The sequence below is a fragment of the Taurulus bubalis genome, assembly GCF_910589615.1.
Source record: "Taurulus bubalis genome assembly, chromosome: 13".
In the NCBI taxonomy this organism is placed as follows: Eukaryota; Metazoa; Chordata; class Actinopteri; order Perciformes; family Cottidae; genus Taurulus; species Taurulus bubalis.
Window position 1 is genome coordinate 21,047,498 of NC_136601.1, and position 144,179 is coordinate 21,191,676.

General features: G+C 42.9%; 5 protein-coding genes across 5 annotated transcripts in view; 1 reads left to right on the forward strand and 4 right to left on the reverse strand.

Annotated features, from left to right (window-relative positions):
* The window catches only part of tmem271 (transmembrane protein 271), a gene marked incomplete at both ends in the record, with an annotated part of 789 nt that extends 672 nt beyond the window's left edge, over positions 1-117 (forward strand). Inside the window, one exon of the mRNA XM_079228329.1 lies at positions 1-117. This exon is cut by the window's left edge and continues 672 nt beyond it. Coding sequence (XP_079084455.1) covers positions 1-117 — 117 coding nt within the window.
* A 17,165-nt stretch (positions 118-17,282) lies between these two features.
* On the reverse strand, positions 17,283-73,562 carry pigg (phosphatidylinositol glycan anchor biosynthesis class G (EMM blood group); the record flags this gene model as incomplete). Its single annotated transcript, XM_079229089.1, has 12 exons — positions 73,455-73,562; positions 66,886-67,095; positions 66,192-66,380; positions 61,333-61,471; positions 57,526-57,738; positions 50,501-50,718; positions 49,492-49,776; positions 40,348-40,742; positions 38,440-38,631; positions 24,405-24,714; positions 21,405-21,568; positions 17,283-17,505 (listed from the first exon to the last, which is right to left on the reverse strand). The coding sequence occupies exons 1-12, from the start codon at positions 73,545-73,547 to the stop codon at positions 17,283-17,285; spliced, it is 2,631 nt and encodes an 876-aa protein (XP_079085215.1). The 5' UTR covers positions 73,548-73,562.
* Positions 73,563-76,098: 2,536 nt separating this feature from the next.
* On the reverse strand, positions 76,099-82,425 carry guf1 (GTP binding elongation factor GUF1). The gene is made up of 17 exons (XM_079229222.1): positions 82,108-82,425; positions 81,284-81,395; positions 80,823-80,971; positions 80,576-80,656; positions 80,403-80,480; positions 80,220-80,303; positions 80,062-80,126; positions 79,760-79,963; positions 79,245-79,384; positions 78,829-78,952; positions 78,030-78,162; positions 77,679-77,822; positions 77,444-77,577; positions 77,070-77,171; positions 76,566-76,685; positions 76,378-76,414; positions 76,099-76,272 (listed from the first exon to the last, which is right to left on the reverse strand). The coding sequence occupies exons 1-17, from the start codon at positions 82,291-82,293 to the stop codon at positions 76,138-76,140; spliced, it is 2,028 nt and encodes a 675-aa protein (XP_079085348.1). The 5' UTR covers positions 82,294-82,425; the 3' UTR covers positions 76,099-76,137.
* Positions 82,426-88,135: 5,710 nt separating this feature from the next.
* gabra2b (gamma-aminobutyric acid type A receptor subunit alpha2b) lies at positions 88,136-114,446 on the reverse strand (the record flags this gene model as incomplete). Its single annotated transcript, XM_079229035.1, has 9 exons — positions 88,136-88,444; positions 89,632-89,834; positions 90,459-90,611; positions 99,699-99,842; positions 100,768-100,850; positions 102,080-102,300; positions 105,264-105,331; positions 112,270-112,385; positions 114,376-114,446. 9 exons carry the CDS (start codon positions 114,444-114,446, stop codon positions 88,136-88,138), a joined length of 1,368 nt encoding a protein of 455 aa, XP_079085161.1.
* A 16,109-nt stretch (positions 114,447-130,555) lies between these two features.
* gabra4 (gamma-aminobutyric acid type A receptor subunit alpha4) overlaps positions 130,556-144,179 on the reverse strand; it is a gene marked incomplete at both ends in the record, with an annotated part of 16,223 nt that continues 2,599 nt past the window's right edge. The window contains 5 exons of the mRNA XM_079229034.1: positions 130,556-131,092; positions 134,465-134,721; positions 139,775-139,927; positions 140,370-140,513; positions 143,648-143,730. Of these exons, the coding sequence (XP_079085160.1) occupies positions 130,556-131,092; positions 134,465-134,721; positions 139,775-139,927; positions 140,370-140,513; positions 143,648-143,730 (1,174 nt within the window). The remainder of the gene's footprint in view (positions 131,093-134,464; positions 134,722-139,774; positions 139,928-140,369; positions 140,514-143,647; positions 143,731-144,179) is intronic.

Below are 144,179 nucleotides of genomic sequence, written 5' to 3' on the forward strand. Positions count from 1 at the left end.
GGATACTCACCCACGGACCCGGAGCTCAACCATTGCTTCCCGTTCTCCTTCCCGCTCCCCAGCGAGCTGCCCCCCGCATACGAAGACATTTTCCCCCCTGAGGCATGCAACACATAGCCGCTCTGGAGCCACACAATCAATGACTTTGTGCTTAAACAATTCTCTTCTTCTTCTTATTCTTCTCTCCCCTCAAACAAGAGCAGTAAGTTACACAGTAGGGCAGCAGCAGTGGATTTGAGTTCACATGGTTTTCTTCTCATTCTGGTATTTTCTTAGTGATCAGCAGTCAGACAGGTGAGCAGACAGTGCAGGAAGATCCAGGCCCATGAACGCAACAGCTTGCTCTATAACAAAAGCAGAGTTTGTGTTTTGAATGTTTGCTGTTGACATTTTTACTTGTGAATAAAACGTGTATTTAACCTCATCTGACGTCATGAAGCTGCTGCAATAGCTTTGGGAAAATCCTGTCGGTGAAAACTTGATTTTCAAGGTTTCAACCGACTTCTTCCAATTTGTATGGGGCTGTGTAGTTAATCAATTTAACCTTTCGGTTTTGTAATAATCAGGAGCCTTGAAGCAACATGTTTTCTAATCATCGTCATAGAGGAAAATACCTGGAACACATATTTGGTGCTATAATATTAACAACACTTTGAAGGGCACTTTAAAGGAACACTGCAGCGGTTTATTATTTTTGTTTTATAACGTTGGGGAACTCACAATTTAAAAAAAGATAATAAAAAATGTAATTAGCAGAGGTAAGTGTGGGTAAAGCCTACATTTCCCACAGTGCAACAGGATAACATTGTTCACAAAACTATCCTTGTCTGTCAGGGAGACGTTTTTTTCATACTTTGCAGAGTTCCTTCCTGAGCGTCAGAGGACATTATGAAGGCCTCACGGTCAGGGTGAGTAGGCTAATAGCACTCATGACTCAAGTAAAGACAACTTTAAAAAGTGTGAATTGGTGAAGTTGGACTTAAAGCTCCAGTTTTGTCGTAATTATTTAACATAACAAAGATAGGCACATACAGAGAAATAAAGTAGGAGCAGAGCGGCGGCCATTTTTATGTGTATCTTTGCCATTACGACCGAGCTAAGTTCTGTTTAAACTAATGCGACTCACGGCAACAGGAGCAAAGGGCAGACTCAGCGAGGTGAAGTGACACTAAACTGAGCTGTGGAGCAGCAACTTAGTGCTCCATCCACGCACTCTTGTCTCAGCACAGGAAAGCCCACTGCTATCGCCAGAGACAACTTTGTGCAGCTCATTTTCTGTAGCAGTGTAGCACTAAAGCATGGTGGAACCAGCAGCTCACTAGCGGGCCGCTGGTTTAATGCTACACTGACTCCAGACAGTAAGCCAAACAGCGGGCCGGTGGCGGCGCTCCTCGCTCGAGGAAGGACGAGCTACCAAGCTGACTAGCAGTCGTCCGCTCTCCTCCCCGGTGAGCAGCATCTCCTCTTTAAGGCCCCGCTGACGTGCGCTGTCACCAAGACAACTAGCAACAATCTCCATTGTCTTTTGTGCTCATCAAATGACCATGGAAACTGTTAAATGTTCGTCCGTGAGATTGATACGACTGCTATGATAATGAGTATGTGGGAGGAAGCAGAGGGACAGCGTGAGCCTGAATGCACCGCAGCTAATTTGTTTTAAAGTAGCAGGAGTAATGATAGAAAAACTCCTTATTTTGGGGTCTTTTAATGCTCGTGTAGCCTGTCTGGATATGATACGGACTGAAGGTGGTCCTGCATCATTTCCAATTTAAAACATTTAAACTGCGCAGCAGTGCTTCCCTTATTGTTTCATTTGATGTGACTTGAAATAATCTATTAAAACCGCACATCAGCTCACGGCAAGAATCCTTCAAAACATTCCCAACCTCACTGTTTATAATTTAACTTAACAGCTAGAGTGACAGAAGAAAAGGGTAGATTTGTCTGTCATGATTACGTGCCCACCTTTAGACAACACCGCTCAGTGGTCAATCAAATTGAAATGGTCAATTTTCAGTCAAATTACAGCCCTCAAATGAGCATCCATGGCCAAATGTCTGTTCAGGAGCACTTTGCGAGAGACACTTTTAAGAAGTACTGGCTCAGTGTAATAATCCCCCTCTTATCCTTTTCAAACCGCGAGATGATGCTTTCCTCTCTCTCGTGCTACTTAAGTTGGGCTTTGAGTGCCAGAGATGAATAAAGGACAGAGAGAAGAAAAAAAACTGCTCTCCTCTTTCATCTAAAATTGCATGCCAGTAAAAAATACAGCTATAACCTACGACTGAGCAACCGGCAAGAGAACATAAGAGGTCTTCAGGGAGCGGGTGTCCTACAAGTTTTGAAGGAGGGGTGTCCGGAGGAAGAGCTTTGTCCACCGACAGGAAACCAGAGTTTGGGTTCAGCTCTTTCAAACCAATACGGTGTGCCTCTGCCAGCGGCAGCGCTTCAACCGGCAGCACAGACGCCCGGTCAGCAGTATCCCACCAGGCTTAATGACGTCGCTGGGCGGGATGTGTTGCTTTTTAATCCACTTGAAAAACGACATTTGTCAGCAGGGATAGACACATTGGCCTTAACCTTTAGAGAAAGTATCCGAGAATGTTTTCTGCCTTCTTTCTTCAGTCTTAACACCGAGAAATAAAGTAAATGTCAGGTTTCGTAAAGATCACCCTCCAGGGAGCGGGTGCAATGAAAGCAGTTCTGCGTCCGTTACATATTTATTTTAACGCTGCATGGTGCTTGTTACTCACCAATATTGGCCTGACATTTAATAACTGAAGTCGCAAAAGGATCGCGGATAGCTGAGGTGTGCAGGCATAATTTAGTTTTAGTCGACTGCCTGTGAATGTTATCTCTAGGTGACTTAATGTGGTATAAATAAACCTAGAATTTACATAGTGGTATGAAACTTCAGTCTGATTGGTACTATGCTCCTCTCTATTTAATCACTGGAACTTTAATACAGGCTTTGTTTGCATTGGGAGTTATTGGACTGTCTGACATTTTACATTTTCCACTTGGTTGTCTGGTTAAGCTACGCATAGCGAGAGATTTCATAAATAGTTTTAGGATGCACAAGGTCTGTTTACTTCAGAATCAGAACCATTTATTGCCATGTATGTTTTCACATACAAGGAATTTGTCCTGGCGGAAGGTGCATAACATTTAACAATGACAATAAACATTTAACGAGGAACATTTACAATTAAATCTACAGTAGAATATAAAATTAAACTAAAGTGCACAGATGACAGTACTTAAGGTGAAATCGCAGTGTAGTGTGAAGGTGACAAGTGTAAATTAAAGTGGCAAGTGTATTTAAATATGAGGTGTGCAGGGGAGTAACCGGTAAGAAATAGTCCTGGGGGTGACAGAGTCAGTCAGTGGGGTACCCGGGCTCTGTTGATGAGCCCGACTGCTGATGGGAAAAAACTGTTAGCGTGGCGTGAGGTCTTGGTCCTGATGGACCTCAGCCTCCTGCCAGAGGGAAGGGACTCAACATGTCCAGGCTGAGAGCGGTCAGCTGCAAGCATTCTTGCTCGCTTCAGAGTCCTTGAAGCGAACAAGTCCTGGAGGGACGGCAGATTACAGCCAATCACCCTCTCAGCAGAGCGGATGGTGCGCTGCAGCCTGCCCTTGTCCTTGGCAGAGGCTGCAGCGTACCAGGCGGTGATGGAGGAGCAGAGGATGGACTCAACGATGGCAGTGTAGAACTGCACCATCATGGTCTTTGGCAGGTTGAATTTCTTCAGCTGCCTCAGGAAGAACATCCTCTGCTGAGCCTTCTTAGTGATGGAGCCGATGTTCAGTTCCCACTTGAGGTCCTGGGTTAGGATGGAGCCCAGGAAGAGGAAGGACTCCACAGCGTCGACGGGGGAGTCACACAGGATGAGAGGGGAGGGTGGGGCTGCATTCTTTCTGAAGTTCACAACCATCTCCACTGTCTTCAGAGCGTTGAGCTCCAGGTTGTTTTGGCTGCACCAGGTCTCCAGGTGGTCAGTCTCCCACCTGCAGGCGGACTCGTCCCCACCAGAGATGAGCCCAATGAGGGTGGTGTCATCCGCAAACTTCAGGAGCTTGACTGGCTGGTGACTGGAGGTGCAGCTGTTGTACAGTGGTTTACATATGGAATAATTGAAAAGATGTCCAGAATATGTAGAAGACCCATTGTGGACAAACACCATCACAGATGTAGATAAATTGCTGATCATGTCTTCAAGAGACTCGTGCAGACATACTAAGACAAACATTTGCTGCTGAAATCTACAGCTTTGACAACATGGGGATGTTTGGCGGATTTTACTCCACAGAAACAGAGTGATTTTGTGAAGCCTGATCAGTGTTCATGCTCCTCTTTGGATCACCGTTCACAGCACTAACATTTCATCTCACAGCACTATATCGTTTAATTATGACAATTTTCCTGTCAGACGGTAGTTACTGCCTTCACAGCAGACGGAGGCGCGTAGTTTGCAACTCGTCCATCTTGAACAATGATCCAGTTTTCTAGGGCATTTCATTTCTTTGGGACATTTTGAGAACACGTTGTTGTTTGTGAGAACATCAATCATATGTTGAAGAGAAATTCTCATCAAATGAAGAATGGTTTGATTTCAACAAACACTAATCTATTCTATATATCAGATAGGATTTGTGCTACATCTCATATCAGGAGAATCGATAGTGATTACACTGGATAAGTACAACTACTTACGTAGTTAACTTGAGAACTTGTCCATTTCGTGCCTATTAATACTTCTACGACAATTCAGAAGGAAACATTGTTCATTATTCCACTACATTTATTTGTAGTTAGTCATTTTGATTTACATCACTTTTAAAGCAATTTATGAGCTTATAAAATATGATGCATTGTGTGTCGATGAAACTACTCAATTGTATATAAAATACTTTATAATGAAGCAAAAAATAATAATCAGCTTCGCCATGACAAATGATTACAGTAAAATTATATTTCCATATGAATGCATCAGTAAAATAATCCAATGACATAATATATAACGGAGAAGCCCTCACAGGGTAATGTTCTGAAACAGAGTTTTTTTCAATTTGATTCTTTAAATTACTTTTACTCATAATACTTATGTATTTATTTTGTAAAGGAGTATTTTACATTGTGGCGTTGCTATTTTACTTTAGCAAAAGGTCCACTGCTAATGTTCATAGGCCTTTAGCCTATAAACATTATGTTAGTCAGCTGTTGTAACATGACTCAACGTTGGGCTCCACACTTGATGTGCTTCTGCTGGGCACTAATGCTACTAACCTACAACAAAACAAAATCTGTCTTCATAAATAATGTCAATGCCACGGTTTACTAACTATTTAATAGTTAATTAAATAGAGCTTACCAATCTCTTCCAATGAGGACCCTGGGAACAAAGGGATGACCCTTACGGGACGCCATAGGAAGCTAAGGTTGCAAGATGAGATTTAAAAACTGACTTTTATAAATGTCCATGCACTAGCTTTGTAACCGAACTTGTAAAAAGAAACTACTATTGCGTGGCTGCGGTGTTTGTCTCAGTGCTTCGCTACTTCCCTAGAAATCCAATAATCCCACGAGCAGATTGAGACAAAACAAACTAATCACCTAATCTTTTTATTCATTGTTTGACATTGCGGCACATTAAACGGTTCTTCTCACCATAGAAAGTTCTTTACAAAATATAATTTATGTGCTCAGAAGGTTCCATTGCTCCCTCGGTACTGAGGCACAAATCTAATTGTTTTCACATCACATCACACCCAAAGAATATCTCTCACCAAAGAACTCTCGTGCTCACGTTTCACTGTGCTGCTGTGTTTGAATATCAGCTCCTCCAGGCGTCGTTATGAAATGACAAAGTAAATTCAACCGAACAAGTAAAAAGCGTATAAAGTAAAAAAGCGAGAGATATTAACCTTCTGAAAGTCTCCACCGTGGGAGCAGTTTACAGCGAGCTGTCTGTCATGAGAACTCATCGCTGGTTGTTACCAAACGCCGCCTGGAAAGGAAATCTAAGACGACACAATAAATTAAATCTGTATTTGTTCGGGGGAGTTGACTGAGACTGGTTCACACAGCACTTCTTCTGATGGCCACCAGGATGCTACATGAGGAGATGTAGGGGTTAAGTAAACAGCTTAGTACTGCTTCTCATGGGAATCAACCTTTCGGGTCGCATGCCTGATTCTACTGATTCTTCTCAAAGCTACTGTACGCCTAAGTGATTACCTCCACTAGTGTATGAACTGTGCCTTTGACGACAGTCCAGAGGAACGGCGATCAGTAACGGCACGTTTAAAGAATACATGTCATGTTGTTATGTAGGGCAGTCGATTATCTTATGATTGGTGTGTCTGCGGTTCGGGAGTGTTTTTTTCCCCTGGTGGCTGATCCTTTGTTGGATAGCAGTGCTGCATTAGTGTAATGACAGCCTCCAGCTCTGGTCACACAAAGTAAAAAAGAAAAGAAAAAATGCTGACTTGCATCTTTAAGATCCTCCCTCTGAGGAATATAAGGGAGGGATTCTGCACAAGTGATTACACTGCAGATATCTGGATGAATGATGTACGTGGACAGGAGCGTACAGCCGGGGATGAGCTGACAGAGCCCCGGGGCGAGGAAGGGCGTTCAAAAGTGTCTTTGGCGCTCCATGAGACTTGAGACGATTGGCTCATGAACAAGCATAATAACTTTTAAAATGCTGCAGCTCTGGTTTTGCAGCCGCTCACACAGAAGAAAAAGAGTGGTGCTGCTGAGAGAAACACAGACGCACATCTTGTGTTACATTGTTTTTCTCCATCTGCATACTTGACCGAATGTATGTCAAGGACAAAGTTGTCGGGCCGAACTTATGGAGAAAAAAAAAAAAAAAAAAAAAAAAAAATCAATAACCTCTAAAAGCCTTTCATTAGACACATTTCCATTTGTCGGTGTGCAACTGCCAGGGAAAGTTGTGTCTGGAAAAGCTCCAGTGGCTTTTAAAAGCCAACACTGGGCCTTTCCTGACAAAAATGTGGTTCATTACCTATGTGTGAGCGTCCAAGCCATTACACCCACTTGTGCCAAATTCTAAAGCGCTTGATTCTCTCCTTTGTTCCCTCTTTGAAGAGTTTGGAAGATTCTGATTTTTATTTTTTGCTCTGCAGGAGCAACAGCCCTAGAGCTCTCGTTATGACTGAATGCACAATGAGCAACACGGCAACGCAAAAAGAGAAGAAAACTACAAAAAGGCAGCATTGCAGGGGCTTCAAGCCTGTTTAGCAGCAGACCTGTGTGTGTACTGGGTTTCACATTATTTGCAGATAATTATACATTTGTAGCTTGAAACCCAATCAAAAGCCCTTGATCACCCTGGTGCTGTATCCCAGTGCACACACACACACACACACACACACACACACACACACACACACACACACACACACACACACACACACACACACGCTAATGTTAAAATGTCAGATGTCAAAGATGTTAGACAATCACAACTCAAAGTCTACACTCAAGCTTTTTTGTCAGGTTCATGCTTCAGAGGATGGAAGTTGTTCAGTTTTCATGGATCTCAGTAGTTGTTTTGATTCATAAGGCTATATAGGAATAATGTGGTCTATAAAATGTTAGAAAACATTGAAAAATACAGATCACAACTTCTTTAAAGCCAAAAGGCGACTTCTTCTGATGATCTAAAGAAGCCTCCCGACAGAAATATCCTGGATTAAAAATGCATGGTTTGTATCAGTTCCAGGCTTCTGTGACTCAAAAGGACCAAATACTTTGAGAAACCGTTCTATTGACTTCCTGCTGGGTCACGGATGAACCAAGTCCTTTAACGACGGGCCGACTCCACCGTGACCGACCTCCAACTGCATCTGGGGATTACAATCGACTTCTCTCACATGGCAACCTGCCGAAATAATAACTAATGAATGCTTTGCCTTGATATTCAATTATCTGTCCTCAGTATGAACCAAAAACTCTCTGCCAGTAAATAAACACGGAAAGGTATTTTCTATAAAAGCTAACTTCTGCTAACTTTGTTCCTCCACTTCTTAAAGGAGCGGTGTGTTAGATTTAGTGGCATGCAGCGGTGAGGTTGCACGTTGAAACCAACTGAATGGGTATTCACCCCCTCAAGCGGGTCGGAAAACTACGGTGTTCTTCGGCTAAAATAAGAACGCAAAAGGCTCTCTCTCTAGAGCCAGTGTTTGGTTTGTCCGTTCTGGGCTACCGTAGAAACATGGCGGCCATCTTGAAGATGACCTGCTCCCTATGTAGATATAAAAGGCTCATTAGAAGCTCACAAAAACACAACGATTATTAGTTTCAGGTGATTATACACTCATGAAAACACAGTTATGAAAATGATATTCTATTTCTGCCAATAAATCCCCCTTTATCCGACACACTCCTTCGATACCGACGATTTAAATGTTAATGCAATTGCTGACTGTCACATTTCTCGCATAAAACTTCTCAAGAGAGACACACTGCTGTATTATTCGGAGCGCTGAGTCATTATGTGTACAGTGAAAGTGTTCGTAACGCATCTTGACATTTAAGCTGGAGGAAAAAGAGCCCTCTCCATGTTTTGCTGTAACTCAAAACACACAATCTAACCAATAAAAGTGTAAAATGTGGTTCACGACGGGTTAACAAGCAGCTTTACTGCTGCTGTGTATGTCAAGCCAGTAGTCATTTTATGCAAACAGCAAGTGTTCCCCTCCAGGCTGCTATACAACTGAGAGCTTTAGTGAGCTGGATTCCTCTCAGTATGGAACAGTGTGGTAGAGATGCAGTGAGGGGGAGAAGGGAACCCTGGCAGCGTCTGCAGCCACAGAGTGAGTCGGGTGTCAATCAATAGCTCCTGCAGTGGCTGGGTTTTCAGAGGGAGCCAGCTCTAAACTTGCAGTAACCTCTTTGGCTCGCCGCCATCTGCCACTTAGCAGACAACTCCTGGAGCATCAAGCGAGTGGAGCCGAGGTGAGGTCGCTTTCACAGGGAAAGCTCCAACTCAGAGGCACACATTCAGTTCTCCAGCTGCTCCATTCCTGTAATTAGTTTGGGTTTCTGCTGGACGGCCAGCCAGTTAGTCCTTACTTCACATAGAAGAGAAATGAGGAGCACATGCAAGTCATCATATAAGTATAATATATAAGCATTTTTTGCTTCTACCTATACCTTTTCAGTATTTCTGTTTTGTATATTATAGAATATTGTACATATATATATATATATATATATATATATATATATATATATTATATTGTAATGATTGACTGAATAAAACACACAAACACACAACATGCTTCAGATATGTAGTCCAACAGCATCCGTGCTGAGGAGGCGGAGACTCTGGACTGTTTAAGGGGCAGGGGCGAATTAAAAAGAGCACCAGCTGCATGCCGTGGGGCAAGTTGTCCAGCATGTACTCGCACTGCACCTTGTTTTCTCCACTAGAAGGGCACCGATTAGTGCACTGCATCACATTTTCTCCACTAGAAGGGCACCGATTAGTGCACTGCATCACATTTTCTCCACTAGAAGAGCACCGATTAGTGCACTGCATCACATTTTCTCCACTAGAAGGACACCGGTTAGTGCACTGCACCTTGTTTTCTCCACTAGAAGAGCACCGATTAGTGCACTGCATCACATTTTCGCCACTAGAAGGGCACTTTATCATGTTTTCTCTTCTGTAAGGGCACTCAAGACAAATAGTTACAAGATGTTGAAGAATTGCAGGGTGGACTAAGAGAGCACTTCCTCATGTTTTCTCCACTGTAGGGCATTTCATCATGTTTTATCTTAGTTGGGGCATCATAGTTTATTTACAATGGGGACATAAGAGGGCACTTCGTCATGTTTAATCTAGAGTGGGAGCATCTAAGAGGGAACGTCATCTCGTTTTCTCCACTGGAAGGGCACCCTAGAGGGCATTTTATCATGTTTCATCTAAGTTGGGGGCAACCTAGAGGGCATTTTATAATGTTTCATCTAAGTTGGGGGCATCCTACAGGGCATTTTATAATGTTTCATCTATAATAGGGCTATCTAAGAGGGAATTTCATCATGTCCCCCCCTCATAAAACCATAAAGAGTTAAAAGACGGTGAAGAGAACTGCAGTGTCGGGTGGGAAACAGTGGAGCTTTGAAAAAGATTTACAATTCAGTAGGGGCGACTGGATTTAATGGATGACTTGAAGAAAGCTCTGTTATGAAACCAACCCCGAAACATCAGCAAGAATACGGGTATGTCTCACATCAGCTCTTCTGGGATGCCTAAACAAATAAAGCATTTGTTCAAAGAACAAAGAGGGCAAACATGATTATTTAAAGAAATTCCAACAAAGTGAAACCATAACAGACAGAATCGTCAACTCGTTTCACTTTGTTCCCATCCTCTAATCGATTTCCATGGAGGGGTTCAGTTTTTTTTAACAATCCAAATCACCAGCGAACAATTTAAATCTAATGTCATTTTAAGTCGAAATGTTGATTGATATAACTCCTTTGATTAACAAATACATACAGTCAAAAGTATTATTCAAAAGTCCAAACATGGAAAAGAGGCCATTGAGTAAATGATTCAGAGATGTCTGGGTCATTTCCGCGTATCCTTTTTATTCCCTGGGTCCGCTTGACTACGGTGTTAATCCCGCCGATGGCGGCGATTGCCTAATTGTTAGTTTGCCCGCTACACTTATTCGTCAATTACTTTTTAATCGAGAAACCGCAGTTTCATATCACGATGCCAGACTAGCCAGATGTGGGGATTCTCATGAGCCCCTGGCTGTTGGAGTTCATCCAGAAAACCAAGTCCTCTAAATGAGACTGCAGGTTCATGTGGGCTCATGTTGCCCTTTCACAGTCTCTGCCTGACGTAGAAGTCGGGACCTTCACAGGGTTCTGTTGGGGGGACACCCCAAGGCCCGAACTACAACGTTGATTAACTTCATTTAAATTGCTGAAATACAGTAAAGCCTTGTGGGAAGAGTTATAGCCGAACCCAAACGTTTCACTAGTTCGTTCATAAGTACACTTTACAAAGTCTGATTTCAATGAAAGACACCTCTTTGTAACCCAAGCTTGTAGGAGTCGAATAAAGCATTCAAAATCATTCGTTGTACTATATTAGTACCTTTAACCTCCCAATGCGGCCGGACAGTTTTTTCCCTACTTCCTTGTTCCGTTTTTCGACTGAGGTGGCTTCCGTGATCGTGGGAGGTTTCTTAGACTGCGTCACACGTCTTCAGCAGAAATGTATGCACATTTTAATACCCAGCATGCCCCAAACCAATGGTGAATAGACATAAAGGTTATAACTTTTACATTTTTGAACCGAACAACAGTTTTTTGACTAAAACTCCATGGTAACTGCCCAAGGCTTTGTTTTATTGTGATTCAGGGTCTTACAGCTCTGCAGGTTGTTGTTTAGGCCTTAAACCACCATGGAGTTGGAAAAACTCGGGAGCGGCTCGACAAGGCATTTTTGGGGAATCTTGATCAAATTATGCTCAGATCATGCTAGATGTTTATAGTTATGATCAAAATATGCTATAAAAGTGTCATTTTTGGAAATATACACTTTATTCAAAATAAAATTCTGAAAATTTATATAAATTAACCAAGTATTCTAACTCATTTGGGGTTCATACGACTACTTGAAGAATGGGTACAGGGAACCCAAGATTGTGGGCACTTGGGCAACGACCCTGAGGTGTGGCACCGGTTGAAAACCTTAGTGGTAGCCACAGTGTGCTTACAACCACCATGTTTGAGCATAAACTGATTGACAGGTGTACCCGATAGCAGAAAACCTACAGTCAGGCTGAAAGGAGTCAGAGTGGGTCGTGTTTAAAGCTCCACTTCTAAAGCAGCTCCTCAGAGCGTTGGCCAAAATGTCATCAGTGCCAGTTGTGATGGCAACTCAAAACCCCTCTGCTGGAGGGGTCTTTTGGGCTCAGTTAGCCCAATAAACTCTTGGACCTGAGTGGTATTGGAAAGCAGTTCCGGCAAACCGGCAGACCCCTCAGGAAGCAGCGGTTCGCCCCGGACTCGTCTGTGGAGAGGGAAGTGTGTCCTGTTTGGTGACACATGGCTGCACCTCTGCAGTGACAGGAACCAGTGGTCTGGGCACCTCATCAGGATGCCTCCTGGACATCAGACTGTGAGCTACTCGTGTAGCTTCAGGATCTCCCCGAGGAGCTAGAGGAAATGACGAAGGACGAGGAAATGGGAAGGGGGCAGCCGGCGTAACCCAGGCTTCATGGAGCATGGACCACTAGCACATGTTGTAAGAGAATAAAAAGAACACACGTGAAAGTAACAGAACAAAGATCACTTGGGGAACAAAACAAAACTTCTGATCAAAGTTTGTGCTGAATAAAAAATATATATGCCATCAGGCAGTTGCTTTTGTGAGATCTACATTATAATTAACTGAAATGGTAACACAGTTCTGTTTTCAGGGCAAAAATAGATCTGAAGTTCATCATCACTTTGGCGGTTTTAAGAGAGACTCTCACTCAGAAGTGAGCGCAGCATGAAATGTGCAGCCCCTTTAACGATGGCATTGAAGTCCAGCTCCTGAAGGCACAAGATGATTATTTAGTGGGTGGATAGCAGACAGAAGGAGGATGCTAAATTATCATCCTCCTACTATTACACGGCACGTAAAGGTGCTCTTTCCCAGACGGTTTGGTGTCCAGTTTTAATAAGTCTGTGGGGAACTTTGACAGGAAAAACTCCAGTGAAACGAGCCTCATGTGTTTCTTCTCGGAGTTGTTGCAGCTGCCAAAAATCACAAGGATACAAAAATTGTACAGTGTTGTAAATCATTTATTTCATTATCAAGGGCATAAATAATGCAAGAACAAGTCATTATAAAACCATTATTAACGCTCATCTGTCACCTTTCATGATTTTATATTTGTTGCACAAATCTGCAACGAACAAAAGAAGCTAAAGCAGCTCAGTGAGAAAATATGGAAATAAAGAAGCAGGTAAAAAAAAGGGACACAATTCAGCTTAAGAGGAGACAAACATAGTGGTAGAAAACAAACACACACACACAAAGTATGAACAGGATGGATTTCACAGTTCCTGTGAACTACATTAAAACAAGTGGGATGTTACCAGAATAACAGTTTAACAGTTGGATAAGAATCCTGTAAAAACAAAAACCTCTGCGGACTGAACTAATTTCTACAAAGACAGTTTCAAAAACAAGACTCAAACTAAATCCCCACAGCATTGCTCGCTCATGTTAAAATGCTTCCAACCATGCGGACACTTCAATTAATCTGACACATTTCATGGGACGGTAGGTATTTGGATTCAGAGGAACGATTTCACACGGAGAGAGTCGTCCCATCAGATTTGAGCGAAGCTGCTTTGAGGCTTCTTCCTGCACTGCTGCAGTCATGTTCTGCACACGGGGAAGAGAACATAAAGCAACTCCAAGGAGCGCTGGTTATTACTGTGATTATTGTTCGTCTCTGCGAGTCGAGTGTGTCACAGTGACTCTGACCCAGACACCACTGAGTTCAGCCTTCATGTTTTTATGTGATATTCTGTGACTTTTGTTTCAATAAAAACCTTTTGTTTGCTTCTCTGCTTTGACACAGCTAACAGACATTTCAAGTCGGCTCCTTATAATTTGTTAATTATAAGGAGAGGGTTTTCTCGGAGTTCTTGGTAAACGCTGAGAAGTGATTGGGTCGTCTGCCCACACCGAAAAGGTTGTGTCGGAAGGTATTTCAGGAGGTTTCTGGTTTGTTTAGAATGAATAAACCACAACTGTGAATGGACAAAGATAACAAAAAAGAAGAAGGAAAAAACTCCCCTCATAAACACCAACTTCATCAGCCGAAAGCCCCCCCCCCAAAAAAAGACATCGCTAGCTGCCGTCGGCAAGTCTGCTGCCAACGCCTCCGAGACGAATGATCCCTCTGATGATTTTATCAACTCAGAGTCCCAAAGTACTTCAGGAGGTTCTCAAACTCCACAGAACCAAAGCGGTGTCACAGGTTTTCATTTCAGTGCAAGGTAGCTGATGGGACGCGGCTGTCAAACACTTCATCTTCTGCACGATAAAACACACACAGAGTTCTCCCCAACACGACATCATTCATATCTACCTCTCAGGAGGAAACGCGTGTCTCAATCTGAGAGGATGTGTTGCAGTCTATTCTAAATCACCTGTGAACATTACTGTTGTAGGAGATGATAAAACACACAGCGTACCTTACACCGTGTGTTTTGTCCCATACAGCTGTGGGCCTCCATGACGCCATTTTGTCGGTTGCAAAGACATTTAAGATGTGAAATACAACCTGCTTCATACACTATTCCACCACTCTTTGTTTAAAGTCCGCGTGTGAGTCCTTATTCAACTGAAAAGGCACTTGACAACGTCGTGCTGTCAATTTAGAAAAGGGTCATTTCCATCTCAGCCCCTCAGAGCTCAAAGCGTGCTGCTTCTGATGCAAACCAGCTAACCAGCGAGGGATCCGCATGCAGCGTGCGTCCGCCAGTGACCCTGCGTATTCAAATGTAAATGCTCCCCGTCTGTCTGACTTTTCAATGATGTCCGGGCCATTTAAATTCGGCTTCCTGTCCGGTACAGCCAGCGCTCATGCTGTCCCCGTCAAGGCGAGTCGCAGCAAAACAAAAGCGTGAAGCTTGTCTGTTCAGAAACACACTGAACACCAGCATCGCTTTAAAAAAATAGAATAAAATACCTTTTCCTTCCTCGGTTTGGCATCTGCTTCCCAGACGGCCGTGGCACCTCGGGGGCATGTCAGTGATCTTAGCCCCAGGCGAGATGCTGTTTCAAGGTAGACAGCTCATCAAGGTGAGTGACAGGTGTTGGGGGCGGGATCTTACAATCTCCCCCCACCCCCTTTTGGCTGCCTTGAGGTGAAACGTCTCACACTGTGGTTTTAACTCTAAATCCTCCAACATGTTTATTTTATTTTATTTTTTCAAGGGTAATGATGTAAGAATGGCCAGGTTATAATCAGGAGGCAGCTGTTCATCGACATCCCAGACACCCCGTAACTCAGCAGAACAACTGCTGGAATGGAGATCTTTGCTTTTATTTGGTAATGCACCACAGCAATAAAACTCGTGGTGCCGTGGTACTGGAGGCGGGGTTCTGATTTATGACACAAATCACAAGAATAAACACGACGTAACAGAAGCAGTTGAGGTTTAAGTCGTACGGGAGAGACTTGCATTCACAGGAACGGCTGCTGGTTTCCGTGTTCTTGTTTGACTTTCAAAATGGAGGGCAAGCGACGCTGTATGGGAATACAGGGTGGAGCAGGAACACAGCGCTCACTCTCTTTGGCTCCAAACTCTCGGTTTGGACGACAGCCAGCGTGCAAGCTTTACTTAGGTGATAGAAGTTTATAAGTCTGCAGTGCGCTGCCAGACTCTAGAGAATGATATGACCTGTACATCCAAATTGTAATGCATAACCAGAATGATCCAGCTGGATATGAGGGCAAGCAAAACAGCAAATTATTGTGTGCTCCTGCAGCAGAACTTTGGATGTCTGAGCTACAAAGACTCACACTGCTGGGTAACACTGTTTTCCACTGAGCAATGTGGGATATAGAGAAAACTAAGTGTGCTGAATCATCTCTGAACCGGAGATGAAATGATGGCAGTAATTTATCACTGTGCACTAAGTGTTTCCTACATGCAATCTTACATGGATTTCTAACATAACTACAGCTACATTCTTATTGAGGATATGTGGAGATAAACATGTGGAATGGAGAAAAAACTAAAACAAAAAGTCTGTCTGACGGGCTACAGACCTCGAAACGCTCGCAAAGACACTGAAATTGCTACTGAATAAATAAAATCTCAGTTGGAGCTGGAGAAAATGAAGCAGAGCACGGGGGGACCATCTTGCGATGAGCTCACACCGACGCCCGAGCTAGACCCATGAACCTTGATGACACACACACACACACACACACACACACACACACACACACGGACTCACGAGGTGAAAACAACACGGCTGATAATGATAATACATATTCAGGAAAAAGGAAAACGAATTAAATAAAAAAACATAGTATTTTCACCAGCTTAATTAAACTGTTGTGAAGAGAAACAAACCCCCGTCCACCTCCATGTCACACCCACACAAGCGCTTTCCTCGTGTTGCCTGATTAGACCTCCGCTCTGGACCGCGTGGGCAGGCACACGCTCGGCTTGATTGGGATCAGTTAGCTTTGTGGTGCCTGGACAACTTTATAATTAGTCCACAGGCCTAATGTCACAGCAGACATGTTGCACAGTATGAGTGTGACAAACAACGATTAACGGTGCGTCCCAGGGAGTCATGACAGAGCGGCACAAAGCGAGGACCCTGAGAGCGGAGCAGCTAAATGGAACTCCACTGTAATGCATTGTATTATTAGCGTCTGTGCTTTTCCTTGTTTGAGTCCAAATGTCATCTGTGACAAACGCTGCCTTCAAATGGAGTCGTGTTAACCGTGTTCAAAGCATTTTGTGGTGGATGACAAATTATTACGTTGCAGTTTTTCTTCATTTCACAGGAACGTCTGAGTCCTCGTCTTTTTCCGCTCTCATTATGGATTTGCATTTCCTGCATTGCGTTACCTGCACGCTAGCTGGCTAAACTGTTAGCCTCGGTGGCTTCTGGCGCTCCCACCACTTAACCACCAGAACGTCTCACACACGACTTCCCGCGTCACTTCCATTGGCAGGCAACGGCTTCCAATCAGCCGGAATAATTGCAAACACCTGTGAGGCTGCAGGTCTTTACTGAGCGGTTAACAAGCGACCCGAGCGTCGCGTGTTTACACTCTGCTCAACGTGAACGCCTGACATATTTAATTACACATGTAGCCAAAACATCTGCACAGCAGTCCCTGAGGTAATATACTCTATGTTTATGTTAATAAACTCTTTTTTTACTCTTTCAAAAAAGCTTCTTTATGTCTTTTCAGTTTTATTCATCCACAAACATTATTTTTTTCTTCGGATAGAATGACATATTCAAATAGATTGCTGAAAAAATACATTGTCAGTGCATTCTCAAAGTATTTTCTGCAAACCAAACCTACAGAGTGCAAAGGAGGGGGGTCCTTTGAGAAGCAGCACATCGGTGCATACGGAGGGAGGGGGAAGCACATCGCAGTGTGCATCAGTCTGAGTCTCTCAGTTCTAAGAGACAATGCCCTTTGACTTCACCTGAGGGAAGATCTGCGTCTGCTGGACCCTCCTAAGACTTACTGGGGCTGTGGCTTTGCTCCATGGTGTTGAAGAAGAGACAGACTCCCGCGGTCAGCAACAGGTGCATGGACTCATACAGCAACTTGGGCGAAAAGACGCTCCATATGAAGAGATGGTAGCGCAGAGCCGTCACCAGCACGATGTAGGCGGCGGCTGGCACCGACCGCAGCAGGGCCAAGCAGTAGCAGCCGTGTCCGACCGCAACGGGGCTCCTGTGGAGAGGGAGAGGACTCATCAGAGGGGAGGAGAGGACTCATCAGAGGGGAGGAGAGGACTCATCAGAGGGGAGGAGAGGACTCATCAGAGGGGAGGACTCATCAGAGGGGAGGAGAGGACTGCAGGGCCGCAGAGCAGGCGACCAACTCTCTGCCGAGCGGCACGGGGAGAACGTTTCCATGAGAGCCAAGGTCATCCTAAACCGCGTTGTGTTTTTTTTCTAAACGGCAGATTGTTTGATGATTCATAGCAGCTAAAAGGCCACATTCTCACATTTTTGTGAGTTTTTACCTCACATGTACTCAGGAGAAGAGTCTGATCCAATTATCTTCTCACAATAATACGGATTGTGCTGGCAAGTTCTGATAAAGAAGTTAATGACTTTAAAAGCCTGCATGATGGGAGGAAGGGATGAGAGCAGTAAGGATGTTAGGAGGTTAGGAGATGATGAGACAGACACACTCACACACACACATTGTTTCTGACGCGCTGAAACACAGGCGTAAATGAGCACAGGGATCTGGTTCAGTAGAAAACAGGCAGAGGACCAGCTGAGGGGGAGGAACTTCAAGACAGTTCCCAAGACAAGAGAAGTAGGAGACAAGGGATGATGTCCAGTTTGGATAGTTTAAAATACACAAACACGACAAACACTGACCAATAATCGATAGTGAGCTCATAAGAGGCAATAACTAGTCGATAACATTTGGTCACTTAGCTTGAAAAACTATGTGTGTGCGCCATCTTTTAGTTGGGATCAGATTTTAGCCCTCATTAGGTTGAGTGACACACACCTGGTCAGATGACCATCAGACAGGTTTAAAAGGGACAAGCAGTGATAACATCATGTGTTTGGGGGTGAAACAGGGACATTGAAAAATTAAAGAAGAGAAATGGTTGAAATTGTTGGGCCGAGCTCCAGAAACACTGGGTCATAAACCGAGTGTGTTGCCCTAATGATCCTATATGTAAACCCGTGACCAGCAAAGTCACCGTGTGCTCAGACGGATGAAGTTGGTGAGTACGAAATAGTTTGAGCTGAATAATTAAACCAACCACTCCCGCTATGCTCCAACCATGAATCAGCGGTTAAGCTCTTCAACTGGTGGCGACTTCCACAGGGCGGAAGTTTTGAAGACAGCGTGAGTTTATTTCTGTGTGGTACCTCAAAGAGCTGCTAAAACATTCACATGCCATCTCTGAGCAGATCATTCTCTCGGAGGAGAAGCCGAGCGACATCTTTGACATCTTCTCTAATTCACGGTTATATAAATGAAGCAGATGCTCACCAAGCGGTGTGGCTAGAAAAGAGAAAATGACCAAACTGAAGAAAGAAGAAGAATAAAGGCCGTGGCAGAACATTAAAGAAAATAAAAAGTCATAAATGTGCAAAAGAACACTGTGTAAAATGAGCAAAACGCTGACTGAGGAAGAAAAGATCCCACCGCTGGAAATCCTCCACACAAAAAACCAGAAGTACAAGTTTGATGGAAAGCTACGTCGCCATTCACTACATTGTATTTCATATATTTATGTCAGGATGTCTCTTTCAGAGACAGTTTTAATGATGTTAATTAAGTAAAGTGGTGTTGATTGGCCAGTTTGAAAGATTTACAGTTATTAGGAACACCGAAACAATGAAAACATTTTCTTGGCCTTAATTAGACGCCGGCTGTGTCGAGGGAGTCCCGCTGAAGAGCTATTGATCAAAGTCCATTTTCCAGCACTCGCCTCGCGGTCGGGCTGCTGATGGTGCAGAGTGAATTCCTAATGACCGACGAGACTATTTTAGAGTTCCACTTCTCACTACGTCTCAGAGTCCTTATTACAGGTGGGGCTTTCTGTAGAAAGCGCCACACTATGAAGAACAACAACAACAGAGTATGTTGTAATGTTTACGAGCAGTGACTCAATGCGACGGCTTGAGAGTCGGCGGCTCCTGCAGCGACCTCTAGAGGCCGCAGTGCTCACTGCAGCGCGTTGTGAAGGCGACCACACACCAACATGTCGGGCAGCCGTTTGAACTTGTAGACATTAAAGCTCAACACATCCCAGGAGGTTTGTTGGTGACCGTCATGTTGCTGCTGGGTGTGAGAGTCCTGCTTCTAGTGGAAGACCATCGCTTCTATCCCAGCTTTACTTTTAATTCGTAACCCTTTTGCCTCATTGTAGCGCTAGGGGCGGCTGTAGCTCATGGGGAGAATGGTCGTTCTCAAACACAAGGTCGCCGGTTCGATACCTGGTCTCCCCATAGTTTGCATGTCAAAGTGCCCTTGAGCAAGACACTGAACAGCCAGTTGCTCTCTGGGCGCCACACAGCTCCTTAATCACTAAGGACGGGTTAAATGCAGAGACCAATTTTTTTACCTAATTAAATGAATAAAAAGATCATTTCTTTCTTTCTTTCTTTCTTCGTCACCGAGCCATTCTCTGAAGACATTTCATGTCCACGTCAGATCTAATGTCGAGTCGGCCAGTAGCTGTTCCGGTCCAAAGTGTGAGGCGATCAAATCAAAGTCATCTTTGCCGTCTTTAGGCTCTGCTGCTGGCAGCGCCAAACGTTTCAGATGCAAGTTGTTTTTTTTAACCAGACACTGGCTGAACTACTGAAATGTTAAACACTTCATATTCAAAACGTGCGCTCAAAGATTGTTAGGAATACAAATCACGCCTGGGTATACACCCCCTCTGCAGTCTCATTTCTCATTCTCTTCTTTTTAAAACCACACGGCTGCAGCTTCAGATATATCCATGTGTTTATTTTACTTCAAATTTAAACAACACAGGCGGGTTAACACCTTTTATACAAACACCACATATTTGTGGAAAAGAGCGTTGGACTTTTGGCTCCATCGGCAGGGCAGCTGCTGCCCAGACACAGACCTCATCACTCAGCCCGGTGCTGGGGCCTCGTGCCGAGGGGCCGGTGTGGTTATTGGCTGCTTTCGCACGCATGCAGCGACCCGGCTGCTGGCCTTTCTCCAGTCCAGGTCTTACGCAGGTTAAGCTGTTTACATGCATCTTGTGATGCCCTGCAAGCGGGTCTTCCTGCTGCCACGAGTAAACCAATTAACAAAATGTTTCTGTGCACCTACACTGTGCCGGCCACACAGAGGACTCAGAGGGAAACGTAGTAAAAAAAAGAGACAGCCAACGTTGCAGTAGTAGTAGTAGTGGTGGTTCTAAGTTTAGCATGTTTAAATTAAATCACAGTGGAGCAGTAGCTGCCCGGTCAGCTGATCTCAAGCAATGGCACCACCCGTTCCAAATGTGTTCTTATGAATGGATAATAAACTGGCTGTTATTTTAAACAATTAATTATATTTAAGTGTTTATTCATTTCATAAAACTGAACTGTCTGAACCACTCGGAAGCTGAATGTTTTAATCATTTCCATCACTTGTAGCTTAGAACTGGCAACTTGTAACACACACTCTCTTACTGAGGCTGATGGGCAGCTTACAAGTTATTGGAAATATAATAGTCAATATTAGTATTGTAAATACTATTCGGCCGTTGATTTTTCTTCCTTAACACAAACATGTGGATGTCGTTTTGGCCGGACCATCCCTACAAACAAGAAGACTTCCAATCTTTGTTTCATTAGAATACATTTGTCATTCCAAATACAAGACTTACATGAAAGCAATAAAGTATGTACATGAATAAACGTGAGTTTTTAATTGATTACAAATCTTGGCATTTAGGAGCCGTGTGGCAGAATGTTTGTTTGGTCTCTGGCTAACACTCGTTGACTTCTTGCTCCTTCACAGACTGTTTTGTTTACGCCATATTTTTTGTTTTTCTTAAGTTAACGAGCCTTGGAGGCATGAATAACCCCGGGGCACAAACACTCCCGGGTGCGTCTCACCCACTGGGTGACTTTCAAACTCACCGGCCTCTCTGAGAGCTGAGGAAGCAGACGAGGTGACACGCCCACAGCAGCGGCCCTGCGTAAGTGCTGAGGGCCGTCAAGAAGACGGCAGGCGCCTCCACGTAGCTTTCCAGTCCGACGAAGCCGACGGAAATGTCGACGGTGGCGATGTTGTTGGAATTCCCCTGCAGGAGCACAAAATAAATCCTATTTTAGCGTCGCAGACGGTACAGGAATAACCGCGGACAGAGAAGGAGAACACAAAGATCTGTGGGCGACGCTTTGTAAGCGTTTCAGAGCTCCATTGAACCAGCGGCCCTTTGCTTCATCATCATTACTCTGAGCTTCTGGCGACTTCCCAGCGGCCCTGTTGTTGTTTGTGTTTTCCAGTCCCTGACCTGAGCAGCACACACAGCTAACGTCTGCAGCTGGACTCTTGTTAGAGACACTCGGGTCACTGCAACTCTTCCAAACCAGTCCAGTAGGTAACCAGTCAAATATTCATCTTTTCTAACCTCGTATTGTTTTCTCCAGCTGTAGAAGACGATGTACAGCTACAGTATGAAGGTTATTCCTTCTGTTCTGTAAATGTAGGATTTATTTACATGAAATAACCATGAGGATGTGAAATATAAATGTATTTTAAGGATTTTATTTATGAGCTTGTTGTTTCATCACAAGCTTACCGGCATCTGAGAGAATCCTTTCCACCTTTTTTATTCCAAAAGAATTTCAAAAAACAAAAAGTTGACTATAAGTCTAATTGCGGGGCTCCTTAACACATTACTGAGCCCAAGTTCGATCGCTCCCCGGACAATTCTTCTCTCGCAGCAAAGTAATCCATGTTCACATTTGTGCTGCTCAGGCGCTTCATCTGATTTCTGGTTGGCACATTCGGGTTGTTTCCCCTCCTGCGAGTCCTGTTCAAGCCTCAGAGCCTCCAGACGAGTCCATCGACCCGAGACGCCGATCAGCACCTCTGAGGAACACCGGCACGTTGCCTCAAAAATCGGCTCATTCACGGTTTCTCGTTTTGTACGTGTTTTATAATTTTATAATTCCACGTGCGTGACAAGTGATAGTTGACATTTAACATTCACTGTGGTAAGTTCTGCTGCATGCACGTCAGGAGGAGGAGGGAAATGGACGATGAGCAGAGATCAAGGATGTCTTTCGTGTTCCATTTTTAAATCGCAACGAGCAGCAACACATCAAGCGGCGGTTTATTTCCCGTCTGTGCACACGTCTCTGATCGCAGAGGGAGGGAACATTAACAGCTGGCTCCGTTTTAAACAAACACGCAGTGGATATATCAGTGAGCAGGTTGGAGGCTGCATATGGACACGTTCTGGCTCGCTGTGATCTTTCCAATGGAAGGAGCGGTGAGCAAACAGAAGCGGCCAGACATGTTTTGTGATTGAAGTTCAGACTAAATCAACAAAAACTATTTATTGTAACTTTGTGTTTGCTGTAAATTCGGGTCAACGGTGAGAAACACCCGTGTGATGATTCATATCTTTATACAGACGGTCGCATCTGAATTCACACCAGCGGGGTGACTCGTCTCTCCTCATGTGGCCACACAAACTGGTTCATTTGTCATGAATAAACACCTCGTCTGCTTTCCCGACCATCTGGTTTTTGGGCCGGCCGATAAATCCACAGAAAGAGTCGGACTCGTCGGACTTCGAATGATCGAGGCCGCGAAACGCAGACGGCCAGAGCTTCCACCGCGGGAGTGAACGCATCACGTGACGCGGTTTAGCTCACCTGAAAGATTTCCCATAATCCTCTTGTGTTTTTGTCTGCCAAAACCACAAGGAGACTTTAAAGAAACGACAGCTTTCTGCCAATACCTGCCGTAAAGCCTCTGAAAACACAACAGCTCACGTCTCGAGACTTTACAACAACGCCGCGCAACTCTGATGAATTCGCGGCCCGGAGCTCACAGATCGTCTGTAGCTGCGCTCGCTGATTAGATACTAATTCAGCATAATTGTGACTATTCTGCATGAAGTTTTTGGGAGTTTCGGGAGCAGGCAGATTTAAATCACACGTCTCCGCTTTACAGATCCATTATGGCTCCAGCTTCGCCAAGAACGTTATTACTCAAAGGGGTCTGTAATTACCTGCCTGGGCGCCGAGGCTGAAAATTGTCTGGTGGCGGTCTAATCCCGAGCCCATCACGCCATTAATGACCCGAGGGCGATGACGCTTATTAAATTGTTAGCGACACGCAAGTTCGGTGTTGACAGAGGTAAACATCTGTCCTGAGAGGAGGTGGAATCAAAAAGGAGAGTATCGACACCTGCCTCCGAGGAGCCTTCAGAGGAACCACACGTCCACAGGAAGAGTCCAGCTGGCCTTCATGCCGCGGCGCTGGATGGATTAATATAATTTACACACAAACGCTCTCTCTGCCCAGAACTGCCCCTGATACAGAATCAAACACTTTATCAGTGGTGATGGTTTCCCTAAATGGTGCTCCACTCCGTGTCAGGCCGTTAAATTAGACGTCTCCTGCAATCAGACGAGGACAACTTGCTTACTGATTTGTTGTTCCCTGACCTTTCGTGGATGTGGGAGGAGGCGGTTTTGGCTCTTCACACCTCAGCATCGACAGGTTTGGGGAAATGGTTGTAAATTGTACACTGGTAATGTTTTTTTAAGACTTATTTCTGGATTTGCTCCAGGGTGGAGTCATTCGTAGAGGAGCTCGAACAAGCTTGTCTGAATTTAACAACTAACATTCAGTTGGCTCCCGATTACTGTTATTACTCTGAAGTTAAAATAGTTAATAATATACATACGAATGGAGAAAATGAAACGTTAAATTCTGTTGTCTGGCCACTCAAAAATCAAGAACATTGACAAGAAAATAATGACTTTCCAAAATAAAGAGCAAGATTTTGACGTTCTCTCATTTCAAATACAGGTTCTACTTTCCTTCCAACACCTTCCCCTCTGCAACATGCAGTAACACTCGACCTTGCGGTCGCTGACATCACTGCGGCTGCTTACCTGAAAGTAGAAGAAGGCCTGGCCAAACCAGTAGTGCATGATGGTGGTTTGGGCCGCGTCGTAGTGGAGCTTCTTCCAGATGAACTGAGCCATGAGCGTCTGGATCAACAGGCAGCAGCACAGGACCGGCAGGTTGTGAGCGCGAAAGAGCAGCGAGACCAACAAGACCAAGCCGCTGTAAATCTCCCACAAGCCCCTGCTCTTCAGCTTGGCGTCGGCTGTGACGATCTGGGATCGCAACAGGTCTTTGGTGCCGGTGAAGAGGATGCCCAAGATGAAGACGTAGACAAAGCGCGCCTCCACGGTTCCCCTGAAAAGGAAAAAGATTACAGGCGGTGTTTTTTTTTTTTGCATTTGCAAGTAAGCAAGCATTGATTTTCTCCACAAAACTCCTCGTTCAATATTCAAGTAATTGGGATAAAGTGACTCTGGGCTGTGGCAGTCCTGCTGTACTTGCCCATGCATTCAGCTATTAAATATCCACAGGCTGTGGTTTTGAGGCGCGAGGAAAATAATTGAATTCAGACTTTGTCGAGTGAATGATAAAAGAAAAACGCTTCTTATCAAATAAAAGGTGACAACAAAAGACTATTTTCTAACAATCTAACTAATTAACAGAATCAAAAGAAACAATCTTAATAAATCACATGCGCTAAAGCATAAAGCCCCAAAAGAAGCTTTGAAAAGGACGACAGACACGCAGTGTCTCTGTGATGTGATACAGTCATTGCCGTGTGGAGGAAGAACACTGGTGAGGATAAATGGAAGCTGAATTTATAGAAAACACGTTTGGACGTTTATTTTATATGCCTGAAACGATCCAACAATCTCCAGTCTAACATACTGCATACTTCAGTCAGACCCTTTGTTGTAATAGGTTTTTAAAGTTCACTGCTCAAATTAATTTCCTGTCTCTTGTTAGACAGGTTTCCTTATATTTCTGTAAGTCATAACCCTTCTTTCATTCAGTATGCAGTGTGTCAATGTTACATTAATAATTGAAGGTGCGAGACTGGGAGACAGAATGAATTGCCCGAGGAAAACAGACTTTCACACCCATCACACTGTCGGTTGTACTTTCTGCATCATGATAATTTGAGGAATTCTTCATGCATTTTAGGGACTTTTTTCAGCTGATACCGAGATCAAAACCCTCTTTTTTTTTTACAGAGTATCACAAGTTATAAATAGTAGGGATGCATACAACATGTCTCACTGCATTCTGGGTATTTCAGTGACTAATCTGTCTGTTTTCAGAGGAGGCACAAGCGGCAGGTGTCATCGTTGGGTACATTTACATTTTTGACTGAAACGCCACAGTGAGCCAGGATAAATTGAGTATAGACCTCTCCGTTGCCATTCGGTTGCTAGGGCAACAGCGTTGGTCCAAGATGACTTCCAATCACAAACATTGCGACAGGAAATACGAAGGACGCGTTTGAAATGTGTGTCTGTGAGAATATAAATTGTTATATTCTGTAGATATTCTTCATTTCATTATTCTTATGTCTATGAAAGTTCAGGTTGTGCGAGGTCAGTTTAACAATTATCTGTGAGAAGTGTCTGAGAAACGTGCAGTGGTCTGTTCCTCAAGGTTCCTCAAGGTTCCTCAAGGTTCCTTAAGGTTCCTCAAGGTTCCTCAAGGTTCCTCAAGGTTCCTCAAGGTTCCACGCTTTGCACTACAACACCCACACATGTTCATCAGTTGTTTGGCTAAGTTCTTCCGGAGGCTACGACAGGCATCCAATAATTAGCACGCACTAACAACTGTTGAAGCATAGTTAACATTATTAAATGCGGTTTTTTAAAATAAAAAAGGCCAAACAAAATGTAAACAAAAGGGTCTAACCAAAGCTCTTTACAGACCATCATGTAAAAACCACAGATAATAACTAAGTGTAATGTTCTCATGGTGCTGTTTACATCATTATACTTGTGAACACTGGAGTAAGATAAGACTGCATTTTTAATTATGAGTTTAGTTATGCATACACATTACATCAGATAGACCTTTAGCTAAAACAATTCCAATAATGTGAGGAAAGAAACTGAACATTAAAACCTTCATGAAGGTGCATGAATGTATAGCAATGCAGTCTTATTAGACCACATGACTGGATACACTGGACCCTGAGTCTTCTCAATCTCCATGGCTCAAACTAAATAACAGATGTTTAATTCACAGGCTTTAATTCTGCGTGTGGATCAGACCTTACATTTTAAATGTCCCTCAGTCAACCCGGCTCTCTCTGCTTGGTAATGTTACTACATCACTGCTCGATTTAGACTCGCCGTGAGTCAGTTCAGTTTCTACGTAAGTTAGCCTGCTACAAATGTCTCTGTGAAAACAGGAGACATAAAAATAGCCTCTGACCATCCCGCTGCGCTGATTTGAATGGGAATGTCCCTAATACTCCTACTTTATATCGATGGTACAAGTACACCGTCTTGGGAAAAGGTCGGATCAGGGCAACGTGAGAGAAAACCCCAGCGTGAGCGGAGTAAAGATCAACTAACCTGTTACAACCGAGTTCATCAAAAAGGAGTTCTGTAACTGTAACTTTTGCCTCGATGACAAGGAAGTGAACGATGGTTCAGAGTTGTGAATGTTTACGACTGTGACCTCAAGGTTCACGGTTCGATCCCCGGTCTCCCCATAGCTCATGAGCGAGACACTGAACAGCAGACCACTGCTCCTAAATTGCTATGGATTGGTAAAATGCAGAGAGCAAATGTCATGTATGTATGTACAAATATGCAGTATGACGAATGTAATAAACGTTTTTGAATTATGAGTAAAATCAGACGGACTGTTTTCAGAAGCATGGCTCCCTCCGGCTCTTATTTTAGAACGTGTTGTGCCCACGCTTGAGCTTCGTCATGCATACCGTTTGTTGCCCGGTCATTCATCTCTGTCTGTTAGACCCAAACAATCAGAACATGTTCAGAGGACAGGAGGTTCCTTCCTTAGTGGCTGAGACGGATGTAAGCTCTGTAAGCTCTGAATTCATTGCAGAAAGATTTACTACAGATGTAAAGTTGGGTAAGGCCCATAATGCATGCCCTGTAATTCTGGGTCTTAAGTCTGAAGCTGCTACAAGGTTAAGGAAAAAAAGTTTCTATAAGGCTCGTCTCCTTCTAAAAAGCTTACTCCACAAAAATCACTTCCGAACTATCAATAATTTATATGCTCAAAAAGTCCCAAATTGAAGCTTTAAAAGGAGAAGTGCTTTCGATTATGAAGGCAATTACATTTAGTCTAATTTCCATTTCAGGCATTCAGCGTGTGCTCTTATCCACAGAAACCCAAATGGAAAGAGTTTTTTCCTCCTCAAATCTACCCTTTAATTACATTTATTAATATTTGTCCAAAAATGAGGAATGAGTAAATCAGCCCTCAAGGAAAAAGAAAGCAGACAACAAAAGAGACGTTAGAGCTCTGGTGATGACAAGTTGTTTTATTCTATTGCAGCACGGATGGAGGGGAAATAAAGAGCATTAAGAGCTAATGAAGTTACGGGAGCCTCTGAGTTTGAGGAGTTACAGCCTGAGGACACGGAGGCTTTTAATTGTCCTCTCTGCAAACATGAAGCGTTTAACACAGTCACTACTACCATGTTTATTTAGAAGTTTACCTACTGACCGCACCCCATATAGTAACTAAAATTCATATAAAGTAGCTTCTGGTAATATTTCCAAACAGCTAATGACACCTTTTGAAAATCTAGTGTTGGCGAGCATGACGTTACAAACATGCTTCTCCTGGAGAGAAGGCTTAGGCAGAGCAAAGGACATTTCTTCTGCAGCAGGATGCAGTCAAAAGCTGAAAAAGTGCAACAGGATAATAGCTGACCCTGAAGGAGTTGAGCAAGTATTGGACATTTATTATTAATCCGTGAGTTTTGTGGAAACCTGTTCCCACGGAGGGAAGGAGCAGAGTAATATGCTCCATACGGCACAATTCTTTATTATTCACCACTCCCCTAACAATGTGGCAGGGATTGTATTCATCATTATTTAATGGGAAAAGGAAAAGTGGAAAATCCTGGCGTGGATACGATTTTATGCGAGGGACAGTGATGGATTTGAGCTGCCGGGCTTATTTGTTAAGTAGCACGCTGGGTGGAAAAATAGAGAATAAGGAACTAATCTTTGCGTCACGTTTGTGCTTATCAACAGAACATGTTGAGCCGCGCACTTGATGCGGCCATCGCCTCCCAACGGCAGGAAAACACACGAGATTTACATGTGAAACGGTAAAAAGATGCCTCCCCTTGTGAAACCTGTGCATTTGTCTCAAAGACCGCAGCGCTAATACACATCAATCTGAGACAATAAGCCAGAGGAAAGGAATCTTGTTTGCTCAGACATTCTTTTGATGCAGAAAAAGCACAAGCCCTCCTCGTTTGAGCCATAAAGGCAATTTGTGGTTAACGTCATTTCCCCAATAGCCGCCGCACTTCAAGTGCCTCCTGATTACAGTTTATCACACAGCGCAGCTTTGCACCAATCAGATTCCTCAACATTTCCAGCCTTTACTTAATCATTTAGCTAAAGGCGGATTACGCAATCTGTTTCCATCACTCTCTACAGACAAACAGCAGGGACTGCAACAACACGAAACAAGCCTCCTGCAACACCCTGGTGTCACCCGGTCCCTCGTGGAGGACAGAGTAACGCCAACGTCTTGGTTTTCCAAGAGGGAGATGTAAGCGAGCTAATAGGAGCGGTTAAAGGAGCAGCATGTGGGTTAACAATGCTGCGCTCTGATTTGTGTGTGAAGAAGTGCGTTTGCTTCGTGGGAATATGCAGAGCGTCTTGGAACGTCAGTGGAAAAGGGAGATTTTGTTACCGGACTGCCTGTATCTTCCATTTTATTCATATATTCCACTGCTTTTGTGAACCTAAGACCTTTGGTGAAACCATTTCTAGCACTAAAACAGTTCGTCCACATGAGTAAAGTTATGTTTTCACAAGAGATATGAAGAATTTGAAAAATTGACTGTCAAATTTTCAGCTTTAGGGCCATATTATCATTTTACACTTGTGCCTGAGGACAATGGTGCCTCATTATATAGAGAGCTGAGATTGTTCTGCAATTTTTTTATGTAAAATACATGGGTATCTATCATATGCAAGTGCCTTTAAAAAAGGTGAATTTAAGAAATTATGTAAAATCGAGAAAATGACCCCCGACTCCAGAGGGTTAACGGTGAAGCCATTAGTATTGAACAACGATCCCGGCAGCGCTCCTCGGACACGTTGTCATTTTGTATTGAGGAGTTGGTAAAAGTCCTCCGACTGCCCTTTAACATGCTGTTGTTCAGACCAGCCAACGGACACACAAGGTCGCAGCTCGGTCTCCTTCCAGGACAATAACAAAGAAAAGACCAGAGAGCACATTTATCATAAGGAACCATGCTAAGGTGCTTTTGTGTGGATTTGAGAACTACAGCCCTGAAACATAAAAGTATTTCTAGAGAGTGCCACTATCAGATTAATAAGACAAGTCATTAAACATTCATTAAAGCAGATGCAGTAATACCGTATCCTCAATGTATTCATTAATCAATGGATCAAAGGATATCTAGTCAGGTGAATGGAAATGACTCTGCCTAAAAATACATCCAGCATTACTCACACACATCGAATCCTCTGGTGTTACTTTCATACTAAGATTCAAGATATTTGTATTGTCATATGCACAGATAACAGACTACAGATTGTAAAAAAAGATTACATATTCCTAATGATTATGGTAGAAAAGGGTTGGACAATTTCTGAAAAAATGTATATGAATATAGAAATCTTGCCTTTTAAATCGTGAACTTTTTAATCGTCACTTATTCGACTTATATTTGGGCATCCTACATTAATGGCAACACTACGGCACTACTGAGTGACTATATGTTATATTCTTTCTTTCTAGCTGAAAGCAGTTTATAACTTGTAAACACCTTCTGCTGGTTCTTGCTAGCTAGCTGCTACCATGTGGGATGTAGAACATGCTAACTGAGGATTTTTTATTAATCTATTTCATCTCATTCTGTACCGTCAAGGACTTATTTAATATAATTGGTTGTCCACTTTAAAACCCCAAGTTTGCACCTGAGCAAAACCAGAGCTACCAACTCTCACGGTTTCGCCGTGTGAAACACGCTTTTGCATGTTTTCACACACACTCACGGCACACAACCAATTTCTCACGGCAAAAAAATATTCTGATTTTGGGCCGAGGCGCGTTCGTTCCTTTTCAAACTCCCCGACGATAGATGGCGCTAAGGAGCGCATCTGTAAACCTATTCGCTGCATAGACATCCTATTTACCCCAAAGCAGGGCGGACTGGCCTTAGGAGACACCGGGGAAATCCCCGGTAGGCCGCCGGCATTGGGCCGGCACACCTCCGTCATCAAGCGGCCCTGCCTACGTTAAATTTACTCCAATACATGATGCTGATGATCATGGACACTGACTGATATTTATGGACACTGACTGATATTTATAGTAGTCCTCGCGTCAATACACACACTCATGGTTTCCACACCCAGCATGCAACACTACTGATCGCGATCTGTATTCACATTCATGGTTTGGATGTTGCTTGCAGGTTTTCAGGATATTCTGCCATTAATTTAATCCAGAACACCGGCACTTGAAACGTACATTTAAGTTTAATTTTCAGAGTAACGTTATCACGTAGCCTCTTGACATGTGTCAAGACTGAGAGGCTCAGACACACAGACGGATGTATCCGGTCGTTCTTCAAAATAAAATACATTTTTCAATTATTATTATTTTTTTCATTCTTTCTGTGCGGCCCGGTACTAAGGGGATCTTGCGTCACTCACTCGCAGACGAAGCTGCTTTTGAGTGTGATTCGACAGCATGGCACCAACACGTAAACCTTTAAAGGAGTTTACTGATATTGTTTTTATTACCATGTGACTATAATGCACCTGGGCCGGCAGAGTTAGTTTAGGTTCTGTTACTTAACTTATTGTTTTGTTAAGCACTTTCAACACCCCTCCTCCCCACACACACACAATTTCTTTTTGATTTTTAATTTCTCCCCAACGGAGCAGTGCCAGACCGAACTTTCAGACCTCAAATGTTGTGGGCGGGGCCAAGTTTGGCTGGTACCAGGCTACATCTTTAGCATACCACCCAAAAATCCACTATAATGCATGAAATAATATCTACTTAAACCAAAATGTCCTGGGGGTGGACCATCAGCTATGTCTTTGCTTCACAGAATGTAACCAATGTTGTCCATCTCCAGTAGGCCGCCCCTATCAACGACTTTGGGCCCCACAAACCACCAGAATGCAGGGTACAACATGGGTACAACATGGGTACAACATGGGTACAACATGGGTACAACGCCAAAATAATTCTAATTTCCTGATATTTGAGCCACTAACGTGTGTGGCTGCGTGAGCGGCAAAAATTTGGTCACCACTAACAAAATCTCACTCCAAGGTTTTTTGAAAAGTTGCCAGTTCTGGCAAAACCCCTATATTTCCATTTTATTCCTGTTATTTCCCGTCATGCAAATTCTCCATCTTGAATATTTCCAGAATTTTGCAACCCTGCGAATCATCAATATTTCTAAAGACCCTGAAAACAAATCTTATCGATGAGCTTCTTACTATGATTGATGGCACATGAACATATGAAGTTCTGTGAAGTTAACACAGTTTGAGTGATTCCTCGTCTGCAGGTGATCTTCACTAGTTTGAGGTGGGCGGGGCTCAGTTTGGGGACGTCACGTTTCTGAATTCTCTTCCTGATCTGATCAAACCACACACAGTGTTGACGAAGCAGATTAGCTCAAGTATCAAACTCCACATATGTAACCACAACCACAGGATGCGTGTTCAAACCTTGACATTCGATCGTTGCTCATTTAGTCACGAATATTGAACGTTATTGAGGTCAAATTGCAGATGGAAAAAGGCCTTTCAGAGGCTTTAAAGCCTCCGGGGGGATCTCGGGGAATCCTCATTTGCATGGTGAGAAAACTTGACCGGCTGAATCAATCTGATCTAGTTTGCTGCATTTTGTAGCATTAGCAGCAGCAGTAGACAGAAAACTGTAGCTTGACAAGCTGTGATACAGAGGGACTGCCTGGATTTCATGTTACCTTGGAAACAAGCGCTGGTTCTCCAGCAAGTGAATAGGAAAAAGGTAAGACTACGTTCAATCCCCTCAACATGTTCATCCCCGTCATCAATCACCGGCATCGGACTAACACTTACAGTAAATCAGCCCAAACAAGTCATTTGCTGCCAGAGGAAAGCTTTCAGGCCGACGCCTAAAAACGAGGAGGGCCGGCCCACTTTGTCGAAGTCAGAGTTTCTGGGGGAGAAATGTGGGCTCGTTGAAATGCCACCGGGACATAGTGTCAGACTTTGAAACAATGGCCGCACACAAAACATCTAATTACACGACAAACCACGAGGTCAATATAGAAGAACTTGGAACACTAAGTTCAAATGAAAGTGCAAGCTCACAAAAAACATTTTCATTTCCCACTTGCATCAATTGGGTAAAATTCAATAATGAAATGTAACATTTTAATTTGCATTACTCGCATGGGCATTCTCTGACACATTTAAAATGGTTCTTCACGGTTGACAACATTCAAAGAAATTGCAATATAAATATTGAAAGCAGCATTTAAGTCTCAAGTGAAATGAAAATGGAATAATCCATTTCAATGTGTAATTTTCATGTAGCGACACTTTCAATGCAGAGTGCATTTGCTTATGCCATTTCTAGCAACCTGTCAGTCATTCTCGGAAAGGCGGGACTACATTGGCTACCAGAACTTATCTTCAGTGGGCGCCCTCTTCAACACAACCTCGTCTTCATCGGTGATAAACGGTGAAACTTCTGGAGTCCCGCCTGACGAGATCGACCGAGAGGTTTGCTCCAACTTGAAAATGCTCTCATTTGGCGATTTCATTTATTCAGGAAACAGCATGACAGCATTGCCATAAAGGAGGGTTTTTGAAAATTGTCAGAGAATGTGCTTAGAGGTCTATAGAAATCAAGATGATAATTCATTTTTGAATATTGTCAACCATAAAGCAGAGTTCACTTTTCCATTTTAAATTTAATATTGTCAGAGTATGGCCATGGGAAATGAAAATACTATTGCCTTTTCAATTAAATTGAGTCTACGCTCCCATAGATCATAAGCAGAGTGTGTTGCCGTCTTTACTTTTGTTCAGCTTTATTTTTTTTATTGAACTCAGCTTTTTTTATTAACAGTAGTATGATTTAGAAACATGAAGTACACAAAAAATCACTTTTATGAACAATTCAAGTCAATGGAGAATAATGATTTGTTAAATGTTATCACTGATGTGTTGCACCAACACAGAATTGCCTTTGAAACAAACATGGTTATAAAATGTTTACCTCTTGGGTAATAAAACTGAACTCTGTGTGTGAGTATGTTTCTGTCGCTGCATGTGTGTGTGTGTGTGTGTGTGTGTGTGTGTGTGTGTGTGTCTGTCGCTGTGTGTGTGTGTGTGTGCGCGCAAGGGTTCACAGGTGTTTTGAGACGAGTTTGAATACATTTCCATGTTTAAGCGGGATCGGTATGCATGAATATTTTTAAATTTGGAAACAGCCCCTTTCTAGATAAAGCAGCACATGATAAAATGGGTCATGTTTTGTGCAGGTGTGAAGCCCACACACACACACACACACACACACACACACACACACACACACACACACACACACACACACACACACACACACACACACACACACACACAAACAAACATTGTTAATGCTTCTTGTCGCGTCATGTTTGGGAGAAAATGTGTCATAAATGCAAAAGAGGAGGACGGAGACTGAAATAAACTTTAGTGTATCGAGGCTTCGACAGGTTGGCCCTCAGCCGAGCGCTTTGATGCTCAGCTACTTCCCATTAGGACATTAAAACTACGATCGGCTTCATCCTGACCTTCATTGTTCCTTTCTTTATAGATCATCGATGATAACTTTTGCCTCGTCAGTTGTCTACTTTTAGGTTACTTTCTAAATGACGCCAGAAGGAAGGGTGTTTGTGTGTGAGAGAGAAACAGAAAGAGGAGACGAGCTGCATCCACAGTGACATTAATCCAACACTCTGAACCGTTTAAAGTGAGGCGCGTTGGCGGTTCTCAGCCCCATTAGCCATTCTGAAAGATGCAACAGTGCAATTAGGCAGTTGGCACAAAGGGAAGGCGAGGAGGGAGCCGGGGAGTAGCCGGGGGGCTTTATTCCGATTAAACACACAGGAAGAGTCACCCAAGAAGGCCAGACTTTAAAAAAAGGTCACTGTCAAAAAGTCATTCTTTTTTATTACATTATGGTGTGATGGGGGGAAAAAATCAATGTTTGCCTTTTTCATTCCACAGCAACATAAAGTACCCTGATAATCTATCTAAAATAATGAAAATTCAACAATATGGTTGTTCTAAAATACCAAACCTGTGGGAAATTTTTACCATTATTTGATTCCAACAACTCGGCAGATGGAAGCTAAACAAAACAAAAAACATTCTAGCATAATTACACAAATATAACATCTCCTAGCCAGGCAATCAAAACACAGCACCTGAGATCTCACAAGACCAGAGACGACAGTGTGTCTGAGCTACAAATAAAGAACTTTGGCAGGTGATTCACACGGTGAGGACTAAGTCTAAAATACACCCATGAGGCGGAGCGCCGTAATGACCAACTTGTTGAGGTCTGAGGGAAGACGCTGAAGGACTGAGTCAACGTCAACCTTGTCAATCATACAGCAGCCGGGGTCCCTGCATGGCTTCAGTCAGGTGTCTTTGTGTGGGTGAGGGTGAGAGGTTGAGCTTTTAATTAGGTGAGCAAGTAGGAGAGACTGCCAAGGAGAACAGGGAAGGTTAGGGGAGGCCAGGTACTGGTGGTAGATGAAGGGAGGTCAAGGAAACTAGACAGGAGGACTGTGTGCAGCCCTGCACACTCATTATTTTCTGACGGGGGTTAGTAGGAGATAACTGTGCCAAGCTACAATCTGCAGAATGAAAAATTACCACACTTAGCAGCTGCAAGATGGTCGATGTCCTCTCTTTTTTAGACAAAGCTAACAACAGCTCTTACATATAGATAGTGCGAAAGGATTCAGTGTGTACAGTGTAAAGAAGAGGCATCAGTCTTCAAGGATAATTATATCTTCTTCTTTCTTTTTAAAAAGCACACATTAAACTTGATTTTCCATTATTTCAGGTTTGAGGTCAAGGACACACAGATTGTTTAAGGTGCTAGTAGTCTGCTTGATTTAGGTTGGAGGCTCTGGGAGATGAGATGCGTATCCTCAGGTGTACGACAAGGGATTCGGGGCAATTCACATTTCTCAATATTGAATATTTTTGATTGTTGCAAATCATCAGTAAAATGATGGGGCTAATTCTTGTTTCCAAATCTATCAAAGAACTGCTTGCTTTAATATGATTTCCCTGTTGTTACATAAACAAGTGCTGTACTTTGGCTCAGTCGTGCTAAATGCTGATGTCGGGTTGCTAACATGACAATGGTATATAGCTGATGGGAATGTCATTCGCTTTGCAGATAATTCTACATACACTTGGGTATCAAGTGATTACTAAAGTCACACAACATTTAGGGAGCATGAATGTCAACAGAATTTGTATCCGAACCGTCCAAGAAATATTATTACAGTAGATAAGTGCAGACTTTGACATGGTAAAGGAAAAGTGTGAACCAGAAAAGCCATTAGAACCCATCCTCTGGAGATCATGAATGTCTATTCAGAATATTATGCCAATCTGACCAACAGTCGCCATGATATTTCACCAAAGTGGTGGACCGACCAACCACCAACGATGTCAATACTAAAGCCACGACCACATGTAGTTTTTGAAAGACCTCCAATAATCATGTTTAAAAGGTGCAAAATCTGTGCTGGTAAGATTTCTGATTATAATATTCACTTTTCTCAAAGTTTTGCACTGAGGCTCCCCGAGGCGCTCCTTCATGTTTACAAAGCCAACAATGAGCAGTGCATGCTTTTGTATTTCAGTCATGGAAGCTAAAAAAAACAACTAATTTACAAGCCAAATGAAAAGCAAATTTACACAACTACTATTCCAATATTCTGCATGTTGATATAGTGCCTCTTCACTCGCTCTGTTCAATCTGAACTCCAATTATCTAGCAAACTCCTCTGTGTTGAGAAAATGTGACTTTGTTTTCATCAGTTAGGAGGCCGGGAGGACGGGAGGCTGTGTCAGAGACTTGTGCTGCAGAAAAGAACTGTCTATACGGCTGTCAATTAAAATCAGCGGTCATAGATTGTGCGACTCGCCTTTCAGTGTAATTAAATTAATTTGAGACGCTGTCAGACTTTTTTTTAGGACTTGGGGGAATTTACTGTAGGTAGATGAAAATGTAAAAAAAAAGTAAAAAGAAAAAAGTACAGCAGTTTGTCCCTGCAGACCCAAACCTAGACCCAGGCATGTCTACAGTATGTGCCACATAATTATGTAATAATTATAGATCATCTGAAAGCTGTGAACCTGAAGATATATTGAGCTGCAGCTCAGCGCTGCGTGACACGTTTTTCCAGTGATGAATCTGTAATAAACGTTGTGTTTTGGTGAGCCGCATATTGAAACGCTGAAAGTTGAACAACATTAAGACGGAGGCGTACGATAACCATCCCCGTGCTCACTTACGTCTCAGAAGTTGTTGCAGCAATTTTTGGGTTGTTCAGATTTGTTACACAGATTTGATGCAACATTTAACCAATGAGGAATTGAATATACTGTCTAAAATGAATCTAAATCCTGCATAAATACCACACTGAGACCTTGAGGAACACCATAGAAAAATCCATGCTGTAATTTGTTATCAAAAGCCTTTGACATTTCTTTGGGTGGCGAACACTTCTGCCTCTTATTGTCAATATACCGAGGAAAGCAATATTTCTCCTGATGCCCTCTATACGTCTCTAGTTTGTGTTTTTAACGTTTCATGAGGTCACAACAGGTCATTTGTTTATTTATTACAGGGACCTCAAGTTTCAGAAGATGGTCTCACTGCAATAAAATGGCCACAACGGGGCCTGACATCATCACACATGAATACGATTGGGCTCATTGGATCCACAACTTTACAGCCAAGCCCAATGTATGCAATACCAAGACTGTTGAGGTGAAAATGCACTTAAACTGCATAGTAAAGGGAAGACTTGTGGGTTCCCACAGAACATTCATTCAGATACGTTGAGGTAAAAGGTCAAGAGAGGCCTTTGAACGTGTCCACGCCAGTTTTTGCCAAAATTTAGCGTAACTTTGTTTATTTTGGCCTCCTTCTTGACATGCATGACTTGGTTATCTAGTTTCATAGGATACCAGTATCTTTACTAGCTTCAACACCGAGCTCAAGCCTCCAAAAGACAATGACAGGGTTCATATACATTATGATCAATGGATTTTCATGACTTTTCACCAAATTTCCATGACCAAACATTTTGTGAAATCTCGGTGTAAACAGGAAAAAGTGAGAAAATGTAGTATTTAAACTAACAATGAGAATACAAAGCATACAGTAAACCTTAAATTACACAAATGAATGAGACAATAGTTTGATTAAAAGAATAAACATTTATATAGATGCCTGTATGTATGCCTGCTTATATTTCGAACGTCTTTCTTTTAAAAGCATATTAATTATTTCAAACTCAGGGTAAATGAACGTCATGAACACATAATATAATTTTTTTTTTTTTCAAGGACTTTTCCAGGACTGGAAATAACCATTTTAAAATTCCATGACTTTTCCAGGTTTTCCATGACCGTAAGAACCCTACAATGATGTCGGCGTTTAAGAGGTGGAGAGATGCTGGAGTGCCTGCACGCTCAGTCAGAGCGTGCAGGCACTCCAGCACTGTGAATCAACTCGCTAACGGGGGGAGAGCAATTTGCAAAGTCTTATGGTGAATGAAAGTACATCAAAGAGGTCACAAGAACTTACTTGGACGTAGTTCGATCGGCGTGTTGCCAGGGAAACAACACATTGCCGACAGCTGCCCGGTAGCTGTAGACACCCAGCAGCCCGAGGGCGAGGGCAACCTTGGAGACCCACGAGCAGCGTCTTTGAACCAGGAGGTAGATAAGAACCAGGCAGAACGCAGCCAGCAGGGAGAGCACCGTCCTGTGTTCAGAGCTAGAAGCACAGAGAGAGGCAGGGTTACGGAAACGCTGTGCTCCTAATACGAAGGAAACCTTTACAGGACATATGATACGTATTTCAACATTTTCCTTATTTCGCTATGAAATATAAAAGGAGCAAAAAGTAATTTAACCAATCAAAAACAGAATAATCAAACCATTTGGATGAGATGAAACATCCTCGGTCCCATCCTCCAGCAGTAGTTTAAACTTTAAAGAGGCACAGATCTTCAATTGTTCACTGGATTTAATGCTATATAGTTTGAATTTACACCACTGAGCACAGACGAGTAATAAGACCACAAATGACATATCAAAATTGAATGGAAGCTGTGTTTTTTCGCCGTTTGCTGGAACAGACAGCAGTGCAAAGTTGGGTACTTTTGAGACAAGATGAGGCGTAACACTACCCAGATCTCATTATCCAAGCAACAGGCAGTGCCGGTAGGACAAAAGGGCAACGCTGGACAGGGGAAAGGTCAGAATCCGCATCTCTATTCCACAATGTGATGCATGTTAAAGAACAAACCATAATCCCCTGCCCTCTGCTGTTGACAGAATATTAATGGCTCAGTTGTACTGAGAAATAGCTGTTTTTCTACAGACTGAGCAATCACAGAACCTATTTTTCCCAGCTTAAATTTTTAAGAAAGGAAAAAATAAGTGGAGGATCCTGTCAGCCTCTCAGCCAGAAAAAAAAACAACCTAAAACTGTTTCAGTGTCAGGAGAAAAGACTTGTATAAGACACCCCATCATTAAATGTCTGTGACAACCAAATCATTCAGGGCCTAATTTTGTCATCAAGTGTAATTTCCTTGTATATTTCACTCAACCAGCCTCATCTATGTCCTGAATGTTCCCCAGAGAACAGGGGTGAGCTGGTGACGTTGATCTGTTACTCTCACGAGAAGGTGGAGAGAAAAATGGAGATTGCCGCTGCATTGTGTTCTAGACTACTGAGGCTGTTGTCTTTGGACACGTTGGTATCACTGCCTGTTCTGTCAATGAATGTGTGTGACGGCTGGGACTGAGACAGCAAAAGCACCCTTTTCACTTTTATTCTGCAGAACTTGCACTAAAACTATAGCTGTGTACACATATCATATGCATAAAATAATCATAATCCTCAGCTCTGCTTGCAGCCCTATGTTCAATAAAGTATTTAATACAAGTGTTGGACAAAACAAACAACCTGCTGAAGAGTCCAACGGTATTCGAGGCTCACCAGCAGAGGAGTTCGTCTTGAGCAACAAGAGCAAAAGACACAGGCTCTGTTTACTGGAAGGGATTTATGAATGCATTTACCAGACCTTGCATCAATTTAACTTCATTACGTATCACCACTTTGTTTATTCAGCTCTTTTGTGTTGTTAAATAGGGAACTCCGAAGACTTCAGCGAAGCTAAAGAGAAAGACGGACCACTCCGTCTCCTTGCTATTCATAGAGTGGTGCGTCTTCTCCCAGAGGAACCTCTTAGGAGTCATAATGCTGCCAAGAGTAATTATGCATCAGCCGGGTAGCTGCTGCATGTTAACGCTCCGCTTTGAAAAAATGACAAGTGTCATGACAAGTGAGATGATGAGTCACCTGCAAACATGCCGGAGTGAAAAAAAAAAACTAGAAAAAAAACAAATCAGCCTTTTGAAAAACAGCATTTTAAAATGAAAATTGCCATAATTAAATGTAGGAAATTATCCTTTTAACCCAACCTGTTAAGCCAATGTCCCATGTCGGGAAGATGAGCCCACTGCACCCCGGTCTGGTTGAGGGAGCGCATGAGCCGGCAGCAGAGCAGAGTGAAGGGGGGCGTGGCCAAGGCGAGCCACTTCTCCGAGTACACCTCGGCTTTGGGGTGATGGCAGTCTTTGGAAGGGAGGATGGGCTCGTCCTCATCTCCGTGGCCCCTCTGCTCCCTGAAGTACTTGCGGCACACGTCTTGGAAGACGGCGAGGCAGAGGGTGTTGAGCAGGAAGTACCATATTTGGTGCTCTTCCTCCACGAAGCTGCTCGCCGCCAAGCTGAGGGTGTGTCCGACTGTGCCGGCCAGCAGCAGCACGTCCAGGTCCGACAGGGACCACTCACTGCCGCCGCTCCTCAATGGAGACTGCGAAAGACAACAGAAAGAAATTTAAAAACAAAAGCAAGTCCTAAAATGTGTTTTGTGTGGTTAGGATGGAGTGAAAACAACATTTATTGGTTACTTCTGACAAAGAAATCATTATTTTTTTCTTGTTTGTTGATCTGTTTCTCAGTTGGGTGTCTCATAAGTAAAAAATAAACCTTGAAACAATATACAATACAATACAATAAAACAATAATGCTAGAGATCCATATCTGGGATCTCCACAAGCAATTTTATAATCACATTTGTAGCCAAAGGTGAAAAAGTAATAGACGCTGACCGAACCCTACATTTTAGGAGTAAGTGCCTCAACACATCTATTCAACCATTTTAAATTGATACCATTTACAACGTGTGCACGACATGCAGCCACCACCACGGTAGCCTGCCATCCGCGTGTGAATGGGTGAATGATGACATGTCGTGTTAAAGCGCTTTGAGTGGTCGGAAGACTAGAAAGGTATAAATACAAGTCTATTTACCGTTTACCGTTTACCATGCCTGCTCAACCCACTAGCCCCTCGTCCACCTCTGTGCTGTGGATCCACCGCCAGTTATAATTGTTCAACTCGGTGGGATAATCATTTGGACCAAACTACTGCCTGGGTGATTCATACCAATATACTTTAATATTAAAAAACCTCATCTAGTGACACTCATTAAATGACCCATGTGCTTCATAAAACAGTTCAATTTGCAACCACTTAGACCTGCCGCTCTATTATCTCAACCCCCGTCGTTTCAAACTCAGGAAGAGAAAGTGTGTCCATTGATGCATACTGCATACTTCTCACATATCAAATTAGATGAAAGAAAACAATATCCACACTTCTGTTTCCTGGATATGTACAGAACAGGCATTCAGAGGCCGGGTCGGGGCCTGCAGGTGGGATAGAGGAGATCTTATCGGGGTTGCCAAATACAATTAGGATTTATCCAATATGTCGATAATTGCTGTACACATTTAAGCTTAATGAGGGAACCAGAATGTTGTCATTGTTCTCATTATTTCAGCTTGCTTTCATAATTAATCTAACATGAAAGGCTAGCAGACTTGGAGAAGGCTTTCGATCGGGTCCCTCGGAGGTTTTTGTGGGGGGTGCTGCGGGAGTATGGGGTGCCGGACCCGTTGGCACGGGCCATCCGGTCTCTGTACGCCTGCAGTAGGAGCTGTGTTCGTATCCTCGGTAGTAAGTCAGACACGTTCCCGGTGGGTGTTGGCCTCCGCCAGGGCTGCCCTTTATCACCGGTCCTGTTCGGGACTTTCATGGACAGGATATCTAGGCGCAGCCAGGGGGCGGAGAGGATCCGGTTCGGGAGTCTCGGGATCGCCTCTCTGCTGATCGCGGATGATGTGGTCCTGTTTGCCTCCTCGGACCGTGACCTCCTGCATTCACTGGGGCGTTTTGCAGCCGAGTGTGAAGCGGCAGGGATGAGAATTAGCACCTCCAAATCTGAGGCCATGGTGCTCTGCCGGAAACCGATTGCTCCCTCCAGGTGGGGACAAAGTGACTACACCAAGCGAAGGAGTTCAAGTATCTCGGGGTCTTGTTCACGAGTGAAGGTAAGGTGGAGCTCGACAGGCGGATCGGTGCGGCTGCAGCTGTAAAACAGGCGCTGTACCGGTCCGTCTTGGTGAAGAGGGAGCTGAGCCGGAAGGCGAAGCTCTCCATTTACTGGTCGGTCTACGTTCCAACCCTCACCTATGGCCACAAACTCTGGGTCGTGACCGAAAGAACGAGATCTCGGATACAAGCGGCTGAAATGAGCTTCCTCCGTAGGGTGGCCGGGCTCACCATTAGAGATAGGGTAAGGAGCTCGGACATCAGGAGGGAGCTTGGAGTCGAGCCGCTGCTCCTTCGTGTCGAAAGCAGTCAGCTGAGGTGGTTCGGGCATCTAGTCAGGATGCCTCCTGGACGCCTCCCATTAGAGGTTTTCCAGGCACGTCCAACTGGTAGGAGACCCCGGGGAAGACCACTTGGACGTGGAGGGATTATATCTCGCGGCTGGCCTTGGAACGCCTCGGGATCCCCCAGAATGAGCTGGAAAGTGTTGCGGGTGAGAGGGAAGCCTGGGTCGGCCTGCTGGACCTGATGCCACCGCGACCCGACCCCGGATAAGCGGCTGATAATGGATGGATGGATGAAAGGCTAGCGTACACTCTGTTTGTTTTACTGATGAGAGGAAATACAAATAATGAGATAGCCTGGTTACTTTTATTTGGCCTCACTTATAAAGTATTTAACATGTGTACGTGTTAAAAGGTTGTGATTTATAAAGCTGGTTTATCTCGTGATGAAAACATGAGGTGGCGGGTAAAGGGCAGTAATAAAGGTCAGGAAAGAGAATTGTATGCACAAACTCACATTCTCTCAATTCATAGATTAGGCCTGTGGTGAATTGGGTCATGATTTTTTTTTTCTCCCCTCATTTAAAAAAAGGGAGCTTCCAGAATAAGAGTTTGAGAAATGGTTATAGAAGACTTTTAGTGCAGCAGACGGAGACCGTGAGCTGTCATTCATAAATTGTGGTCGGTCATCATATTTTCTATAATTGGAGTTCATCCAATCGCATACTTAAATGCAAATAATTTGGTTCAGTGGGGACGGCACATTGCCGTGTAAAGCAAGTTCAACTCAAGTTCAGCCGGCCTCGTAGGTCAGCACCGATGATTCAGCCCAACCGAACAACGACCGAAACAGACGTGCATCTCAGCCCAAACTCACCTGAGGCCCAGCCGTCACCGTCTGCAGCAGCAGATCACCGGGACTGGAGCTTTCACACACTCATATATATATATATATATATATATATATGCCCGTTTGCTTTACACTACATGCTGTGACATTAAATATTTAGCTCTGGTGGTTGTGTTCCAAAAAAATAAAAAAAGGAAAACGGCATCACTCAACTGCAGCTTCAAGGTTGCATACATTTTCATACATTATAAGTATCTAGGTTGTTTTTTTCCAAAACTCTTTTCATTGCAATTTTTGTTTCCAAGTTTGTTTTTCATGAAGGTCTGTCAGATTGAACAACCTTTATGTTACAAATTTATCAGGAAATGTAGTTCTTTATCCTGCATGTATTTCAGGGTTGAGTCTCTGGTTAAGCAGGGTCTACCCATTCATTTTTCAAAATCAGAGTTACCGTTGCATTAAAGAGAATATGATTAATGTCCTGTGTGCCAACAACTCCTTTTGTTTTTTTAAATACGTCACAGCCCAAAGGGAGCTGTAATATGTTTCTCCCGCTCCACTGCTCCCTGTTGAGTCTCTCTCTCCTCCAGTGGTCGGGAAGTTGCGAAATCTCAAAAACAACATTTCCTCATGTTTTCCTTCACTGATTAAATCTGGTCGGTATTGTTTTAAAGCAGAGGGAAGATACGCAGAATAGAAGTAAACATAACAAAGAATGTAGCGTTGTCATTTATATAGAACTATTATTTCCCTATTAATATTCTATTGACACAACTTCACTAGTTTTGAGCTTGCATGATATCACATAATTATCACACAATTTCTCTATGATGTATTCGATATATGATATTAGATCTCTCAGCTGCATTTGAGAACGTTGATCTATTGGACAGGTCTGAAAACTGAGTTGGGCTTTCAAGAACTGGTTAAGATGCAATTTCCAAAACAGGAATGATTCAATTTCCACTGGCAAGTTTACATCCAAGCCGGTCAGCGTGGACGTGGAGTACCGCAAGGATCAGTACGCGGCCCACTCGGTTTGATCTAGAAATGCAGCAGATTTGTCGTATTTTTCGGTAAAAAATGCGAGTCAAGTATTGGATTTTGATCTTAAATGAGCAGTCACAGCTCAAAAAGTTAGTCCATGCATCCACTTCAAGCTGGTTGGACTATTTTAAAAGACAAGAACATTTCAGTCTGGTGCCTCACGCTCAGCTTGTGTGACTGTTCCAATCAGCTGCTCCAGGAAGTTACTGGTCCCAACCAAGAATAGCCCAGCACATAACCACGCAGATACACTTTGGTTTTCTTATGGATCAAACAAACATGAATGGTGAATGTTATAGGTCCTGGTCGGCGGATTAGCTGTTTCCTACTTGCTTCTAGTCTCCGTGCTAAACTTAGCTAAGCTAACCTTCTTCTGGCTGTAGCCTTACACATAACGGACAGGTATGAGTGGGCTCGACCTTCTCATCTCAGAAAGTGAATAAATGTAGAACTATCCCTTTAACTATCAAAAAGATAAAGAAGACGGTTATACAATTGAAACAATGAAGGAGAGCTAGGATGATTTAAAGAGCACAACAAGGGAGAAGTATTTCTGAGCAGCCTGGAGGCCAACATATAGAGTAGAACATTCATCAATCAGAACCTGAACTGAAGCCTAATGTATAAATAAAGGATATTCCATCCTCTGCCCTTTCACTGGCCCTCTCTACATCATGTCAAAGCACAGTGAACGGACAGGATGATGACCTTTCTGTCGGAAATTTAGCATTTTGCATTACAATTATTGGAGGCCCGGGAGCACTACCCTTGCATGCCAGTCAAAATCATATTGCTATGATCATAGACCCCGCACAAACAAAACAAGAATCAATATATTTTTTAAGGGTTCATATTGGCCCACACTTAACAGACTCTAATAACAAAAAGGAGAGGGTACCTACCTCATTTTAAAAAGTAAAGTCAACTGGAATTCTAATCAGATTTTTGTTGGGGCCGATGGGTTGGAGTGTGTGCTTAATCTTCCAGTTGCAGAGAAACTAATCAGCATGCCTCTAATAAAAGGTTTGGATGCCGCCCATAACACCGTCATCTGTCACGTCAAAGCCGGCGCAGCGTTTTTCACTCTGATCCAAGTGATTGTATACCGTAATATAACGAGACCTGATCTGGCTTTACATCATTTCCTGCCCTTTCCGTCCACATTTTGGAACTTTGTTGCAGAATATATTACCTTCCTGAACGGCAACTCGAGCGTGTCTTCAAAGTATTTAAGTACATTTAAAAGGTTGCTGAAAAGTGTCGCAAAAAGAAGCAAAACTTGGCGAAAGAGGATTTAATGCCATCTGACAATGTTTTAGAGGATTTTATTTTTGTCTAATCTCAATAACAAAATGAGTTTGTCAGTCATGACTTAGAGGACACGGAGTCTGCTAATTATATTTCCTCACACAGGTTATTACAGAGATAAAGATCTTGGCCATAAAAGATGGGCCATGACTGTAAAGGTTTAATCACAGTTTTTTTGGAACAAGATATATTAGCAATACATGGAACTGATCCATGTACTGCTTTCAAAGTAATCAATAATATTTGAAAATTGATTCCAACATCAACCGTGAGTCAACGTCAGCAAGCTACAGCTTGTAACAGCTTTTATAGTTTATTATCCTTATAAATATGAACTGTTGTGAGCTTTTATAGGCTTCTTCATGGCTGGGACGGTCTGCCGGTCAGGATGCAGCACTGTTTCCCTTTCAGATGCATTGAAGACATAGAATTATGTGTTAATTGCATTACTTTCTTCACATAAATCATGAACACACAGACATTACTGCTGAAACACCACTAAATTGATAATCAATTATTATCAAGTCACAAACTTCCTCTGCTTCCAGCTTCAATGTGAGGTTTGCCATTTGTTCTATTTGTTGGAGTTTCAATTTGTGGACTTTTCTATTTTTTTTTAGCCTTCTCTGACACTTTTTAAGTTGCAGCCAAACATTCAAACCATTTTTTCCCTTTCATGCTGTGGTCATCAGAAACATACGGGTGGCGTCGAAATTCTTTCCAAAAAAATGTAGAGTTAATTGCACAGGTTGGACGCATTCATTGAGTTAGTTTCTGTCTCGCCTCTATAAAAAGCCTGCTGCTCCATGAGGAAGCACTCTTCTCTTTAGTAGTCCAGTCATTACCTGCCAGCTGAGCTATGGGCACTTTTTTTTTAACTCAAAGAAAGAATATTCCACAGTCAAGGAAACCTGGAGTCACAGAAGAATCCACAGTATATCTCCTCCTCATGCTCCAGTGTCAAGATTTGGGAGTTTATTCCTTCACCCAACAACCCAAATGGCCCGAGTGGATTCCTTCAGACTTTTTTGCCCTCTCAGCACTTTCGCAAAGTTCCCAGAAGGGAAATGAGATGTAACCTTTGCAGATAAAATATAATGAGCAAAGAGGTGCAGCCGTAAAGAGGACTCATCTTTTAGGCCAATTCAAACAAACACTAAAGACTGAGTGCTTCCACCTTCTGAAGAACCAGTCCCAGTACATCTGATTGATGGCCCATTTAGAGGAGCAGTCTCACCGTCGCTGGCAATTACTTTTATTTGTTGAAGTACATTTCAACATAGCCGGTATATATACGTATATATTTATGTCATATATACATTTATCATATACATAATATATAAATATCATATCATCTTTTACCATAAACAAAGTGAGACCCTCCTTCTTGTCTACTACTAAAGTCTCTTTCATCTACAGAGTTCAGAAAGTCCCACTGTATTCCCACTGAGTCAAAACAGCTGACACCTCATTATATGAATAATATATGTCATATTCATTGAATGTGCTGTAACTCTGTTACGTTATTCATTCTGGTCACATGACATCTATTGCTTCTGTCCATCCGGGGAGAGGGATCCTCCTCTGTTGCTCTCCTGAAGGTTTATTCTCTTTTCCTCTGTGAAATGGTTTTTATTTTACTATCTTTATTTGAGGAGTTTTTCCTGATCCGATGTGAGGTCAGAGATGTTATGTGTACAGATTGTAAAGCCCTCCGAGGCAAATTTGTATTTGTGATTTTGGGCTATATAAAATAAACTGAATTGAAAATTGAATCTTGATGGTTTGTGGTCATAATTGCATCATTAACAGAAACAGCTGTAAACTTCAACACGACTGTTTTTACTCTCACTGTCCAACAAAAGTCTCAAAGAGTTGCATCAGGAAGTCATTCTCATGGCATTCATGTACGCGGGGAGCCGGCAGGAGGTCGAAGAACGTCACTCCACTTCACCACTTCATTAGGCACACCTCGCGAAAACTAATGCGGTCTGGTGCAACAGTCCTGCAATACTTCCTCCCCTCATGAAGGCTCTCACCTTTTGTTTAGTCAACCTCGTGATCATTTTGGGGGATGAAGTTTGAGGTGCTGTTGAACTGAAGTTGGGTGTTTCTGTTGATCAACCTGAACCCTCATTGATAGAAATGCCAAGGGGTGGACAAAATAGTAGTAACACCTGCAGGACTGTTGCATTAGACTGCATTAGAGTTCGGTAGAGTGAGCATACTCAGAGAAGCCAGAGGAAGAGTAAACAACTAGTTTGGTTTGTGAATGTCTTTCAGTGGAATGAAGTGGACGCGATCTTGAGACATCCAGTTATTTTAAAATATCCATGATCTACTGCTGCACTGACGGACACTTTCTTCCTTAATAATTCAGAAAACAGTGAAGATTTGTACGCCATCTTATCTTCCCATCATGCTTCACTGGTGTAACGGCGCTTTGACAACAAAAAGGCAAAAAAAAAAACATTATATGCAGAGTGCGGGGCATCAACACACGCCGATCACAACAGATTCAATTCTGGTGGAACCTTTTTGATATGGAGAGCAATGATTGTGGGGCTACAGAGTTGCGTTAAGAAACCCCAATACAAAACATGTGCTGTTTGAAATGACGGATTATGCTCATCAATGCGGCAGTGTGTTTCTGGAATGTGAGCTGGATTTGGAAAACAATGCGAGCCCGTGACTTCTGGGCCCCGGAGTAAACCTGCAGCAGAGCAGACGGCGGCAGCATCTGTGATAAATTCATGTTCCCTTTGTTGTGCTGTTGGCATTAACACTTCAACCCAGGAGTTGTAGAAATGCTGAGTCGGAGTTCCTTCTCTCTAACTCTCTCAGTCAGTGCATTGAATGACAAAAAGATTCTCGTACATTTTATGTCTCATCATAAGACAATATATATTTTGGTCAATACAGTCAAAGTGACATTGCTGTATAAAAAAAATGCTACTCCCGACTTATACCTTCACATTTCCCTGTGCAATACTGTAGAGTAATTCATTACCTGCAATCATCCATGAAAAATCAGCTAAAACTTTTGCTCAGCCTTTTGTTTCACAGTACGAAACCATAAGAGCAAACGGTGCGATGTTAGATTAGATATTCCTTTATTAGGAAATGTGTCAGAGGTTACAGTGTTGGCTTCATGTCAAAGCCGTGTGTGTGTTGTGGTGAGAGATATCCACAGAAAGCGTGTGACACCACCTGCACCGGGAGAAGCGTCCGGTCTGTCCTCGGTCCGCCACGAGAGGACGAAGACGCAGCGCCGCTCAGAGGACTCGTCTATCACGCTGAAGGTACGGCGCACGTTTTGATGGGTGTTTTTTTTTGGGGATTAAATCCAGAGTGGCGGAAACGAGAAAAACAACTCATATTTTCATTTTGACCTCTCCGCCACTTGGAAAAAACCCAAAGATGGCCCCAGTGGAGCATGTGGTATTACACACTGCACCTTTAAATAGCAGCAAGCTACTGAATGCAGGCGTCTCTGGATGGAAAACCAACTTCAGATGATCACTTGTCCCTTTAATATTAATGTTACAAAACAACCACAGAGCAGCTGCACGGGTTCACAAGTTAGCCTCCGTGTTGAGCTCTCCCGCGCAGACAAAGCACACCTATGAGGGCAAACATCTGCGTGGGCGGTAAACATCTTCAGCGCACAGACTCACCTTCCCGTGAATCTTCGGCCCCAGGGGGAGTCGCCGCGTCACCATGGAGACTAGAATGCAAAACATAGCGGAGGAGAAGGCGACGGCGGCGAACACGAGGCCCCAGGAGAGGCTGCAGAAGTAACAGGAGCTCTCGGCGGAGGTGCACACCAAGACGTGCACCGAGGCGAGCAGCAGGCACATGAGGTAGAAAGGCAGGGAGAGCAGCGCCGAGAGGACGGGAAGGTCCACCACCGCCTCGCCGCTGAGGGCCTCGGGCATCGCCAGCAGCAGGACCAGCAGGAGCTGCAGGGCAGAGCGGGAGGAGGAGGAGAAGAACTTGTTTTGGGTTCATCTGATACAACCACAGAAACACAGGTAAAAGCAATGCCATCTGAAACATGTAAAGCATGGAGAGTGGGCCGTCCGCACATGTTGCGTTTAGAGTTTTGATAATTATGGCCATTGCATCTTGTTAAAGCTTTTAAATGTGGACATGTTTCTTTGTAAGAGATTCGTTTTACAGGGTTCATACACATTTTTGACCAATGGATTTCCATGACTTTAAACCAAATTTCCATGACCAAACATTTTGTGAAATCTCGGTGCAAACATAAAAAATTGAGTAAAGTATTTAAACAATGAGAATTCCAAAGCATACAGTAAACCTTAAATGACACAAATGAATGAGACAATAGTTTGATTAAAAGAATAAACATTTATATCGATGCCTGTATGGACGCCTGCTTATATTTTGAGCAACTTTCTTTTAAAAGAATATTAATTATTTCAAACTGAACATCATCATGAACATATGAATATAACACATTTACATGATTTTTCCAAAACTTTTGGGATTTAATTTTTTTCAAGGACTTTTCCAGGCCTGGAAATAACCATTTTAAAATTCTATGACTTTTCCAGGTTTTCCATGACCGTAAGAACCCTGGTTTTACTAACAAAACACCGACGAGCCACGCCGATCTACCAGCCTCCTCAGTCCTTAATGACTCCCCCCGGCTGCACTCACCTGAAACACGAACACCGTGCCCGCGACCATGGAGTACATGTCGTACTTGCCCAGCTGCTTGCTGAGGGACGAGCTCATGGCGGCCAGGGCCTCCAGGTACTGCTTCAGGACCTTTTTGCCCATGTTGGTGAGCACCTCCGAGGTGTTGCCCTCCAGGAAGAGCTTCATCCAGCTCCCATGAGCTCTTTCTGCCACGCGGAACTGCTCGAAGCCGGCCTCTGGAACGGGAGGAAGAAGTGGGGGAAGGGGCCGATATCAACAGCTGGCATGTTTACAAAGTGTGGTTTTGCTGTGAGCATTAACCAGGGATTACTTTGACATTGATGTGCACTGTCAGGTAGTCAAATACTTGGCATTACTTTGATATGCAGCAAAACTTCAGCCATATAGATTTGCCAAAATGAGGACAGTTGCAGCATCTCATTAATAAACTCTGTGGGTTTCCTGATGCGGCGTCATTTTTATTTTTGCGCTGTTTATTTATCACCAAATACCATCTGATGCATCAGGACAATTCCACTTATCTCCCAAACCAAACAAACGGTGCTTTTCTATTATGTAACGTCCACCTCTGTTTGCAGACTCAATGCAATAGTTTCAGTATTATAAAGGGAGCAGTTGGTCAATTGGTGGCATTATTTACATCAACAATCTGCCAACATACTGAAACATTAGCAACGTTACAACCACGGTTGGATGCTCGGCTCCCACTGGATGGTGATAGAACCGCTGGCAGAAATGCTGATATTTTTCTATTAAAAAACAAACTAAATTGTGAAAACAGTGAAGAAAAATGAAAGGCAGTCTGGAGCGCTTTGACTCACTTCAGGAGAAAAGGCCCCGTCAGATGGCTGCCTATCCTGCTATTTGTTTCCTCATGAATGAGAGTTCAGTAATCCTATTCATGACTTCATCAATCATTCTGATGCCCGTTGGATGTTATAGATGGGAAATCTATTAAATTTCAGCCTTTGCTTGTTCTGTTTCCTGTGTCGATAATGTAACTAAAATTGAAAAGATAATAAAATGCCTGTGGTAAAAAAGATTTAGTCCTAAAAAAAAAAAAAAAAAAAAAACTTATAATTTTATCAGGACCCTAACGATGAGGAGCCATGACTCACTCCCACGTTTACTTAAGGCAGACGAAGGGACGCCTGCTTTCATTTCACTTCAGTGCTTTAGGAACATGTTCAAGGACAAAGCAACGCGGAGGTTTGATGTGTGTATACATCAGACACACACACACACACACACACACACACACTATAACACCTATCTCGGCGGCATAGGCATAGGGGTGATAAATAGTGAGCGTGGCTCTGCCAGACAGAGGGGCTGGTAGAAATATTAGAACCTTAAGCCACAGGCATGAATCACACAATATCGACGGCCCTGGCCATGTTTCATCTGTCCACAGGAACACGTATTGGTTAATGGCCCTGCAAGATGCCTGAGGTTAGAGGCACAAGAACAACACAATATGAAGATTGAAACAAAGCGGACAGTGATGGATTTACACACGAGCTCTAGAAGGACAGTCAACATGTGCTTGTGCTCGTGCCGCTGCTGTGAGGTTCTTCTTTGCGTAACAGGAAATACTTATTACAGGAGTTATTATTGAGTCTGATATCATCGGAGACCAAAACCAATCAGAAATATGTAGGTGTGACTATTTGTCAAGAAGACTATATAACACACTTTATCAATGCACTTCTGGAGGCGTTAAGATTTATAAAAATGGACATTGATCGCTTTAATAACAACAGCGGGACTTTACATCATTAAAACTAATATTTTACCAAGACTCATATTTTACTTAAAAACTCAAACTACTATCTTTAGTCCATTTGTTTGGAGAGGAAGAGAGTCTTGTTTCAAACTCGAGACAAACAAAACAACCAAAGTGCTTGGGGAATTTGGCGCTTCCAAATTTAATTAGTTATGACTCTATGCTGCTTTAATCTAACAAATCCCTGTCTGGCTGTTAGGATTCAGTAACAAAGAGGAAAGGAATCCAACGAACGGAGCAATATTGGAACATAACAACTAAGGATACTGAAAAACAAAAACAAAAATGTGTAGAGAACACAATACCGGCCTGGGTCAAAGAAAATGCAAAATCAAACACAATTCTAAAAGAAATATGAGCATAAAGGAGATACACCCATAAACAGACTAATATCTAATAAGAATATATCCAGTCGGGTGTGTAAAACTATATTGGGGGAGATTTATCAGCTTGTGGAAGAGGAATCTCAGAGTCAAGAGCAAATCCAAAGAGTTACCATTTGGGAGAGTGAGCTGACTTTAATTACTTTTCACTTTGGATAAAGTTATTGCAATCTTGATTTCAGTGTGATTACTGGAGCGGATTAAAACCATGAAACAAACAGCATAAAAAAAGAAACAAGGCAGACAGAAAACTCGGCAGAGAGATGTGGAGGCAGAACAAGATGTTTTTTTAAACCTCGTACCGAGTTGAACTTTGAAAATGTCACTTTCATGTTTTGCAAGTTATGGTTACTTTAAGACAAAGAAACGCGATTGCAAAAGATTGCACAATAACGACAAAGTCTTAATATATCCAGTTGCGTCAGACTCCGGTTTCTGGGCATTGTAAATGTTTTTTTAAATGTTTTCTGTACTTTCTGTCTCCCTGATGAAACAACGTTGAAAGCTGAAATCAGTTTCTTTCCAGACGAGGAGGCGACTTCTTCCACACGCAGTGAGCTTCGACCCCAACAGGTGCTACTTAAAACATCATCCCTGTGACAACTATTACATTTTACTGCATAACAGCTTCATGATTACCCAAGTGGACGGTTCAGAAAAGTAAAAAATAAACTCATCCAAATGTAGGTCTGCTGAAATCATTTCCATTTCATCCCATCACTATGGAAACCAGAGACCAAAATAGAGTGGAAATGTGCTGCCAGTGCGGAAAGGTTTTTAATGTGAAAAGAAGTAGTTTGTTTTCAATCAAGTTTTGAAGAAGCAACATTTGCTGTTTACCACACCTGCAGGTTTGTGGCAGTTCAACACACTTTCCTAACGACAGCATGCCGCACACCGGGTCAGACGACAGGAGCTCCGAGAAATGAGACGTTACACAAATGTCTGTACAACACAACGATGTGCTTATAAAAAAGATGTTGTATAATATTTGATACTGAAATATAATGTGTTTATGAAGGCAAAAGAAAACTCAGGAGCTACATCTTAATAAGACTATATATGAGGGGCCGTTTAGTCCATAACTATTGAGACACTCTCACACTCACTACTGAAACACTCACGGTCACTACGGAAATGACTTGCATGAATACATGTGAGACACTTGCACATCCTCATGTAAGAGCATACATACATATAACTGAACAACGTATACATACACATTTGAAACATGTATACATATATATATGTGAAACACTTGCACATGTATCTAAACTTTTTTATATCTTTGTAATCATATGCAAGAGATTCAGTTATGAATGTATAAGTGTTCAAATATATATATATATATATATATATATATATATATATATATATATATATATATATATATATATATATACTGCATTTTCATATGTGCATGCATGACTGTTTCAGATAGATAGGTATAAATGTTTCACTCGTATGCATGTAAGCATTTCATATGTATGTGTATATGACACAGAAGTATATATATATGTATGCGTGTGTGTTTCTCATATGCATGCGTAAGTGTTTCAGACGAGTATGTATAGTGTTTTATATATGAGCGTGTATAGGTTTACAGAGTATGTATGTGTGTGTAAGTGTTTCAATAGTGAATGTACGAGTGTTTCATCAGTATGTGTGAGAGTGTCTCAATAGTTATGGCCTAAACGGCCCCTCATAACTATAAGACAGGGTTCATATACATTATGACCAATGATTTCCATGACTTTAAACCAAATTTCCATGACCAAACATTTTGTGAAATCTCGATGTAAACATGAAAAAGTGAGACAATGTAGTATTTAAACTAACAATGACAATACAAAGCATACAGTAAACCTTAAATGACACAAATGACACAAATGAATGAGACAATAGTTTGATTAAAAGAATAAACATTTATATAGATGCCTGTATCTATGCCTGCTTATAATTTGAGCGTCTTTCTTTTAAAAGCATATTAATTATTTTAAACTCGGCGTAAATGAACGACATGAACACATGAATATAACACATTTCCATGACTTTTCCAAAACTTTGGGGATTTTATTTTTTCCAGGGACTTTTCCAGGCCTTGAAATAACCATTTTAAAATGTCATGACTTTTCCAGGTTTTCCATGACCGTATGAACCCTGATAAGATTATAAAGCCATGCTAGCAGCTCTATGACGCTGCACTGAGGCATCGTGGTGCTACGAGCTAAATGCTAACGTCAGCATGCTAACATGCCAACTAGAGACAATGCTAACAAACCCACGGTTAGCACGTCAAATGTTGACCACGGTCACCAATTTAGTTTAGTGTGTCAGCATGCTTATTAGCACTAAACACAACGCTCTGCTTGATTTTTGCAGGTGTTTATTAATAAGCCAAAGCAGTGGAGTCGTTTAAATATCGACCTGGTGACGCCGCTGGATTAAAAGTCAGAGGAACATCAGCGTGAGAGGAATTGTTTTGCCCAATTTCACTGCAATCCATCTGATGGTTGTTGAGACATTTGTTAGTCAGAGGATCAACAAACATGATGAGGGATTCATCATCTGGACAGACCGAGCACACATTCCTGTTGGAATAACTATGTCTTCCATGTGGCCGCCATCGATTCATCTCCCAACCCAATCACTCATTTACAGCAATCTTATCTTGCCATCCAACTCATTTAGTTATCGTGACATCTTACATATCCGGGGTGTTAGTTTGAAATCAGTCCTCCAACACTTGCTGCTGACATGAGTAATTCCTCATTTCATGTTCATAAAAGAGTTTCTCTTCTGCTTTTGTGCTTCTTTCAGAGTTCAGAAAATTCTCATTTGGCCGGGAGGCTGCAGGCAACCCCGGCACCGCATATAATCTATTTGGTCGTCGCGTCAAAAGCATTTCACGTTAACTATGACGGATTCAGTAAAAAACGCTTTTTAGAAGATTATGATTTTTCAAATGAAATGCCACATGTCCGATTGTTTGCCAAACAAGCCGGTTATCAAAGAGTCTGCCTCCCTGCCTCCTTTTCCATCCGTCTCATTTATAACGATGAGATGAATTGCTTCTGACCGACCAAACGTCTGCAATGGTAACTAGTGACATGTTGCCGAAAACGAGGGACAGCGACGGAGAGAGACGGACGGGGAGACGTGGAGGGAGAGGATAACTCTGACAAACAGTGTGACCCCCGAGATGGAAGCAGGGAGCAGAGCTCCGTGAGGATATGTGCATGCATTTGCACAGAGTGGACGGCATTAATGTTCAAGAAAAGACCCACGGCCTGTTTGTGAGTCTCACCGTGTCAATGGTTTTTTCCACCCCGCAGCTGTAAGGTCATTTAAATCCAGACTTATAGAAATCGATATCCAGAGAGTTTAAACCAACACCCTGACATGACAGGAACAGGTCCGTCTGTTTCTCACGCAGGTTCAGTCTTTCTTCTCCAAAGCCCGGCTCTTGTGTGACATGGTCAGTGTCTATGGCCGCTTTTTGTAACCTACTTCCTGTAAATGCATACTTGATTCATCTGCGTCAGCGAAGAAAAAAAAACAATCACAAAAACACTGTAAAATGAAACCTTTGGATGGATTATCTGAATGCAAGATGAATATTTTCAATCTGGTAACCGCCAGTAGAGACCAGTGGAAAATCTCCCTAAAATGTGTCTTCTTTCATCACAGGACTGCGGTGTTGACAAGCTTTCGTTTGAACGCGTGAGATGATTCCACCCTCGTCTTAATCAGAGCGCTTCAGGTTAAACGCTGCTTTGATGCAGCCGACAACACGGAGTGAATAATGAGGAGACGGACTTCTACTTACAGAGAGACACTTCTGAGTCAACTTAAGTCTGCGCCATCTGTGCGTCTCCAGTGGAAAAGACGACAGGCACAAAACTGGGGCGTGGGATGCAAATAAAACAACCATCAAAATGAGACAGTGATCCGCTTCCTCCGAGCTCACGTATGATGTCTCAACAACTTGTGTGGAGTTTTACTGGCTGTAAAAAGAGACCATTGTATTTCTTTAAAGCAGCACAAACCATTTTCTTGGCCACATAGCGCCACCGTCTTGCAGAGTAGTTATAGCTAATGTGTTAGCAAACAGCTTCCTATCAAGAACCGTGTGCACATCCAGCACACACACTGTAATATTAGCTCTCCTTTTTGCTCTGTTTTTGGTCATATCTCTCTCCTTAGCAGCAAAATGCTCCACTATGTTCACCGGCTGGTCACCAACTCTGTCTGTGTCTGGCAGTGGACATACCACATTCTTTTTTACATCGACAACGGCTGATGTTGTTGGCGAGTGTGAACAAAAACAGTAAAACTGTGCACTGTAAAAATGCAAACCATTGAGCTGAAAGAGGCTGATATGAGGATCTGGAAAGCCAGGTGATCATTTCTCTTTGGGTTTGCCACTATTCGTTTGACTGTTTTTCAAAGAAATGTAAATAACATTTAAATAAAGTGCAAATTAAAATATAGCCTTAGAACCTGTAAATGATATGCTTCAGCAGTCTTCATTTTTGCAGAACGAGAAGTTGCTCTTCATATCTGTGACAGCTGGCTTTCCCTGCACATTTGGAGTTGCCAGTCAGCTTTAAGTGTGATGCAGTTGACCACAAGTAGCTGGTCACAGAGTTAAAATATAACTGCCTTTTGGAAAGAGATTTCTTGCTACACTGAATCACATTGTTGTGGTCATTGGGAAGATGTAGCCACTGAATACAATCAGCCGCCTCGCGCGCTACACGGCATAGTGATGAGACTCCCTGTCAGACAGGGTCCCGGCTCTCCGAGCTTTAACGAGTCCAGAGGTTGGACTCTCAGAATTCGTTACTCACCTTTCTCATAGTCGGGCGTGCTGTCTTTGAGCAGGCAGCTGAGCTGGTGGCCATTGAGATGCAGGAAGCGCAGCTGGTCTCGGAGAGAGGTCTCCTCCAAGACACCCGGGATGACGCGGCCCACGCTGTTCTGAGATATGGGCAGGCCGAGTCCCAGGGCCAGTGTTGGAGTCAGGTCAACCTGCTCCACCACGCCGGGCTTCTCCATTCCCACTGACACCACCGGGAAAAAACACACACACACACACACACACACACACACACACACACACACACACACACACACACACACACACACACACACACACACACACAACAGTGAGGATCCACTATGCACATGATACATGATGATACATGACGCCTTTTTATATTTTAGTGGTGTCTTTGTCTTGCTGTGTTGTTTTCTAACCTTCCCTTGAAGACCAGCCTCTATCTCTCATATATATATATATATATATATATATATATATATATATATATATATATACACACACACACACACACACACACATACATACATACATACATATAAATAATTCAAGGAATCTGTTCAACCTGAATGTAACAACTAACTTCTTCCTCTATTCATTCCAAGAACTAGATTTAAAAAGGTAAAATGCACCCTCTACCTCCCAGTGGACTTTCCCTTTAAAAACCGGACACAGAAAATCCTTCAATAACTAACCAGACAGTGAAGCCTAAATGGATTTCCTTCTGAAGAAAAGTCACATTTCATCACTTCAAACTATAAGCTATCTTCAGACAAAAACTTTTTACATGATGGATGGGAGGAAATGGCTCAATTTTCATACTGTCTGCTGTGGAAGATTCCTCCGTTCACACAATAAGAGCCTGTCTGAAATAATTTCACAACAGTCAGAGATTCATTTGAAAAATGGAGGCCCTTCTCCTGAAGTCATAAGGCTTGCACAAACAAAATCCCACGCCTTAGTGTTATTTAGAAGCGATTATGAATATCATATTTTACTGTGTGTGTGTGTGGTGGAACAACTGAAGCCTTTCTCCACAGTTGACTCATTTCATCTATTAAAGCAAAACCCATTAGCGGTATCTTTGGCGATTAGAATCATTGCGATATCCCGTTTGAATTCTAACACAGAAAGCTTGAACCCGAACAGGAAAGCGCGACAATCAATCCTCCTAATTACTCTTGTATTAATGCCCGTGGGTGTGACCGTGCAGAGGGGCTGTCGCAACATGCAAAACAACCCAAACAAGAGCAAAACACCGGCTGAGAGAACAGAATCATTATCATTTTTCAAAGCTCGTCACCTGTCACAACAGACAGTTGTTGAGACTCGTTGAGGCTCGGCTTCCTGCGGAGAGCTTTCAAGAACACAAAGAGAGTGGGCGTCACTCCCCAAATCGTCTGTGTGTGAGTGAAGTTTTCAGGTTGCAATGATGAACTGTAACGGTGTAAATATATCCAGACGTGAACGATGCAGATCACATGCGTGGGACTGAAGAATGGGACAACCCCCCCAGCGCTGTGAGCTAATTTGGTAATTGGACACAATGAAAATCAGCCGGCGAATCATCCGACGGATTTTAAACGGAGACGGATTTGGAACAAGACAAGGACTTTGCCGTGTTGAGCCTATAGCTATTAAATCTGCCGAGTACACAAGGCTTGTTTAAATCGGCTACTTAGCGGTGAATGACCACACGTGTTGAAGTCACGCTTTTAGCTGATGAGCAAAGTTCATGGAGCATTCTTTTTAAAAGTGAAATATTTTCATACATTATCGTTTTGGGATTTGTTCTTTGAGAAAGAAAAAAAAAACATCACGAAGAAGAGCCACTCGCATGCTGTGGGAACAGATGTGTCGTAACTCAGAGAAAGGTTACACACACAGAATGCTGATTCATAGATGAGAGCTGCAGCTGACGAGGAAGCCATATGCACAAGTATGTGGCTCGCTAACGCAGCTCTGAAATACCACGCAGCCCTCCTTGAACAGAGCCACACATTTATGATTATCGCATGTTTCCCCCCACCCCCATTATTTATTTTCTTCTGTGTGCACTAATTCTGTAATTTATACTAACTCTAATAGATGATAGTGTGGCTTTTATGACTGTCTCAGGTTTTTACTATGTCAAAAATGATTGGTAGATACAAATAAACTGTGGATATTACATATTGCTTATTATCTGCGCCAAGAAATTATGTATTCGGTCGTGTGCGTGTAGGTGTGTTTGTGCATGTAGGTGTTTGTGTGTGTGTGTGTGTGTATTAGGGTTCCGCATCTCTGAGTCTGTCCGACTGTTTACGGTTAATCTCACATAATGATGGACTCATCAGCCAAATCGTTGTGCTCATTTATGACTGTGTGCTCAAGAGCCTCTCGTGGTTGCAGTTATTAACCCGTTTCACGTTGTATTGACCGTTTTATGCCGAAGGCCTCACTACTCTTAACCGGCGGTATCTGAGACGTCATGGCCTTATCCATTCTAAGTTATTGGCTCTTCATGGTTTCGACAGCAGCAGTGTGTCAAGGCTCCTTGAAGAAAGCAAGAACAGGCAAGAATGCACGGACACTGAGGTAAACAATGACTGCAGGGCTTCTTATTTACCCACACTGCCTGATTAAAGTGGCCTCGCCTCTCGGGATCCTCCCGGCTCTGTCGACTAAATGCTCCGAGAGCATCCGTGAGAGGGCTGCTTTCTCAATGATGCATTCAGATTAAACAGTGAAGCTCAGGTACTGAGCCAGTAATGAACTCTGATCCGCAGCAGCCTGTTCTAATGAAAAACAACAGACAGTTGAGCTTTCTACCAACGACTTGCCATCTCGCCGTGAGGCCCCTGATTGAACCAACCGATGCATTAAATAGGACGCGTTTCCATGTCAACATGTGTACACCTCAGGAGGTATTTAAATAAAGTCTATTCCTTATAGCTTTATGGTTACAAAGCACTCAAAGAGCAATGGATGCAAGACCTAAATGATCCTTTCTAATTATTTTATTGGGTGCTTCAGAATGTCTTCTCTATAGGAAGCTCAAAGAATGAAGACCACTATGACAACAAGAGTGGACCTAAAAGGTCGGTGAAAAACAATTTACTCAACCAGCTCCAGAGAAGTGCGACAATACTAACTTATTTCAATATCCCAAAGAAACGGCGTCAGCCTCTCTTCATGTCTATGTCAGTGAAACAGATAAACCCACCTCATCAATGACTAACGGAGTTCAGTCGAGATGCGTTTCACACAGCAGTACACAGATTTTGGCATTTACTTCCCACCCCTTCTGTGATTGGTTGGATTGGAGAAGGAACAACGTGATTCAATCTGTTGGCACCGCAGGAGGCCCGGAGTGCAAGAAAACCACGAATCCTGGAGCAACAATTCAAGTGAACTGTAAATGATTAATTAACATGAATGATTTATAAATAAATAAAAATATATATAAATAAATAAAGATGCGCGACAGAGGATCAGAAATAAACTTGGCTGAGCGAGAAGCAATTATCGCGTTCACACTCAGCCACAGTCATCACGCCGCAACTAAAGTTACGCTCAGGAGTTTTCTGTTTGAACTCGCCCTGAAATGAATGGGAAGCGTTCGTGAGCATGAAAGAAAACTATTCCCCGAGAAATCCTGTTTACACGCTCAGTTTAATTCATAATTCGGATCAAAACACATTCTCTCCGGCAGAGATGTCGCCTTAACTCCAACTCAAAATGTCAGGGCCACACATATTGGTGTCGACAGAAGACATTCAATTTAATGACAAATCCGCAGCCTTCGGCTTCTTCAAGCAACAGTTAGACGGTTTACCTTTTCTCTTGAAGGCCGGGCTTATGAGCACCAGCGGCGTGTTGATCTCTGGCTCCGAGGAGCCGCCGTGGCTGCCGGTCTCCGACATGCCGTGGTCTCCGCACAGCACCAGCAGGTAGGGCAAGGATCCCTCCGCCTCCTGAGAGAGACGCAAACACACAAGGTTAATGGACTCCGACTGCACGTGATCTATCTGAGAGCCTCAGAGCTCAGAGTCGAGACGTGAATAATTCAAACGTAGCACCGAAAGGGGAAAAAAATACAAACAATACACGCAGTTTGGAAAACAGAGCAGTGGCATTAAATGACAGCTGCCGGGGCAGAAGATCACTTTGATGTTATTACGTTGAAGACGTTAAATTATTGCTTCAGAGACGGAAGTCTTGACAAACACTTCCTGGCACACTTTCACCGCATCTCCAGGCTTGAAACTAAATTCAGTATCGGCAGCAAACAAGCGCGGGATGACCGGCTTTGATCACGCGCGGTTCCTCCCTCAGCGATTCCCTTTCAACTAGAGTCACGAGAGCCTTCCTCCGACGACGACTTCGACGAGGACGCCGCATGAGTCACGGCAGTGGGGGCCGCTTTAGAGAAAGCACGACAGCAGATATTAACAAAACAAAAGCCAAATCTTACCACACATTATACAAAGACTCATCTGCTCTGGTGTTGTACCACACAGAGCGAATCAAAGACCAGAGACTTCATTTATTATTAAAGATTAGAAATTGCCTTCTTTCAGCCCCCTGCATTAATAGACAGCCTGGAAGACAGAAAACGCAATGATTGCTGAAAAGGCCGAAATCAATTCTGCTTTTTTTTTTGGTGTTTGCAAGCCAAGTTAGATAAAACGTCCGTTTCATTGGGGACGACTTCATCCAAACAGAAAAGGCCAAAGTCAGCACAAGTGTTTATTTAGCCGCGCCTGTGGTGGTGAATCGATCCTTCTTTTTCTTTTGACAGTGTTAGAACGTGACATTAAAACATGATGAAGACACCGAGCCAACACTGCGGGTTGGAGCCCAAACGGAGCCATTGTGCCCTCAGCCGACCCGTTGTGTTGCTACTCGCTCAGCAAAGAAGAAGCAAAAGACTTTACCTCTCGGGCGCTTGTTATAAATGGCTTTGGACACGAGGAATGCCCAAAAAAATAAATAAAAAAAGAGAACATCTCAAGACCGGTACTAAACACCACTGAGTCTCTTCTCTGGTTAGGAGAAGTCAGAGTTCACGTCTCCAGGATGAAAGCACCAATACACAAGGTACCACTCTGAATCAGATAATAGCTCATGTTCTCTACAGGCCAGAAAAGAACAAGCTAAATGTTTTTTGGGGCTTTTCTACTCTGAAATCATGCTACTCCATCTGGTAAAGCAGTGATTACCAACCACGGATTTACCCCACGGGTACTTTACCCCACTCAAGGGGAAAGTTCAACAAAAAAAAACAGCTTGAGATTCGAGGAAAAATAACAACGTCCACAAATAGTACTACAAGTTGGTGTGATGCTGATCGTCAGTAAGAATGAGCAGTAAACTTAGCTGTAACACACGTGTTGCTATTGAGAGTTAGCAAGCGAGCAGAAGTAGAATAAGTGAACTAAAATTAAATTATTAGAGAAATGGTTGAATTATTTATTGTCATTATGCAACACAGGGTTACATAGTGAGAAGAAAAGGTTCAATGAATAATAATGAATGAGTGATGAAAAATCTAAATAGTAGTATTAAAGCAACCTAAATATGGAGAATTAATTCGTATGAAAAATGTATTGCAATAATAAAGACTTTTATATTATCAATAGTGTTAAATATTCATGAGTACATATTGAGCCAACGAACGCTAATTATAATTCTCCTCTGACAAATTGTGCATTTGCATGAAGGCTTTGGAGTTACGGCTCAATAACAGGTCTTCTGTCGGGAAGATATATTATATTATTAATAAGAAGAAAAAAATAATTTACACAATTCAACATTGCCTTCATCTCTCTTGAGAAATACGTGGCTCGGATTACACGCCGCTCCGCAGGTCGGCTTTAAGAAGTTCGGCACTTCAAACAGCAAAAGCAGCAGCCCAGCCTTCAAAAATAATAACTCTGAAAACATATCCAGAGGAGAAGATTGAGGCCATGCGATCTCCATTAACACAAAGGTCTGATGGGGGTCTTTATGACCGGGAGGTCCTGCTTTGCAATCACGTTTTAATGGAGAGCTTTGTGCGTCCGCTCTGCAGGTAGAGCATGTCTCTCTCCTGATGTGAACTCACTGAAATAGTCCACGGCAGAAACTTTTGAGGCCCGCCATGCGAAGACCAGCCTGGACTTCTACGTCACCGCTGTCACGACAAAAGCACGTGCTGATGAGAGAAAACTAAGTTGTTGTGTTTTGGGGGTAGAAGCTTCTGAAGGTATCCTGCGGGACCCCATTGGGCTGGGTCTATATTTAGGTCACGGTGCTGCTGTGGAGGAGAACCGCTGCACAGCTCTTACTGAAGTGACTGAAGCCAGACGTTCAAACACCTTTCTCCCAGAGCGCTCACATGCGAGGCGGCCGCTGCCCTCCACCCAAAAAAAACACACCCAAACAAACGTTGCATCCATACGTAGCCCCTCAGGAAGAGGAAACGTTTGCATCCGTCCGCTTTTGGCTGTTCTCTCTCTGCCGTTTCAGGGATGAAGGACGAGAGAGGAGCGGGAGATTGCAGCTCGCCTTGACAATCTAAGTACAAGCTCCAGAGCTGACTGGCAACGAAACAACACACACACACACACACACACACACACACACACACACACACACACACACACACACACACACACACACACACACACACACACACAAAATTAAAGATAGCCGAAAAGCTTAACAGTTTATTAAATCTCTGCGGTTGCTGCAACAGATAATATAATAACAGCTGGAAACAGTACAAAATATCTGCGTAATTAAATTACCATCCAAACACCTATCATGCTAAAAATAAAACCCGAGATAGCGTCACATTAATACAACTATTGATTATTACTTCATATTTACATTTTTTTGTTTTGTTACTATTTAATGACATTGACTGCTACTATAATAACCCAGATAACCCTTAAAAATGACATTGCTTATAAATAAATGTGAGGATAATGTTGAGCTGAATGGATTTTAATAGACAAACGTTGACGAGCAATAAGTAAATCACGGAGCAATTAGTCGAATTAACTTGAATTTAAAAAGTAGAAGCCAAGCCAGTACCTCTGCATACAAAGAGAGTAAATAATAAGACGGGTCAAGCTGAAGATGTTTATGAAATGGAACCAGCATCAGCCATGTTGAAAGTATTTACAGTCTGTAATTACCTCTCTATGAAACTGTTTTCATTGTTAGTGGCAGAGTCCACACTCAACTCGCCTTCCTCCGAAGGAAACAATAGTAGAGGCTGTAATATAAATCTCATGCATCTCCCTTCAGACATTTTGATTATAATCCATTTAGCACAACCCGTTTTTGAAAACATCTTCTGGGTGAATTGTGTATATATCATTTCAGACAATTCAATGAAAGTTTAAATCAGCATTTACCGTTTCTTTGTCCACTTGGGGTCAGACCTCCACGACAGGCTGTACACATGCATTTGACTTATTGTGGCCTTATTAAGTTGATGCATCGTGCTGCAAACAGCAGCGTCTGGCAGGTCAATTGTTGTGCAGCCTGAGCTACTGGGAGCTTTTTCATTGAGTTTACTTTTAGCCAATTGAGTTGAATTTGAGTGTGCAATGTGCATGCCCAGGGCTTTTATTGTGAAAGGTAAGTACAAAAGGAGCGTCTCCTTTGTCGAGTTTTAAAGCACGGCAGAGCCTCCCTGATGTCGTACACTATGTTGTTTTTTTTTATATATATGTCCGTTCCACACAACGGGATTGGTTGATATTTGTATTCATTGTGTGAAAGCTCAGAAAATGAATCTTGTTCCCGAATAAATTATGCCGCTTTTTTGCTGCGTTCTGTGTGAACTATATAATGACATTGAGAATTAATCGCACAAAAGAAATGTCAGAAAAGTGTGAAAGCCCATCACAACTTCCAGTGGCATGAGGTCATCCAATTGCTTGTTTTGTCCAACCGACATTTAAAAAACTAAGATATTCAGTTTACAGAACACTTTTCAAGGCCGAGAAAATTGCAAAGAATTGCATACCTCTACTAAAAACACAAGGGCTATTTGAATAATGTTGGTGTTATAATAAAATGACGTTATATGTGATAGGGAGAAAGCTGAATACAGTTGTTCCTCACTGGGCTCAAGGTAACCCACGAGACTCTAACTGCTGACACTTATGAATGTTTGGCACTTCTGCTTAATAGTAAATTAAACAATTATTCAATAACCAAAATAGTAACAATTTCTTTTTTCTTCTGTTGACCAAGAGCTGACTCACAGCGACAGCAGCAATCATGTGCTTCTGACCACCTGACAAGGCCGACATCCAGCTCCGCTTTGGCCCCCTCCTCCTGAGGGGAGCAGTCCAGCTCTAACGCTACTAGACCGTGGACAGAGGGTTCATTACAGCGTCTTTAGTGGAAACCTCAGACGAGAGTCAGTGAGGGAAACGTCGGGGAATAAAACCAAAACAATGAGGCGTTCAGTGACTCTTCATCACGATGCGCCCCACTTTTACATCAATAGAAGAAATTTGACCCATTGTTTATATAAAATGGTTCATCATTGCAGCTTTAAAACACTCTTTTAGAATCCTTCATCACACGTTTACAAAACAAACTCTGCAACAAACCGTAAGGAGAAATCCAGAGACAAAGGAAGATGCAGATGCAACATGACGTAGAAACATAGATTATATAAGAACGCACCTTTGAAATGAGGGCACTGTGAATCTTCTTCAGGACGTCGTCCATCTCCAGCAGTTTGGGCTGGATGAGGGAGCTGTGGGGTCCGCTGATGTGACCGATGTGGTCCAGGCCCAGGTAGTGCAGGATCAAGATGTCCCAGTCGTCCCTCTTGAGGGTGCTGTCCAGGTGACGGGTCACGTTGTTGTCCACCTGCACCGTGCATAAAAAGACACACACAGGACTTCAACCGATAACCAATTAAAGTTGGTCGGTGTTATTCAGAGTCGCTCCCCCTTGAGCAAACACAGCGTGAGCTGAGAGCAGCTTAACCCGGAGCTGAGATGGAGCCTGATGATTATCTGATCATCATGAGGCAAATATTACGCGACATTTGTAGCTGTGGCATACGGCGCAAATAGCTTTGAGTGTGATCTCGCCTCCCTGGTTGCTCAGCTGCCTTCATCTCTTTAATGCAGATCACATTGCCTCGAACACACAATACATACATTAACCACGGCTTAATTCATCATTAATACATCACGCACGGCCTTTACTGTTTGTATTGGAGTTATGGTACGGTTAGAAATGCTTCATAATTATGTTTTTTCCTTCCGCTCCTGATGACACAGAAAACATGTCTGCCACCAGGCGCTTTAACCCTTTCATCGATATCAGCCGAAGAACTCACTAACATGTCTCTCTCACATGTACGTACCTCGGTGTAGTCGGACACGAAGAAGGAGGTGGTGCCGTCGTGCTCCATGAAGTGCTTGGGGAAGAGGCGCACCCAGGTGTCGTCTCCGTAGAAGACCATCCTCTTCCCGGCTGTTTTGGCCTGCCAAACCAGGTTGTCCTCCAGCAGCGCCGGAGAATTCAGGTTCATCACCACATCGATGAAGCCGGGGATGGTGCCGGTGGTGAGAGCCTAGAGAGAGAGAGGGGGGATGTTGTTGTAATTATCCTTTGAACAATAATTGCCTTTTAATGCTGGGAAACAAAGTCGCCATATTAATCCAGCTATTAAGATTTGTGTTGCAGAACTGTTCAGAAAAAACACATTCACGCGTTTATGTATTCATCAAGGATCTCTAAAAACAAAATACATGGAATGAATCAAGTCTGATTGGTCACTGCTTTGAGCCAAAACCCAAACGGCGTCCCACACCACCACCACGCTGCTCTTGCAGCCACAAATGGGAAGTGAAGGCTGAATCAGGTCAGATGGATGATTTTTATGAAGTATAGTTTCTACAGATTTCATCACGAACCTGAAATAGAACAACACACCTACTCCGTTGAATGACAAGGAAAACACAGCCGCGAGTCAGGGGAGAGCGTGGTGCATCGTCGAGGGCGGGCAATAACATATTATATATATTGGATTGCTTGCAAAAGACTCTGTAGCGGTTTGTGGCGAGTGCCACTTCAAACGGCTCCATAGTCGCTCTGTGGCTACTTCACAGGCGCAAGAGACAAATAGCAATAAACTAAAAAAGGTGTCACACCCCCACAGACCTCGGGAACTATCACAGGTTTTTGAACGTTTTTATACTTCACACTCTCAATACACCTACCGAGGGACAATAAAGTTTCATCATGCGCGCCCGGATGTATGGGAGTAGAGGTTCTCCTACTTAACGACAAACTAATAAACATACTTTATGACGGGGTCATGGCCGACGGATCCGCGCTTATAGCGCTGACTGTCAAACCAAAGCTGAAATTAGGGGCCTCGTCTTCTGAGCTTTGTTCCCAAACTCAATTATTTACCACCGATGTCCTTCCTTCCTTTCTTACGATTGTTTATCCTCCTGTCGGTGCAGATGCACGTCATGCACGTTTCAAGGAAGAGACGGAGGGTTCTGCTTCAAAAGTCGTCGTCTCCCTTTCTCTCTGCCGGTTCAGTTACATCGAGGTCCCTCGTCTATTAATAGAAATTATCTTTTTTGCCAAACTATGAGAACACTTTGCTGTTTGCTATAATAAACTGAGGGGGCAAATCTTCTGTCAAGAAGAGGATGGGCTGGAGACAAAGCGTTCAGTTTAAAGAAGGCTAGATCTTGAAAAAGAGGCACAACGTATTAATTACTGGCCACCAGAATGGGTCCAAGCTCGCGATGTGCCTCTGCTTAAATGCCACATACAATACCATGAAAAAGGGTTGGCAAAAGATTTTTCAGATTCCTTTTAACTTAACTTTCTACTTTTAACTTAAAGACCCTCTTCTCAGGAGGTATTGTCAGATAATGCTCAAGGACCAGTGGACCAATTCTGCACTCAGGCAGATACTGGCCTTTCAAAACAGCCACATTGCTGCTGCTGCTGTCCGCTGAGGGCCAAGTCAGCCTGAGAGCTCGACCGGCCACATGTGAATACAGGACGGGGGAAAGCAAACCCGCTTCTTTTCTCTTCCCGTCTCGGTTAGGAAGAGCAACAGGAACCCTTACATTTAGAGGGAAGACCTCTGGGAAGAGATCCTGGTAACACGACTGCCTGGCCCATATTTAAAAGAATAAAGATAAAAAATACCACACAGACAAGACACTAGATACTATAACTGTGTCCCTGACTTTAAAATCCAATGAGCTGCAGAATGAGCATGAAGCTTGTAACTTTATTACATACAGGGTTTAACTGTGTCGTCCTTCAAATCGGAAGTTCGATCCGCAGCTCAGCTCAATGTTGATGCGTCCTTGTCGCTTAACCCCAGTGGTGTGTATGAATAGGTATGAATGATGAGTTAGAGTCCCGATGGGCAGGTGGCACCCGGCCATCAGGGTGTGAATGGGTGAACATGTAGTGTTCAAGCGCTTTGAGAGGTCGGAGGACAAGAAGGGGAGCTGTGCAAGTCCACTTAGCGTTTACGGTTGAGTGTGAGGTCCAATGTGCGTGTGAATGGATTAGGATTCAGGTTAGTCGGCTGTGTTCAGGTGTGTCCTACCAGTTAATTGGGTGCAATGCAGTGATGGTGGCCACTGAATGGCAGCTGGCCTCTACTGCCACCTACTGGTGTGTCACCAGAGCTGCAGGCCGAGATAGAACAGTTGAACCTCGACACCTCCCATGAAGTAAAAAACACTCTGTGGACAAACGTTTGACTATCAGAGGAGATTTTGGGATTACATTACAGCAGACTCTCGTCTGAGTATCTCCACTTCAAAAATGAATATGCAAACATCCAGCGTGTTATTTTGATATATACACACACACAAGTAAGAATATGAAGCAATTCATTAGGCTAAAAACACACAGTGCTGTGCCTCTAGAGAGAAATTAGGAGCAGGGTTTACACATGTACCTGATGCTCTCAGCGAGCCTGCAAGTGCCATTTTCAATCCTCTCCTTCCACTAAAATAAATAAAAAAAAAAATATATATATATATATATATATATATATATATATATATATATATATATATATATATATATACACACACACTACACCTCAGCTGCAACATAAAACCTTCATGGCTGCCCTTCTAAATCAGAGATCATATTTCGAGCTGCCCCGTCTTCATCGATTTCCCGCCACATGCTCTTTTACCGTCGACAAATCTTTTGAGGAAGGTTCACACTCAGGGCCGTTTCTCCAAGCTGCCTGAGGGCCCTTCCCCTCCGCCATCACTCCTCTAAACCCTTCGGATCGTGGCGGAAAAGCTGTCGTCTCCTCCTCCACGTCATGACAACCGACTGTCAGCTCCTCCCCGACACAGAACTTAACTCTGCTCCATAAAGCTTACAGACAGCTGCCTTGTGTCTGTTGCATTCCCGTCCTCACATCCAGCTCTCAATGTGTGTGCGAACAGTTTAACGTTCATCTGGCAGACGATTCCACCCAAAACGCATTGAAACGCCACAGGAACAAGAGCTGCAACTTAACACCTGTTCTTTTGTAGAAATAACTTAATTTGCTGATCAACAGAATATAAATGATGTTATAGATTAGTAGGATTTAGTGCCGTCTGTTACTACAGACAGTTAATAGCAACTATGATGGATTCCTAGCCTGTCAAGTCAAAATCCCACCCATGCACAAGTTACAACGCTCAAAATGAAGATTCAACGCTTCTATTTGTCATATAAGATAATAAACTGAATGCCTTTGTTTTTATGGTCGTATAAAATATGAATACGTCACCTAATAATGAATAATTAATTAAGGTGTCCCTTTTTATGTTATTTTCTGCTTTTCTTTTTCATGAGATGCAGAAGGCACCAGCAATTTCATCTCATCCTCCACCGGAGAGAAGAGTTTTTATTTTTATTTCTCGAGTGCATTTCATTGCTGAACCCTGTTTTCCAACCTATGACCTCACGAGATACAACAGAGGGTTCAAAGTGTTTCTGAGTAGAGAAAGTTTATCCTGCACGTCTTTGTCTCACGTGATGGTCGAGGCCAAAAAAGCCAATTTGATGGCATCAGCTCCATCCATCCATCAGCTGAGCTTTCAAAATTGTGATTACCATTTCAGGACAAAAAAAATAATCAAATCTGCCAGATTAATTAAAGGACGATAGTTGATGCCTCAGTTGGACACTTTCGCAAATTTTAGAGATTTTCTGGCTTCTATTCATGAAGTAATAATGTAAATTAGCAGCTCTGATGACGGCGTTTGTCATTAGTTTAAATAATGAATTCATTAATAAAAAATGGATAGTGAAATAACTGGAAGCGGCCCTCTCACACAGCACCATGACGGCTGTGCCCCGGGTTGTTTTTCTCCTCCAGAGTTTCCGACACGTATCCCGTCCACCGTGTTCGACACCGTCCACGCACGCTGTTGGCCGACCGGAGAACTTTGCCGAGTCTGCACTCTCGAGGTCCTCAGCCTCACCTGTCCAACTAGTCGCTCACTGAGGAGGCACTCTGTCCACATTGTGTATCTGAAGCTGCAAGCTTCTTCCCGGGCTGAGTTTTTGGCTCCAAACTTCTTGTATCTTTAAAGCAGCTTGAGGCTGTCAGCAACATCCCCCCCTCCCCCAGAGCGAAAACCTGAATGCCCTCTGACACTCGAGCAGAATATTCGGCTACACCTGACAACTTGAGTTGGATGCCTCTGCGCTGTCCAACAAGACCAAGCTGCTTTTCTCTTTTTTCCTCTCCTAGAAAATCAGTCATGTTTGCAAAATTCTCTCTCTCTCTCCTCTCCCCTCCCTCCTCCCCTCCTCCCCCCCTTCCAAACTTAGTGTGTATCAGCACAACCAACTGTCATGTGGCGAACATGACAACCCTCCCGGATCCACTCCCAAAATACTCTCAATGTGACAACGCACCGTGTTTTCACCTTTTTTTGTGTGCCATTTGCAGTTGTCGACTAGAAACTCGTCTCAAAATGTCCTTTAGCGCGATTATTCTGGGCTCACAGGACGGGTGGCTTTTTTGGTTCCAACACTTGAACCTCAGGTCTCTCTTGTAAAAGATACTTGAATCAATGACAAGGCCTATATACAGTGTGTGTGTGTGTGTGTATATATATATATATATATATATACATATATATATATATATATATATATATATATATATATATATATATATATATATATATATATATATATATATATATATTATTTTTAAGCCTCTTTGATGGGCTGGATTAAATATTGGTGATGAGGTCTTTTTTTGCAGTTTTACTAATTATGACTCATGTTTTCCCAGAGCCCAAAGAGAATACCTCAAATTGCTTCTTTTGTCCAAAAACCTGCAACGGTATTAAATTTATAATGATACAAAACCAAGAAATCCTCGTAGTTCACAAGAACATAAACGATTCAGTTTAGGTTCAGTCAGTTTTGTGTTTGATTATTTCTTCGTCATGCGATACAACGGAATAATCATTTCAGCACATAATTGATTTAAAAAAAACATTTGAAAAAGTACTCTGACATTACTAAGACTTGCTGATTAAGTCAAGCAACAATATTAAACTCAATTTACTCCAGGAAAACAAATGTATTGCAGGGTTAAAAAAACAAATCAAATTCAAGTTGAGGCAGCGCTCCCTGTGCGGAGCTTTGTTGCATGTTTCTCTCCATCTCTCTGTCGCTACTATATACCTAATATACTAATATATACCTAATTATATACCTAATATACTACTATATACCTAATTATGTACCTAATATACTACTATATACCTAATCAAGGCATAACATTCTCAGTAAGTCATTTCATTTGACAAAATCTGGTCAATTTGAACTTTGCATTAGCTTCAACAATAACGTTGATTTTGTCTCGCAGCCGGCGCCACAAACTGCAGCTTCAAAAATGACACTTCAGTTGCGTGCTTTCTGTTTATACTGGAACACAGCAGTTTACCTGAACTCTGACAGGTCCACGTGTCATGTCTCTTTTAGTAAAGTACTTGTCCTTTCTAGAAAAAAACGAACAATATATCATGAACCAGTTTTTATAGATGTACATCTTCAGTGGGAACAGCTGGGCGTGAGGCTGACAGGCTGTAGTACAGTCAGGAAGAACCCAGAGACTAACTTTGGCTTTGGTCTTTTTATGGGATGTGTCATGACACAAATATCCTTTGAAGAATTTCATCAGCAAAAGTTAAAGTGTTCTAGAGGATGTGTGAGGCGGTGAAGCATATTACATCTTTTCTAGATTTAAAGACACACATCGGGACAAAATACACCAGCGAATGTATTTCTAGCAGACCCATGCATGAGGATAATACATAGTGGACAAATATATATATATATATATATATATATATATATATATATATATATATATATATATATATATGACTGGAAGAAATGTCTATTAAAAAAAAAAGCCACAATACCATTCAGGTCACTAGTGATAAATTGTTTTATATGTATATATAAAACAGTATTTGCACTCTTCTCACTTTGCTTGATTTATTAATCACTGTACACATTTATGTTTACCTAAACGTCACACTCTTCATATACTTACACATACAAACTTTGCATTTTTGCACTTCTCTATTGTTTAAGTTTAATTTCCTAAATAATACTCTCTGCACTGTACATATCTTTCATCCCAGCTATTTTTATTTTATTTTTGTGTATATATATATATATATATATATATATATATATATATATATATATATATATATATATATATATCATCCTTGTTGTTGTTTTTAATATGTTGATTTTAGTCTGTAAACTGCTGCTACTCTGACAACAAATTTCCCCTTGGGGATTAATAAAGTATATATTCATTAATTTGCAACTGCTGAATAACAACCCGCCCTCGGGGTAGATACAGCTGCACCCCTCCCTGTGACCTCCTCGTACCTTGATCCTGGGCATGGTGACCGTGGGAGGCCTCGCCTTGGCCACGAAGCTGAGCGAGGAGCCCCGCTCCACCAGGTGCCGGGTGTACGGCATGTTCCTGCGGCCATTGGGTCCGAACACGAAGTCCTCGCGCAGGGCATCCACGAGCATTATGACCACCCGCTTAAAGAGGGGCTCGGGCAGGCGAGAGGAGTTGGGAGAGCTTCCTGTAATTAAAGCGAGTAGTTTAATTTGTTTTAAGGAGTTTTGACAGATACTCGCGTGCGCCTCGCGCAGGTGAAGTCTGCGGGCTCACCTGTCTGCGGCTCCGCCGGCAGGTCTGACAGCTTGCTCTTGGACGAGAAGGAAGACTTTAGAGGGACTGGGAAAAAACCCCGCAGGAATAGGGCAACGCCAATTACCTCGCATATTAAAATGAACGAGGCGAACACAGACGAGCGTACTTTCATGTTGCTGGTTGACGGGACACTTGTTTGTGTGTTTGTAAGATAACTTGCTAGCTAGCAAACGACATGACACTTGCTACTCAGTTTATAGGAAATATAGGAGGATATAGAAAGCCATAACATCCTATTCTACATGGAAGCACTGTCAACCGACGTATTACAAAAGCCACGTTCTCGGCATTAAATAAAACGCGTCAATATGATATACTTGTGTCTGTAATTGCGAATAAAAACACTAATACCAGTTAGCGATGTAACCATTCATAGCAGCTTCCGCATTGATAGCATGGAACTACGGGTAGTACGTAGAACCAAACAAGACAGATACGCTTTTTTTCCCACCATGGTGTACGGCTCTGCTGCTGTCAGTATAATGCTGGGTGGTCGATGCTCGATAATACAGTCAACGAACCTTAATAAAAATAATACAATATTATGTTTAAAATGTATATATGGAATAAGATTAAAGGGCAACATGAGAAAATTGCATTAAAATCAGCAACATGCCTGTCATAACAAGATGGTGTAATTTTAGGTCTTGCAGAAGTTTATTTCATCTGACTGGAGCATATATTTATGAAATGTAGTGAAGATGTATTTTATGTGCTGCAAATTATATCACATCTGCAATTTATGAACAACCTACGGGTTTGAGGATGCCACAATTTGAGAGCCAGCCAAGGCATATGTACCTCCAGGAGCTATGGCTCTTTTCTTTGGGCATGTGGTACCAATGAGATCAATAAGAGCCAGTTGTGTGGCCTGATGATCTGCTTGTAGATTGAATATTACCAAGAGGAGGCTGCAAGATCTTTTGCAGATGAATAACTATTATTATTACTATTATATAGGGACAATAACAGTGTTGATCCATGATCCATGATGAAAAATCAACCAACAAAAAGATTAATTTAAAATAAATGAAACCTGAGCACTGATTTCTACAGTTTAGGGGCTTTTTGTTATTGTCATTGCAAAAAGTGTTTGACTATAAAATAAAATGTGAGCTAAATGTGGACAGATTAGCATTTAAATGAAGGCGACGTGGTCTAGACTAGTGTCATCTAGTCTAGACCAGAGCATCAGTGTTGCTGCCTGATGTTAACCTAAGCAGAGCTTTGTAAACATCTGCAGTTGAGGCATTGGGGGACTCCTACTGCTGAACAGATAATTGAAGGCGATCAATGTTATTGTCACACCTGTCAACATGTATGCAATGAAAAAAAAGAAGATATAATTCCGACAGTGAGTTGACACGTCAAGTGTGTTTCCTTGAATACTTGAATTTGTACTCTGAAACGTGACGTTTGTCAAATGCTCATTGTAGCTAAAATATAAATGAATCCCTTGAATCAGATGTGCTTTTCTTTGGGAAGCCAGCTCACAGGGACACGTAGATCTAACTGCTAAGGTAAGGTTAGTGGACATTTTACGATTTTATAAAATGTGATTTTAAACCTGATGTATATGGATGCTTGAGGCTGATAAGGTCTGTTGTAAATTAGTTTAGGAGGGAATGAAGTTCCTTTCAGCTCTTTTGTGGGTTTGAGCAGATGCTGCCACCTGCTGGGGGCACTGCACGCGCGCGCACACACACACACACACACACACACACACACACACACACACATTATTGACATTCATTATTTTGAATTTGACTTTTACCATCCTAGTTAAGTCAAATTAAATACCATCTCTCATGGAGACCAGAAATCAAAAACAAGTTAAGACTAGAGGAAGTTTTAAAAAAAACACCTTTTAAACATTTCCCAAATAAACGATCAGATAAACATCTTGGGCAATCAAATGAATCCACCAATTAGCTTTAGCTGCTTAAGTCTGTCTGGAAAATGTTCAAAGTTATGACTGAAACCTGCTTATTGTGTCTGACCAACAGTCCAAAAATGACTGAAATGATTAAACAATTATCACATTTATCAATGAATTTGTTGACTGATGACGAGCCCCTCCCCCCCAATCAAACTTCAAATCATACCGTCAGATGATTAGCTTCATAGACTGTTATTAATAAAACATTAGAATAACAACACAAGCTTGAACTATCTCTACTGACAAATGATCTGTTAGGTCTGAGAGAGAGGAAGAAATGACGCTTAGTGGAAATCAGCAGATTGATGAGCACTTTATTCAGAGCCAAGCCGAGTCTAGCAGGGCCTTTCTCATCATGGAGACCGGTTGCCTATGATGACATTTTTCTATAATAACATTATTGCAGTCTATTTGTCTTTCCTCTTCAGGACATTAATGAAGGCGTCTTTGGGGACTTCCACGTTGCCAAAACGCCGCATCTTCTTTTTACCCTCGGCCTGTTTCTTCAGCAGCTTCATCTTCCGCGTGATGTCACCCCCGTACTGCCGGGACAAAAAAACAACAACATAGAATACAGAGTTCAGAGTGGTTTTGCTGCATCGGCAGATTCAGCAACTATTGAGGAGACGAGAAAAAGCTTTACTCACACATTTAGCGAGGACATTTTTTCTGTACGCCTTAATTCTGAAAGGAGGAAAACATTGTTGAGTTTCACACACAAATACAATGAACAGTGCTTTACACACACACACACACACACACACACACACACACACACACACACACAGTTCTGCATCTCTCGAAGCCCTGAGCTTAGCCACGATGTTGCACTTACGTTTCCCTTGCGATGACCTTACTTCCGATGGTTGCCTGCACAGCGATCTCAAACATCTGCCGTGGTATGGAGTCTTGGAGTCGCTCACACATGGATTTCCCTACACTGTACGCACGGCCCCTGTGATGAGAAACACACCCAATAGAAGGTGGCCCCGTTAAAAATACAGATCTGGTCCAGCTGTGTTACTTTACTCGTCACAAATGGAACAGTCATTGTAATATAGATATAGAAAACACCGGCTGCCAAGAGGCCTTTTTTTATTTCAATGTTATCCTGGGTGTTAAATACATGTCATGCTCCATGGGCTCAGAATGATTAATATGATTTTGAAGGACTGTATGCCATTTAAATGATGTCAACTCGTAAAAACACTACCAGTGAGCATTATGAAGCTATGGGAGGGTGCAGCCCTCAAGATCAGAATCAGAGTTACACCTCCGGAGACTAGTGGGTGAAAAATGAAACTAGTTGCTAGCGCCTGAACCCAGCTACATACTGCACCTGTGTACAATGGTGATGAGTTCCTCCACAGGCAACCCATTCAGCAGAATATTCATCTTGATCAGATCAGCAGCCTGGTAGCCTGCATTCTCATAGTCGAAGCTGTGGGAGATAAGAACAAAAATCAGGAGGATGGTGAGCTGAATGCACGGACTGTATGACACGAAAGTTAACCAGAGGTGATGCAGCGTGTCATTAAAGACACCGTTTACATGTTAGACACGAGGAAAAGGTGCAGAGGTACAGAAGCATTCCTTCCATGTTATGATGTGATTCTCATCCGCTGCCATACGGAGAAGAGGTGAAACTATGGGCTTGCGTTTATGACTGACTATGGACTGTGTATATTTCTATATGGAGCACTTTAGTTTTACCTGGCGTATCCAGAAGACAGAGACTTGAGGAGGTCATAGAAATCCACAACGATTTCATTTAGAGGGAAGAGGTACTTCATCATGACCCGCTGGTCGTCTATGTACAGCATGTTCTTCTGGATCCCTCTGCGGTTCTTTAGGAACGCAATTTACACCGTCAACAATGCAAGAAGGGCGGCTTCCAATTCATAATTTCCTCGTGAAATTGAGTAATTTGCCCTTTCCCCCCACTTACCAAGCAGAGGCTCATGATCTTGCCGGTGTAACTGTCTGGAGTGAGGATGGTCCCCAGCACCATCGGCTCCAAATACTCAGACACCACCGATCTGTCTGGGAACTGAGCGGGGTTCACGATGGTGATCTCCGCACTGCCGTGTTCCTGCCAGGACAACCAACGAGATTCAAACGTCCAAATTAATCTTTTATTTAACGCGATAGTTAATTAAAAACTAAATAACACTATTTCCCTATCAAGTATCTCCCATATGTCATTTAACGAGTTCAAACTTTCTTCTTGCTGTGAGCACAGAGCGAGCCCTCCTCTACTGTGAGAGCAGGAACCACAGGAGCAGGAAACGTCTCTCACCTTGATGAGTTTGGGTGAAGAGAGGATCGCCTTGTAGGGCACGGTGGGCGCCGTCACTATAACGGAGGCGTTGTATTCCTGCTCCAGCCGCTGATTGAACACCTCCATGTGGAGGAGGCCCAGGAAGCCGAGTCTGCCGGGACACAGGAGGGAGGATTCACAGGTTTACGAAGGTTTGATCATGGATATTCAAGCTTTGAATTACAAAGAGCCTGTTAGGGAAGAGTTCAACGGAGAGGACGGCTCATCGCAATTCCAAAGCAGCGTCGTACTTCCGGATGATGGGAATCACTGCCAATAATAGTCAAAATTCTGTTTCATCGTCTGGACTAATACGACCTGTGATGGTAAACAAACTCTCACTTGGCAACACAAGTTATGGCTCAAGGAGAGTTGTTTATTCCCCAAGGAATTACATCATATGATGCCCGAGAAAAAGAACATCCAAACAATAGAATAAGACAATTTAAGTCGAACATTATTCCTTGTTTCTTTTTGGTTTGGTTGCTGCTGCTGTTCCGTCTTTCCCTTGTGATTTGGTTTGATTTGTCTACAGTTCTCCAGCTTGAGTTGTGTTGTGTCATGTTTCATTAGTTTGTTTTCATATTGCTCCCTTGTATTTCACTATGAACGAAAAATAAATAAGAAAAATCGTCCAAACCTCATGACTCGAGGTAAAACTTTGGCGTTTGCACTGCTTCACGTCCTCAACTTTCCTTTTTCACTGGCTGTCACATAACAAGTAGTGACCCACTCCTCTGTAGTGGCCCTTCTTTCTTTCCTCCATTCTAATCCTCACCTCCAGCCCGCTCCCAGGGCCAGACTGCTGTCTCTCTGCACTGTGACACTCGAGTCGTTAAGGGTCAGTCTCTCAATGGCGCTGCGAAGGGCCTGGTAGTCTGACTGGTCCATCGGAAACATGCCTGAGGGATGCAAAACAGAAAGAGTGCACATCATCAGCAAAAAGGACTCATTTACGTGGAAAGCACTGAGTGCACTCACTGTACTGGCTGCCAAAACACAACGTGCGCTGAAGGGGCTTTTACATTTGACTGCATGTTCAACGATACTGGAACATTCAAGGCTAGTGTTCCGCCATGTACCGAGTTATTATGGGAATGTGTGTTTAAAGTTTAAAAGAAAGGTATTATTCCGCAGTTTCACTGAGATGTTTTTTTTTTTAAACAGCAGGAAGAGGGTGAGAGAACATCTTACCAGCAAAGACCATAGCTTTGGCTGGTTTAAAGCCTGGAAGAGCTTCCACCGGCTGCGACTGGAGGTAGAGCGTGTCACCGATCTGGGCCTCCTTCACATCCTTCATCCCGGCTATTATGTAGCCCACTTGGCCCGCAAACCTAAGCAACAGTCGAGGAGCGTTACAGAAACAAATGTTTGTATGCGTCTATTGCAATAGACAGAATCTAGATAAAGCTACGCTGAAGAAAAAAAAAATCAATTGGTGCATAAAACACTTTGAATAAAACGCCCAGTAATTAAGTAATTTTAGAAGATGTCAGAATGCCGATCACAATTTTCTGGATCCTTAATTAATCTGATCTATTATACAATAATACAAACAAAAACAGCAACAAAAGAAAGCACGCTTGGCAAAATTACTTAACTAACTAAACTCAACTATTAAAACAGCTGCAGGTTGTTTTTCCTGCACAACTACAACATCCACTGTGATGGATGAGACAACCAGCGAGAGGAGGAAGGACGCCGCCTACAGCTTCTGTGTCGGGTGCTCATCTGGCCGGAGGAGCCCCAGCTCGTTGACCTCGTAGCTTTTGCCGAGATAGGCTGACACGATCCGGTCCCCTTTTCTGACCCGACCTCCCAACACGGCGATGTTGGCCACCACTCCTCTGTAGTGGTCGAAATTGGAGTCAAACACGAGGGCTTTAAACGGGTCACTGGTGCTTGCTGCGGGCCTGACAATACAAGGATGTTGGAAAGAAAAAAAGGCTTCACGTTTACGTGTCGAAACATGTTTCATGTGAGAGAAGAAAACCACAATTAACCTTCTTACGGTGGGACTCTCTCCACAACGGCTCGGAGAACCGCCTCAACATTTGTTCCAAGCTTAGCTGAAATCTGAAGAAGGGGAAATAAATAAATTAGAAGACGTTTCCCCTCGGATAAGCAATAGAGAAAACTAAACAGCAGGGTATTTGTGCGCCGACTCACCCTAATGCATTCGTTACGGGGGATATCAAACACCTTTTCCATCTGTAACTCCACCCTCTCTGTATCAGCATTTTTTAAATCAATCTGAGGGAGAGAAATGTCAAATTCGAGCGGCGTGCTGAACAGCAGCCAAGTAGGAAGAGAACGTGATTAAACAAAAACAACAAGTGGGCCTCGGCGTACCTTGTTGATGACGGGGATGATCGCCAGCTGAGCTTCAAAAGCCAGGTAGAAGTTGGCCATCGTCTGCGCTTGGATCCCCTTTGGCGTGACAGAAAAAAACAAGCTTTACATGCTGCACAAACGTCCAGAATGATTCACGGAGAAAACCGGGAGAGATGGATCTGGTTTCGTACCTGATTGGCGTCGACGATCAACAGGACACCTTGGCACGCAGAAATGGATCGAGACACTTCATAACTGAAGTCAACGTGACCCTGCAGACAGAAGACAAACGAGGCGTGAAGCTATTTTCAACAAATTATAGTCCACATTTTTGATCTTAAAGCCCAAATCCATCTTTTTTTATTATGTGTTTTACAGTTATGGCCGGGGAAATTCTCCATATACGATGAGGAAAGGGAGCGGCGCTTCTTCACTCACCGGCGTGTCGATGAGGTTTAGGAGGTACTGCTGTCCCTGGTGACTGTAAATCAACGAGGCCGTCTGGGCCTTCACTGTTATGCCTCTCTCCCGCTCCACCTGAAGCTTGTCCAACACCTGTTTGTTCTTATCCGTCTTTACTATGGCGCCTGTTTGTGAATGACACCCATTAGTGACACGATGTCTGAACAGGAATTAATTTAAGAGAGATAGATATATAGATAGATAGATAGATAGATAGATAGAGAGAGAGAGAGAGATCCGCACACACATCACAATGATGATCATGCTGATTAATGATGGGAGCACACAGTCAATTACATGTTCACACCATCAATATGCCTTCAGACCTAAACCCAAATGTATTAGCTTGCACAAACTAGAATTATTTTTTATTTTCTAAAAAGTAAAAAAATTACAAAAATAAGCTAATAAGCTAATAATGTGATAAGGAAACATACCGGTCATCTCCAGCAGCCTGTCAGCCAAAGTGCTCTTTCCATGGTCAATATGAGCAATGATGCAAAAGTTCCTGATTCTGTCCACGGGGAACTTGGACAGGTCAATCGTATCCTAAAGGCACAAGGAGAGAAGCCTGCAGATTACTGGGACAGTCGCTCAACAAGTGCTGAGTAGAGATAGCAATATTCAGACGGATCAATCATTATTTATATTTCTGAATGAGGCACATGAAAAAGCACCAGAGCAGCGTATTACGTTTGAGTTGCTCAGCACTTCTTCAGCCTTTACTTTAGGGTTAGAAGAAGTATCGAGTCTCCATGACTACCTCAATTCAGACACTGAACTCTTTTAAGACTGGCCTAAAAACCTTTTTATTCAGGAAGGCATTTTTTACCTTGTTATGATTCATTGTCAGCTATTATTTTTTTATAATGGGTTGCTTTAACTATGTTTTTATTTGTTTGACTATATATTGGCTCTGTGGCACTTTTGAAAGAAAAGTGCGTTTAAAAATGAAATGTATTATTATTATTATTATTAAGATCCTTTACTTCAGTAAAAAGTAGCACTATTACATTGTGGAAATACTCCACTGCAAGCAAAATCCCTGCATTTAAAACCGGATTTAAGTAAATAGTACTTAAGTACTGTCAGCAAATTGTACTAAAAGTTATCACAAGTAAAACTCATTCTGCAGCAAGCATTGAAACAATTGATATATTTCAAATCTTATATATCTGTTTCACATAAAGGAAGCTATGTATCTGACAACAGCTTTCAGATACACGTAGTGGAGTACAGTTAACAGATAACGTTTCGTTACCTTGCCCGTGTGTGTGCTGGCCATCTTCAAGCCGCTGAACACGGGCAGCCTCTTCATCCAGCGGTGTCTGAACAGCGTGTAAGTCATGTTGTTGTAGCTTTGTATTTTCCTCCTGTAGCCCTTAAACTGTAACACGCGCCTCATTAGCGGTGCGTCACACCACCGCTTCGCGAGAGAAAACGACATGTTTTCTCTAAGCTGAGTATGAAGGAGACATAGCTAATTAGCTAGCGGTTAGCTAGCTAGCAGCGGTATAATACTTCTGCATTGACCTCAATGAAACGCAGGCTGTTGGCACATTGGTGGACCGTTAGTGGACTGTCGCGACGATAAAGCGAACCTGTTCTTAAAGCAAACAGTACTGTAACCCCGGTGCATGAGTTCCTAGGGCGCTGACATGTTAGGTGACAGTTCACCGGCGCAAAGGCTTCTGGGAAATGTTGTTGATTTTTCGCACCAGAGATGGTAAACCGAAACAAGATGAATTCCTGCTATGACTTCCTTTGTCTTCTATGGCGGTCAGAGCAAGCGAGTAAATCGCTTTTCTTCCAAAAAATGTCCTAAATAAACGTGTACAGTTTATCTTAATAAACGTTTGTTTTTAAATACTAATATAGCTCCACATTGTCTGTGTCTGCTTACAGTGGAGTGGGCTTTTATGAGTTATTAGCCGAAGCGACCACGGTCGGAATGTCCCACTGGAAACGACGCGTGAAAGCGGCGAAAGAGGATGAACATCTTGACCCACTGTTAATCTTTGAACATGCTGAGACGTTCGGAAGTCCCGCCCACTCAACCTGTCCGATGAACGATAAAAATGGATATCAGTTGCTATGACAACGAAGCTACCTCTCGCACAAGAATAGATTACTCCTTCTCTTCTTTGTGCAGCCAGAGATAATAAACCTCTATTACCCCCCAGTTTATGCCTGTCATGTAATCATCTTTTCTCTTTTTTCTTTCCCATTTGAGATCTTTACACTGAGGACATGCATTTGACTCCCAGACCTGAGCACTCTGTTTTTCTTAAAGATTATAAAGATTACAAAGATGATAAATAATATAACAGATCACTGCACAACAACACCACCTACACACAAGCCCCCTGTTCCCGAGACATCTCCAGATTGCTCAATAACTCTTATGGCTTCTCCTGCACGATTGAGAAGATTTGTTATTATGCCCTCCCTCCCTCTCTGTTTCCTAAACCAAACAAAGATGTCAGCCATAAAAGACTGCTTCTTGCTGGTGCATAAGAAAATGAATGTGTTCTAACATGCATATCAAATATGATCAGATAATAACATAATATTAGGTCAATTAACCTGATAATAAATCTGTTTTTTTCTCCAAAAATATAATGTGTACAAGACCAGCATGTCGATTTAGACTCTGAGGAATCTGAAAGTCTTGAAAACTGCAGGAAGTGTTGTCAAATGACCTGTGCTGAGCTCGGGGGCTGAGCTCTGTGACTCCCAGCTATTCGTTAACGAGAGGCACAAACTGCATGCGGATAAGCCTCTATGATCTCAAACAGCTTTCCAAATGGTGAACAGTTATTTATATCTAAATATTTTATAGCTACAGGGAAATCACTGGAAAAAAATGGTCCTGGAAATGATATTATTTACACCTGGGATTTTCCTGCCATGGCATGTCAAAGTATCTGGACAGGCCCGTTAGTCATTTGGATGCAAAAAAGAAATGGAGGTCCATGGGCCTTTTCTAACACACAATGAATCAGACTTTATAGATTCAGGACATGCGTCTTCCTTTCACATCAGACGTTTTGACAAATACAATAATATTAACGAGGGCCTAATTTTTCAATTAGTCTGTCACACACACACACACACACACACACACACACACACGTACAGTCCCTGTTGTGCTGTCCGTGGCTTTATGGAGTCTTTTCTCACCTGTCCTCCTTCTCTCAGTCAGAGCTCACCACATTAAGCCGTGGCCAGCGTGCCGCCATGGCAACCTCAGTCACCCCGTGTGGATTTGCTTCATGTGACGTCTGGAGAATGTGGCCTCTTTTCTTTTTGGGTTACATTTCAGCATTTCAGCATTAGATGAAGTGTCCCTGACAGAGAGTGTGGTCCAGATCTTGGGTATTGATTGGTAAATGTAATTTAGAAGTCAGACCTTTAGTCACCGTCCAGTTGAAGCAGCAGCTTGGAACCATCACGTGTTCACACTACAAATCAGACCGGGATGAGTTGACCTCGACGATCTTGGAATCTGTGTCTGGCTCAATTGTTTTAAGTTCTCTGATCCCGACCCGTTGAATAACTTGTAAAAAACTAAAAAGGGTCTTCAATTACGAAGATTTCCAGACATGCATGTGAGCAGCGCTGCTGTGCTGCCAGACACCTCCCATCCATCAGTATTGATCTCTGTCAGGCCACAACGGCCTCGGGGCGGATGGACCGGGTCGGGCCGTGGATGGAGCGCAAGAGATGAGGGGCCCTCGCACCGGGGGCCCGAGAGCCGGAGAGACACGCGGGAACTTCAGCGAGCCTCGCTTCACGGCGCAGGGCTTCCTGTGGAGTCTGATCAACGCTCGTGATGACGGGGCCACCGGACAGCGGCCCTCTCCGGATGGAAGAGGGGCCCAAGCTGCTGTACACGGAACTCTCTGAACACTGCCGGTGTCGTTGCGGCCCGATTTTCTTACCGTATTCACCTGGAGCGGCTTGCAAAATGAATGGAATCTCACAATACATGTCTTTAAAATGCTGTTTTCTCAACAAAACAAAATAAATGCTCATACTCTGAGCCAGAAATCTCCACTTCAACACAATCTATATTCTGAAGGTTTTTACAGAGGGGTTTGTTTACATATCATTAATTTATACAATATCATATCCTTTTCTTTTTTTTCATTATTTTCTGATTTATATAAAGACATATTCAAAAGCTCCTCTGTAAAAACCTTTGGCTCTAATAGGTCAATCATTTTGAACCTGACTTTATCCCATGTTCATATTTCTGTTCTGGAAATGGATGCAAATGATCCCATTTTGATGGCACACTGTCTAACCTGCATATCTTAACATACTATTAAAAAAAAAAAAAAGTCTGAATGTCAGAAATCAACTGGAGAAGTGTCATGGTCGTATCTAAACAAGTTGTACCCTTTTCCCCATGCAGGCATATGTCATTAAGTAACCAAAGAAAATTGGTTTTAAATGGAGTTTTCAAATATAAAAACAGATATTGGTCAATATTGTGTACTGAAAAACTTTCAAACATCAATATCATCTTGAAAAATGTGGCGTCAGTCAGGCTCTGACTCAAAATCATGGCACAAACTTGATCTAAATAATTGAAATGAGTGTTTTTTTATTAGAAACTGTGCACTGAATCAAGCATCCACCTAGTGAACAATCATTGTATCTGGAATGTTTAAGATTTCTATCAGTATGTTGGAGAAAATTTGAATTAAAAACTCATTTATATCCGACAACCTAATTTGTGAAAATAAAAAAAAGGATTAATTTTCATGCAGAGTTTGATTCAGCAGTGAAATTAAGTTCAAATATGAATGTGAAGCAAAATCATATCACTCTATGAAGAAACAGTAACACAGCAGAGTGCCACACTGTATGGCTACTGATATGGGGCTGAACATGATCGATAGCAGAGACTGATAAAGCAACTCTGTCTTCAAAATAAGTTTACAAAATACTACTTATGCTCATGAAGTACAATCATTGGTTGTCCCTGTTATACTGACGCTGATGGAAGTGGATTACATGACGACTGTATATGGCTTCTGAGCTGGTCCAAAGTTTTAGTGTAAACAGCAATCAATCTGCATACAAACAGTATCCAAAACCACAATGTCATGATAGTAAAACATAATAATAATTTAGTCCCAAATCCTGGCTGTGCCGTCTCACTTTTAGGCCGCGTTACACAGAAGAGTTGCTGGCAGATAAATGTGACTATCATCCACACATGATTCACTGGAGTTCATGTTGGCACAGAGCGGCCCTGTGTTTGCAGGCCCATCCCTCTCATATCTGTAATTAGTTCAAAATAGCTTGTGGGATCGTGAAATGTGTTGTGAGGAGCCAGACACATATGAATAATCACCTAAAATGTGTAATGGCAGACATGCTGATTAGTCCTGCTTCAGCCTGCACCAGCAAATCCACACTGTCCTCCTCAAGTTACCCCCTCCATCATGGGCAAGCCAATACAAAGCTGTGTGTGTGTGTGTGTGTGTGTGTGTGAGTGAGGACATTTAAACCAGTAATTGGCATATTCATTTGTTTGTGTATTGTTTAATCTTGCTGTAATAAATAAATATACAAAAGGAACATATGAAATAATAAAAAAAAGAATGCATAACAGTGTGCTTGTGCAACAAAACGTTCATGCGTTTCTTGTAAACTTGCTGTCTTTGAATTTTGTACCGTGAGCGATGTATTCTGCTGTTATTATTGATACGCCATTGATCATTTGATCCCAAATCCGTATGTGCGAATGCTCGTGGCTCATTGTTTTGGTTTTAAAGCGGTACAGCGCTACATTGACTGAATGCCTCAAACCGACTGTACTGTCCTGTCCTGTACTGTACTGTACTGTAAGGTACTGTACTGTACTGTACTGTAAGGTACTGTACTGTACTGTATTGCACTGTACTGTATTACACTGTACTGTACTGTATACTACACTGTACTGTACTGCACTGTTCTGCATTGTACTGCACTATAAGCTACTGTACGGTACTGTACGGTACCAAATGGCAGACTGACTCTAAGCTAAGTTAGAAGCTAGCTGGTGAAGAAAATCAAACATCTAAAAGGCTGAACTCAGGAGTTGGTGGAGACCAAAACAGAGTTAAAGGAAGAGCGAGTACATTAGTAAGGAGGAGAAAAAAACGTCCAATGTGATGATAATGTTGCTACTGTCGGTTGGAATGCGTAAATAGGCACTTTGTTTGCTAATACATTGGCCAAAGACTTTATCAGACAATACTTGGTCGGGCTGTGGGGCTGTCAGCTTTGTACGGGGTCAAAAATGAGAAATACATTTTCAAATATGATAAATTGCAGGTTATTTCAGTTAATGACGTTTCTATTGACAATATATTGTAGTATCTGAGTTTAGCCCATGCGAGCAAAACTTGACAGCCCACACCTATAAACATACCATTTTACCATAACAGTCTTTGTCCGATCAGTGACGGCACCTTTTTGACTGAATATCAGCTTTTTCCATATGTCATGATTCATGAATGAAAACAATAATGTGTGTAAATAAATGAAGCATTCGTGACTAAGTTTGACCTCGACACACACTGTGTGCATCTCCTGTAATTCTGCCTCAATGTGATGTTAATAACTTATATCAGCACTGAACGGTGTTTCATGCACAAGCACACTTGCAGCTTCCTGTGTCTTTTTTTTTTTTTGGGCTTGGAGTGTTTAAATAATTCTCGAGGTCAGTGTGATTGCAGACCCATACCTGCAGTCACAGACAAGAAAACAACGTTTACACTGCAACAATAACATACATGTGTGTTTTTGCAACGGCTTGGACAGAAAAAGAAAACTCTTCTGTGGCAAAGAAAGTAAGAGATATGAGAAACTCAGTCCCTTTCACGCCAAAGAAAAAGAAATACTGTAATATCAAGAGTTGGCGTTACCAGAACAATTCAACACATCGAGATGTAATCTTAAATAAAACGTCTGTGTTCATGTTTATGTGTTTACTCGTCATTTGATTTGTATGTACAGTGTCCACGGACTGTAACTGGAAACATACTGTCAAGGAAATATGCACTCTAATCGAAGTAATCACACGATATGTCACCATGAATATAAATATACATACACATTTACAAAAGCCGGCCTTTTCAAAAGTGCTGCAGACGGTGTAGAAAACAGGCAGGAGATAGAGGATCACACTGCAATCCAGGACTTCACTCTGCAAAGGTATGTGTACACAGTTGCTGGAGGTATTTGGTTCGTCTCTTAGTCCCCAGACCAGAACCCGCCAAAGCTGGTCTCTAATTAGAGGGGACCATGTCCTTTATAATGGGTTCTCTGTTTAAGTAGGTGGCCCAGTAAACCAGGTTGAAGCTGGTGAAGAGAACCGGAAACAAAACCCTTGACATCCTGTCAATTTTGCTCACGCTGTTGAACGTCTTCTTGCTGTCGGGGACTTTGCCGTCTGCTCTGGGCTTGTTAGGATCCGAAGCGCCCCCTTTGGCGATGGTTGGAAGTGTGCCGGGGTCCTTGTTGATGTTTGGCGCGTAGTTGGCCACCGCTACGGCGTAGGCGTTGTTCTTCTTCATGACGGACGCCCTCTCTTTTTTCTGTTGAAACACCGCGAGGATTAGATGCAAAAAGCTTCAGAAGCGCGTCGCCATCTACCCATGACTTTAAAAGCACATGTAAATGAAGGAGGGCGGTGGTAATCGGCACCAGGGACAAAATGTATCAACAATTTGACAAGGATGCACTGTAACTCTCACAGGTTTTGTGTTTTTCGGTCTCCATTACTTCCAAATAGTGGTGTAACGGGCCGCTGTTGATCATGGACCCGTAGGGATCGCCCCTCGGAGTCGCCAATATTCAGTAAAATATGTGATCAGGACTTCGGCATTTATGCTTTTCAAGTCGCCGACAAGTCTGACAATTTTACATTGTAAACAACCAGTCCGTGTTTAAATTGACACGAGGAGAACTACGTTATGATGCGTTCAGGCTCTGTTCAGTGAATTATAACATCTCATGACGTGTTCACTTGTGATCTCGTAAAATGTAGTTTTATGAGGAAGTTGATTAAGTTGTTGGAAGATGTTTTCACAATAATATAAAATAGATTAATAGATATTCTAAAGATATTAGAGAAGTAATATGATCTGTTTTACTTCCTAACACCAGCTCCAATGCTGCGTTCACACCAAAAGAGTTGCGAAATATCTGCGCGAGTAGATTACATGTAAAGTCAATGCACAGACGCGAATGGTTACGGAAAAGCACATTTTTCGTTGGGTGGTGCGAATGAGGCGAAGAAGCGTTGCGAAAATTCGTTTGAAATATTTTGGGCGAAGAATTATGAACCCAGACACGAGGGCGTTTGATGTTCCGACGTTTGTGGGACTTCCACAACAAGTATAAAGCAGAACTAGAGGTTATTTCAATGGTGAATGGCGGAAATGGTAACTGTTTTCACGGAGTAAAGCCACAGAGATAAGCCGCGCCCCCTTTCCGCAGCAAAAAACAAAAAAGCAAATTAACCACATAAAGTCGAGCAAGTAACGTTAGGGGGAAATTAGCAACCCTTTTGGTGTGAACGCAGCATAAGCAGCGTATAATACATCATTAAAACTTGTATTTATGTCCATTGCTCAGCTAAAGAGCTCTCATAGTTAGCTGGAGCCCTTTGGCGCCCCCTGTGGCCGATCAACGCAGCTGCTCCCGCAACAAACGATTTCAAAGCTGCGCGGCCAACGGATTCTCTTTGAAACCGGAGAGGCAAAGCGTGTCTCTTCGTTACCTTCTCAGTCACGATGCTCTTTCCGTCCCAGGCCCAGCCGCGCTTCGTGAAGTAGTTGACGGTGGCGAACTCGATGAGGGCGGAGAAGACGAAGGCGTAGCAGACGGCGATGAACCAGTCCATGGCGGTGGCGTAGGCGACCTTGGGAAGGGAGTTCCTCGCACTTATACTCAGCGTCGTCATGGTGAGGACAGTGGTTACACCTGGAGATGGGCGGAAATGAAAATCACATTCCTTCCGATAGTCCGTTCGGGAAATGTTTTATACAACATATATACATATATACATATAGATATATAGGTGACCCTCCAACTAGTGTTGTGCCCTTTTCTTTACAGTATAAGGTCAGCCTACCCGGCCCTAAAAACCACTGACCTTCAGTAATGCTTTAACTGCTCAGCAGGTTTGCTATCTTTGGCCAGAGGACACACTTCATTCTGGACTTCTGGATCTGGCTTTCTGTCTTGGAGCTAACTAGTCTTAGGTCACTGCTATTAGTTCCACTTGGATTACAGACAAGTCCAACAGTAGCTTGTCCAACTGGATTGAAATATTAAAACACTGAAGCCTCTCAGAACGGTCTCCTCTCTTTTCATCCTGTTTTCTCCTGCTCCCACCATTTGTCAGCCACTTCCAGTTCCTTCGCTTGGATTCAATCCCCTCGTGCTGACAAACGTGACTTTGACACAACCAGAGTGAAATCCTCACGCGAATGAGAATCCCTAATTGCATCAATGCCAGGTTGCTCGGCGTGTTAGCTGTCCGTTTCAGTGTGTGTGTGTGTGTCTGAACGGCGGTGCGGTCGCCGACAAAAGGCGGACACTTACCGAACACGGTCCTCGCCGGCACTGATTCTCTATTCAACCAGAAAGACACTTGGGAGAGAATGACTGTCATGATGCACGGGAGGTACGTCTGGATGACAAAGTAGCCGATCTTCCTCTTCAGGTGGAAATGAGCCGTCATCACCGTGTATTCACCTGCGGGGACAAGAATCAGAGCCCCTTTAATGCGCCACCAGCTTCCCTTACGACTGTTTTTAAATATGATTATTTGAGTACTTTTAATCACTTCATGGTTTTCATGAACGCTCTCGTTTACGCAGTAACCTCTGCTCAGTTTACGTCAGAGGACTTCAATGAATCTTTTGCATGCTTGCATTTGACACCTAGGAACTCTGGTTTGCAGCAGAACACCTATGGAGGACATTATGGAAACCTATTTCTGTAAATCTGCTTTTCTTTTTTTTAAAGGGGTCACTATAACCATAATAGAAGTACTACTAAATATATATATTATGGCAGTTGCCATTTTGGTAAAGCCGATTCCTCCCGTATTAAAGCCCTTGCAACAACTAACTATACTACTAAATTACAAAGAATGCGCCGCCAACAACACTACTAGAAAAATAAAGCGATACATACACACATATTTGCCGCTCCACTGCTGCCGCAAATAATATTTTATTACAAGAGGAGCAAAAATGCTAAAGTTCTTGTGAGTAAAGAAGATGTACTCTTCAAACCAAAAACGTGGCAAAATGCTTGCATACTGATCAGATAATTTAAAAGTGATTAATCACAATACATAAGCCGGTAGGATGAGGCCTACAGGCGGGATGGTAGAAAAGTGTTGGAAACTCCCACTGCACAGGAAGTGGTCTTTTATGAGGATGTCTGCGGACCAGTCAAATGTAATGCCGTGCAACCCGACACCTCCCTTTGTGCGTCAGACGGAAGTGACTGGAATCAATAGAACGTTACACGATCGTGTGAGAAAGCGGCTTCAAGATACAGACGTAGATCACGCAGCCTTCTTCCGCTGTTTACGCTTCATGTTTGATCAAACGATCCGTCCGTCCAGAGAAAAGCAGGCAGTGTGATTTCCTCGCCGCCGAGCGAAAGCCTAATAGCTGACAAGGCCGCGAAAACAGTGCCAGTGCTGCAGTGGCGGGCGGGCTTTCCAAACGGAAGATATCTCAAAGAGAGGCCAAGATTAGACATGAGGAGAGAGAGATGTGTTCTCCATGGCAACGGAACAGAGAAACATAGCTCATTTGCTTCTAAAATGAAGGCCGTGATACACACTGCCACTTGGCAAGAGGAAAGTCCTTTTCAGCAGTGGGAAGACGGTGTGTGCGTGTGTGCGCGCGTGTGTGTGTGTGTGTGTTTGTGTGTGTGTGTGTGCGTGTGTGTGTGTGTGTTGGGGGTGGGTCAATTCCAAGGATTAATCCCAAAAGATTTGTATTATTATTCCTTCCTTTTATTCTGTGGCTCTATAGTTGTACCGCCTGCATTTCCAGCAGTTACGTGAGGACTACACACACACACACACACACACACACACACACACACACACACACACACACGCACACACACACACACACATACACACAAGGTACTGGAATGCTCCCTCAGTTCCCCGTGGAGCTCTATATCTTCTGTAATTTAATTTGCATGCCAGCTCTGATGCCCGTGCTGTGGTGGGAGGGGCACAACAAAGGAACGTGGATGATGTTTCTCCAGAGAAGCTTGTGATCACTTCCCCGAGAGGGAAGACTGTTATAAGATCATGTTCCCTCCAGATGAATGGCTCCCACTGACGCCGCGGGGAGGCCTCCTTCACTCGGGCCACGCCGCGCCGCGCAGGGCACCGACTGTCACTCAGGAGACGACGAGCTTTGGACACCTTGTTGAGATTTATCACTCAGAGATTCGGCCTTTGAAAATAACGTAACTCCTCTGTGTAATGTAACAACACCAAGGGAACCAACGGGAAGGGTAGACTGGTCGTAGCGATTTAGTATTGTGCTGATACAGCTGGGGACTTACGAGATACGGATTCAGCAGAGGCTGAGATTCTTTGACTTTTAGTCCTTGAGTATGGGTCCAGGTAAAGTTGGTTTTCCCATCATGCAACTCAACAGCGTCTCACATTAGAGCCTCCCCGGCTGGTGAAAGCAACATTTTCCAACTCCACACCCCCGGTTTGTAACTTTCTGTTAAGAATATGTATTCGCCACGCCGAGATGACCTTGATGACATAATTTCCTCAGAATTTAATAAAAAAAAAAGAAGGTGGAATACCTATAATCCTCAAAAGATGAAGACAGTCTCGCAGCGACCACGATATCGTAGGTAAGAGACATTCAGACACATCCATCAGACACAAATGAACTTCCTCAGGACAGTTGAGCTGCAACGTTATAACCATTCAGTGACCCTTTCCACATTAAAGTCATTTCAATCAATGTTAATACCCAAAATCTGATTAATGCAGGCTGTCTTATTTGAGAAGGTGGAACTTAAGCAGCTATAAAACACTTTTTATAGCTGCAATGGATCACATTGACTCTCATAGTGAGAAGGCCAACTTTGCAGTTCCACTCTGATCTAGAGATTTTTAATATCTCTTTATCCGCTTGTTTTGGCTTTCCTACAGCAGCTTCACTGTTTTTAATTCCACCTCTCTGGTTTTCAGCAGCACAGATAGCGATTAGCTGGTGAACAAAATGAAGCGTTCAGCTCTAAAGAGTCAGATATTTACAAAAAAACCATCCCAAAACGAGTGCTAATGTCGCTCCATAACAGGCAGAAGAGGTAAAAAGGCAACTGTTGGCTGTCATTGCACTTTAAAAGATGATAATGTGACAGCGATGTGTTTACAGTTTGTTTCTGCTGCACCAAAGAGGCCGAGAAATCGGTTATTGTAGGTTTTAAAAAACAGATATAACGGTGCAATGTGTAGACCTCTACAACCTAATTTATAGTCATCAGTCTTAAAAAACAAACACTAACTTCCGGCAGGGCAAGAATACGCAAAATTCAACCAAAGTGTTGAAAATCTGAGCGCTGATATGTATCTGATATAAAAATAACACTTTGATTATTGGTTTGAATCCAAAGCGGAAGAAACTAGAAAACTACTGTCGCCTGTCAGAGTACAAGTGGTATAACAAGTCAGGATGGGACAGGCTTATTTCTTGCTTTTTGGGCTGGGCGAGCTGCTTAGCATGCTGGTTAGCATGCTGGTTAGCATGCTCGTTACAGTAGAGATCTCTGCAGCATAAGCCTCCAACGCTATATGAAGTGAAATATTACTAACTTTCAGTTTTGTTTTTCGTTTGTTTTTATGTATAATGTATGAAGTCACACAAAAGACGATTTCAACAGCAAACAAAACATGCAAGCCTCGTGGAAACTGGAACAGTGAGTGCTTTTAAAGTAGCGACTGTGTGGCACATGAACGTATGGCTGAGTGCTGGGACTTTTGCAACAGTGCGCTGGTATGTTCAGGGGCTTATGCAAGATGTCCGTCCGCTGCAAAGCCCGAGAGCACATTCGTTCGTGCCAAATGACCTAGTTTGCAAGTACGCTACACCAAACCCTGACACACTAGTGATGAATAATTAATTTAAAGGCAGCCAATCAGATAATGTGGAGTGACTAGTTAAACAGGAGAAAGAGTCACTGGCAGGCGCTCTGCCTCCTACCGAAGGCAGCGTACACCACTTAACCTAGATAGGAGCATTTAAAGCATGGAAGGATACTCGTAGTCAATGAAAGTGAAGCAGGGATTCCCCTGATAGCGGATGCAGTCACCGGGGAAATACTCCGTACCGGTAATTGAAACCTATAGGGAGTAGTGTTGGAGCACTTGGCACAGGGATAAAGTCCATTGTCCCTTTGGTCGAAGCATTTTCCGCACGCAAAGGTAAAACATGGTAAAACTCCTTAATTGTTCGATAATCGCCTTGATTGCGATCAAAGACGAGCAGCTCTGAAGTCGACCCCACCCTGAAATACCTGCTGCAGTCACTTCGGCGCCAACAAACTTTCAAGAATGACAACTGAATGCGAGGCTGGTGAGGAAGAGGACTCCCTGTGCGCGTAGAGATGGCATCGAACTCCTCGCTAACCGCCACCCACTCCTCCCTCGACTTGACAGCTAAAGTCTGGAGGCGACACGCCCGAGGTCAGTGTCCTCCACCAGCAGCAAACTTCTCAAACTCTTTCACGATCGTCAAATGTACCTCGTCCCATTTCCACCACAGAGCAGACTCCCTCCAGTACCTGTAGGTTTGTGTGTCGGAGTCCATTTACATGACATTCATAGCATCTGTGGCCATTTTCCAAAGCTGGTTTTAAGTTTAAGCAAGCTGGTTTTCACACACAAACTGATAAAAGCGTCAAGATACAGTTGAAAGATGTTTTGCTTTACACGAAAATGGACTAAAACATGCAGGAAAGCACACTGGTCTCCTGGTAATTACAGCACGCCTACACGTTTCTCACCATTATTATTATTATTATTATCATACTGCTATCGCCGTCCTGCAAGGACTGTGTCTCAGAAGCTTCTTTCATCACGCTTTCTTATCAGTAGTATTTCTAAAATTAGATCTGCGCTGTTGCTCAGTGACAGACAACTGCACTTGCTTTCAGGTCTCCTCCTAACCTTCACCCGCCCATGAACAGTGTCTTATTACTCAACTTAAATGGTGCCATTGTCCCAGGCTCTGCAAAGTGCTGCAGCAGGCATTAGTACCATTAATGTTAGTAGATTTTGGGGAATCCTTGGCCAATCATTTTCAGAAATTATTTCTCAATTTAACTGGTTTCAAGACTTAGCGAGGTCTTTGCTGCCACGCCCCTTATGAGGACTCGTATCATTATTTATACCGGTAATTAGGATTTGTAATTCTTCCTGACTGGTTGCAAAACGTACAACCCCCCAAATTTGAAGCAGTGTCTACTCTGGTATGAGCTGGAAGCTTTCCTCCTCTAAGAGTGAACAGCTCTGATGATGTGAATAACGGGTCGAGGTCTGAAGCAACCCGGCCTCCTAAAAATTACGTTCCCCCAGAACTAAAACATATTTTCTCCCTGAATACGTTTGTGTTTGACGTATTATAAATACGTTGATTATACACATATTTTTGTTTTATTGATTATACACCTATTTTGGTTTTATTGTTTTTACGTTTGTGTTATAATATATTTGTTACGAACGTAATCAGGGAGAAAATACATTTCTAGTCAAACGTAATTGAGAATGCATTTTAGTTCTGGGGGACGTACTTTTTAGGAGACAGAGTTGTCTGAAGAGGTACGAGTCTGTCTCAAGAAAAACGCAAAGATTGGACGCAAATTAATAAAAGATTAGGAAAATAAAGTGTGAATATGTTTTTCTAGTTTCCTGTCCCTATAGACATCTTGGACCCCTCAGATTGATCCTTTCACTTCTGTGTTTCTGTTTTGAAAAAGCTTATTTAAGTTACGTTGCATTCTGTGCACTACATGCTGATAAACGGCAGCATGTATCTTTTCCGACCAACTAAACTGTAATTACCGCGTCACTTCCTGAGAGACTCCTCGTCGGAGGAGATGCATCACCATGGTAACCCGTGCCAACCCTCATGTGACCAAATGATCATTTGTGAGAGCCATAAAGTCTGAACTAAATAAAGCAGAACATGACACACGTGGAATCTTTTCCTTATATTTGCATTGAAGCGTTAATGACGTCACAGTCCACCATTGTCTGTTGCAATGCATTATGGGACACCAAGGGTTCTCACCTATTTTCACTCACTAAATAGCACGTTAGTACGGAATGTCGGATGCAAGCCACGATTCGTTTCTGCTCATGCTACCATGGCAACGTGATAAATCGTGTTCCTGTGAGATTGTGGCTCAACTGTCAGGAGTGTTGTGAGGCCTACACACTCACGTTGGTATTATTATCCGCAATGATGAGGGAACGTCTCCTTTGACCTCAGAGCTACGCAGCAGGTTAACCACCTCCAGCGTGACACGGGCATCTCTTAAAGGGCCGGCGTGTGCGGCTCCACGACACGCAGCCTCCAGCGTTTATTTACAAGCTAATAACCATCGGGGATTATTTGCAATGGTCCCTGCTTGTTATTTATCACCAAGCTCGGTGTTTCACTCTGCGACCATGCATTGCCACAGCAGGGAGCCGAGCGGCAAAGTCCATTTTTACTTTCATTTCCATTTGCTGTGTGACACGATCGTTAATGGCAGAATCAAGCTTAAAACATGAGAAATGAGCGTTACGACAAGGAAGACAAATCTAAGTAACGGACATCTTGGAGTCTCCCTTATTCACCCTGTGAATGTGTGTATACCATTACCAGCACGTAACGGAAACCAGCTGCCAACTTTGTCTGAAGTCTCACAGACTCTCGTCCAGAATCATTGTGCATTTATTCATCACAACTTACATCCAGTTTTTCATCTCATCTTGCAAGCTCTTTCTCCACGCTGTATACCCTCTGGCCAGAAGTGGTGTCGCTCTTCTCTTCACACACAGACACAGACACACACACACACACACACACACACACACACACACACACACACATATATATATATATATATTGGGTGTTTCTCAAAGTCAAGGAACAATCCTTCAAATTCATTTCAAGGATGCAAACCTCGTGGAAATCTCCAACAGGTTGTCCAAAGGGTGTCGAGGATCCTTTGATTCCACTGAGGATGTTCAAGGACACACGTGTGTATCCTCCGCGTTTCAAAATAAACACACGCAATCTTATGCGCACCACGCGTTTCCTGTTCCCGGAAATGTGACAGGAAACGTTCAGTTATTTCACCTCAGCAGCCTTCTGTTTCTGAACAAATTAAAAGGCGAGAAATGACCAATCCAGTTGAATCTTCACTCACTGTGTGTTGTATTTGTTTGTAAATCAGAATAATTGTTCAAATCCCCACTGATTTTATTTATTTTGTAATATGCCCTACATGTTTTGAATCTTCGTATATTTTTTTGAGGAATGCAAAATCATTCCATTAAAAGTAATTGCAATGTTATGAATTATTCTAAATTTAATAAAGCAAATTAATTATTCCAAATCGCATCCATTTCCTACTGCATGCCGACACACACACTGGACGGCTCCAATGTGTGCTCTGCGGATGCTAGCGAGGACTTGGAAGGACCCGTCCTCCCCGGAGACTCGTAGTTCTGGCTCCGTTTCCTGGCTTTGGTGAAATGTGTTATCCCTAATTATCTCTTTCTTCTAATACAACAGCAAATTATTCTATTTAATTGTGTTTGTTGTTTTCTGTATTCACTTTGTGAACAATATGCTTGTAGAAAGTGTTTTATATTTGATCTATTTCTGTACAGACTTCAAGACAACTGCATTAAAACAAGCCTGGACATGTTTTTACACACAATGTCTGAGAAGAACTGTAAGAAGGAGACTTGAAGGAGGAAGAATTGACCGCTTCGCTAAGCCTTTCCTTTTAGTCACTGTTTCTATGCCTGGCAGGCATTCTGCCCTCTATCAAACAGCACTTAACCTAGATATGGTGTAGAAACCTGTAAATAACCTTCAGAAAACCTTTTTAATGTTCCTCTTATGGGAACATGCTCTAAAATAAATAGAAAAGTAGTAAAATGAAGCTAATTAGCCGTGCGTGCTAATGCTTGCGGCTCTCGTGGGAGCAGGGAAACACACAGTTAAATCCATTTGTATTTTTGTAAAGGCGAAGAAGAGGACGCCGCACTCTCTTTAGTGCTGCTTTCACAGGGAAACAGGCAGACGGCAGACGGCAGATGGACAACACCTTCTGGAGGCAACGGGGAAAAATAAGCAAATAGTCAGACGGGATGACAGGACGGCAAAATGCATGACCATATGTCGCTATAGAGAAGGAATACATTAAATATATATTTTGTGTCTCCTATCCTTGGTGATTATTCTGCACGTAGCTATTAAATGCAGCTTGCTCTTGTTATTCTATTACAAACTTCAAACACTTTCTTAAACAACAACCGGTTGTTGTTAACGTCCTGCTCTCCTGCACTAAAATGATATCTGATTTACCGTCCACCGTCTGTCTGATTCCTTAATGCAGTATTAATGCACCCAATGTTTAGAAAAAGGCTTCAGCTAATAGTCAATTATATCATTTTTCTTTTCGGCTAGCTCTACAAACTTTGTTCCCCTTCATTTTTCTCTTCAAGTCCACGTTTTACAACTCTTGACTCCAGCAGAGTTCATCGTGCCGCCCACTAATGAGCTCGTCACTGATAGATTCACTTGCCATCGTCTCCTGCAGGTCCATCTGAGTGGACCGCCACGTTTCCAATGCACGCCGAGCTATTCACTTTCTGGGCCCAGAACATAGATTTTCTTTGTCATTTCCCGCATCGCTGCACTTTTGTGAGACATTCCCGTGTCTTTAGGCGCAAACGTGAGACACTTAAATCACTGAAGAACACGAGAGTATCTTTTCTTTTCTCCTGGAGCTCCTCTGTTAGTGACTCTGACAGCGACAACAGACAGACACGCTCCCTCATGTCTAATTCCGCATCAGCATCTGTCATCTGTCCTTTTTTTTATTATTTATTATTCATTTAAAATCCATGCATAGAAACTGCTTTGGAATGTCTGCTCATCTTTGTTCTCCACAGGAGGCGGGTTATAAAGTGGAAAGGCTTGTTGCAGCAGCTCACCTGTCGTGCTGCTTTTTTGGGTCTCCAGGCCATGCGAAATGAAGATTAACAAAATATGGAACAAAGTAGGGAATTCAAGATGCATGACTACCAAATGCCTGTTTTGTTGAATCTCTGTCATGCAGACGAAGCCCGAGCAAATGTCTCTCTGCTTTTTTTACAAGCCAAATAAAGTGAGTAACAAAAAAAGGCAACAAAAAACACGTAGCAAGCGTTTCACAGCGAGCAGTTCAACATCGACCCAAACGCACAAGATCCGTACAGTTTGAAATGCACACTGAGTGGAGCTGAGGTAGATATCTGTGTTTCTGACTGAAGCAGGTCAAAGCGCTAGATGTCATCACAGTTTTCAGGTCACAGTTTTGTGCTAAAGGGCGGACGATAAGAAGCTATTAAATATCCATTTATCATTTCTTAAGTATTCGAAAATACCAAATCCAGTTTCTTTGCTATTCCTTAGACGTTTTCTAATTTGGAGGAACATTTACTGCAGAGGGCAGAGGTCGGTGTGAGGTGTGAGTGATGATCATCCACATCATGAAGATCTCCACATCTCTTACCTGTACTCGACTTGATAGTTTCCTGTCCGACCGTTTGTCCCAGCAGGTCGTACTGGTTCAAGCGGGAGCTTTCTTCTTCCACCACCACAGAGTCGGAGGCATTTAGAGTCCAAGTATAAATCACTTCTGAGATTGTATACGCATCTATAAAAGAATAAAATTAAAATAAAAAGAAGCAGAAGAGGATAAACCCATGGGGGGATACATCTGGGGCAGCTGCAGCTATTGAAGATTTTTCAAGAAATTACTTCAGTGACCCAAATGAAAAGCCCTGACTACATTGTGTTTGAAGCTGGGTTTCTAGAAAGAAAGAAAAAGAATGCTGTGGAGAGTAAAAAAATCTCTCAGTGGCTGACGATGGGATTCATAAAACGCCAACAAGCAATTGATGCACAGTGACATTTGCCCTTTTCAGTCACAGCATACACTGAATAGGACATTTCAAGGCTCGTCTGCTAGCTTATGAATGTCTAATGAAACAGAGAAAACTCATTAAAAAAACTAAAAACATTCTGCCAATCATGTCATGCAACGGATTGCTGTATTGTTGCAATAAATGAGCTTCATGTGAACCTCTATAAGCCGCCACATAAATGTATTGACAGTACATTGAATTAATGTGAGAAGTCAAGGCATTTCAGACATGACCCACCATGTACTGAGGCTCTGATACTCAACAATCCTTTGTTTTTAAATCAAGATCCTAAAAGCAGCATGAAGCAAAAGTTCCTCATCCAAATGTAAAGAAGCCATAGCAATAAAATAGGATTTACAACCGATTAAAATTCACAAAATAAAATATTTGGATGAGTTTAGAGTCCGTTTCCTCATATTTCCCAGTGACATTTCCAATCAGTCCTTTATCTGTCAGTTATTCTATACACATCTTTTTAATTGCTGCACTTTGTTAACATTTGAAGAGCTCCTGGCAGAAAAGTGACCATGCACTCCAGCGGGTTGGTTCTTAGGCTCTTGCCAAAGAACAAGTAGTAAGTAAAAAACAAGAAATAAAGAAAATAGCATTTTACTTAAAGGTCCCTCAGGCGCTATCATCATCAGAGTTACTCACAGCTGCCAAATTTTAGTGGACAGGAATGAAAGTCCATGGGGAAATCCTCCAGATGCATTGGGCACTCTGCATGCACAGTTAACCTGCATCCAATTCACAGAAAAGTAAGGAGACTTTGCAAATGCATGGAAAATAAACAGCACAGATTAGGCACGGTCTCGAAAAATAAAAGGAGGAAGAAAGGAACAAAAATAAAAACCCTCACAAGCCTCATGCACTATTCAAGACGCTTCCCATCTGCGATGCCTTCAAACAAAACAGGATTCATCTTGACTGTAATCATCAGAGCAAAGAAAACACGGCGCTGCAGAGACCGGCAGAAATCAAAGAGAGGAATGTGTGTCCAAGTGAGAATGTAAGTTTAGCGCTTTGATGAGAAACTGCATCGGATGTGACTATGCTACGATGCAACTATGCTACAATGCAATTATGCTACGATGCAACTATGCTAAGATGCAACTATGCTAAGATGCAACTATGCTACAATGCAACTATGCTATGATGCAACTATGCTACGATGCAATTATGCTACGACGCAATTATGCTACGATGCAACTATGCTATGATGCAACTATGCTAAGATGCAACTATGCTACGACGCAATTATGCTACGATGCAACTATTCTACGATGCAACTATGCTACGATGCAATTATGCTACGATGCAACTATGCTACGATGCAACTATGCTACGATGCAATTATGCTACGATGCAACTATGCTACGATGCAATTATGCTATGATGCAATTATGCTACAATGCAATAATGCTACAATGCCACTTATCTACGATGAAAAATAATTCAACCGCGGTGAAAAATAACCTCCAATAGCTTAGCATTCAAATGGATCTTCTTAATAAAAAGGCATGTTGACCAAAAGGTAAGTGGCATAAAATAGGATGCGTGAAGAATGTATTTGATAGTGTAGCGCTGGTGGCCGTTCTTCACATTGTGTGAGCGTTAGCATTCAAGGAGGTGAGAGAGAGTTAGCTGAGAGGATCGACCCCACCTTCACGTCTGTAGGCTGAATATGACGCTACAGCTAGCAGCTTGTTAGCTTAGCTTAGCAGAAACATCAGGAGGTAAATAAACAGCTCTGTCCACACCAGAGGTCACATGTTTTTTACGTAGGGGGTTAAGGGCCAGACTTTTAAGCTAACGGTAGATCCATATTTAGCGTGCAGGCATGAGGTTGGCGTCAGTCTTCTCATCTAACTCTCAGCAATGAGGCGAATGGGCGTATCACCTACAATGTCGCTCTGTTCCTTTAAATACACCTCAGCGCGTTAAACGCTCCACAGACTCAAATTACCTCATGGTGTACAGCAGAGTCCCGTCATCTTGGATCCTCAGCAGCTTATTAGGCATGGTCATGTTATGAGCCACGGACTTCTTCCCATTGTGGAAGAAGGTGTCCGGAGTCCAGATCTTACTGGCCATCAGGTTGTTGAGGGGCAGAATATTCATCGGCCCGTGAAATTTCAACCTCTCGTCCTTCCAGCTCTGCCGGAAGAAAACGTCTATGGTGTACTCCTGTGGGCAGAGGGGGAAACATGAATAAATAATCAAACTGTATTATTACTTTATTTTTATGCTTCAACTTTCCACTATATGAAAATGAGTCCTGTTCCTGCTGAAAATGCTAAATAAAACACAGGGCACTTTCCGCTGCCCTGTTTCGTCGGAGCCGACAAGCAGCAGCTCTTCACGACTGACTTCACCTGCCACTTTAAAACCTGTGCACCGGATGGCTCTCTCGATTTGTCAACGCTCCATCAAGGTGAGGTCCGGGCTCCCCGTGTTCCTCTCAGCTCTCTAAGCCGCTGAGTTCCTAAGCTGGTTGCGAGGCCAAGACAACCCCTTGACCTACAATCCCCTGTTGTCAAAAGGAGCCACGGATTGGAAAAGAGATCGGGCAGAAAGCGCTGCTCTGTGAAATGTGTGTGTTTGTGTGATTCACGCGCAGCAAGAGCGCGAGAGAGGGAGATAAATTCCTCCAGAGTGTTTTTCTTGTTGAAAGGCCTCTGACGGATAGATCGAGGGACCTGAAACCCAAATGAAAGGTGTATTACTATTTGGGTCTATTATTTTTTTTGGGCCATCTTTAGTGCAAGATGCTTATAATATTGTACCCTTAAAAGTACTTGAGATGTGGGAACATGGACATAAAATCTATCAAGAGAGGAAACATGAGCAGTCAGCTGATCAGCCCAGTGTAAACAAGCCAACTGTAGAACTAATGATCTAAAACATTTTATCTGAAGGGAAAATGCACCTGAAGTATCACAAATAACCCCTCAGTGCACAAGCAGCCAGTGTGGTGCAGTTGGTCATAGTGTAGTTTGGATACAATCTAACTGTGTTTTCACAATGTTGGCTACATTTGGTGATATTTTATATGTTTTATTATTGTCCACAAATTCCATAAAATTACTAAAACCAAAAATGAACGTATCCTATGTATTATCTGTGTGGCTGAAGCATCTAATTTAGTCCAGAAAATGCTAAACACCCATTCATCAGCCACACCACTGCACTGCGCAACATGTTTCTCGTTTATTTTGAGTCACACGACGTTGTGCTAACATTAATACTCACTGGTCCAATGTGTTGTCATCTGCACTGTAAATAGTCCCCCAACAAATGCACTATTTCCTCCAGTTTGAGCAACGTTTGCTAAAAACTACAGGGCCCCGCTGTTTTAGCAAATGACTGAGCCTCTTATTAGTTTTATTGAACTATATATCTGCGGCCTGTCTATAGAGATTGTTTTTTACCTCGTGGGCTTCGGGCTGAGTGCAGGGAAGTCGCAAAGTATTGAGAGACACATAAAACATCTCCAGACTTACCGTTGCCTATAAAACCTGTCCGGTCGCCTCACTGCTCGGGGCTCTTGTTCCGGTAAAGTTAAAATGAAATGGAATTTCCTTGAAGGCGTGGCGTTACTACAGAGCACAGGATGCTCTTCTGTATCAAACTGCAGCCAAAGACAAGAACGCTGGTTTTGCCTCGAATTTTAAAGATACCGTTGACCTCTTTATTTGGCCATTGCTTGTTTGAAACATGTTCTTCTTCTACGAGTTACACTTCTCTCGTTTCCCTGCTATGGCTGTCAGTACACATCCAATAAATCCCATTAATCTTATTCAGCAGGCCACCAGCAATCAGCTGGATTGCTCTGCAGCCGTCAACAAATCAATCAGGTCGGAGGAGAAGAGAGGGTGCCAGGAAGCCATATTTTACTGAACTATAATGGTGACTTTATTTAGGAAAAAGTAATGTAATATATGAAACATGCATATACATTAAGAAATGTTGGGTCGCACTTTTTAATAACTACACACTTTTTAGCATTAGTAAAGCATGAATAAACACTGAATTCATCATTTATAAAGCATTATTCCAACATGAATACTCATTAGTAACTCATTCATAAACACAGTTATAAATGTTTCATTCTTGATTAATAAGCTAATTAATAAGGGTTAATAAGGGTTTCATACTTTATAAATGATGAATTCCCCATTTGTAAATGAAGTATTCAGGACTTATAGAAAGATAATTTGTAAAGTGATAGTAAATGATAAAAACAATGCTGAAATTCATGATGAATTCAAGTAGTTACGAACCGTTCGTTAAGTATTAGTTAAGCATGTTCTGTGAGTTTTTTTGGACATGTTAGCAGCTTTCTTGGGTTAGGAGCGTTTCTGGCTGTAGCTAACGCCATGATGACTTCTGTCCATTGGCTTGTTTGCAAGAGGTTTTAAAAAAGAGACGTCAGGAATGATTTGGCTGAAATGAATTCGATCTGGATCTGGGATTTAGCTCATTTACATGTTTTAATAATTTATTAAATTGTGTCCGAGACCTGCTCCGCATAAGGGCTGTTTCATGTTTAACTGAGTGCCTCCTGGTTTACATATCTTTCAGAGCATTGAACTCCGACGTCATAACTGTTAAATCAATGGATCAATCACTCGGAAAATGGGTCTTCAACAACAGAAGGGACGCTGATAATATGATGTGAGGGTGGGCGCATGTTTCAGAATGATAAACAGGAAAGCCCAGGATAAACAAAGGAGTGACTGGAATAACAAGAGGACTTTCAATAATTTATAAGATGAAAATTGTCAGATGAATAGACATCGTGCCGTAGTGTGGACAACTCGTCCCACTTCAGCTTCGTGGTGTGTGTGCGTGTGTGTGCGTGTGTGTGCGTGTGTGTGCGTGTGTGTGTGTGCGTGTATGTGCGTGCGTGTGTGTGTGTGTGTGTGTGTGTGTGGAGAGAGGGAGAAGGAGATGATGCAAATATGAAAGGTGGGAAAGCCGTAATGGTACTAAAAATAAAGCAAAAGAGGCATCTTTCGTCTTTAAAGTATAAGGCCGTCCTCTGGAGGGGTGTTGTTCTTGCGTTGTGTTTTGTTTTTTGTTTTCAGCAGCAAAGATGTGGGTTAATAATTAAACAGGATAAATAAATGTCCAATATCTGCTCTCACCATGTCTGTGTCTGAAACTGGTCCAAAGCTGGTGACGTAGATGTTTGTCTTCACCTCAGTAATCCTGTCTGGATAATAGACAACAATGAGAGGCATCAACACACCAAAGGGGTAAAAACAACATTAAAATACTGATGAAAGACAGTTAAAAGGCATTGAAGTGGAGAATATGAGATACCTTTTAACATAGTTTCTACAAAATGTTTTTTTTCTGACCCGTCACAGATTTTTAGTAGAGGCAAGGAAATCTGAATCTAGAGCTCGGGGGCAATTAGGGAGTCTCCTTTTGAGTTATGATGGACTTAAAAACACATTTGAGTTTGTTGTTATACTCTCGAAGATTTTCACAAAATCAATCCCAATTTCTATGGTCAGCCTTTTACTTTTGCAACTGCCATTTAATGTGTTCTAACGTGAAGTCATTTTCATCTTCATCTATTAGTTACCGACGCACGACTGACTTCACTGTCCTCCAACCTTATGGGAGATGTATGATGCATTTTACATGTCCTACATGTCATAATGCTGCTGCTTCACATCAAAGAGGAGGCGCTTATTGTGAAGAGGTCACAGGGAAAGGCAATGTATTTGTATTCGCCAAGATTAGCGCCACCAGCGAAGCCGGACGTGGTCATTTTAGGGCTCAACATTGCAGCAGGAAGCTGCTGACAGGCTCCACCTCCTCAGTGACGCAACAGATTTACTCTGCGGAAAACAGTTATCGACTTTATTCTTCATCAAAAACAGCAGAACTGTGTTTGGCTGCACTGTGAACAAGGACACCAGCTGATCCTCTGCTGCAGTTTCGACAAAGTAGCTGCTCAACAAGCGTTTGCTGAAGTATCAAACCGCATTTGCTGTGAGGCTTTCCCCAGAAATAGAGCGACAAACACTGCGGACAAAGATTGCTCCAGAACGGGAGAGGATCGGGGGTTTGGCTTTGACCCCGCTGGTGAGCACGAACCACAACCGACAAACACTTACTCAATATGCCTTTGAATGACCAACAGAAGGGAAAGTCAACAGAATTGATAAATGCTCGTAAGTCCATCATGTTCTGAATATGAATTTAACTACAGTTCAGTAGTTAAAGATGTCATTTTTCTTCCAATGCCTTTTGTTCGCCCATCAGAAGAGTTATGGACCGACTCGGTTCCCCTCTATGTGATACGTATGTAATATTCTTTGTGACCGGTGCGAGTGGATTCCATTGCAGCTCCTGTGGGATCAGACGTGGCGAGCCACAGCGACCCGTGGGCCGGCGCTATGATTTTTAGGCGTACAAATCGTGTCCTAAATGTTCACGCTGACGTGACGAGCACAGCTCTCATACGCTTCCTACTCCAGGTCCACTCGCTGTCTCCACACTCTGTCTCTTCAATAATTACTGAAGCTCCATCTCTCATGCTCGGTCAATTCAAAAAGCTTTCACGTTTTACTCCACACTCTGTACGACACAGCAAACAGCGTCTCACAAACAATCTAAAGGGATCATTACTCCCCCGGCAAAGTGCTCTCGTGCGCGGAGAGGCGAGCCGCCGTCCGAGTCCCTCGAACGGGACATATTATGAAAATACTTTCTTATTTATAAGGTAATGTAATTCAAATGGAAGTGGCAGGTTGCCGGGTAATAGGTGCAATCCATTTAGCGGGACATACGGCGGGGTGCATTTATTTATGTAAACCAGGCCTTTGTATGTGCGTCAGGCTGATTTAAAATGATTAGGTTTCTCCTATGGCTCACAGACGCTTCTATTAGTTGGATTTATTTTTGGGAGAAATGCTCTTTGTGGAGTCCCACGTGAAACGCCAGCTCTGTAAAAACCAGGTTTGACACTAAATGCGGTTGTTGTGCTGCACTGCGTCTTCTGCTTGTAAACAGATGGGGGTTCGTTTTATTTATCGGGGAGCACGGCCCCTCAATACAGTGAGCGTGTTTGAAATTGTTCGGTATTGCGCTCCTTTACATAATATCGTGTGTCGGCCATGTTCTCGTGCGCCGTGAATACTGGACTCAAGTTATCCCACAATGCAGCGCAAGCAGAAGCATCAGACCTCCTGGTCGCTGTGCAAGAGACTGCAACCGTGTATCCAGAAATCAGGAAAAGAAAAGTACATTTCGACCACAATATATGAGCTCCAGTGACATGAGGGCCATCTGACACACTGTTTAGCATTTAGATTAACAGCTCAGGCTCAATGCTGAGTGTCGTAGTCGTCATCAGTCATCGTTTTTTTAAACATCTCTCTCGATCTCGGAAACATAATTTTTTTTAAATATACATGAGTCCAAATTTTGCATGACTGAACCCAGACGAGCATAGGAGCAAAAATACTTTTATTAATTATATGTTAGTATTCAATAGGAGTCTAGTTATCGGGCCTTTTGAATAAATAATATAATTTGTTTTGTCTTGTTGTTTGCTTCGCTACCCGGGGCATTTTCATTTATTTCTTCTTTTTTTCTTCTTATTTCACCAAATTACTACGCTATGTCATTTTGAGAAGTTATGTTTTCTTTAGATATTTTGTGCCTTCCAGAGGTTGTTGATGTAATTCTTGTATATTTATGTTGTTTTCTAGTTATGCTGCATATCCAAGTGAGATCTGACCTCTTTTACTTTTATGAAGCGCTGTTTTCTCTTATGAAATATGTATTGTGTGTTGTTGAGCCTCATTTGTTCATGTTTGAGGCTTGTTGATGCTACCACATAATCATTTATACATTTTTATATGATGTTTTGTATGGATTATATGGATTTCCCCTGAATACCCGTCAGGTCTGTATTGGTCGTTGTTCTTTGTAAATGGGTTTATATACAGTATATTCCAGGCTTACATGCAGGCTTGTGGTTATATTGTCAATCATGAATTTTACAGTGGCGACAATTATTTTTATTACATCACAGCGGGCACCTTGGTTTTATGCCTCCGCCAACCAGCCAAGTTGCAGTTAACATCCATCGTACAGTCCGAAATGTCACCAATTCATCATTTCACCCTATAAATCAAATTGTGTGTGTTTGTCATGTTTTATGAGGTCACGGTGACCTTTGACCACCAAATTCTAATCATGTTCATCCTTGCGACCGAGTGGACGTTTGAAGAAATTCCTCTGGAGCCATCCTGAGATATTAAGCTCACGAGAACGGTCCGAAGGGACAACCTGAACACATCCTGCCTCGGGGCCACAGCTGTGGCCGGTGCTGAGACATAAGAATCACCACTCTGCATCAAAACAGAAAAAAGAAGCCCCACAAGAATAAACAGAGGTCTGTAGAGAACAAAAGTCCACCACCACACGACAGCTCCAATCCATTTGCATTGCATGAGTGGAGCAGATTCCCGAGCAAAACTAACCATATTTGTACAAATGCTGCATCCTCTTGGTAGCAAACCCATAAAAGCACAGCCCTCGGGGAACAATCTCTGTTTACTGTTTAAAAACATCCAGAGTGCATTTAATGCCGGAGGACGTCAGGCCGCTTATTTACAGGAACAGGGACAATACCTAAAGTTCATTTATTCAGCAACAACAGTCATAAACATGTGCTTTTCATCTCTTCTGAATCACATGGTAGAGATGGACCTGCTGAACCATGTTTTATGGGTCAGGCAAAACCTGCCTGTGTTTGGGGACAGAGCGTCCCGCCGTGCATCCACCCAAACGCCAACGTGACTCTGGCCATTGTGGACAGAGAGGAAGCATCGGCAAAAAACTAATATTAAACCGCTGGGTGGGTGTCAGTAGAGTTCAGATGAAATGTCTTTAACAGCCTTTTGAGCTGATGAGCAGATGTTGTGGTTCTAGTAGTCACCGAGGTTATAGATCAAAGACTCAGCCAATCCAACCAAAAGGCATCACAATACCACGACATAGTTGTTCCACCAAACCCAACTGAACAAGGCCAGTTGGCAAGAACTCAGAAAACCATCAGATTAGAGATATGTAACTTTATCCAAGGGTGTGAGCAAACTATTGCCTGTTTGTCAACACGAAGCAACATTAGTGTCCATTTGGATTTGTGTTTCTGGCAGCTTGAGGAACGTTAGTTGTATATTCGCTGTCTTTTCAGCTCTTTGCAAAAGGGTCGGCGAGAGCTGTGAGATCGAGCCAAAAACACAAAGTTTCCGGCCCTTGGAATCAAATCACTGACCTGAAAGATGCTAAAATGCCCCAGTGGAACTGCAGAGATGCGTGATAATCATCTGTGGGCTTGTCAAGCGACACCGTTCCTATTACACATAGATAGACATGGTCATATTCGACCCAATGTTTATATGAAAACATTGATTAGTGCGGCTTCAAATGTTGAAGGATTTAATTCAACTGTTAATAAATAGTCTGTGAGGTTTGTATTTTGCTCCTGACTTTCTCTTTGTCACCTCCAGTTGGAGAAGTAACCCTAAACCAAACCAAACCACATTTATTTTTGGTCCATTGGTTTTTGACAAAAGAAGTCTTGCTTTATACGTATAACGTATAGCTATGAGCGGGAAGTCATAGTTAGATGACGCATTTGTTTTGGGGTGTAAAACAAATTAGTAGCAGAAGTGTGAATGTGAGCGGCCTCGCAGTCACACTAATGATGATGTGGGAGCAACTGTGCTTTCTGCATCCGCTCTCTGCAGCAGAGCTTGATTTCAGTGAAAGTGACAGAAACCAATTGCTGCATTTTGAAAGAGCTTGGTATTACCTCAACACGTGAAACAGATGACAAGTATGAAAAATACACGCTGGATTAAACCAGTTACAGCCAACATAGTTACATTATAGGCTCTACATTGGGGGGGGGGGGGGGGCAATAGACCTGGTTAGCCATCAACCGGCTGTGGGTAAATTGTATTTTCTATAAATAAATTCAAGAGAAATTACAGCCTAAACCTACAAAGAGATTCCCTCATTGTTGAAATGATTACAGTTGTTGTGTGTTTCTCTCTCTCTCTCTCTCTCTCTCTCTCTCTCTCTCTCTCTCTCTCCCCTGAAACCTTCTCGGAGCCCCGGGGGGACACGTGGGATCATCTTGAAAACCTCTGCCCTAGATTCATCTTCTCCATCTTCATCATCATTTGATTATCAGCGGGAGCTGTGAAATGTTTCCGCTCGCTGCAATAAGCAGAGGCCTCACCGGGGTAGGTGTAGATGTCGACGCGTCTGAAACAAAACACCCAACACTAACGCCGCCTTCTGTGAACAACCTAATGCGATCTATGGTAGCGGCCACACAGCTAATTTCATCTGCTCTGAAACGGTGTCTGAGAAGCGTAAGGGTTATTCTTAGGGTGCAGTTTGTGGTTTTGATATCGAGGATTCATCACATTACACAGGTGTTCCTGTTATTCTGTCCAGAGACATGGGACATGGGGAAAAATACATTTCCTAATACTTCTCTCTCTCTTTCTCTATATATGTATATATATAAATTAGCTATGTTGATTTTCTTTTGTTGAGGAGAGGCACACTACTTGAACCATAAGACCTGACTCTGTGTCCCAGAATATAGTGTGTGTCTGAGTGAATACACTCATGCAGCTGTGATGAACGTGTTATAAACTAAGGCTCAGTGGAGCGTTAACGTGGTTTTTTCTTTTTTTGCCCACAGATGAGACATAAAGGTCTAATGTGTCTACAACGTATGAAGCCACTTCCCTGTTCTTGGCTGGATTCTGCTCCTCGATGTAGCGCCCGTGTACATTAATGGCTTTACAGCGTGCTACTACAGCTTTTGTTGGGAGGTTTGCTCCCGCTGGGGCCCAAGCTGGTGAAAAAGGATGCACTTGTGGTACTGTTGGACACTTGGTAGGAAAGCTTTCCATTTAATGTTTTATGTACATGTTTTATTTCAGAGCTCCCCATGGTCTGCCTTTAACACGACCACTTCTCCAGAGCTGCCTGTTGGAGGAGAGTCATTAGTTAATGTTGTGTGCATCAATAGTTGTATTGATTCAATCGCATAAATCTACAATCGACTGCAATCATTATGGAAAGTGCCGGGGCCAAATTGAAAATGGTAAGAAACATATTCTTGGTTACATTTTATAAGGAAGCATTAAGCATATATGTTGTACAATAACCCCATTTGATGGGAAATCCCATGAAAGTCAGATTGTGAGCCACAGTGTCGCAATAGGCCAAACATGTCCGCTTCTCCTCCACAGTGAATAAGCGAGCAGCACCGTTGTAGGTCCAGCTGTACCGGCTGAGCACTGCCAAGCCAAAGGAGGTCTGCTCCCCATATGGCGGCTCCTGGACTGGGCTGATGGCCCCAGGAATTTTAATTCCAAATGGCACCAAATCCTGAGGGAGGAGCTCAGCTTTGGGGTGAGGGGGCCAAGAAATGAGATGCCAAACATGGAGGATGATGGGAGAGGTGAGGATGGAGAGGCCCGCTGAGGAGCACGAGAGAAATCTGCCATGTTTATGCAGACAACAACACAAACCGTTGTGTCAATAATGACAGACAATCTAAACTAAAGCTTTCAGGCTGCACACCAGACAGTGCCAACAAACCCGGGAAACCAACTCCAAATATTCCAATTTCAATATTACAAACGTAAGAAGGATCCGCATGGTCCAAAGTTCCAACATTTTTCACTTTGACGTCACTTCAGCCATGTCCCCCGAAGCCAAAACCATCAATATTATTTCCGAAAAAAATCTGAAAACCTCCAGCGAGAAGGTAGCACTTTTGCGGGGTTAAACGCGGCCAGATGGGCTGCTGCGACTTTCCAGGAAGTGGAGTGAGTGTTTTATAACCTGAATGTTTTGTGCACGGAGTGTGTTTGTCAGTTTGTTCTTAGGGGATCGTTGCCAAAGGTCATCAGTACTACAAAATAAATGTTAAATGAAGTGTTCTCCCTCCACATGAGCAATCAATCATTTAAAAAAAGAAAATACACGCATGCTGTTTCATAATAAATGGCAGCGCAAAAGTTAGACAGCGTCATGCAAAAAGTACAGATAATAAATGATAAAGTTCTGTCCGATAGAAGATCATTTCCTTACCACCAAGGCCTGGCCGTAGACGGTTATCGTATCCATCCAGCAGGCTGTCCAGGATACGCGTGAACAGGGTGATGTTGGTTTTAAAGGCATCAGATGTGGCATCGGCGTTCACTGACCTGGTCGACGGACACACAATAAACACCGTGACCACCAAAGGGACACTTTAACAGGAATTTGTTTGATTCAATTATGAAAATGTATTTCGACTCATGACTGTGTTTTCCACAGAGGCCTGATTTATGGGCAAAAAAAGGGGGTCGTCATTATCTGGCAGGGACTTCATACTTACGCACACACATACACACACACACGCACACACACACACAGTGTTCCTCATCCACATGGATGACCCAGTTCAAGGCAGAACGTTTGTGAGCCATCTGATCTTGGAGCCAAAACACAACTGAATATGCAAATGCAATCAGGGCTAGAGATTCACGGTAACTACGCTCAGATCAGATGCTACATTAAGGCTCGATGTATTCACCGCTGTTGGAGACCTTGGTGTAAAAGCCACAGGTTATGGGCATATTTCACTTGAAGCAGAGAATGTCCATACAATATTAATCATTTCACACATCTGGGTATTTTCTGTTTGGACCACATTACTCTAATTAGTCGGAGAAAGTGTTAAATGAATGTAGCCTACTTACAATGTTCTAACCTTCTTATGTACAGTCCTTGGCTATAATCAATACAATATGAATATTTAATTTCCCTTTTTTTGTAGTACAGTATGTTGTCTTATCAAGCAACAGCCATGCCACAGTGTAAATTACACCGAACTTATAGCGGCACGGTCAGCATGTTTTTGTGGCGCAGTTAGCATCAAACCAGCATTAGCATGTGTGAGCAAGTGCTAATTTAACCCTTCACATATATTCCTAATCATCGGTGCACTCACCTGTTCAGCTAATTATCATTTATATGTGTTAACATTAGCATGCTAACGTTAGCTGTCCAACTAGCTAACCGTCTTTCGAGGCTCACTCAGAAGCAGCGTTAGCTAAAGAAATGAAAAGCGAGTTGCTTTGCTATATGTTAATATCATGGAGGAAACATTTGCATAACTGTATCAGCTCAGACAAATACAATACGTTTATGCTTTGTATGCTTCTTCAGAAGTTTCAATAACCCAGTGGCAAAATGGCTGCACGGCCCCCCATGTGGGCCTGTAATTCTGTAAAGTACGAGCTGCCAGGCAGAATCCCAACGTAATTACTTGTGTTATTTACAGCTGCGCTTTTACTACTGTGACGTGTGAAAATGTATTCCGGGAAGAGAAGGGCCTCTGCAGCCAAGCACCTCACGATGGACAGGGGTTTAGAACAATGGGGACATTGTACAATTGATAGCTTTATGGATTCATTGGGCCTATATTTTTTTGTTCCTTCATTTTTTGTATTGCCTCTCATGCCTCTGACATCAGCTGTTTCATCCTTTTGTCAACTGTCATCTAGTGTGAGCTCTGGAGTGACCTAAACTGTCACTCCCAATTGTCTCTCAAAAGACCTTTACACCTCGTGTGATAAGATGTCCTCTGATAAAACAGTGGGTGAGACAAAAAGAAAGGTGCAAAGTAGGTTTAACACTTTTTTTTAGATGTATCAATTTAAAATAATTAGGCCTCCTAAATATATGTGTGTCAATACCATGTATTGATGAATTCTCCTTGAAACATAGGTCAATCTTCCAGGGTGATATATCGGCTGTAGCCATTACCCTTAATTAGAATAGGCTATTAAACCAGATTAATACCCGTTACAGATAATAAAACTCACGCTGGTCGATGGAAGGTGTAATATCAAATAACCTTAACCCCATATGGATTGCTCAGGCCTATATTAGAAATTGGCACTACACCTGCAAGAGGCTGGATAATTCCCCCCACATGCCCCTGCGGGTTATTTCTAAGCCTCTCCTCCTGCGCATTGAGAGTGTCCACTGATAATGAGTCCGGTGTGATAAAAAAAAAAATAGAAAAAACGTGACAAATGAACACCTCCATCTCCTCTCCACCCCCATGAGAGGCCGAGTGATCCGCGGCGTGCAGCTCGTGCACTCCACGGCCGCCTCGAGCCCGTCTGTCTCCCGTTCAGGACTCACCTGGTTTTCCAGAGAGCTGTGAGCGCCAGCAGGCAGACGAGGAGTGGAGGAGCGCGCTCTCTGCTCCACATGGCTGCGTCGACACCGACGCACAGCAGGACGGCCGCTGCAAGGGAGGAAGGCTCAGCTTACACCGGCGTGACACGGGGCTCATATGAGACCCATGCAGTCAGTACATCCATCACTTGTTTCTGGGGATTCCCTTCAACACGCGAGCAAAATATAAATAAATAAAATAGACGAAGAAGAAAAAGCAGCAGCAACTGGCAGCAATTAGTATTCACGTCCCACGCCTCCACTCGGTGAACATTACTGTGTCCAAAAATACAGGATCAAGTCAGTCCACCAATTTAGACGATACTAAAAAAAATAATACGAAAAAAAAAATTAATGAAATACAGAAAATGACCAATAATACAATTGTGGGATCAAGCTGCGTTGCCACATTTTCTAGCATCTCCCCGCGTGATAAATAATAAACACAAAAATCGTTTTCCTTTGTGTCTGATTAGGGGGAGGTATATTTTTTTTAACAAAACAATAAAAACAGACTCACCTCAAGTGCAGAAAGTACCTGCTGCAGCCGGAATCGTCGAAGATGCAAGAAAGTTAAAGAGAAATCACCGCGCTCTGCTGCTCTGGTGAGACTGAATGAGTGCAAGTGTGTCATGAGAACAAAGCTGCGAGCTGATAAATCATAGTCCCGGCCAGCAGCAGGAATGCAGCCGAAATGCACTGGCTCGCATAGTGTCCAAAAAATTAAGCAACAAAACACAAAAATGATATCAATGAGATGGACAAGAAAATTAAATGAAAGCTCCTTTCTTTCCCTTTTTTCTTTTTCTTTTTTTAAAATGAGAAAGCAGCAGTTGTGGGAGCTGATCCCGGCGTCAAATTGCCCTGTTCAGCATTCCCCTCAGCTGGTGAAAAGCTCGATGTGATTCGTGATAAGCAAGAAGCACATCTCAGTCTCCCTCATCTCCACACATACACACACACACACACACACACACACACACACACACGCACACACACACACACACACACACACGCACACACACACGCACGCACGCACGCACACAAAAACTACAAAGGCTGAGGAGCAGGAACACTGGGTCCTAGAGACAGTTTTTCATACACCGAGTTTTTCCTCCCCTCTCCTTGGCGTATGAGGGTGTAAATTAATGTTGCTTCCACTCACTGGCCATACACACTGGGTCCATATCGATTATGCAAAACAGTTCGACTTCGTGGCATAGCTGTGATGGAAACGGCTTGTTTGGAAATGGAGTTCGTGGGTTCAACCATTTTGGGGAGACAGGTGTGTGGTGACAGGGCCGCGCTCAGGCGCTCTGAGGTGCTGCTGCTCAAGACCCCCCCCAATAAAAGTTTGGAGATTTGGTCTAACTTTAGCAATTATGGGCTAGTTATGCAACAAACTGACGAATGGGGTGTCGCCCAAGCAACTTTAGTCGTGTCTTGTGGTTCGATGTGTGTGTCAATACTCTCCAGAGGCTTGATTTCTGTTTTTTCTTTTAACTTTTGAGGCCTTTACGCCAAACAGGATGGTCTGATAATATGGACCTGTATATTTACTGGAATGGAAAAGCCTTTGACTGAGCAGTTAGCCCATGGGACACTGACTCTCCTCTGAAATACAGATGTATCTCTGAATCGCCTCACATAAAACTAATAAAATAAACTGAAAATAAAAAGTAGAAAAATCTTTATAATTCAAAATATGTTCCATATTACTGCTTTGCTTTTCTGTGTGGATCTCTGGGAGCTGTTCTTTCAGCACCACGTGGAGCCAGATGGGCAAGTCTTTCATTGGGGAAGTGAAACTCTAAACGTCTAACGTGTAAATACTTGTTCTGTGGGTAACAATGCTCCCGAATGCAACGCCAGTGTGCATATCATTGGTTGCACACCTGTGGGCTTCAAATAATGTGTGTATTTGAAAAAATTAAGTTGGCAAAAATGGGCTTGCATTTTAGTAATTTGCAAAGACGGTCATGTGTGAAAATATGGTTTTATTACATTCATTATTTTCCCAGTTTACTTTGTGCTCAGATCATGCACTAAACTATATTAGTGTCTGGGGAGATCAGTACCTAACAGCCAATCTTTGCCCCGGAGCCTCTCAATAGGTTACTGCAGCCACTGATTCTTTGAGTCTATAAATCTGCTGCCGTGTTGAATAAATAAAGCAGGTTTGTGCTGTGTAGCAGGTAACTGTGGCAGATGCTCAGACAGTTTGGGAAAAGGACAACAGAGCTTTAAGAGGCCCGGTGACTGATAATACCCTGATTTAAGAGGCAGCGAAGGGAGTACTCACACACACACACATACACACACACACACACAGATCAAACAGGCCGCTGCACCTCAGGGGTCTGACCATTATCAAGCAGTCGCATGCTTTCCCCTTGCTACACTTCAGACTGGAAGGCTGTCCCATTGATCTCTCCTCTAATCCATACCTGTGACAGGTGATCGATGAGGCAGGTCGTCTCATAACGGTGACCCTCGGGCCCCGCCATCAAGTCCGACAAAGCAGGCAGGCGGGAAGCAGCCGGCTGAGGAATGAGCAAGGGCATTGAGGACGAAAAAATTATAAAAAAATCCCCTTCTTTGTATGCTATAAGTCTGGGTTTCGCATGTGTGTGCATGTTTGGTTTCCCACCAGGCCCAGGTTTCACTTGCGCCGCTGGCCGAGCTGTGTTGCATGCTCTTACAGCACATTGTTTATTGCAAGATGTTGCATCACACCCGGCCCTGCTGCCATGCAGGGCTGAGTGAGTCCCCAGCTGGGCACAATGAGTGACAATGCATATTGATCAGGTTCACGTCGAGGAAGGGAACCGAATGATTCCATGTGGCTGTAAATATTTCATCAAAACAAAAATGGAACCCTTTTTTTTTATCCCTGTCGCCTCTGGTTGTATGTGTTGCAATGATGTGTAGAAGTGAAAGTCCTCCTGGAGTTACCGTGGTACTTACGATACTGTGATTTATGTCACTTTGATTACAGTAAATATGAATAGTGCAGTTTGAGTGTGCAAAGTGTTTCATCACTAGCATAATTAATGGAGGGCTGAGTATTTCCAGTCTGTACCTCCGGCGGCAACAGACTCGTCCACGGAACCGTTTGTTTGTTCTTTTAAAAGCATTAGTTTCCGACAGACGGATTACCTGTAAATGGTGAGAATACCAGGGGAGCAATACAAACGCAGATGCAGACGGGCAGGAATTGACTGATGTGCTTTCAGTCGGTGGGGAGGCCGCTCGATAATGATCTGGTCGATCAGAAAAGAAGGAGAGGAAGCAGGTGACAGGAAAGTGTGCTGCTGCTGCTGCTGCTGATGCTAATACTGCTGCTGCTGCTGCTGCTGATGATGATGCTAATGCTGCTGCTGCTGCTGCTGCTGCTGCTGCTGCTAATACTGCTGCTGCTCCTGCTGCTGATGCTAATGCTGCTGCTACTGCTGATGCTAGTGCTGCTGCTGCTAATACTGCTGCTAATGCTGCTGCTGATGCTAATGATGCTGCTAATGCTGCTGCTGCGGCTGCTAATGTTAATGTTAATGCTAATGCTGCTGCTGCTGCGGTGCATTTAAACGAGCTGATTGCATCCTCTTACTTGTCAGAGTAACTATGAAACATGTGCATCTAAATATAGTCAATGGCAGATGTCTGTGCAACAAAAAACAATTGCTCGCTAGAGAATGAAAAACAATAGAATGACATGCTTGACAGCCATGTGGGGTGATATGACTCAAGTGCATGCAGAAATATCCACACACACGCACGCACACACACACACACACACACACACACACGCACACACACACACACACACACACACACACACACACACACACACACACACACACACACACACACACACACACAGTGTCCTCTGCTGGAGAAACACAGTAACTATAACTCTTTTTGGGGTGGAGGATAAAATACCTGAGCCAGTCATGCAGCATGTTGTTGTCAGTTGCATGTCAGCATGAGTTGATTCACCAGGCACTGCTGGAAATGCTAAACCAGTCTCAGGCCGGTTACCTCGGCAACAAGCCATGCATGGCCAAAGAACGATGTTGTGAGAGAGAAAAAAGATGAGGAGCCGTTTGAGAAGCTCTGACACTCTTAAAGTGATAGGTCACTTCAAAAAATCCTTCTGCGATATACACAGCGCACCCAAACACACACACACACACACACACACACACACACACACACACACACACACACACACACACACACACACACACACCGTAATATTGAAACAGCAGCGTCCCTCCCTGCAGAACTAAAATGAACCGTTGTGTTCACCTTTTACAAACAACGTTTCTTTCCCAGAAACAACCTCAAAAAGATGAAGCGCCTCATGATCCTCATGTCTTGATGATGTACACTTAACCGAAGCACTGACAAAACTGTTGGTGTGAAGGGCCTTGAACTTGCATTCTCTCTAATGGTCAGCAGGGGGAGACTCTCTGTTTGTAAAGAAGTCTATGAGAAAATGACTACTTTATTTATTCCCTCAGTAAACATTGTAAAATTGTAGAGTTTATGTCTCAATCTCTACTTTCAAGTCTTCTTCAATACAGCGTGATGTTCATTTAGTAAATGATGGTCCATTTAGAGTCAAATAGACCGTAAAGCAGGGGATGCTTAGGGGCTGGATTTCCTCTTTCATTGCTATTTCAGAAATTACACCTGACAGTTGAATGAACATACTGAATATGCATGTTAATAAATGTCCTGTAACGCTCTGTGAAGACAGTCCCAACATGTTAAAGACTGCAGCGTGGCGTATCATTGAATACACACAAAAGAAAAGACTCCAGCATAAACAGCAGGAATTAAAAAGCACACTTGAGCGTCTGATTGACAGGTGCAAAGCAGAAACGCCTCAGCTCTGTGCCCTGAGCACCACAGATGGAGACAAATAAAAGTTCACCTAGAGTTCATGTCTTCGGCTGCCGGATGATCTCACCGCTACAGAACGCTGAATCCACATCTCTGCATTCTTTCCCCCTCTACCCCTTCTTTTATCTTATGTAACTCAACAGATGAATCACCGGCATATTTAGCTCATAAAAATTAAAAGGTTGCTTTCCTGACCTTGCCAATGCTATATGCCACGGAAGTATTCTGCACTCACTGTTGCTAATGTCCCTCAGGTTACCAAGGAAACTAAAGCGAGTGCGATTCGACAGTCCTCTGTGTTTTGCCGGTCATATTGCGTCTGCCATCTTCAGCTCCAGAGCTTCTACAGTAATTCCCTTTTTATCCATGGCTAAATTTAACTGCCTAGCCAGTGTACAAACAGCAGAGAGCTAAACCGTGGGCTCACACACCTGGTTTCTACAGCTCAGCATCACGATACAGAAGAGAGAGAGGGAGAGAGAGAGAGAGAGAGAGAGAGAGAGAGAGAGAGAGAGAGAGAGAGAGAGAGAGACACTGAACAATGACAATGGAACCTGTAGGTGGGCAGCAGCTTGATATAGTGTCATTAAAATAGTACAAAGCTCATATTGTTTGGCGTGAATACCCACACCATATATGTACTGATATGTAATTATATTAAGTACCAGCACATCTTTCAATGGCCCAAGTAGAAGTGTTTACATGTTGTAGGCCCTACCACCATGTTTTCATTTTATGGAAGAAATTATGAGACCAAAACATGAGACCAACTTAAATATACTAATTAAAAAGCTTGAAATGGTGGCTGTGGTGACAGAATACTCTGATTTATAAGCACCAGCAAGCAGATAGGTGCACTCAGTCGAGTGCAGATCTCCGCCAGGTGGGTCTGCCATGACCACTGCTGTATTGTGTGATTGAATGACTACAAACGTAAAAACAAGCGGCAATGTAATAGGCTCAAAGTATAAGATAAGACTCGTCATGCAATCTTGCCAAAAACTAAATTACACTTAGCGAGGTGTCTGCCCGCTTAGCAGCTAAGTCGCGTGGTAGCTCTGTTAGCGGTTAGCCAAACACACTATTAACTGCCATCCTCCCCACTGTGGGTGCAGAGCAGCGGCTGGGGTCGGCGATGCACTCAGCTGGGTTATGGTTGGCGGCCCCTGCAGGCCAAGTGGCCAGTTAAGAGTAGTGAGTCTGCAGGCAGTCAATGGCAGTATAGAAAAGGCTATAAAAGGTGTTTTGAGAATGTGTGAGTCACCGCAACCACAAGAGGTCCTTGAGCATGCACCCAAAATATTGTACAGTTTGCTTCAGCAGAATGCGAGATACGCCGCGGACAGACTCAGAGGTGCACACTCACTCACTCACTCACTCACTCACGGAGGCACACGCAACCTATCGCATGATCCTCCTAGCGGAGATAAAATGGTGTAAACTTTGGAATTTGAATATTTTCACAGTATGAAGCTAACATTGGGAACACTGAGGCGATGTCCCCGTCATAGTTTATGTCTCATCCTGGATTTTGGTTACCTATGGGGTTTATATCTGATAGTTAAAAAGCATACACACATTGGGTATTTCACAGGCTTATTCCAATGTATTTAGATGTACTCAATATACTTAAATTTGACCACTTTTAGGCCAACAATCATTAATTCATCAAGAACCAGACCTAAGTGTCAATATAATTGTCGATATGATACCTTACTTTTGTCTATATAACTTTACAGTTATTGAATGGTTAAATATCCAAATAATAATTTGGAATTCTTCAACATTAACTGTTCATACAGCACCTTACCACTTCTATATGGTGATGATAATCATGAATAGCAGTAGTAAAAAAACAAACAGTGTTTCTGATGCTGGACTGTTTACAGTTGCTGCTGTACGGCCACTAGATGGCACAGAAGGTGTAACACTCTTTCTTTATGTTGAGTGATGGCAGTACATTGTATCATGTATTTTGATGAAGAACATCTTAAATTAATTTTTGTTTTGTTTTTTACTTTGTGGTCAAATCCATCTCTGATTTCAATAGTCGTCATGATACTTGCTGAGGGAGATCAGTTATTTATTATACATTATGCCATGTATAATAAATAACGTTGCTTTTCCAGTGATAGAACCGTGGTTAAACATCTGACAGTCATTGATGTCTGTTCTCTCTCTTTGATGCTTTTCACATTGCTCACTCTAATGCAAATAAATGAGTGAGTAGTGTCCCGGAAATATAACTTTGTGTTTGTCGTTCCCTCATCGTGAAATATTTTAATAAATATAAGCAAACCGGTATAAAATGAAAGCAATAGTCAAGATTTTGTCATTGAGTGATACTGCCATTATTTAAGAATCACATATTTTGGGGCTTGATTATTATTTATCTGACTGTAAGTACTGCTTTTGTGCAGCAGCATTAATTTCTCTTAAATACAAATCACATTTATATTTGCGTCAATACATTCTGTTGTTTAGAAAACAGTATGAAAGTCCATCAGTCAGACAAGGACAGTTTCTACCTGTTGAGTCTAAACACCTGTGCTGGAAGAGAAACCATCTCCATCTGTATCTCATTATGTATATGAGCTACTGTGAAAATCACTTTATTATTTAAAAATACAAATATGCTCATACGTGATACTAATGAACAGTACCTACAAACAAAAATAGCCATTTAATGAAAATAAAACCTGAGATGTTTTTTTTTATTAAAAGGCAATCTTAAAGTGCATCAATTGAAGACAAATTAATTCAAACTACCGACAATTGATTTGGACAAATTAAAACAGTAAGTAAAGCTGCAATGAGAACATTTTTGCACATTTCAGACCGGATCTTATATATGTTGTGAAATGCACGCTTATAGCAAACAAATATTATTTTTTAGCCTCTTGGGGGGGGATACTAAGCTTTAAACACAAGATACATATCTTAACCTTGTAAAGTTGTTATTGGTGGATAGTGTGTACACATATATTTGCCCATTGGGAGACAGAAAAAAACAATGGTGTTGTAAAATATTCTTTTAGCTCTGTTTTAGGTCTAGCTCTGTTTTAGGTCTTAAATGTGCCTAACATTCCACTATGTTCACCAGTTATTTTCTACCTTTATCTGTCTGCTGTTTGGCGCTAATCTGGTTGTGTACAGTGGAATTATCAGAGCATTTTCACCAAAAACAGCTGCTAGAAGTTAATACAAAGCAACCAACGTAAACCAAAACAGCAACGTTGTGGGCCAAAACAATGCACTGAAAGACGCTAAAATGCTCTGTAGAGCTTCAGGGTCACGTGATCGTTATCCTGTGCAGTGCAGCCTTAATTGTCTGTATCAAACCGTACACAGAGTGATCTGCTTGTGGAGTCCAACATATACTGGCCCTTTACGTGGATCTATAAATAACATAACCATTTGTCAAGAGACAGATATTAAAGCCAGGTTACTCATTATGCCGTTTATTTCTCAGTTTTTGGTGGCAGGATGCCAACAGTAGTCGCCAGCCTTATATGTGATTAGCTGGGACACAAAACTGGCAAGCTCACCATAGCAGATGCTGTTTTCCATGCTCACGGGGAAGGGAAGGGAGAAGGAGAGGCCTTCAGCTCTGTCTACTGGTCCTGTTATCCACTCTTGTGCTTTGTAGTGACATTTTTTATCTATTTCATGCTCTTTATCTTTACACCCTGAAGAAATCTCTCATGCTGAGCAACAGGCAAAAAACCTCAGAATTGTAAGTAGCCATGTCAGCTGTAGGGAAAGGGACATTTCTTCACATGCAGCTCCGCTAATGATTGAATATATCTCGCTCACAGGTTCAGCCCGGCGCTGCCTTCCACGCTACCGCCAAAACGACCTGAGTGAGACAATAAATGTTTTTACAATGCATTTCTTGTTAACATCTGCACTTGCTCTTCCCAATGCACGCTTATCAGATTAGGCCTCGACAGTATCTAGACCGCGTGCTTTTAGCTAAATGCAGCGAGCAGCTTATCTGACAATTGTTCTTGGCCAGCAAACAGTTTAATGTAATCACTATATCATGACATGGAGCTTCCAGCTGCCCAGTGACGTCGCTGGCACATTTAAAGACGGCGTGGCTCATTTTCAGCTGAGACTCTTTTGATTGCAGCAAGCTTGCTGGAGATTTATATGGCGGATATTGCGCTGTTGTATTTCTGTCAAACTAATTCATGTTAATGAGGATTTATATGTTGATATGACACTGGATCAGGTGTCAACTTAGCATCACACTGGTTCCCTCGACCAAAAAACAATGAGATTTTTAAAATTGGATTTGAGATCTTAGTAGAAAATAAGGTCTGTGGAAATCAAATTTATGACACCAACTTAAATGTTTTGTTCGATGATCTTCACAAATAAACACCATGTAGTCCTTTATCATCACAAAGTATTTTAATGAGTGTCCTATAAAGAAGCGTGTATGCAATTGGCAGAAGTAAAAAGCTATCGTTAGGCTACAAAAGAGCCACTTTGCCACAGAGTTTTCTGCATTAATCCAAAAACCCAATGAAAAAATCCCAGTGCGATGCTAACTGCACCACTTTATGGTCCACTGATGAAAGTCCAAAACAACATTTCCAGGTAAAATCACACATTGTGTGCAGCTTGTGTCCCATCACACAGAAGTTGTACGTCCGCCAGCGAGGGTAGGCGAAGCAACAGTAGCGCAACAGACCGACCAAAAGAGTGATACCTATGAAACTTTAAAAACAAGAGTAAACTAGTAATGAAACCAAAGATAATTACTTCCCAACACTGCAGTTTCCCTCAGCTGTTTATAACAACAGTACGCCACTTTGATTATAATAATTAAAATTTTGTTTAAATCATTATTCGTTGAGCAAACCAGTACATGCTAGCAGTAATTTGAAGCGCTGTAAACAAGCTAACTGTGTGCTAGCTGTCCAGCAACAGACCAAGCAGGAAGTCAAAGTTAGAGACTAGCTTGTGAACATAATGGATTTACCGTTAGCATTGGTGGAGAAAGAGACAGATGAAGGGAGAAGGAACAGTAGACACACAGTCAGCGGTTTGACAAACGAATGCTAAAGTTGCTACGTGTCTGCGGTATGTGTGCAAAAGCAACTTTTCCGCTAACATATTTGCCTTCTGAGAGCAAATGAGTTTGTCGAACACAAGTTAAATGTCCGCCAGTATATTTGTGCTGTTAGCTAATCAGCTAGGACTGACACAAGAGAAGGACTTTGACATACGACCTGTGTCGCCTTGTGTCATCAAGTATTCAGAGCACAATGAAGTTACAACATGAAGCCAGGATTTGTCTAACATGTTTAATTGTGTTTCTTCAAAACAGTGCATTGGATAATGACTAATAAATGAAACATTAGTTAAGAAAAAGAAAATCAGCATATCGACTGTAAAGACATGAGAGGATGACAAAAAAATCAGGTCGGAACGATGCAGTGTTAGTTCCATGGTTTGTTGTCACCCTTAAGATAAATTCAACGTGGCATCAATACAGAGTACACAATATTCACACAGTTTTCATTTCCACAAGTCCATTTGCTTCAGGCAATGTTGCAGACAATCACCTGCAAAGCAGTGCATTTAGAGCTCTGCACTGTTGTTCAAATATTAGCACAACTCGAAGGTCTGTTCATGTTTGATTGTGAGTGGAATTTAATTAAAATGTTTATCTTAAATCCTTACATAATGGGAAAGCATTGTGATGAGTCCTTTGGTGCCGCTTTAGGGTTATGTCAGGAAGCAATTTAAGGTTGTGTGAACACTGTATGTCGTGTTCTATGCTTTTGTTTACATTACTGCTGTCTTTGTGTGGCTTATCTAAATATTGCTGTAATTGGTGCTCCTACTATCGAGTATCATTATTGAGGGTTTCCGTCACGATTATGACTCCAGAAGTCCTTGTTCCACTACGCCGGTGCAAACATGCACCAGCAGAAATAAGGAGGTGATTGTAATTCAAATCAGAATGTATTATCCTATTAACTACCCGTGGCATTCCCATAACTGGGTTAAGTGAGGTCTTTTTGCACATGAAACCATTCAGATTCGCACACTGCGTGAAAAAAAATCACGAGGGAATTGGAAAAAGAAGAAAAAAGTGACATGTGACATCGGACACAAAAAGTGACATCAGTATAAATATGATGAAACAATGGGAGGAAACCTTCATTGCACAATCTGTAGCGAAACATATATTCATAATACACCGCGGTGTGTATTGGTAGATGGAGGTACCCCCAATAGATTATAGACACTGGCTTGAGTCTACAACACCATGATACAGTACATTTAAAAAATATGACCACATTTGGCAATAAAGTTGAAGTCTATTTCTGTCAGTTTTTGTTGCCAAAGCTTCTGTGTTTACACCGAGAAACCCCAGATACTCTACATGAGTGACCCTGCACCCTGAGTGGCACAATTTGGCCTGAAGGATTCTATGAAGACAAATGAGTGATGAGAATAATAATATGGAGGGTAGACCTACATTGTTCCTGTGCTAATCTCTTGAGGGGTGGCTGCATGAAATGAAACCATTCCTCACTTAGCTGGAGACCGTGAATCCCCCGCTGTCAGAGCTTGAGTTAAACGCAGTAGAAGCGCTATCCACGTAGATCTTTTGCATCTAAATCTGTGCAATGACACACTGACGTAAGTGCAAAATCAGACCGTATGAGTGTACTGAGAGCCATCTGGTTGTGATCGTTTGGATTCAGGGGACCAATCGCAGCGCGTCGCTCCCTCTAGTGGTTCACCTCGCTCAAGACGTTGGAACCGAAAGGGCCTCAGGACGTGACCACCAACATGCAGACACGTCTGTTCTGAGACCAGCGCTCACGTCACTGCACCAGTCATCCGCCAGAGGTCTTTTGTGTGTGAACAGACGATCACCTCTGACCTGAAAGTCACACTCAGTTTGACTTTATACATAATACATAATACATAATACGTAAAAGTTTAGGTTGATACCGTCTTCTGTTCTCATGCCTGACGAAGATAACCTTTTGAAAAGAGAAGCTACGGCAAAAAATTATAATACTCGATGTATTTTAAGTTAGTTAAGGTAATAGTTAAGTTAACAGTTAATTTAATATTTCTGGCATTGGTGGATTTATACTGTATTGATTGTAATTTAAAGTTTATGGCCTTCTTGGCACATGTATTATTGTTCTAATGTCACTTTCTGTACTCTACAGAAAGTGACACTGTATTATACAAACACACAGTTTTCAAAGTCACTTACAAGGATGATGAGGATGTATATTTTGATATGAAACAAAGTAAGTCAGATAGCCCTTACATCCAGTATATTGTGTGTCTGTAACTCACATAGGGTGATAACATCAGTAGCGTTGCTCTGTCAGTAGGAAACACTGAATTCAAACAAAGTGACACACACTTTTGAACGTCCCATAAAAATAAACGAGAGAAAGAAATAACTTAAAATGTCCTCTCAGTGGTCTGTTTTTAAACACCGTTGCCAGTGTGAATAGATGAAGTAGACAGGGTCAGTGGTTAGTGACAGTTGGACGCCTCCCATTCTCTGCTTTGTTTTTGCCCCACTGTTATAAAGACTCATCTTTTCAGCGGACCCAATCATGAGGAATGCAATGCAAAATGCTTGTGCTGGTCAGTCAGCCATACAGGACGAGCAGATGCTTGAAATTAGACTCTCATTACAAGGTAATTAATACACCTGACTGGCACAAAGCAGGATATCTCTCTCTCTCTCTCTCTCTCTCCTGCGGCATTCAACTGTTTCAAAAAAGCCCTTCTCTAATAGAATTGTGTTGGAAATAAAAAGTGAGCCGTCAAACCACTAGAGGGAGCTTTACGCCATGATTTACTTCAAAAGTGCTCCAATACTACAACGAATGGCTAATTTTCAGCTGAACTGTTGCTTCTGAATAAAAAAAAGTTTTTAAAAATAACTATTTGGATGTTGTCAAACTATTAAAACAGCTGGAATGACAACGAATAATTGAGAGCTCGGTCTCAGGTTGCGACTGAACTTTCCACAAACCCTGCCCCTTGTCAGCTTCTCAAAATGGCAAGCTGCGTCTGTCTGTCATCTAGAACAGCATGTTTGTCAGAAGAGAGAGAGAAAAGCCTCCAACAACAACCTGGCGTTGGCAGCGCCATCAATCATGCACACATTTGGAGCAGCAGAGTCACACCACAAAAGCATCAATCTGTTGGTGACAGGCTCCTCATTAGTACATGGGGGTTCTGTGTATTCTTTAACAAGGAGATGTATTTTATGCACTTTTTGTAAGAGACAGAGCAGGAGAACCAACAGGAAGGCAATAACGACAAAATCAATTTCACACACGGCTGCGTTTGGGGAGAGGTGAGTGGCGGCGGGCATCTTGATCTGTCCATCGCGCATCATAACTCCTGTTAGACTAACCGATCGACGAGGGCCAACAACCGTGACTGTGAGGATGATGTGGCCATTAGAGCGAGAAACCCAGGCAACCAGACGTCTCTGTCTGCAGGTGTGTTGCTGAGCTCATATCCCGACTGCTTAACCTTCAGCTTCCACAAACGCTCTCCGAGGAATAATACGTATCAGGCCGTGAAGGAAAATATGTTCAACTTGTCAAAAAAGATTTCTTTTTTTTTTTTGATTCCTTCATCCAAATACCTAAAGATTAATATCTCGTTAATCGTCTTCTAATGTTTCAAAAGCTCCGTTCCTGGCGGATGAGGGGGAAACAGATGAAATGAGGAGGCTATTTGCACTCATACACAGCAAGTGATGACTGATATGTGCCTTTGTCCAGAGAAAGGACTCAATGGCGATACACCCCCTGGGTCACCTCTACCGGTCAGCGACAGGACAGGGACAGGGGACGGCAGAGAGGACAATCTGCCTGACGTCATGTTCGTGATATTTAGATAATAAGGTCCTTCACACATTCAGAGATCCAATTATCAGCCGTCTCCTTCATCGTCACCCGTGAAGGTCCCGATCACACGGGAGGCTATTTGTGTTGGCTTAATGTTTTCCAGGCTATTAGTAGGTGGAGGGAAGACATTTGACGTGTTTTGGTTCCACAGAAATCAATCGAGTTAAACAAAAAACTCATGTTGTGAACGGCTCAATTGCTCTTTTTGTCGATGGCACGCTCGTCTGTCTGTACACTGAATGTGAAGCTACAGCAGGCAGCCAGTTAGCTTAGCTTAGCACAAAGACTGTAAACAAGGGGAAACCGCTAGCGTCCGAGCTGACTTCCTGGAGTCAAATTAGAGAAGTTAAATTAGTGATCTTGAAAGGCGCTGAAGACGAGTGTGGGAGCATTTCTGTTGCCTCTCAATGGCTCTCAACATGGCAGCCGCCGAGCCAGCGGCTCGAGCTAATGGTGCTTCCGGTGTGTACTCCGGCAAAAATGCTGGAGCAAAGCTAACTGGAGGGTGAGAGCTACACGTGGCCGCCGTGTGAGCGCAGTGTGGAGCGGCAGAAGCGGCGGCCATGAGCTAGCATGCACGTACATGCACTAAAAGAGCATGCGCTGCCGACCTCGGCTACCTCAACTCAAGCTAGAAACTCAGACAACAAGAGACACAGAGGGAGAGTGGCGTCATTCTCTGCTCAGGTAGACGTAACTCCACTATGTATTTACGTTGACAGTAGTTTCCTGCTATATAATCATAAAGAGCACCTTTATAGGACTTGCTGGACTTTCCAGTTTCCAGTCTTAAGCTAAACTAAGCTAAGCTAAGCGACTACTGACTGCAGCCTTACTTTTAGTGCATCCGTGTTCTCATCTAACTGTCAGCAAAATAATTTCCAGAAGTGATGTCTTTAACATGTCCTCGACAGAGAGAGCAGAGCCGGAAGCAGCGCTGCACTCTTTTATTAGGGTTTTTCCTCTTGCTGGTAAAGTAGTGTAGCTACAGTAAATCCCATTACCCTACTTTAGCTGCCACAATTACCAGTAGCCGAATGAATGATTGGATAATAAAAACTCCACAGGGTGTGTTCTACTTTAGGCTTTTAACGAAAGAAGGCAGCCTTTGCTTCACTCAACCTTGAACATGTTGTGGGATGGGGTTCCACTGCAGCTTTATAATAATAATATTAAATATAACGCTGTTTGGGCTTTGCTCCATGGTCCTCGTGAAAGTTCCCAAAATTAACGCCACGAAATGCAGTGAAATATGTATGTGATGTGCGTCAAAACTGAAACACTTAAAGCAGGTCACATCTGTGAGACACAATCTAAAGAGGGCGATGACATCAGTCAGCTCCTGAGTCTCTCACCTGGAGGAGCAGCTGTTGAACAGTTCAGTCACATTCCTGTGTTCATGCCAACATGGTCGCTAAACAAGCAGCCGACTCACCGTTTTATTGCTAACTATTAGCTTTGCTTTCCTTTCCTCTTTATTCATGCTGTGACTGCATTTTAATCACTTGCACAATCCTTGTCGACCATTTGACAACCAATTGTGGCAGGAAAGAAGCTTAACTCCTACCATACACAAATTAATAACTTTTTCTACTCAACTGATCCACGAATATCATCTTTGATATTTCAATATCTCCAGATTATCTAATTCATTTTTGACCGTCATCTGGCCTGCATTCAGGACTTAAATTAATAAAATCCAAGAAAATCAAATGCTTTGTTCTTTCAAACAGTTCAACTTCGCATCATCATCTAGCCTGCTGGCACCAGAAGCAACATGTCAATTGGAAGTGCACTGTAATCATTCAATATAAATCCGTTTTATCCTAATAAATTCATATATTTACATAGCGTCGGTGCAGTTCATTCCAGGACGCCGGTGCCCGCGTCCGAACATCTCGCCAGGTGCAGGGTACAAAAATAGGAAAATTTAAAAATCCCATGCGTTATCTTGACTGCAGGCCAAAAGGGATCATGAGGCAGTTGAAGCCGATGCAGACCTTTTAACAGTCAGACGCAGCACGATATAAAGGACAGTGGCATCTTCCAGTGTGCAGGTGTTGTTCCTTTTGTCGAGTCAAATGTTTCTAATTTGGTTGATTTGCTCCCATGCTTGCTGTTTCGAGGACCTTAGGAAGAAGAAAATAAATGTGTTCTCCGGGATGTGGAAGTGCTTGGCGAGCACATTTTGTTCATCTGTTTGGCAAGAACAATAGCTTTCCTCATATTGTTTACAAACTCCTTTAATCCTTGTTTGCTTCCCATTTGTTGAAGGAAAAGAGTCTTCGCTCTTGTTGCCGAAGCCGAGCCTAACCACCTTTAGCCACCATTGTGTCCCTTGATAGATAAACCACCCAGTAGACCATGTTAAACGCCCCAAAGGACACTGGGAACAGGATCCGAGCGTACTTGTCAATTTTGCTGGTCCCTCCCATGCCGGCGGTGGTGGGCTGGGAGCACGGCGTCTGCTTCGGCTCCAGCCTGTTCCCCATCATCTGGATGCGCTCCAGCTTGGGTCCCAGCAGATGCTGCAGGGACGAGGAGCTGGCGTTCTGCTTGCACGGCGTCGCCGCCATCACGTCCGGCGTGGACGCCGCCGGCTGCGGCGCGCTCTTCACCAGCTGGGCCGAGGAGGAGGCCACGCTGAGCAGGCTCTCGGATTGGGGGCTGGAGTGCGAGAGGGTGGAGGAGCCGCCGTTGACCCCGCCGGCCACAGGTCGCAGCGCTCTCGCTCGGCCGACCCCCGAAATGTTGGTGGTGGACATGGCTCTCCGGTGACTGCTGGCCTCTTGGTGGGAGATATAATTCATCCGTTTTCTCAGGTTGCCGTTGCTGTCGGGATTCTGCTGAGACAGAGAAATATATTAAAATATACGACTGAAACGTTTAACAGTTCTGGTTTGTTGTTTTGTTGAAATGTGGAGAAACATTTGAGAGAAAACAGTTTGAGGATTAATCGTGTGAATAATCACATTCCTCCTGTCTGCTGCAGATTTTAAGGCAGGGGTGGCCAACCGGTCAGAGACTAAAAGCCACATTTTTTACTGTGTTTACTCCCCCCCCCCCCCCCCACCCCCTCCCCGCCGCACACGTTATTATATTAACTTTGTTCAAAGCTTTTTTGTCACAGTTGAGAAGGACATAAGTCTAATAAGAACATGCATGTGGTCTGGGGCAGTGGTTCAACTGATCTGGCTGCAGGACCCACCATCACCCTGGAAGGACAAGCCGCGACCAAAGCGAGGAACATTTTCAACTTCTCAATTTGATTTAATGAAAATATGGCACCGTTTGAACCTGAGATAGTGTCACAGTATGCCAAACACAGAAATATTCCCTTTCACATTCAATTAAAAACCCAAAAGTGCTTCTTAAGGAGAAAAGGTAATACAACACACATAATAATGTTATAACTTCAGCCTTTTTGAACATAACATAAAAAAAAGGTTGGGAATGAAGCGAACTATCACAAATAGTCCGATGTGTAAACTCACGCAAGTAAAGTGTGTTGTGAACGCAGCATTGAGGAGTGTGTGAATATTCAATTCAATACAGTTTATTTTATATAGCCCAAAATCACAAATTCAAATGTGCAATCTGTACAAATAACATCATGTCCCGGGACCTCACATCAGATCAGGAAAAACTCCCCAAATAAAGATAGTAAAAACCATTTCACAGGGAAAACAGGAAGAACCCTTCAGGAGAGCAACAGAGGAGGATCCCTCTCCCCGGATGGACAGAAGAATAGATGTCATGTGACCAGAATGAACAACGTAACAGAGTTACAACACATTACATCAATATGACTGAAATTTAATAAATTGCACTCTGCCGCATTAAAAAATCCCTTCAAAATAAAAGCCCAGGATTTTTTTTTTTTTTTTTTTTTGCCCATGTAAAATGACCGTCCTGACGGACTGAAAACGGGTCCGCAAATGACTGAAAACGGGTTCGCAAATGACTGAAAACGGGTCCGCGAAAGACTGAAAACGGGTCCGCGAAAGACTGAAAACAGGTTCGCAAATGACTGAAAACGGGTCCGCGATTTCATGGCTTTCAAGCCGTCGCGCCTTGAGTTTGACACCAGTGGTCTAAAGTATTTGCAAAATCAATAAAAAGATTACAAAAAAAACACAAACTTCGATATGAACGCAAGAGCCGCATGAAACCAGGCAAAGAGCCGCATGCGGCTCGGGAGCCGCGGGTTGGCCGGGCCTGTTTTAAGGCGTTTGGCAGTTGAGGTATACTGTAAAAGCTCCCTTGCTTTTTTTTCCTGTTTCTCTGAAAAAGCGTAGCGGGCGACGTAGGCCTCGTCATATTGATCTGATTACGGCCCCCGTGACCCAGATGGCCTTCATCTGGAAGCAGACGATACACAGATGTCACTTACCGAGGATTTCACTCATTTCACCCGAGCTTAAGACAGAAAGTAGGTAGCACTTCATCGGGGCGGTAATGCCGCGTAGCGTCAAAGGAGCTTATCCTTTGAGAGTTGATGTTTTCAAGCAGGGAGAGTGTGATGCTGGTTCTGAGGCGTTTGCAGGAATTATCCAACCCCCCCTGCCTTTGAAACTGAAAGGGTGGTATTGTGTGTGTGTGTGTGTGTGTGTGTGTGTGTGTGTGTGTGTGTGTGTGTGTGTGTGTGTGTGTGTTTTGCCTTTTTGTCACAGTGGAGGTCAAGTGCTAAGGGCTTGGAACCGTCAATCCAGGGCCTTATCACGCCAAGCGCTTTGGTTAGTGCCAACAGGACCTGCTCTCGATGAAAAGAGTATTAATTCTTTCCCCCGGAGCCTTTTCTGAAACCTATACAGATGCACCCGGGCAGTGTTGACGTGGCAACCGACTAATCCACTGAAGTGCTGTTGTCACCAGACCGCATTCAGGCGTGATTACGCCACACTGGGATTGGAACTGGAGGGGGAAACTTAAAGTAGTGAGTGTAAAACTGGCATATGCATTGCCGGGTTATGTCAGCTCCGGTGACGGGTTAACAGTAGGCCTACATATGCAAAGGTCGCTCTTTGGGAAGAACATGAAGTCTAAGGGATGTGCACTTCTCCTTTTCTTTTCCCATGTGACAGAACAGGGTTTGTGCAGCACAATAAATATATACGTTACTCGAACAGCGATTTGTAACACGTTCGTCATATCTGACTGGGAGCTCGGAAATAGCGCCATGGCATATTCATGAATTCTGATCCGATCCATATGTCAGCGGCCACGGCGTCAATGTGATTTGTCTCAACTAGTGGTGCAGAAATGGGAGATTATGGCAATTATGTATTCATGTGGAAGTTTAAAACGAGGGTTCCAAAGCAAAGACCGTCGTTGAGAAACATTACATTTAAGGATGAATAAAAGCTAAATTTGTCCAGTTGGATTTTGGGGTTTGCGGGGAGTATTTTAAAGGGACAGTTTGGATTTTTTGTAAGAGGGGTTGAATGAGCTACCTATCCATAATCATTGTATTTTCTACAGCAGATGGCGGTCTGCACATACAGCAATGTACTGCTGTGGACGGGGGCAGAAGCTAAACGTATTTTGGACACCTGAAGGAAAGGCCCCCACCAAAAAAAAACACAATATCCTTTTAAGTGTACGCTATATTTTAAATATATTCACCACATGACCTTGCATCAGTCAGCCCTTTCTCGTTGGGGAACAGAAGCTGTTATCTATGCTCTCTTCAAAGCCACAGGACTACTTTGACAAAAACAGTAATTTGGCAGAACAATCATGTGTGCAATCATGTGTTCGATAGAATCCACGTTTTGACCTTTTCCAGGAACACTGGCAGCTCCAGAGAACTTGTTGTAATTCTCCACATAATCAAACGTCATTTGTGGGTGGAGGAAGAAAATAGAGTGACCACTAAATAGTGGTTTCGTGTGTCGCCGGCGATGTATTAGATCTTGTGTGGGATTTAAGTATACGTTCAGATTTGCGGTGCTAAAAATGATCAGATACAGTTTCCGGTGATCTAAACTCACATCCTGGGATCAGATTTCTCCGGTTACGTCTGCAGCTCAAATCCTCTCTGCTCTTGTGAGCAGGAGCACAGCTGACGGTCCTCAGGCAGGCCCACTCCTGGTCTAGGCTGAAGCCCAGACACAGTAAGCACATAATATGGAGCACGCTGTGTAAGTGCTACTCCAAGTAAGGAGCTATCAGCCCATTCGCCACAGCCACTTTTGAGGGAAGCAGAAAGAAATCACCTGCAGCCCTTCCCCCGTGTCCTTGACCTTGACAGGCGTGGTTTGGGGCACCGGGGGACATTTGGCCGGCTTCTTCTTGGCGCGCTCGATCTGCGCGTTGGTGAAGTAGTTCACGGCGGCGAACTCGATGAGGGCGGAGAAGACGAAGGCAAAGCAGACGGCGATGAACCAGTCCATGGCGGTGGCGTAGGAGACCTTGGGAAGGGAGTGGCGGGCGCTGATACTGAGTGTCGTCATGGTCAGGACAGTGGTGATGCCTTCAATGGGGTCAGAAACAGGAGAATGTCAAACATATGAGCGATACTGGACACAGGATCTGTGTTGGAAGTCAAAATATTATTATATTATATTTTAAGATAAAGACGAAATATATATCTGCCTATGTATTTTTTCCCCAGCATGCGTTGCATGAAACACCATCACATTGGAAATGAGAATGAAACACCCTGAAAGACATTTCCTTCATGTAGTTGCCAAATAAATGGTGATAAAGATCATTTGCACAGTGCTCAATAACCCATGTGCATTATGTTGCTCTCCATCAGCACATTTCATTAAACAAATGCAGGGGATAATGAACCAAATATATCTGGCTCTCTGAAATGGGAGACAAACAAACAGAACCACAGTATTTACTGCATGTATTTTCTGGTAACTAGGGGGCAGCTGTGAACACAGCACGGACATATTATGACCGTATAAAGTAGATATGATTGTTAGGTTTAACGCAATGGGATTATTTCAGCCTGCAGATAAAATCCGCCTCCAAATAATGATTGTACTACAAGTTTGATGTGTATCAAAAGATATTGCTCCACCAAGAGTTTTACAGTAAATCTCCTCTACAACAGCACATCTGGAATCTCGTCGAATCTCACCAACAAAGACAGGATTTCACCCTCTGGCCGCGGATATTTTGGCACTTTAGAGTCCTTTGAAAATAGAAAAACAGATGCCAAATCCCAGTTGTAGTAGATTTGGGGAAATACATACCGTGAAAGTTGGGTAACAAGCCGCTACTACCTTCGGTTAGTGTCCCCGTTAGCTCCCCGCTGTAGCCAGCTAGCGCTCCTGCTAGCCCCCGCTAGCTCCCCAACAGCCACCGAAGGTAGCGGGACCAGCCCGGGCTTGACACCCGACTCGGGCAGAGGGGACGCGGGCAGTAGCAGCAGCAGCGGGGAGCTTCGCTAGCTTGCTACAGCGGGGACACCCAGCGGTGGTAGAAGCGGCTTGTAACCCGACTTTTACGGTATACTCAATTTATTTCCAAGAGTTGGACAAAAAGATTGACATGAACCTCATGTTTGTACGTTAATAAGCGGCTCCAGAGGAGAGCCAGGTTAGCTGTTTGCCCTTGCTTCAAGTCTTAATGCTAAGCTACACTAACCACCTCCCTGCTTCACGTCTGTACTCAAAGGTCCTGTATGTAGGATGTTGTGGCATCCAGCGGTGAGATTGCAGATTGCAACCAACTGAATGCCCCTCCCTTCTCAAGCATGCAGGACAAGAAATACCTGCATAGAAATGTGAAAAGCTCACTAGAGCCAAGGTTTGTTTTTGTCTGTTCTCCATGACGGAAACATGGCCGTGCAACATGGCAGACTCCGTGGACAGGACCCGCTCCCTACAAAGATTTGAATGGCTCATTCTAAGCTGACGGAAAACACAATAATTCATAACTTCAGGAGATTACAGTGTCGGTGCGCGCCGAACAGCGTCCCGTAATGCGCGTATTTATGTATACGATGCCAGACAGCAGACCTAGGAAGAAAATGCACGGCCCACCACTGGGAGATTAGTCTTGTCACCTGCTTAGAACGAGCTCCTTAAAAATGCTTTTTGACCCTGACACTGACCCCTCCATCTGAACCAGGACTCTCCAGCTTTCATCCTCCCTCCTCTCCTTCCTGACAAGCGGCCTCTTCCAGGCCAGCAGGACTCTGTGGTTGAGTCGCAGGAAGTCAATACACAGTTTGGCTGCAGGGAAGCGAGAGGAGAAAATCCAAACACCGACCACCCTTTCTCCCCTCCCCTTCCCCTCCCATCCCATCCTCACTCACAAACACAAAACACAAACACAAACACAGCGGACAGCGGCAAAAATCCGCTGTCTCGGCGGCTCGACTGATACAACAACAGTTGTGCTGCTGTGGCGAGGAGGCGGGGGCCGTGCAGCTGGACTGTCAGATGCATTGGTCACTGCAGGAGAGCGCCATTGATCCCCGAGCACCGAGAGACGTTTCTACTGAGGGTCACACTGTGTTTTCTTCTGCTCAGCAGACTGAGACTCAAAACACAAACTGCACTGTCAACAGAAACACACACTGTGTCAAATGCACGCTGAATGGATCCAGGTGACACTGCAGTGTGTGTGTGTGTGTGTGTGTGTGTGTGTGTGTGTGTGTGTGTGTCACCAGCAGCAGAACCATTATGGGTTTGTTGTTGGGTCACCATTAGTGATTCAGTGTGCTGTCACAGTTTGACTAAATGTCGCTGACGGCCAAAAACAGGCGCGTTATTATAATTAAAGGGGAAGTGCTCCAATTTTAGTCATGAGAGTCGACAGGTGTTGGGCAGCACAAACTGTACATGTGAGAAATGTTGCATGGAGCCCGTTTCGGCTCAAGAGGGAGCTACGTGAAGTCTGATGAATTAGCTTGAGTAATTTTTGTCATCCATGATAACATGATACCTATAACGGGGATTACAAAAAGGCATAATATTTACAAATTGTAGCTAATTGTACTAATTAGTACAAACCAGTTGTAAGCCAGTCATTGGAACTTGTAGTGTCGATGTGTTGCGTTGTGGATTTCAGATCCTCCACAGTCCTTTCCCAGAATGCAAGTGGCCAAACAGTTCAAACAGTCAGAGAGTTTTCAAAACCAAGAAGCTCAATCGTTGTACTTATTCATTTCTTATGGCTGATTTATAAAGTATTGTTATGTTCGGACCACACCCATCTTCACACCGGCCTTCATCTTGATCTCAACTAAACCCCTGAAAGGTTTTGTGACTGCGTCTTGCACAGTTGCGACGTTATCGCATTGTCAAACTCCGACAGGCAGAAACATAAACACCAAAGTACTCAAAACCTCTTCAGGACCACAGGAAGCCATGATGACACACACACACACACACACACACACACACACACACACACACACACACACACACAGACAAAGTGAAAACAACACTTGTGTTGCTGTTGCGACTGGAAAAGACTATATACTGTATTTCTCCAACACACCACTTTCATGTCACAAAGCTGCTCCAGGAATCCTGAATCACCACCGACACTCACGTTGGTCTTCCACTCTCACTCCCCAAGTCCTCTTGACTTAAAATGACCTCTTGATGATCCAAGCAGAGGATCTACCAGAACTACTTTTGAAATGGCGCCATTATCATTGAGTGACTTTCCAATCAACATAAGTGGAGGAACGTCGTCGACCAACTCCCAGACTGAGACGTCCCTTAATAACTAACCAACAGCAACACTGGTCTGGATTTAACAGCTCTGTCTGTCTCTCTATCACTCACACACACACACACACACACACACACACACACACACACACACACACACACTAATCAGTCTATTCTAGGACAGGGACCCATGGAGAGCGCAACTGGGTCACGGGCCAAACTATGCCCGTCCATCCTTTCCACATCATAGGTAGCTATGTTACCTATGATGTGGAAAGGATGGATCAAATGTGATGAAATGCCAGATAATGTACGTTACATTGTATGATGCAATCAGCCTAGAAAAAATAAAATGTGATTTTATGTTGTGATTTTATAAATATAATTGGTGGAGCTGCTAGATTGCTGCTGGACCACCATGTTAATACAGAGTGTGTCTGTACGTGAGAGAGCAAACTGTTTATCGACCGCAGTGAAATTGTTGTTTTTGAAAGGCTAAAAGCCAACAAATATGGATTGAAGCAGAATATTTCGCTCAATAAAAACATGTTGTGAATTTTAGAGAAAGATTACATCCATCTTTTTTTATTTGGACTTTTGCAAAGTTTTTCGAGTTATTGAATGTTATAATAACAATATTATTATTAGTGTAGCCTTATCTCTTTCTGCTGTGCAAAAATACAGAATTAACACTTTTATTATAAAGTGTGGCTTTCCTGCCTTCCACCTCACTATTGTCAAAAGAGAAATGGGGCGTCGCAGTATGCTGATTGCAGACTTGTATGCGGCTGTCATTGATAATTCTAACTTACCAAATGCACGGTGCTAAAATTGGCCGGTGCACACATGAAATAAAATCCAACAGTAATTTTGAGTGTGCAATTATTTTTCTGCACAAAGTAAGAAGATTTCTACGCATTTATTGGTGAATGAGGCCCGTCGTCTGCGTGTTCCCTACATGCAGGCTGTCACCTCTACAGCGGACTTTGAAGTAACTTTAACTTTAAGTAACATTTACTTGTTGGTCTAACTTGTGTCTTTTGACAAAGGAAAGACGTTTAGTTATGAGACATGTGTAGAGGAACCTCCATTGGTTTGGAGCAAAATATAGAATTACATTTTCTGATTATTATACGTATGATTAAATGTACATCTGGGACTAGCCGTTTGGAGCTAATTGCTAATTGCTAAGCAGCGAAACTAACGTTTCATATTACTCGCTAAATTACTTTCTATTTTGATATACTTATTATTTAATAGAAATAGAAACCAAGCAAAATAAAGCCTAGCGGTAAATATAATTGGTAATTTCATTTTGTATGAGGCCTTAACCCTATAAATGTAACCCTCATATCAGTAGCACATGTTTTTTATAATTAACTGCTCTTGATTGGGTATTCTTTATGCAACATTTAAAATCTGGAGACAATTAAAATTGTCCTTCTGGGGCATCATGCCTATAACAATACTTTAAATGCTCTCACCGGGCACCATTTCAACCCATTTAGAAAGGTATTTATATTACATCCAGAGAAGATGTTCACTCTGTGAGAGCCAAAACCTGTTTTTGTAAACCTGCATTTCTGATCTTTGCTTGAGGCGCCTTTGCTTAGAAGATGCATCAAAATATTTTCTTCCTAATGCTGTCAGCTGTTTATTCCAGCCAAACCAAACCAATAGCAGTGAATTAGCATTGCATGAGGCCATCTTGAGAAATAATAAATAAAACAGCTTTATATATATATATATAACATCAACCTTGCAGAGTAGAGTAAAAAGAAAAAAAAAGGCGTCCAGTGAAAAACCAACAGGGAGCAGAAGGGCTGTGCAGGATGAGGATGTGTGAGGTCTAATATAAATGATTATATTATTATTACTCACCGAAGACTGTGCGTGCCGGGACCGACTCCTTATTTATCCAGAAGGACACTTGGGAGAGGATTACTGTCATTATGCAGGGGATATACGTCTGAATCATGAAGTAGCCCATTTTACGTTTCAAGTGAAAGTAGACCGTCATCACCACATATTCACCTAGAGGATCAACAGAAGCGAATTAGTTTGATTAACAAAGAAGTCCAACTCTCGAAGCCGACAGATTTCACTTAGCCTGATGTCGCCTTTTATTCTACTCGATGGCTTTTTCTTTCGACGTGACCCCCCGTCCATTTCCACCCAGACGGACACATGGCAGCCATCTCTCTGCTGCTAGAATGCTTTTTTTTTAATCCTTCAGCATTTATTTATATGAAAATGCCCCAACGCATGATGCTGACGGGGTTTGATTTAAAGAGGCTGCTACTGGTCCAGTGGAGTGTGTTGTACTGCCATAGTGTTTGTCCTCTATGTTTGAAACAGCGTCTTTCAATAAAATATACTTTACACACTTTTGTAATGAATCTGAAGAAGAAAGAAAGCCATTTAGCTGGGAAGCGTGCATAACTCACTTGATAAGTCCAGATGGCCAGAGTCTCACCTGTGATGGATTTAATCGTTTCGCTGGAGACCGTCTGTCCGATGAGATCGTACTGAACGAGGCTGGAGGACTCAGGAGGGACCTCCACTGAATGCTCCGGCCCTTTGGTCCACGTGTAGATGATCTCTGTTTTAGGATAGGCATCTGTGGGCAGAGAGCAAATCCCCCCCATCCCAACGGGAGTCACTCACTGGGAGATGTGAGCAGGGCAGTGTGGTAAAACTGATATCATGTTGGCTATAAGTGTGTATATATATATATATATATATATATATATATATATATATATATATATATATATATATATATACCTGTTTTGTCAATATAGAAACATTTGTAGGACTTCTTGACCCCCACATCGTTGATGAGTTCATGCATAACCTCCTCTCCTCCCTACCATCTGTTTCCCAGGCCCATGAAGTCATTCATAACTTGTGCTCATGAGAGCCGTGAGACTGAAACCTCTCCAGCAGCTTTGTGAGCGCCGGTCGACAGACAGAGAGACGTGGGTTCTTATCCCGCTGGCTTTTCCTGGTTGTGAACAGACACGCTTTCGGTCCCGATTCTATTTTCCTCATTGAGGCGATGCACAGACGGAAGGGAAACGACAGGGAAGTGAAGGGAGAGGAGAGGAGAGAGAGAGAGAGAGAGAGAGAGAGAGAGAGAGAGAGAGAGAGAGAGAGAGAGAGAGAGAGAGAGAGAACAGCTGTTTCTACACAACTCCTCTCCCAACTGATTCTTTAGCAAATTCAATTTCAAATAAATCCTTCTGTGATTCTTCGAATTAGCAATGTTTGGTGCATGTACCCTAAAGAGATGATGCATCAATATAAAGGGAGAATAAAACTGGCTATACACACTTTAGCATTATTAGTACAGTAAAAGTGCATAGACCATGAACTATCAGGGTTTAACATGGCAGTATTACGGTACATCATATAAACGTTGTTGTTATGGGGAACATTAGCCAACGTATCCAACGTTAACACGTCATGTGTTTTCCTACCAAAGCCAGCAACACGTGTACATTTACGCATGTTACACATGATGGTCTTTTCAAAGTAAACTTCCTTCTTCACAGGAAACAACTTAGTTAGGTTTGGGCAACAGGTTTTGGAAAAGATCGTGGTTTGAGTTTGAGAATAATTATGGAGGTGGCGTTGCTAATGTACAGAAAGCTACGTGACAAATTAATACAGCGGTCTCCTTGGGGAGAGACTGTTTATTTTGCTTGTGGTAGCGTACTGTGTGCAGAGCTTCTTCACTGAAAACCAGCTGCACGCTGCTGTAATAATTGACGTTGATGAGAGCCGTGAGAGTGAATCAACCCAAGTTGCCATAAAACCACAACCAGGAGCTGAAAGACACTAAAAACGACCGTTCACTTCTATTCAAACTCTCGAGTGATTAATTTAATACAAAAACCAAGATCGCATCACAGGTTGATCGACGAGGACGATCACCGTCTTACATCTGACGACATCCACGCTCTTTCAGACCCACTGAAACTAGCGCAGTGTGGTTGGAGTCAAAGTTTGCGGAGGTCCCATCTGCCATTCATTCTCTCGCTAATGCGTCACGCTGACAGATACATGCGCCGCTGGGTCTGACTTCAGGACATTTTAAATACGAACAAGTTAGTTTTTGTTATTTTTCCAGTGTTTTGCGGTATGATTCCTGGCCAGCTTGGCCGGTCTAAACGGCAGTAGTCTTTGCCTGCCACTCCCTTTGGGACTCCACATCGGCAGGATGCCAACTGTGCTGCCAAAACGAAATGACTCCGGTGTGTCATGGAGTGGAACGCCACGCAAGTCCAGATGGAGAAACAGAAAAAGGAGCCGGCGAGAGGGAGCGAGGGAGCGAGGGAAAGAGAGAACGAAAGAGAGAACGAAAGAGTGACGGAGGAAGGATGAAGTGCCGGGCAGACAGAGAAAAAATGGGCCCGCACACACACACACACACACACACACACACACTTCAGCTATGGAAAGTAGCTGCATAGGTCTGCGCTATCCTGAGGCAGAGGAAGGGATTCTGACCTTTCCTTCGCTTAAGGCCGCCTCAGATCCATGGTCGCTTCCTCCTGACTGGAGGCTAGCAGCAGCAGAGCAGGATGGTGAGAGGAGGAGGAGGAGGAGGAGGAGGAGGAGGAGGAGGGGGGCGGGGGGATGACAATAACTGAGAAATGTGAATTTGTCCTCTGCAATGTCACCACTCTGGGTAATTGTGAGTGTAAAGGCAGACTCGTTGTCTTTTCCCTTCCCTTTCTCCTGCAGATGTAATCTTCAAATCGAGGCTCTTCTCCGATAAGACGGAGCTGAGAAACTCCTTTTATTTCAGATAAGTCGTTTTCTGCTGACCAGTGGGCCCACTATAAACACTGGTGCTGAGCCAGGCCTCCATTGTTCCCAGTGAACAATGAAATATTCAGTATTAGTATTAGCATCCTTTGTGTCTCACAGTGCTCAGCGTCACAGCACTCTTTCCATCACGGAGACGGCGGTCAGGTGGTCGGGCTTTTATCAGACCAAGCCGGGACCAACTTTGGGTACAACACCTGCCTAAACGCTGAAACAGCTTAACTTTAAAGGTGCTATTTATGTTAGTTGTAAATAGGAATAAATCCTCGAAAAATTGATCTAGAAAACCTTGTTTTTACACTTTAGTTTGTGCACAAGCTAAACAGATGTTAACAGACAAGCTGCCTCCCTGTTTCCAGTCTGTTGCTTTGATCATCTTTTCGTTATTTCCCTTTTCTCCTCGTTTCTTTGGGTCCTTGCTCCCTCTCACTGAAGTTGCTCCATTTTCACTGAGATGGATAAACAGCCTGCTAGGGCAAAGTATTCAGAGACTACCTGCTGTGTATTACGCCGCCTGTTTAGTGATGCAAAGCGATCCGGTGGGTCTCCTTTGAAACGACACCGGGGGGCTCCTCAGCGACGGGGGTTTATTTGTTTACAGCCACCACGATAAGGACTCAGACACAAAGCGCTAAGCGGGTTAAGGATTCCTAGATGACAGGCGTACAGTAGTACCAACACGATTAGCTGTCTGTTCACTCTGGGAATTACATATTTTGCACGTTCCTCCCATAGGAGAGAGAAAAAAACATGCACGACTGCTGCGTTTATTAGAATCTGGAGAGGTCAGAGGTCAAGCAGCGGCTACATTTTACGCTGTTAGACCTGTGTTTTACCTCCTTTTTCAGAGGCACTGCAGTAGCACACACACACACACACACACACACACACACACACATGCACACACGCAGGACTTACAGCTTCCAAACTTGAGGGGGCACGCATGTCCATCCATGGGGAAGTTCACGAGCTTCATGGGACACTGGGCACTGATGGTCAACCTGTTGCAGTCCAGAGAAGAGTTGCTCAATAAAGGGACAAATAGACACACACACACACACACACTCACACACACACACACACACACACACACACTAAATGTTAAGCAGCAGTAGAGAAATGGCAGCGATGGGCTGCAGAGCCCTGCGGTTGCTTCTTGTGACATAAACTCCCATCAGCGCTGTGTCAGAGGGTTAACGCACCGAAACCCACCTCACTAAGGAGCCGCAGGAGCAGTTACATGACTGTTGCATTGAATTGAAGATTTTAAAAAGTTTGGCAGCCTCTGCACTGCCTCCACACGGCTCTGCACTGTTTACACATCATGAGCCAGTGGGTTCGACTTCACGGCAAATCTGCTCCATCGCTTTAAATCAAACAAAGTCTGCCTTTCTTTTTTTTAATCGGCGTAAACACCAAAAAATATAAAAAACGAATTATGAGAGGAATC

Coding starts and splice junctions, on each gene's coding strand:
- guf1 (XM_079229222.1), bottom strand. CDS start 82,293: ATGTCGTTTTCTCTCGCGAAGCGGTGGTGTGACGCACCGCTAATGAGG. Junction 80,127..80,219: donor CCCGTAACGAATGCATTAGG/GTGAGTCGGCGC, acceptor CCCCTTCTTCAG/ATTTCAGCTAAGCTTGGAAC. Junction 76,273..76,377: donor AAAATGTCCTCGCTAAATGT/GTGAGTAAAGCT, acceptor TTGTCCCGGCAG/TACGGGGGTGACATCACGCG.